This window comes from Cryptomeria japonica, chromosome 6, assembly GCF_030272615.1.
Source record: "Cryptomeria japonica chromosome 6, Sugi_1.0, whole genome shotgun sequence".
Lineage (NCBI taxonomy): Eukaryota > Viridiplantae > Streptophyta > Pinopsida > Cupressales > Cupressaceae > Cryptomeria > Cryptomeria japonica.
In genome coordinates this window covers 546,901,676-547,045,854 of record NC_081410.1, presented here as the reverse complement: position 1 = coordinate 547,045,854, position 144,179 = coordinate 546,901,676, and the positions used below count along the sequence as shown (strand labels likewise).

The following is a 144,179-nucleotide window of genomic DNA, read 5'->3' as shown; positions in this document are numbered from 1 at the left end:
CAGGCTAAGAACAGAGAGGCTATGTCCACATTCGTGCAATAGAGAAATTGTGCATTGATGTACTTGTCACCTACAACAATCTTGATGCGGGTGAGGAATTGGTGGTCCTCAAATAAGAAGATACCAGACAATCTGTCATCAGAGATGCGTTCCCAAAATGCCATCATTTGTTTTGAGGCTTGCAGAGAGAAGTTAGCCTCCATAACGCAAACTTTGTGGGAAAAGTACCATGTTTTCCAAGCTTCACTGAGACGTTATTGAAACCCACCCTACCCAAACGCCATCTTAATTACAAATACCCTCGTGGGATGTGTTAACAATTATAAATCAGCAAAGCATTTATGACACAAAAACAAATTTTCCACTCTGGCCTTGCCAAAGTAGATTAGTTCTAAAAGATCGAGCTTGAAAAAAACATCTCTTTGATGAAATTGGAAATTCAAAAAATGTGGGGGTGTTCAACCACACGTATTCCTTCCCATATTACATGTGTCAAGCTTCCAACATCCAGCTCTGCCACCTTAAACCATCAATACTTGTCTCAAGCCTTGAAACAACTCCCATCAATCTGAAATCCATCATCTCGTCATAAATGGAAATTTCACCTGCTTCTTGAAAAGGCATAATAATTTCTAACAACTCTTGTGCCATTCAACCTATCATGTTTACGTTGCAATTTGAGTATTTTCGCCTTTCAAGAAACTGTATGATTTTTCCATATTGTATTTAAATTGCTTTTTTAGTCTTGAAGATGATGTGTCAAACCCACCAACACCCAACAAGACAATTAATCATGCAAAATATATATGGATACAACACCAAGAAAGTGGATGATTGAAATTCACTTGGTTTGGCTCTATATATTTCACCAACGGGAGAATATAGCATAAACAACACAATGACATAAAGAACATACCAACAATACACAGTGTGTTTCTCACACATCTCACACAAAAAACATGATGTGTATCTCACTACAAGAATGCAAGAGTACACCCTGATATGCAATAATTTATGAAAGTAAGGTTGAAATGTATAGGCACATTATTACGACATACTAAAGAAAAAAAATTCACAGTTAATAAATTAAGGGAAATTGTGTGAATGCATTGTTTTGTACTGCATGAAGTGGGGGACAATCCTAATTAGCATCTTAAATAATTGAGAAGGAATCTACTGGATATTTTGTGAAAATAAAGGAATCACACAACTCATCCTTTATAGCCTAAACTCATTTAGCATGATGATTTGCATTGACTGCTTGACCTCCTAGGCAATGCATGATGTAAGGACTTGTGTTTGGACCTACATTTCACCTAGATATCATGACAGTTCATATTTGTTTATATCCCTCTATTTTCATTAATGTGGCATCCCAACCCTTTGTAGGAATGCAAGTGTACTAACATCTTTGTCATCGTTTTCATACTTACACTAAATCATTGTGGTTATAGTTGCAACAACCTAATGGAGACCTTTCTCCTTTTTTTGAAGATACCTTTTATTTTCACTACATTCCTTGTATGTATATTTTCATGTCTGTTATGCAACTTCCATGAACTATCTTTAGACTACAAAAGAAGGTTTACCCTTCATGAATAAGGTATTTTATTTTAGGAACATTGACAACTCAAAGGTTTTGCCATGATTGCCTCCACACTTTAAGAGTAATGTCAATATCATTGTTTAGAATAATTAAGGAGCCTCTATACGATTTGATAAATGTAAATAGGCAAGGTGTTGGGTTGTTTTGTTTCATGATATATTTGGAGACTTTAGATGTAAACAATTTTTAATATTAATAAAATGACCTGTTAACAACATACTTTGTCAAGTAGCTCACTATTATATCTTCTTATTAGTTATGGCCTTTGATTATACGTTGCAACTATGTCTTCGACCTCTTTATTTATTATCCTTTGTGTAAGGAATTTAAGTAGCGGAACAACTTCCTACACTAACCTTGAGAGGAGGGTAATGCAAAACTTTTACAGTTCGTTACAACTGTTACAGAAACTTAACAAAAATAGATATAATAACATGCATACCACAACACAACAACACAATGATTTGCATGGGGAAAACCCTTTTGGGAGAAAAACCCCACACTCCAAAAACAACTCAATATATTATTCAACAAGCAATAACAGATTGCAATATATTTGTAGAGCAATCTCTTCACAAGAGAACCACTAATCCAAGACTCACAAGTAACTCAATGGTCATAAGACTCTTGCACATAACCCCTATCTCACACACCTCATATATAGGAGATACAATACAAGAACTCTCAAATGTTATTACAAAACCACGGGCTAAAACCACACAATAAAGTAGAGCCGACCTTATCTCCATTCTAGATGCCCTATGACCTGTCAAAACACACATCACCACATGTTCCTCCCTTTTACAACTCATTTATGTGTCCGATGCAATTTTATATTTCCTATTACAGGAGTCCAAACATCCGAAGGCCATAACTTGTGAACTGAGTGTCTGATTGACAAACCATTTGATGTGCCGAAAAGATTGCAAAGTGCTTTATCACCTCGTAACCTACTACATGAGTCACTCCCACTTTTTAGGGTGTTTTGGAGGTTCCAAAGTCCTCAAAATTAAATTTAAACCTTTCATCACACCCTTTAAAAACAAAAACTTTAATATCTTCAAACCTAGCTATGATCTTGCGACAAAAATTTACCAGCATGCTTATCTAGCCAATCTGAATCTTTGGGGAGAATTTCACACCATTTCATGCTCAAACAAAAAAACTTACTATAAATGGTAACTTCATGTAAATGCAAGTTTGAGACACCATTTTCCCAACATTCTCCCACTTGTCGAACACCTTGCAAGAGCAAAGGGAGTATCAACACAATAAATTAATTGCTAGAGGCCATAAGGCCCATAGACTCCAAACACCATCTGAACTTATCTATTCTCACAACCTTAGTAAAAGAAATTGCAACATTCATCAAAGTCTCCACCTTAACTAGTTCCACCCTACCATCTTCAACCATATCTCTGACAAAATGTTACTAAACATCAATGTGTTTGGTCTGGGCATGAAATGTCGGGTTCTTATCTAGGCAAATCACATTCTGACTATCACAATAAACTTTCATTGTACCTTGTTTTATTCCAATATCTGAAAACAATCTCTTAAGCCAAATGGCTTCTTTACAAGCATGAGTAGCTACCATATACTTTGCTTCTATAGTGGACAAAGCAACCACAGACTGCTCTTACTCATCCAACTAACTGCACCACCAAATAAAGTAAACACATAAGCATTAGTGGCTCTTTTGTTGTTAATACCATATGCCCACTCTAAATCCACATAACCATGAATATCAAGGGAAATCACATCTCCAACCAAATTACCATGATAACACAATGAATACTATGAGGTACCCTTCAAATATCTGAAGACTCTTTTGGTTGCATCCCAATGAACTCTACTAGGATTAGAAATATATCTAGAAAGAACTCCCACTGCTTGGGCAATGTATGGTCTAGTACAGACCATAGCATACATCAAACTTCCAATTGCACTCTAGTAAGACACTCTTCTCGTGTCTTCCATCTCTGATGGAGATGTAGGACAATCTGAAACAAATAGTTTCGTTCCAACTGTAAAAGGAACACACAATGGTCTATAATCCTACATGTTGAACCTCCGTAAAATGGAATTCACATACTTACTTTGGCCTAACCATAGCTTTTTGTTTACTCTATCTCTTCTAATTTCCATCCCAAGAATGTGTTTCATTACACCAAGATCTTTCATTTCAAATTTAGTAGCAAGCTGAGACTTTAGTTCTAAAATCATACCTTTCCCTTTACCAATGAATAACATTTCATCAACATATAATGTAATGTACATGAAATGATCACCATCAAATTTATAATAAACACAGTGATATGATTTAGAACGCTCAAATCCTAAACTCAACACATATGTATCAAATTTCGGGTACCGCATCCTAGGACTCTATTTGAGGCCATACAAAGATTTCTTCAATTTATAGACCAAATTACTTTTACCTTTCACCACATAGTGCTCTGGCTATGTCATATAAATATCCTCCTCCAAATTACCATGAAGGAAAGCAGTTTTCACATCCATTTGCTCAATCTCTAAATCATAAACGACAACAATTAAAAACAAAAATCTAATGGATGTCACTTTTGCAACAAGAGAAAATATCTTACCATAATAAACACCCTCAACTTGAGAGTAGCCTTTTGGAACCAACCTTGTTTTATACTTCTCAATGCTTCCATCTGAACCAATCTTTTTCTTAAACACCCATTTACAACCAACATGCTTTCGTCCTTCGAGCAATGGTACAAGGTCTCATGTATCATTCTTTTTCAAAGTTGTTGTAGACACATAAATCTGTCCACTAAATTAAATAAATATTTAATATTTGTTTAATGCACTAATATTCTTCTATTAATTAAATTCACATTTAATTAATTCATTTTAATCCTATTCTTCTAATTTAATTAAATAAATTTCATAAATTTATTTAAATAAAAATTTCTAACTATAGTCTAGTTGTTAAATAAATCTATCAATTTATTTAATTCCCCCTTTCCTCTCATTTAAATAAATTAAACATTTATTTTAAAATCCCGAAAGCAAAATCCCTATTTAAATAAATCAAATATTTATTTAAATCCCCCATCCACCTGCATTCTCCTACAAATGCAAGTTGCACCACTATTTAAAATAAATAATTTTTTATTTATTTAAATCCTCTTTACCCTCACCCACTTGCATTCTCCTACAAAGTCATCTTTCTCACTAACCCTTCTTCTATATTCTTCTAATCCCTTACATTATTAGCCTAAACCCCTTTCTAAACACTTGCACAATCCTAACCCCGAATTAACCCTCAACCCATCATCTCACCTATTTAAGACTCTTACAAAATCACAAAGGCTTCCCTTCTTCAACATACTAACCCACATGGGTTTGGTCCCCTTTGGCCAAGGCCTAGCCATGGGCAAACCTTGCACAAGAGTTTACCCATTAGATAATAGCTTTACCATTGGGTAAAGTCTTTATCCAATAACACAACCACATGAGGTTACCCTCATGTCCTCTCAAACATTTAATGCTTCTTCCCTCTTCTCTCAAGACTTCTCATAATGTCACTTGTCACCATTGCATTGGTGGAAGTTGCAAACATGGATTGAGGATCAAGCCCTCCTAATGCAATCTTAGCCCTCCTAATGCAATCAGAGCCCTCCATAAGCCAAATCAATCTTGACCCTTCAATCAACCAGTTTGCCTATAAAAGGAACCCTCGTCCTCAAGTAAAGGAGGACGCATTTGAGCATTGTTACTATAATTGCATAAGCATTTTACTTGACTTTCTTATAGCATTTCTATTTGTGCATTTTCATAGCAATAGAACTACATTTTCAACCACATTCAATCCTTCATTTGGCATCCATGGCTACATGCTAAAAACTAAGGGTTGCACTCAATCAAGCTTTTAGATCTTGGAGAGAAGAAGAATAAGGGAGAGCTATCAAGAGCATAATGGGAGCATCTTAGGGAGTATTCTTACTCTTCTTTCACTTGTTTATGCTTCTCTTATTTTCTTTTCATCTCCTTTGATATGTATTTGAAGGTTTGTAGAGTTTGTTGTGCTTATTTAGTTTTTGGTTGAGACTAACATCACTAACTCTTTGGGCTCTTGTTTGCTTGTCCCCTTTCATGTGCATCAACTACCATTTCTTCTTCCATAGAAATCTTCTAGGATTCTACATCATTCATGCCTAATGCCTCTTCTATGGATCTACGCTCATCCATATTAGTATTCAAAGCAAAAATACAACTCCAATCATTAGATGAATACCTTTCAAGTGGTTGTCTATGTCTTGCAGACCTTTGAACAAGCTGAGTTGGAGATTCTTCCTCCTCTTATAAATATTCAAAACTAGATGAGCTCTCCTCAACTTCTTGCCTATCAAGTGGTATTGATTCAACTCTTTCAAGCGTAGAAGGGAATTGAATCACATCTTCATGTTTAGTCTATTATGGTTGTGTAACAAAAGGAGACTTAATTTCTCTAAAAATAACACTTCTACTATGAATTACTTTTTGTGCAACAGGGTCCAAATCTTGTATCCTTTCACACCATAACTATAACAAATGAAGATATATTTCACAGCCTTGTTCTCCAACTTTGTTTGCTTCTCCTTTGGTACATGTGCATATGCCTCGCAACCAAAAACTCTAAGATGTCTCAATGAAGGCTTGTGACTTGGCCATGCTTCCATAGGCATTTTATCAACAAGAGTTGATGTAGGAGACATGTTAATCAGATAGCAAGAAGTGGCAATAGCTTCAACCCAAAAAAAAATTTCTACACCAGCACCACTCAACTTACTCCTAGCCTTCTCCAGTAGTGTCATGTTCATTCTTTCTGCAACTCCATTCTACTATGGACAATACAGATTTATCTTCTGTCTATTAATGTCACAGTCTTTACAAAATCTATCAAAATCATTAGAGCAAAATTCACCGCCATTATTAATCCTCAAACATTTAATTCTCTTTTCTGTCTGCAATTCAACCATTATTTTAAATTCTTTAAAACAACTCAAAAACTTCATATTTACTCTTTAGAAAGTATACTCATGTCCTTCTACTAAAATAATCAATAAATGAAACATAATATTTGGATTTTTCAATGGAAGGAACATCTACATGACCAAACATCACAAGATTTATGAGAACATGAGTAAAACTGAACCCGGGTTTATTTTCCATAAATGCAATGCTTACAAAAATCAAAATAAAGATTACAATCATTCAAACCTTCAACAAGGTTTTTATTTTTCAAGGTCATTAGACCCTTTTCTCCAATTTGGCCAAGTCTCTGGTGTCATAACATAGTCTTCTTTGCAAGTAACTTTGCTTCAGAAGAAAGAGTGCCCTTAGTACCCAAAATCCATGTTCATCTGTTGAAGGTGAAACCCTCAAATCTTCTGACCAAGTATCCATAGATTTACTTTGTATAGAAGTGTTATTACGCTCAACAGTGTATGCCTCTACCATATACAAAGTGCTAAATCTGACACATCTAGCAATCACCGTAACACCCTTAATCATTTTACATCCTTCTTCAGAAAAGACTACCTGCACACCCACATCTATCAGTTTGCTCACAGATAATAAATTTTATTTTAATCCAGGTATATGCAACACACCGCCAATCTTTTTTATTCCACCATCAGTAAAATTGATCCTAACTTTACCACGACCAACAATATCTAAATGTGAATCATCACCCAAGTACACCTTACCTCCATTAAAATCCTCATATTTAAAAAACCATTTTTTTATTGAAAAGTTATATGAAAAGATGCACTTGAGTCAATCAACCATGCATCATTACCTACATTGGTAGCCAAAGATGCAACAAATGCATCACCATCTTTCTTCTCAAACTCAGAATTAGAATCGTACTTCTTCTTTTTCTTCTTTGAAATCCTTATGGATGTGTCTTGGTTTACCGCAATTCTAGCAAATGACTTTGGAATTTCCAGGAGATTTTGATCTCCTTCTAGAATTGGATTTATTACACTTCTCATTCTTCTTGCCTTTTTCCTTAGGTCTTCCATGGACAGTTAGGGATTCCTTTGAACTGATGGATACCTTCCTCCACATCTCTTCATCAAAAAGGACACCCACCACATTTTTAGACTTCAAAACAATAGAAGTATTACCTATAGCCATAACAAGAGAATCCCACGAATCAAGAAGAGAACTAAGTAAGATCTAGTGTTTCTCCTCCCATCCATATTAACACCAATAGATGTCAATTGATCCACCAACATATTAAATACTTCCAGGTTGTCTATAATTCATCCACCCTCTTCCTTTCTCAAGGAATACAATTTCTTCCTCAAAAAAATCTGATTCAATAAAGATTTTACTTGATACATTTCACCAAGCTTAGTCCATAGCTTATGTGGAGAGTTCTCTTCATGGCCATTGATCAGAATGGAGTCTGCCAAGAACAATCTAATTAGATGCTTAGCTCTTCTATTCATAACATCATATTGATCATTTGTAGTAGGATCTGCAGGTCTTGAGACATTCGCATCAATAGCATCCCATAGATCTCAATCTATTTGTATATATTCCATCTTTAGCTTCCACATCTCAAAATTACTTCCATTAAATTTCTCCACCTCTATTCTCCCCGATGAACTTGTAATCTGAAAATTCTTGCAACAAGATCAAAAAGTGTCTTCTACACAAGCTCTCACTCAAATCTAGATCAGTTCAAAAAACCCAACAACCCACAACTAAAACCAAAGGTAATTAGGCTCCGATATCACTTGTAAGGAAGTTAAGTAGTGAAACAACTTCCTAGACTAACCTTCAAAGGAGTGTAATGCAAAAATTTTACATATCATTACAACTATTACAGAAACTTAACAAAAATAGACATAATAACATGCATACCACAACACAACAACACAGTGATTTACATGGAGAAACCCCTTTCGGGAGAAAAAAACATACACTCCAAAAGCAACTCAATATATTATTCAGCAATCAATAACATATTACAATATAGTTGTAGAGAAAGATCTTCACAATAGTACCACTAATCAAAGACTCAAAGGTAACTCAATTACCATAAGACTCTTACAAACAACCTCTATCTCATGCACCTCATATATAAGAGATATGATACAAGAAACCGTCAAACGGTATTACAAAACCATGGGCTAAAACCACCCAATAAAGTATAGACGATGTTATCTCCATTCTAGAGGCCCTATGATGTGTCAAAACATACATCACCACGTGTTCATCCCCTTTATAGCACATTTATATGTTTGATGCAATTTTATATTTCTATTACAGGTGTCCAAAATTCCGAAGGCCATAACTTGTGAATCGGGTGTTCGATTGATGAATTGTTTGATGCTTTGGAAAGCTCGTGAGGTGCTTGATCACCTTGTAACCCGCTACACCAATCATCCCCACTTTTTAGGGCATTTCAAAGGGTCTAAAGTCCTCAAAATTAAATTTAAACCTTTCATCGCACCCTTCAAAAACAGAAACTTTAACATCTTCAATACTAGTAGTGATCTTGTGACAAAAAATTTACTGACATACTTATCTAGCTAATCCAAAGCTTTGGGGATAATTTTGCACCATTTCATGCTCAAACAAAAACTTACTATAAATAGTAACCTCATGTAAATGCGAGGTTGAGACACCATTTTCCCAACACTTTGCACAACATCTAGGATTCATTCTCTTGATCCTTAGACACCTAAACTCCTCACCAAGACCCTCTTTTATGGACAAAGGCACTAATTGAAAAACTATCATAATCGGTCCTTTTAGTACAAACATGCATAACTTTCAACAAAGATCTTATTAGGTTTCGGAACAACTTGTTAAATTGGTCTATAGGACCTTCTCACATCGTCTTCTATCACTAACTTGTGATGAGCAAAACCAACACTATACATTTTCACACTAATTTTTTTTGAGGTGTTAGATCACCTCTCCAAATATACTCATTTTTGTGGCTAAGACCAGCCCTATACTTCATTATTTCCCAAACCTTGATAAACTGGATGTTTCACCTCAATGGAATTCCTACTTTCGTTGTTAATGATTGTGATTCAATTTTAATTTGTCACTTACACAATTTTTTCTCTAGCACCATGGTACCCAACTTAAATGAGCTTTTCATATCATCCTAAAACTATGGACAAACAACTTGTTTACACTACTTAACTTTTGATCACCTTCAATATTGGACTAAATGGTAACTGTATACACCTAAAAATGGTCTGAAGATAATTAATTAAATAAGCAATTGTTTAATTAATCTCCCTCCCCAATTTAATTGAATTCATCAACAATTTGATTAAATCCCCCCCTTTCATCTACTTATTAATAAATCTAAGGATTTATTTAATGGGTTTATTTCAAGAATCCCCTTTGATTAATTAATTCTTCCCCATACAATTCATTTCTTCTAATCCTCTAATTAATTAAAAAAAATCAATTTATGAGTTGTTGAAATTAATTAGTCTTTTCCTATTATTTGAATTTCTAAATTCAAATTACCCACATGCTTCCTAACTTTTAACCACCTAACCCATTCCATCTAACCACATGTCCCCTTTCCTTGAACACTTTGCCCTCTGATAAGCAAATCTTTGTGACACTTGTCACTAAGTGTTCCCTTTCATCCAACCTCTTCTAGAAGCCTCTTGACACTTGTCACCATAGAGATGACAAATGTTCCCTTTCATCCAACATCTTCTAGAAGCCTCTTGACACTTGTCACCATAGAGATGACAAATGTTCCCTTTTATCCAACCTCTTCTAGAAGCCTCTTGACACTTGTCACCGTAGAGATGACATTGTTCCCTTTCATCCAACCCCTCACCTACCAACCTCCAATTGTTCCCTTTTATCCAACCTCTTTGCCAACCTCCTCCAATTTCACCATTGATATCTTCAGACTTAATCTTGACCGTTGATTCCTGCCACCTCACCCCTCACCTTGGAAAATCCTATAAATAGACCTCAATTTGGAGTTCAAAGGACCCTGAATCCATCTCATTCATCCCATCACATTTGCATTTCAGGCATTGTTACTATAGGCATATGCAAGTTTAGTTTATCATTTGAGCATTGTTATCATAACTTAATTGCATCATTTTAGCATATTTTCTAGCATAATCATGGAATCATGTAGCTTAATCATCATCATTTCTAGTTTAAATGCATCATCATTATCATCTTAAATCCTCCATCTAGGTGTAGTCAAGTCACTGGAATTGCTAACCAGATCTAAGAGAAAATTCATACTCACATTTATTAGGAGGCAATAGATCGCTTAGCTATGGTTTTATCTTTCTTTGCTTTAAATTCATTAACCATGATTATAATGATCTATTGAGTGTTTTGTGTTGCAGCTGCAGGTATACGCTTCACAGGCACAACAGTGACTACTGATAAAATGGTGGTATAATACCACTTATTGTATAACAACCATGATCCCACAATATAAATAAGTGCATGCTCAATCTTTAACATATATCCACATATATATACTTTGTAGTTCAAAGGTATAGACAATGGATTTCACCATTCACACTGGTGATGCCATTCTTTAGACACTCAAGGACAACAACACATAGAATATAACTGTATGAAATAATAGCTGGATTGACACTACTCAAATATTGCTCTATCGTTGAATATCACTATTTTGCAAGACCCTTTTCTTATCATATTAAGCGGTTTGCAATATAGCGACAAAGAGAATGAATTTTAAAAGGTGATCACTATATCACAAAAAGTGGCATGGTACTAAGAAAAGGATAGCGTGATATAGTGACAAAGGGTTAAAGAAATAATGTTATTCCAGTATCGCTAAATGGATTAATGTTAGAATCGTGAGACTATGATATAGCTATAAATTAGACTAAAGTTGTCACAAAAGTGCAGAAAGTAAACATTTAAGTTAAAGTGCTATTGTGATATAGCAATAGCGGTAAGATCACATGTCGCTATATCGCGAAAAGAAAGAGCATAACGAAAGTGAAGGTTGCGATAATGCAATAAGTGTTACCGCAATCCCATAGTGGTAGAACGAGATTGTTAAGGTCTATATGTGATATGGAAACAATGGTGAACTAAGCCAAAAAGGAGATGACGTCAATATGTCATAACTCTATTTATTGAAAAGGGCGGCAAAACTTTTACAATTCATGGGAGCTTCACTGGCTAGGCAATAGCATATCACGTGCATTCATATTGGGGGGTTTAATATACCAAAAATGAGGGTACAATATATTTCCCATCAATGAAAATAGGGGGGTTTTTAATTTGGACTATGAAAAAATGCAATATTTGTTGAAAATAGGGGGGCTTTTAATTCAGGCTATGTATTGGGAGGGGATGACAAAAAAGGAGTTTAGGACAATATTTATTGAAAAGAGGGGATTATTTAGTATGCCATGAACACGGGTGATATAATCAAGGTTCACTAAGTGAATCCCCCATGTTACAATGGCACGAATGAATTAAACAAGAAATGACCTTCACAAGCTGCCATTAAAGACCATTTCCTTGCTTGTGAAATTGACTCAAATTTTGAAGATTACATAATGTGAGCTATACAACGAAAGAGAAAGGGTTGAGATTACCTGCAAATTCACAAGTACTCCATTATCTCTGAGTCTTCGTGAATAGAGTATAATTCCAGCTAAATTTAAAGTAGAAGAGAAAAATGCCTAAGAAGGGTGAGGAATCTAAAATGGGAGAAAGTTCAAAAAAGGGGAAGGGTTTAGAGATCAAACATCTGACCCTATGGATAAAAAGATGCCTCTAGAAATATTTATTAGATGCTTTGCCTAGGTCAGAGGATACTAGAGCAAAAAATGTGTACAAGGATAGGATGGAGGGTTGTAGGGATTCTTTGATTCCCATGGCTGGTAGGGATTTATTTTGGTACTTCTATAAAAACCAAGATGAAAAAATCCCAGTGTCAAACCCATGGACCTTGGATATGGCTAAATTGATAGTGCCAAATGTTTTTATTGATGTTGAGCTAACTCAAGTGTTGGCTGATAATTATCACCCTGTAACTTGAATAATAAGAATGCCTAGTGGGAACCCATTGTTGGTGGTTACAAAATCTGCAATTGTTGATTGTTTTACGTTGAACAAACAAGCCTTGACTAGGATTGATCTAGCGCAATTTGAAAATAGATTACACAAGGTTGAGAAATACCTTTAGGAGAGATGAGCTCCCGTTCTATTGAAAGAGGGGCATAAATAATCAGCCTCTAGTGATTATGAGTAATGAACCTCTTCTTGTTGAGGAGTTTTTGGTTTATTTTCTAAGAACATACTTTGTTTTATGTCAAATATTGGGAGAGGATGCTAGGGCAAAAATGCCAATTTATTTTATGCATATGGCAATGAGGATTTAGTACTCTGAGCTGAATCTTGAATTTGACTTTTCCTTGGAATTGGAGAAGAAAATTCATACCCAACTTGTAACATGGAAGGAGAAGAAAGGATGTGATTTATGTCACTATTCTTTATTATGTTATTTGATCATGTACCAAAATAGACAAGCCTTTGGCCAACAATTGAAGTTGGGGATGGTGGAAAGAGATGGAAACAAATTATTCATGCAGTTGTGGTGTTATCTGTGGGATATAAGATGCAAAGATAACAACTATAAAAAATTTCATGATGCATTTGTTGTTGTGATTTTTTTGTTCCTTGAATCACCAAGTTGAAAGGTTGTCATTGAAAATGAGAAAGGTGGTAAGGCCGTTGGCCCTAGACCCTGAGAAAGGACACATATAACTTTGTTGACTAGTTTTATATGGGGGAATACACTCTTATCAGAGTATATGGGTGTCCTCAACCTACCCATCAACTACCTATGTTTGTGTCAGATAGAATTGCATTTTTAGAGTTTATGTGGCAAATATTGTGGCTAAAGAAGGAGGTTATTGAGAAAAGAAAGAAGGGGACATTTTTTCCCCATATAATCAAATGTGTTGAGTTCTTCATAGGATCAAACGTTTTGAAAAAGCTACAAGGGTACATAAAAATAAAATATTCTTTGAAATATGGTCAAGAGAGGATGTGTGACCCAGAAAGTCACATCAATAACATGTGTAGAACTTTAACACATGAAGTGTCAATAGATGAAGACTTGATAAAAAATTATGTCACATTTTATGAAATTTTTAAAAAAGAAATGGGATATATTGACTCGACTAGAGGAAGATAAGAAGAAGATAAATTCAAGTTTCGGTGGATGTTTTGAAGAAAAGATTGATGTCTTGAAGAAAATTTATTTGTATATAAACAATTTTGAAAAGTTGTATGGAAAATTGTTAGGTGGTGGATCTCCGCCAAAAAAGGTCAAATTGCCACTAAAGAAACCCCAAGGGGTTGTAATTCATGATGTACCAGATGATGAATCAGTGCAAGAATCCTCACCTATCCCGCCCCCATTGAAGAAACAAAGGAAGAATGACCCTGAGCCCTTAGTCCCATACGAGGATATAAAAGGAGGAGGTGACACTAATGAAGCCATTAGTGCACTGAAAGCTTTGAAGGATGATGAAGAGGTGGAGCAGACAAAAATGCCCCAGTTGAGTTATGAAGAGGAAGTACATGGCTATGAAGCTCAAATCAAAGAAGATGTAGAGTCGGTTAACCATGTAGATAAAAGGGTGGCAAATTCATTGAGATTTATAGAAGATGTTGAGTTCTTCACCACTCCTAAATTCAAGGATTTTTGGATGAAGATGAAGATGAAGGAATTTGAGGGGAGAAAACTGTGTGAGGGGAAAATGTGTGTGCTAAACTAAACAATTGAAATAATGAAGAAAACAACCAAACAAGCCATTAAACTCAACACTTCGAGATAAGAATGTTAAAATCAGAATGAAGAACACAAATGACAAGCAATGCCAACCAATATCCTCGCTTTGATTCAATTATTCCAGGATTTTATGTGTGCTCATGACATCAATGGATGTTTGATTATGCTCCATGGATGAAAATATGAGTTATTATGAAAGTGATGATGAGGATGAGTAGTGATTTCAGCAGAGTAATGATGCAAGTGAATGAAAATTGGATGCTTTGCATAGGCAATGGAGGGTTTATATAGAAGATGAGAGTTAGGAGAGGGGGTGTGAAGAGGAGACACTTGTCCTCAAAAGAGACAAGTGGCTCAACTAGAGGAAAAGGGGTAACATGTCTCCCTAAGGACACATGTCCATTTTGGGCAAAGCCACCCAAAATAGGATATTTTCCCCCAAATTAGGGAAGTTGATTAGGATGTGCATGTTGGTATTATGGTATGGTTTTGTCATTGATGTCAACACCCACTAAACCTTATCAACTCTAGAACTTTGGAGAATCAGCAACATTCACCGGCAAGCAAATGACTTATGCACAGTCACTGGTATCTGGTACACCAGCAGGATATAATGATCACCGACACTTGGAATGGCATGGAAAATACTTAGTTATGATGAAGACATCATTTGGACACCTTGTCTTGGAGATTTGATTATTGGTATATTCATACTTGCATATTTGTTGTTATCGGCAAATAGGTCCAGGTTATACACCGGCAGGATTATCTTTTCCAGATCAGCATGGCACGCTATGGAGATGACTTATTATTGTTGTAAATGCATTAAGCCAACATGTTGAATCGGTTATTGCATTAGGCATTAATTTATTTGTAAATTGATTTTATTGTAATATCTCTTAGAGCCGACCTACTAAAATTGGTCCTAGGTTATGATATAAATGTAAGATCTTATTTGTAAGATCAGTGTGGAATGCGAAGAAGAATTGTGTGAAGGTATATGCGAGATTAAGCAAAGCTATATACACAGACATCATTTGAAGGTGATGCAAGGTTTTTTGAAAGCATATCAGAACTACACCGGTACTGAATCCAGCATATGAAGATGCTATTTTGAGCAGTACATCCTTATAGGATTTAACCATCCAATTGTAGTCAGTGTGACTCCTATTTTGTGTTTGAGTAGTGAGCTCTAGGGGCTTAGCCTTTTTGCATGTGCAAACCCCATTTGTATACACTTACTATTTACAGTAGTATCATTTGATTGTGGGTAAGGTTTCCCACCGTGGTTTTTCCCCTTGCAGGGTTTCCACGTACAAATATTGGTGTTAAGTGTTGTGGATGAATTTATCTTTTTGTTTCATGCATTAATCTTTACCGGTTTTGCAATTATCTGACAAAACTATCCACCGGTATAAAAGACTGGTTCACCAGTATTAAGCAGTAGGTTGGTTAAGTTGTTTTTGTTTTAAATTTATTTGACAACTGATTCACCCCCCCCCCCCTCTCAGTTGTCTCCGGGACCTAACAATTGGTATCAGAGCCTAGTCCTCTTTTGCAGAAGTTTAACAGCTTGAGGAGATCCACTGTCTACTAACTATTTCAGGACGAACAGTCCTAAACTTGATGGAACCAACTATGGCATATGGAAGTTCAGAATGGATACACATTTAAATTGCATTGGAAAGGACATCTGGGATTACAAAGAATGGCTATATTGCTCCTACTCAAAGCCAGCCTAATCCACCTAACTTGACTAAAGATGAAGAAAATGATTGCAAAGCAAGAGAAGCACTTTTGAGCGCATTAACAAATCAGCAAATCATGGGATTATCAGATAGATCAACTACTAAAGCTATTTGGGATCATTTGGAAACACTGAATGAAGGATATTCCACAGTCAAAATTGCAAAACTTGAAAGCTTCTGGAGGTCTAGTGAAATTTGGAGATGATAAAGCTTGTCTGATCAAAGGTAAAGGTACAATATCTCTTGATTGTAAGCATAATACTGACAATGTTTACTATGTTGAAGGTTTAAAGAATAATATTTTGAGTGTTGGTCAATTAGCTAAGAAAGGATTTCAGTCACAATTCAAAAATGGAAAATGCAAAATCATGAATAGAACTGGTTTAGAAATTGCAAACGGTAATCAAACTAGAGGTAATATCTTTCATTTGAATAATAGTGAAAAGACATGCTTGATTGCACATATTGATGAAAGTTGGCTATGACATAAGAGACTCTGTCATGTAAACTTTGATTGCATGGTAAAAATCAGTACTACTAAGGCAGTTAGAGATTTACCTAAAATTGTCAAACCTCACAATACAGTATGTAAGGAATGTCAATTTGGAAAACAATTTAGAACTACCTTTAAAAGTATTCCAGAAAAACCCAATAATGCTCTTGAATTAATTCATACTGACTTATGTGGTCCAGCTAGGACCAAAAGCTTGCAAGGTGATAGATATTTCATGCTAATCATTGATGACTATTCTAGAATGTGTTGGGTTACTTTTCTAAGACAAAAATTAGAAGCACTTGGGAAGTTCAAACTGTTCAAAGCAATGGTAGAAAATGAAACCGGTAAGAAAATCAAATGTCTAAGATCAGATCAAGGAGGAGAATTTACATCTAAGAAATTTAAAGCATTATGTGAAGTGAATGGAATCAGAAGACAACTATCAGCACCTCGGACACCACAGCAAAATGGAGTTTTTGAAAGGAAAAATAGAACTATCTTGGATGCAACTAGAAGTATGTTATCAAAAGCAAATCTACCACATGTATATTGGAGAGAGGCAGTAAGTACAATGATCTATACATTCAACAAAGTTCACATCAAAGGTGAAACCGGTAAGACTCCTCATGAACTATGGTTTGGTATTACTCCTACTCTTAAATATTTCAGAATATTTGGAAGTAAATGCTATATTAGAAGAGATGAGTATATTGGCAAATTTGATCCTAGAAGTGATGAAGGAATATTTCTTGGTTATTCATCTAAAAGTAAAGCATATAGATGTTTTAACAAAAGACTACAAAAAATTATTGAGAGTACAAATGTGAAGATTAATGAATAATTCAGAGGAACTTCAAGGTATATAGATTCTGAACCAGCAACAAAAATTCTAAATGAACCTACACTAAACCCACCGGTACAGAATGAAGATCCAGTTACACCGGTATCATCTGAAAATTCCACTGTGACTGAGGAACAACTGCAAACAAAGACACCCCGGTATGTAAGACTGAATCATTCTGAAGATCACATAATTGGAAACAAGTATAAAGGAGTTATGACAAGAGGAAGATTGGAAAATGAAGAGGTATGTCTTATTCTCAAATTGAACCATCATCAGTTAACGAGGCATGTGAAGATAAACACTGGATTAAAGCTATGGAAGAAGAATTAGAACAAATTGAGAAGAATAACACTTGGACATTAGTTCCCTGGCCTAAAGATAAAAATGTGATTGGAACCAAATGGGTATTCAGAAACAAACTTAATGAAGATGGTAAGGTTATCAGAAATAAAGCAAGACTAGTGTGTAAGGGATATTCTCAGAAAGAAGGAATTGATTACAATGAGACCTTTGCAACGGTAGCCAGAATTGAGGCAGTCAAATTATTTTTGGCTTTTGCAGCACACAAGAACTACAAAGTATATCAAATGGATATTAAATGTGCATTTCTGAATGGAGATCTTGAAGAAGAAGTTTACATTAAACAACCTGATGGATTCTATTTGACAGATAACAAAGATATGGTTTGCAATTTAAGGAAAGCTTTGTATAGATTGAAACAATCTCCAAGAGCTTGGTATGCAAGATTGGATAAGTATCTTTTGAAGATTGGTTTTTCTAAAGGTAATGCTGACAACAACTTATATTATAAAGTGACTAATGATGACATCTTAGTTATAGAAGTTTTTGTTGATGATATAATCTTTGGAGGAGAAGATGGACTATGTAAAGAATTTTCTATTGAAATGCAATAAGAATTTGAAATGTCTATGATTGAAGAAATAAAATTCTTTTTAGGATTGCAGATTTCACAGACTGACAAAGATATATTCTTGAGTCAATCCAAGTACTTAAAGGAGTTACTAAAGAAATTTGGGATGGAGAACTCTAAACCGGTAAGCACACCTATGACTACAAATGACAAACTATCACTAAGGGATGAATCTACACTTGTTAATCCAACTACGTACAAATCTATGATAGGAGGTTTACTGTATTTGACACAGACCTAACTTGACATCATGAATGCAGTATGTATTGTTTCAAGATTTCAGAGTAATCCTAGAGAAAATCATGAATCAGCAGTAAAAAGGATTTTCTGGTACTTACAAGGCACTACAAATCTTGGATTACGGTATCCTAGAGATGAAAACTTTGAATTATGTGCATACACAGATGCTAATTGGACAGGAGATGTGGATGATAGAAAAAGCACCATCGAAGGAGCTTTTTTTCTTGGAAATGAACTAGTTTCTTGGTTGAGTAAGAAACAAAGTCGTACATCCTTATCAACAACAGAATCACAATATGTTGCAGCAACAACTAATTGCACACAGGTACTATGGCTTAAACAAATGTTGAAAGACATAAAGGTAAAATGCAAGGAACCTATTACTATCTATTGTGACAACACTGTAGCAATTGATATATCTAAGAATCCGGTACTACATTCTAAAACCAAACGTGTTTCTATCAAACTGAATTTTCTAAGGGAGAATGTTGAAGCAAAAGAAATTAAATTGGTTTATGTGAATACCAAAGAGCAGATTGCAGATATTTTCACTAAACCTCTGCCCAAGGAGACTTTTGAATATCTTAGAGATTAGCTTGGGTTCATTCTCCCACCGGTAGATACTTATAAAGTTGATGTTCGTCATCAACTGGCAGAATTAACAGAGAAATCTTTTTACTCTGGCTTTGATGAGGAAGCTACTTCTCAGGGGGAGTAGTTGGTATACTAAATTGGTTGGCATTTTGTATATGAACTTGGTTTTATAGTAACTTTGGCATTTGATGGCAAAGGGGGAGAGATTGGTATGGAAAAACACAAGGAAACACATGTCACTCTCAAGGGGAGAGAATGTTACTTAGAGAATGTTATATTTTGGTAATTATTGGTATTTTGGTATTTGGCATTTTTGTTTTGGCACTTTGATGGTTTTTCCGTCTTGTGTTGCCATCAATGCCAAAGGGGGAGATTGTTGGTATTTTTGTATGGTTTTGTCATTGATGTCAACACCCACTAAACCTTATCAACTCTGGCACTTTGGAGAATCAGCAACATTCACCGGCAAGCAAATGACTTATGCACAGTCACCGGTATCTCGTACACCGGTAGGATATAATGATCACCAACACTTGGAATGGCATGGAAAACACTTGGTTATGACAAAGACATCGTTTGGACACCTTGTCTTGGAGATTTGATTATTTGTATATTCATACTTGCATATTTGTTGTTACCGACAAATAGGTCCAAGTTATACACTGGCAAGATTATCTTTTCCAGATCAGCATGGCACGCTATGGAGATGACTTATTATTGTTGTAAATGCATTAAGCCAACATGTTGAATCAGTTATTGCATCAGGCATTAATTTATTTGTAAATTGATTTTATTGTAATATCTCTTAGAGCCGACCTACTAAAATTGGTCCTAGGTTATGATATAAATGTAAGATCTTATTTGTAAGATCGGTGTGGAATGTGAAGAAGAATTGTGTGAAGGTATATGCGAGATTAAGCAGAGCTATATATGCAGACATCATTTGAAGGTGAAGCAAGGTTTTTTGAAAGCATATTAGAACTACACCGGTACTGAATCTAGCATATGAAGATGCTATTTTGAGCAGTACATCCTTATTGGATTTAACCATCCAATTGTAGTCAGTGTGACTCCTATTTTGTGTTTGAGCAGTGAGCTCTAGGCGCTTGGCCTTTCTGCATGTGCAGACCCCATTTGTATACACTTACTATCTACAGTAGTATCATTTGATTGTGGGTAAGGTTTCCCACCATGGTTTTTCCCCTTACAGGGTTTCCACGTACAAATATTGGTTTTAAGTGTTGTGGATGACTTTATCTTTTTGTTTCATGCATTAATATTTACCAGTATTGTAATTATCTAACAAAATTGTCCACCGGTATAAAATACTGGTTCACCGATATTAAGCAGTAAGTTGGTTAAGTTGTTTTTGTCTTGAATTTATTTGACAACTGATTCCCCCCCTCACAGTTGTCTCTGGGACCTAATAGTGCACATATGGAGGTTGGAGGATGACTAGGGTTAGGACAAGGGTTAGGTTAGATGGGGGTTAAAAGTAGGATCCATGTGCTCAAATAGGATTTGAGTCTAATTAATTAATTGAATTACTTAATCCATGGGGGTTTTATAAGAGTTATGAATCCTTGCTAATTACTTTTAAAAATAATAAACTTGTATTAGATGCACTATTTAAAAGATGGCATCCAATCCATCACACTCTTATCACTTTGTGTAAAGTTATACATAGGGATCCAACTACCCCTCCTATTGTTAAAGGAACTGAAAAAGTGGTAAACATGATCATTGAAGAGCTAAAGTATATTTATGGTGAGGAACCTAAAGTAAAAGCCAAAATAGATTCGTTTCACACATTAAAGCATTGGGCCTACCCCAGATCATAGATAAAGATAAACATATTAGAGACTTCAGTGATTGGAGGAGTGACTTATGTCATATGGTACCTAAGATCACATTAGATATGAAGGAATACAGGGAAATCAATGTTCAAAGATTCAATATGTTTCTGGATAGAATTGTGACACTAGATGTTGGATACACTAGGTCTATTATAGAAGTGTGAGCCATGACAGACAAGAGGTGGAAAGATCACTTAACAAATGTGCATGTTGTTCATAATTACAAGTGGCCAAGTGATTATGATGTCTACCAGTGGGAAAGCACTTATTTGAAATCCTTAGAAGATGGATGTAGAAAAGGGTAACCAGTGGATATGAAGAGAGCCCTTATTTCAAGTAGAACCTTGCCATACCCAAGGGTCACAGGTTGCTACTCACAGTGTGATGATAAAGGGCTCACTTATATTCATCGACTATTCTTATTTTATGTTTTATTTTCAATACTTATTTCAAAAACTTTGTTCTAATCAACCAAACTTTAAATGTTTTAATTAAGCTTTGTTTAAGTTATGAAAGGTCATGTCCTTTGGTTGTGGACAATTATTTTGTAAATGGTCTGAAGGTTGTAGCTTCTCTTATTTTTATATAAGGGAGAAACCAAGACTGAGAAAAGGGATATAGATAGAATAGAAAAATAGTGGTGGCAGAAAAGAAAACTATGTGTCTTCCTTGTGGTGGCAACTATAATATAAAAATCTCAATTCCTGGTCTTAATTACTTGTTTGCTTGTGAATGATACATGTTATATGGTTGTCTCCAATTCAGTATTTTCCTATTTGTTTAATTAAGATTATCAAATATATTTATGATTTAGTGCACATTTATATAAGATATAAACTGAATTAAGTGCTAAGTAATTTGAATTCTGATAAAAAATTGGATGAATATAGAATCTATAATCTTGTAGGAAGGCACTGGTCTTAATTGTTTTCAGAATAATCTCCATTAAATATTCTTTTTTATTTATCAAACAAAAGAAGAAAACATATACATGAATACTCTTATAGATGAAGAATTAACTAAATGTGTACTTACAAAGTCAAGGCCAAATTTGGTTCTAACACTAATGGACAATATATAATGAATGGAAAAGCCTCAATTATACACTAATTCAACACCTTGAATTCCTCTATCTCTTGTTGACTCCATTGGAGATGCATTGCCAAACCTCTTGGAGCCATACAGTTTTTTGACTGGATTGTTGTTGATGAAAATTGCATTCGCCTTAGAGAATGTTCCCATGGTAAGAAAGTATTAAAAATATCATACGAGAAGGGAAAATATTAATGGTAGATATATCATACATCAATTTTGTCCATGAGCACACAAAGTTCAAGTTTATGCCTCATAGTTCGACTTTTCAATTGAAAGTGAACCAGGTATTTTATTTTGAAATGATCTATGTTAATATCATTCTATGTTTCAAGACTTGGGTTGATATTTTGGAACATTTGGGAAAAGTCATAAGTGTCCAAGCCATACAAGAGATTGCACCACAAGAAGTATTGAAGGGAATTATTACAATAATCATCTCATGTTATATACTTAACATTCCATATTTCTCATGTGCATTATCTTTAGAGTTTGGTGCTTCAAAAAAGGGAACAATTTGGAGTTCAATGCAAATGTGGAAACCCATAAAATAAGATTTCATCAACCCCCGAGTTTTGAAAGATGGATTCACAAGGTATGATGAGATATTTCCTATTCATTATGCTTTGAGAGAATTCATATTTCATTTGGTTCATTGAAGACTTGTGATGGAGATGGATCACTTTGAAAGGAGACTCTTTTTGGTTTGGTTCTATGGGAGTGATGAATCATAGAAATTGGCAATACAAAGGATGGTGGCAGACGATTATTTCAAAATGATTACATACTAGCATTTTCTTATTTTCCATAGAGGTGAAAGTGTTCTCATCATGTTAGAATATGTTTTTAATACTTTTAACACTAACTCTTTTTGTGGAATAAAGAAGGGTGTCAAGTGTATACCAAAGGATGATTCCACATAGCTCATCATCTTCATGCAAAATAAGTTGTTTTCCCTTATGGAGATCAATGTGCCATGGGGTGTATGTTGCTATGTATGATTATTTTGGATCCTATATACCAATCCATAAGGATGAAAATGACTGCTTGCAAGTTGAGGTGATGTATGGGTCTATTGTTATGCATTTCCTTGATATGCATCTCAACATTGAAGAGGTGAAAGAAATATAATTTTTCAAAAGATGTAAAAGTTGTAGTATTGATTGTAAAGATTGATATAATAGTCCTAATAATAGAAAGAATGAGATCAACAACATCAAAAAATGTTTCAAAAGTGTTAAATTCAAGTTGCCAAATAACGGTGCACTTCTAGCTAGAAATCCAAGGAACTATGTCTTGTAGTGGAAGATGTTTTCGAAGTGTCTCAAGGTGGAAGCTATCAAACACGTCAATAAGTTTCCTAACATGGAAGAACATGTCATAAAATTATTTTCTACTTTCGTGTTAAACTTTTTATGTGGAGATCAAATCGTTCTTGTGGAATAATTCAAAAAGTGCACAGTCTTCTGTAATAAAGGCCTTAGTGTTGCAAATCAATTTTTAGAGTTCGGTGTAGCATGAGATGATATTAGATGATATCATTAGATCTCTCTTATTTGTTCCATTACTATTCCAAATCTGCTCCTAATGATGCATCAAAGATCATTCAAAATATGGCCAAGTTCAAAGTTGTTTGTGTTTTTCCCTATAGGGAGAATCCCCCCCAACTCTAGTCAAAAGAGATTTGGAAAGAAGCTAAAAAGTGGGGGTTATTAATTGGAAAGTATGCAAGGTATGGAAAAAACCTACATGTAGTACATGGAGTAAGATGTTGCATATTGAATATCATCTTCACAATATTAGAGAGCACATGTATGCTTTTCAAGGAATTTCCAGGTTGTTTGGAAAGAACATGCAACATTACATAGATGCAAAGTCAAGGTTGGCTATGCAATTTGTCATTATAGATTATTTTGGCATTGAGATTTTGGAGTTACATGTTTGCAATTGCTTGAGGACAAGCAATTTTGGGAAGGGAGGATTTGTCATGTCCTTTTTTCTAAAAATAACACTAAGTTCCCATTGGCCAAACATAGTAAATAAACTATGATGGGATACATTTGGAAAGATTATTTACTTAATATTCATAATGTTCCCTTTCCAAAATCAGCACTTTCTATTTTTAGTGAGCTTGGCTTTCCAAAAATAGTAAATTGAGACTTTTGGATAAGACTAGAAAATAATATCTTTTTGGGTGATTTAATCAAATCAACAATAGTGGTTTATCATCAAAGATTTTTTTGGGTGATTTAATCAAATCAACAACAGTGGTTTATCATCAAAGATATTATTTTTAATTTTTTACTCAAATGACAGTGTGGGTTCTTGGAAATTCTTATTTTAGCAATATTTTGAATTCTATTGCCCATTTGACATTTGCTGGCAAAAAGCAAGTTTCCTTAGGAATTGTAGGAGCTTGGAGACACTTGGAAATATGAAAGTTTTGTTTCTTTGGGAGTTGGATTTTTGGCACTCATTTTGGTTGGAATTTGAATTTGAAAGTGATTTCATATATGCATGGAGTTTTCTCCATTTGGATTCATTCTATCTTGTCATTTTCAACAAGTAAACACTATTTTCCTTCAGAGGCTAGTAAACCAAAGAAGGTGAAATCTCCAAGGCCGATAGGGAGATAGAGGCTTGCAAGTAGTATGTTTACAAGTCTCTAGTGGCAATCACATTTAGGGGTTGCAGCTGTGCTTCAAAGAGTTTTTTATGTATGTTATTTTGGCAAGGGTTGTAATAGTTGATGTGTTGTAGTTTCTTAGTTCATTTTCAGATTTGTATTGTTGGTAATAACAACATATATTGTTGTTCTTGACTGGTGTTAGAAATTTATTTTATACATCTTGCTATTATGGGGAAGTGTGAGGACTTTGGAGAGTATTTTGGATTTTATAGTGGATTTGTGAAGTTTTAAGCTCCAATTTTTGGAGTCTATTTTGTAATTCTTCATGGCAGATTTGTAGACTATTATAAACATATTTTTTCATGTTGTTATAATGCCAATTTTTTTGCAAAATCTTCTTGTGTTTTTATGAGGATTTTAAGTGTTTATAAGCTCATTGGTGCAATTTTCGACATACCCAATTTCATTGTTTGGTTATAAATTGTAAATCTGAGTCAACTGGGTTATTGAAATTTTATAAATCTGATATAAAATTGCAGCAAGGGTTATTACAGGTTTGTAGTTGATATGTTTAGTAATTGTTGTTGGTTGACAGTCTGGTTCTCTGTCAGAAGTGGTCTAGGAATCGCTTCGCATTTCTCTGCATTGATGTTTTGGTATTGTAGTTTGGATGACATGTTTACAATGTATGTTTTATGTCTCAGTTCAATTATCAGATTTTTTTGTGCTCTACAAGTAATGATATCATGCGTTGTGTTTGATTGGCTCTTCAAATGAAGTGTTTAGTATTATTTATGTTGTGCCAGTATGATCTTGATATGAAGAAGCGAAACAAGGATTTGATGGTGTTGGATGTTCATGGAACATCTTGGTGTGCTCCACATATTGTTGGATGGTTTGTTTGATGATACATGGTGATTGGAATATGTGTTTCGGGGTAATTGTTATGGTTAGGTCAACCAATGTTGTTCCTTAGCATACCCAGTGAATCCTTGCATGTCTTCACTTGCTTAGAAGTTTGTGTTGCATTGGCATGTGAGGATCTGTGTGTTGAACACATGCTGGATGCTGAGTGGGGGGGGTTAAATCAACATAAACTAAAATTCATCCATCCATTAATACTTAAAACATTAAATTTAGATTTAAAGAAACAAAGAACATAAAAGAACATTCACCACACATGGACACCAATATTTTTACGTGGAAAAAGCAATGAGGGAAAAATGATAGTGAGGATTAACTCACAATATATAAAATGAGTGTGCTAAAAAAATTTTAAGCATATTTCCAAGTAATCTCACTACCACCTGGACTTGCAAACTGAAGCTCACTTCTCTAGGGCAAGATAAAAAATCACAACATTACAATGAACTAGATTAGCTATATTGAACACACCTTAGGACTAAGAGGGGCAGGGATGAATCAATTTGGACACTAAAAGATTCAACATTAAACTTTATATTTATCCTTATTTGTAGCAATGATAAATAAAACAATGAAACACAATGCACAAGAGAACACTAGATTTACATGGAAAACCCAAACAAGGAAAAACCACTGTGAGATTCAATTCACAATATATGAAATGATTACAATTATATTTTAGGTTCACCACCAAGGAAGCACACTTCCACCTAAGAGACTTGCAGACTGAGATGCACTATCCTAGGGCAAGATACATAAGGACTTGCAAACTAAAGCTCATTGCTCCAGGGAAAGATATAAAGACATGTAGAATCAATATCACCTATATGGGTAAGATACAATATCATGACATTCGAATCAGTAAGATAAAGTCTTCTCAAAACTTTTATCAAGTTTTAATCTAAAAATTGAAAGACTTGAAGGATGCAACAAATGAAACTAAAAAGAAGCTACAACAAGGGCAAGTACCAATTCAATTTTTTGTGGCATCAACCACACAATATAGTACATAAGATCTACTTCTGTATAGTTGTAGATAGAATATCTACTTCATTATAGTTTCCAATGATGATCTACTTCAGTTTAGATGTTATAGTGAAATAGTAAATTTCTAACTTGCAAGTTTCTATATTTTAGAAAGCATTCAATAGAAAATGACTCCATGTAGTCAACATTCCATGTATATATTTGTTTGGCATTGTTCCTAATCAAAACATAGCCTCTATGATTCTTCTCTCGGTGATTGAACTCGGAACAAAATTTAGACAAACTTCATTTCATATATGAACGAAAAATTTGTGATATGATTTCGGTATGATTCCAAGATATTATATTGGTATGATTTTACGGTTGATTTAATCTTGTTTCCAAATGCAACAATACTGAACAATGCCACATAACCATTGACATCAATGACACAAGTATTGACAGTGGAAAGCATGATGTATTAAAAATATTTATATCCATTGAAAGAGACATAAAAGAAGAAAGATAACGAAACATATAATGGATATACACATTTTGATCAGTATTAAAGCAATTTTTACATCACCTTCAACAAATGTATACATCATCAAACCAAACAACTTGCATGCAATTGAGTTGCAACTAACATTATTCCCAAGCTAGAGGCAAGATGTCTTTATTTATTCTCTAGTTACCCCAAATAAAGCATAGCAGTCCTCGTAATGTGATGAGTTATACATGAACTGAAATTGCATGTTCATACATCATAATGTGAAGAATAAACTCTATAGAGAAGCAAAAAACAACCTTAAGTTATACTTGTCATGTTAGCCATTGATGAGCATGATATGTGTTACCATAAACTTGAAAACAAGAAATCCCCATTAAAAGAATTGTACTAAACAATACTTGTATATTTTTTTTACAAGAGAGGCATTGAGCACCCTATAGGTACTGATGATATACTCATAAATTGATAAATATCAGTTGGACATTTCATCTTTACAATCTAGTGTATTGAAGATTTATATTTGGCAATGTTGGGAGTGATCCTATCTGCATTGTTTTTATTGCACCACACCCATTTGCAAATATGAGAGGCTCTTGTATCTTGTCATCATATTGAGAATAGAAGAAAAAACCCAACACCAACATCTCCTATACATCTCAAGTGGGATGTTGCAATGCAAGAAGATTTCAGTTCCTTGGAAAGGAATCACACATGGGATTTAGTTCCTCTTCCTAAGGGAAGGAAACTTGTTTGATGCAAGTGGATCTATCAAACCAAATTTGTAGCAGATGGGTAGGTTGGTAAGTATAAGGCTCGCTTGGTAGTAAAAGAACTTTCCCAAGTTCCAAGGATTGATTACTCTAAGGCATTTTTTTCCACTTGCTAAAATGAAATCCATTTGACTTGTCCTTGCTATAGCTACAACCCATCATTGGGAAGTTTATCAAATGGATGTCAGGATTGCATTTCTTTGAAAGGTGACCTTCAAGAGGAAATCTACATGGAGAAGCCACAAGAGTTTGTTCAGGAACCTTCACTTGTGTGTTGACTTCAAAAGTCTCTTTATAGCCTCAAACAGGCTCTTCGAGCTTGGTATGCCAAGATGGACTCGTTCCTTCTAACATTTGGTTTCACTCGATGCCATTTTGATACGAACATTTATATTATGTTGCAGGATGAAACTCTCACATTTCTAGTCCTATATGTTGATGAATTGTTGATCATAGGGAGTCACTCATCCACCATCAAGGCAGTGAAAACTGCTCTACATGATAGATTTCTGATGTCAGACTTGGTTCTTTTGCATTGCTTCTTGGGGATTGAGATCACTCAGTCTTCTTTAGGTATCTTCCTTGGACAACCCAAGTATGCACTTGATATGCTCTCCAGATCTCTCATGGTTGATTGTAAGCCTGTACCTACTCCATTTTTGTTAGGGGTCAAACTTGAGGCTAAGTGCTCCTCATCCTTGGTTAATGGCACTTTATATTGACATCTTGTTGGGAGCCTCATCTACTTGACTCATATGATACCCGACATTTCATATGTTATGGGCATGGTCTCTAGATTCATGCAGGAGCCGCATGAGTTGCATTGGAAAATAGCTAAGTAGATCCTCCACTATATTCAAGGTACTCATAATTATGGAATTCAATATGTACCAGGCATGGATATTGACTTGGTGGGATACACAGATTCAGATTGGGCAGGTGATTCTCAGGATCATAAGTCTACTTCGGGGTATTGCTTCTCACTTGGTTCTGGTCCAATTTGTTGGTCGAGCAAGAAGCGATCTGCAATTTCTCTTTCATCAACAGAGACTGAGTATCGAGGGGTAGTCAATGCCACCATTGAGACTATTTGGCTTCAGAATATTCTCATCGAATTTGGTATTCCAATCAAAAAGCCTACTATCATCTTTTGTGATAATCATAGTGCTATATAGATCTCAAGAAATCTAGTTCATCACCAAAGGACGAAACACATTGAGTTACATATGCACTACATTCGGAAGCTAATTCAAGAAGGCATCATTGATCTTAAGTGTTTTTCTACATCAAAGTAGACTGCAGACATATTCACCAAACCCTTCACTGAAAGCAAGTTCCTTCATTTGTAATCTTTGCTTGGGATGCGACAAGTGTCTACTTCAAGAGGGTCTTCTTAGTCCTTCATTCTTTCTCTCTCTATTTAAGGGGGGGAGGGCGGGCGGGGGGGGCTATTCCTCATATGGGGGGCTTCTTCTTTTGGGGGGGGGATATATATGTAAATGGGTACCTAACATGGCCTCATTTGTTGAAACCCATCTTTTCACCCACCTAAGCTATGCTTAAGGGGGGTGTTAGTGTAGGTTTTTTTAATTTTTTGCTTATGGTAAGTGGTATTTATTTTTTCTACACCTATTATTTAAGCTTGCCTAGGTTATTAAGAGTTGTTAATATGAGGATAGGTGGCAAAATACTTCAGCTACATGTGTAACTCTTCACCTCACATGGGTAGTTGAGTTATAAACCCTCATTTGGCTTGTTGTGTCATCTCTCATAACCACTATTTTGTCATTTCCTAAGTGGGTTATGGGGTAGTTGGGTTTCTTATCCTCATTTGGCCTTATGTGCCAACTTTCTCAACTTCTTTCTTGTCTTCACGTAAGGAGGTTATGCCACATGTTTTGGCATTTACCAAGAAGATAAAACCTCCCACTTTTTATGGATCCAAATAGGAGTTAATGCACCCCTTGGATCTATATGATATTATTTTTCTATATAATAAGCACTATACTCTCACCTTCACTAGTTTAGTGATATCTCGATGAGATTCTTTTTCAAATTCTCTCCTATCTCTATTTTTTTCTCTCATATCAGATTTATCTTCATTCAACTATTTTGATCTTTGATCATATGTTGTTTGGAGTTACATGTGATCTACGACTGACATCAGATCTTGGCTCGGTTCTCACGGAATCTAACAAAAAATAGCATGTTAATTATACTAAATAAGGTAACCACTATATCTTAAATCTAATAACGAAGTCTAATCATAATGCAATGAAGGAATACTAAAGGAAACCAACAAAATAAAACAATGATGAAACAAGCAAACTCAATGTTGATTCCCAAGAACTTAGCTCCCATTGTATTTGTTTTCCTCATGTTGGATGACGACTCTCAAAGTCATACTTATGGAAAACCTACAAAATAGATACACAAGAATATGAAGACAATGGTTGTTAAAAATACAGGATCGATGTAAAATTTATAGATTTTTTAAAATTTGATTTAACTGTTGAGATTGAATTGAGAACAAAGTTGATCAATGGTTGAGGTTTCATGAGATAAGGTAGTTGGAGATAATCACTCAATGTAACTCGATCTTATTGAGGAAATGGCTCATTTGACTGATTGGTTAAGAGATTTGGCTGAGATTGGAGTTGAATAGATTGACTAGTCAATAAAAGGTGATTTAGAAAACAAGGGAAGTAAATAACTAGTTAGAAAAAAGTGATTGTCGACTCGCTAGTTAGAACTGAGTGTCAGTGATGGTTAGGAATTTCCACGTGTTGATGGGCTTTCCAAAACATGGAATTGAATTTGGAATGAGAGTGAAATGAAGTTGATTTGAATTTGGAGGGAAATGAAATTAATTGAAAATGAAGGTTAAATGAGATTAAATAAATATAGTAAATTTATTTAATTAAGAGGACATTGTTAGCTAATTAAATAATTTAAAGAAATTATTTAATTATGAGAAGGTAGAAATGGAATTTAATTATATAATTTCAAGAAATTATTCAGCTGTGAGAAGGTAGAAAATGAATTTAATTAAATATTTTAAGGAAATTATTTAATTGTGAGAAGGTAGAAATTTAATTTAATTAAATAATAAAACTCATTTAATTAAAGTGGATAATCAAAATTAATTAAATGTTAGGATTGTTTGATTAATATTAGAAGGAAATGATTAATTGATTAAATGATTAAGATATTAGAGGGAAATTAGAATCATGGGTTATGAAGTTAAGGAATAATGTTAATGTCGAAGAAAAAAAACTAAAATAATTAAATTATTTAATTATCAAAGAGAATAATTAGTAAAATTGGCGTATGTGGTCATCGAACAATTTTAGGTGTCTACACCATTAATCCATCTCACTTGATGAGCTTAAAGGTTGTGATGGATCATAAGTAATTCCCAATTCAATTAGATATAATTATTTATGCTTTTGGGTTTCAATATAACCAAATAATTTCAATTTAAATGTATTACATAGTCTACTATGAGAATTTATTGAAACTTTGTTATGTGGGGTGTGACGGAAAGCTTTTATGGCAAGATGTCTTTGTTAGTTAGATGAGAGGGGGGGTGAATCAGATAACCTCAATAATCATTACTCTAATCAGATTCAACCTCGGTAGCATTTACTTGATATGCAACTTATGACTGTAAATCATTCAAACTCATAAACAGATAAACATGAAACATTAATCTCATTTGACACCAGATTTAATGTGGAAACCCTAATAGGGAAAAGCCATTGTGGGATTTCAGACCCACAAGAAAATATACTCTTCTAGAGTATGCTCAGTTAAAAGCAAATCCTGTTAAAGATTACATACACATTGCTAGATGTGACCCGGTTAAGGGATTTCCCTCAGATCTGTTAGAATCTTCACTTTGTTAGAAGTGACCTTGTCAAAGGATTTCAAACACTCATTCAGAATGTTACCTTCCAAGAGGATTTACAAATAAGACTATTAAGTCCACTCGGTTAAGAGATTTCCTGTCACTTACAAACATAAATAACAGTAATAAAATATATCTGCAACTTCACATCTAAAATGTTAAAGCATATTCTATGTGCTTAATATGCTCAAGATAATCTTGTCATAAGACTTATCTTTCTCGTTGTTGGGCTTCTCAATCAGTTCTTCAATCTCTTGTACTTGGTAATCACCTCTGTAGCATCACTGTACTTCAGTTTGCCCGCATTCTTGTTCTTCAACTACTCTTTATTTATAAGCAATTCCCAACCACTTAATCTCCTTAATCACATTTCCCATGATTAATCTTAGCCATCAGATCTTCAAACTTGACTAGGTTCATTGTATCCTTTGATCTGAAAAACATTTTATCTTGCCTTGAAACTTGTATCCTTCCTTAGTACTTGTGCTCAGTTAGGACCGTTCAATCTATGTTGTAGATCTTACTCTTGAATTTTAATTGTCGTTGATCTTTAACAAACTTCTTGCACGACATTCCTATCTTCAATAAACCTCCAGCTCATTGTCATCCTTCATTAAATAATGTATACACTTTATTTAATGCATTCTGTTACTCCTCAGTTGATACTCGGTTAACACTGAACTTTACTTGGTAGAAATTCTCTTCTCGGTGACTTTTTCATTCATTAACCGACATCGGTAACCTTGGAGTTTACCGATTAGCTCCTTGCTCGGTAAAATAGAATAGTATCAAACCTTTACTCATTTTATTTCATGAAATCTTTTCCCCTTCTAGTTCAGTCTTTGAATACATATATATAGGATATCAAAACAATCAAAACATCATAATCTCATCACTATCAAACTCGGTAATAGTTGCCCATTGAATAACTTATTGCTCCCCTTCATTTTCACATTCTTTTTGTATCACTTACTGACATCTTTATACTCATCAAAACATACTTTTTAAGATATGGCAACATCATACTGAATCAGAAAATCAATTGCTTGACATTGATGACAAAATAATAATATTAAGACAATAATCATCCTTTATCAATTATATCATTCATCTCCAACAACCTTCTCAATATCATCAACCATCAAACTTATTGTAATGCCAACAATCTCCCAATTTATTGTAATGCCAACAATCTCCCCCTTTGGCATTGATGGCAATACCAACTTGATTTATTCCAATTTCTTTAATCGTCTCCTGTTATCCTTGAGCTGTAAACAATTATCTCTTTGTTGTAACCTTTTCCAGTTTGATAATCTTCTCCCCCTTTGACAACAATGCCTAGAGGAAGACTGGTCCATAATTACTCCCCCTGTGAAGCAATTTCCTTGCAGTTCAAACATATACAAATGTATCTCAGTCAGAGCAACTTGTCTTCATTCACTATATCCTGCACAACTTTAGACATCCTTCTAAAGTGTGTAAATCAACATCAACTTACAAATAGTATTCTTTGGAGTCATATAATTGATGCTGTCAGTGAGTGCTAGATAGGGGTAGGACCCCTAACTTACTTATGAGATACTCAAAAGTGTCCCTTGGCAGTGGCTTTGTGAAGATGTCTGCGATTTGTTCCTTTGTGCTAACATATTCCAATGCAACATTCTTTTCTTGAACTTCTTCTCTATGATAATGATACTTTATAGAGATATGTTTTGTCTTAGAGTGCATTACCGGATTCTTTAAAATGTTAATAGCACTTGTATTATCACAAAATATAGTTACTGGCCCGGTAATTGTCTCATTCAATCCTTCCAATAGTTGTTTGATCCATGCTATATTGGTACAATTCAATGCTGCAGCAACATATTCAGCTTCAGTTGTTGACTGTGAAATGCATCCTTGTTTCTTGCTAAGCCAACTTACTAGTCTTTCTCCCAAAAAGAAAGTTCCACCGCTTGTGCTTTTCCTGTCATCAATATTTCCTGCCCAGTCAACATCAGTATAGACTTTTAAGTCAAAATCATTCCTCTTTTCATATAGTAGACCATAATCTTTAGTGCCTCTCAAATATCTGAAAATTATCTTGACTGCTGTCATATGAGTTTCTTTGGGATCTGCAGAAAATCTTGCAGCTATACCTACTACATGTGCTATATCAAGCCTGTTGTGAACTACATATTGCAACTTTCCAATCATAGATCGGTAAAGTGTCTCATCAACAGATGTAGATTCATCATTCTTTGATAGTTTACAATTAGTAGTCATAGGAGTACTTACAGGTTTAGAATCCTCCATTCCAAATTTCTTCAAGATTTCCTTTATATACTTGGATTGAGTAATAAAAATCCCATTTTTCATTTGCAGTATTTGTAAACCTATAAAATACTTTATCTCACCGATTAATGACATCTCAAATTATTTGCACATTTCATTTCCAAAGTTCTTACATAAAGAATCATTTCCACAAAAAATAATATCATCAACAAATATGGCTGACATCAATATTCCATTCTCATCATTATTCATATACATGTTGTTGTTCTCACTAGTCCTTATAAATCCAATCTTTAATAACTAAGAGTGCAACCTTTCATACCATGCTCTAGGTGCTTGCTTTAGACCATATAAAGCTTTGTTCAACTTACATATCTGATCTCTATTTTTCTCTTCAATAAATCCTTCAGGCTGTTCAATATAGACTTCTTCTAGTATGCCATTCAAAAATGCAGATTTAACATCCATTTGATATACCTTGAAATTTTTGTAAGCAACATATGCCAACAATGTTCTTACTCCTTCAAGTCTTGCTACAGGTGCAAACGTTTCTCCATAGTCTATTCCTTCTTCTTGAGCATAACCTTTGCAAACTAGCCTTGCTTTATTCCGAATGACCTCACCTTTTTCATTTAGCTTATTCCTAAAAAATCCACTTTGTACCGATTACATTTTTCTCTTCTGGTCTTGGAACCAGTGTCCATGTTTCATTTTTCTTGATTTGATCTATCTCTTCTGTCATAGCATTTACCCAATCTGCATTGCTTAATGCTTCTCTTACTATCCTTGGTTCAATTTCGGATATCAGACATGTGTTGTGTCTCAGTTTGTTCCTTGTCATTACTGGAGCATCCTTATCTCCTATAATCTGACTTGATGCATGATTTCTTCTGACATATTTTGCTAATATAGGCTCAGTAGGCTCTAGATGATCTTCTTCATCACTCGGTAACTAAGTGTTTTCTTCGTTGGCTTCCTTGGTAAAACTAGTCGGTTGTACATATACAAACTCTTCATAATCTTTTGGTTCTTTGGAGTTTCCTTCATTATTCATTTCTTCAAATTCATCAATTTTCACATTTGCACTTTCTACAATTTTTTTAGATGATTTGATCAGACATTTAAATGCTTTACTCCTAGAGGAATAACCAAGAAATGTTCCTTCCTCACTTTTCTTATCAAATTTTCCATTTCTATCATCATTGTGAACATGACATCTACTTCCAAATATTTTAAAATAACTTACATTTGGTTTCTTGTCATACCAGATTTCATAAGGTGTCTTCATAGTCCCTTTCTTCAGTTGTACTCGGTTCAAGGTGTAAACTGTAGTGCTTATTGCTTCTCTCCAAAATATTTGAGGTACACTCTTTTCAATCATCAAAGTTCTAGCACAATCTACAATTGATCTATTCCTTCTTTCAGCTATTCCATTTTGCTGTGGTGTCCTTGGTGTTGACACTTGTCTCTTTATACCATGATCATTGCAAAATAAGTTAAATTCATCAGAAATGAATTCTCCTCCTCTATCAGATCTAAGACATTTCAACTGTCTTCCTGTTTCTTTTTCAACTCTTGCCTTATACCATTTGAACATTTGAAAAGCTTTTGATTTATCTTTTAGAAACATAACTGACATCATCCTTGAGTAATCATCCAAAAATAATATGAAGTATTTATCACCATAGTAACTTTGAACTTTCGTAGGACCACAAAGATCAGTGTGTACAAGATCTAAAATTCCTTTAGAAGTGTAAGGCTTACTTGTAAAGCTTGATTTTGTCATCTTACCCATATGGCATCCTCGGCATATTGCATTCTCAGGTTTTTCCAAGATTGGTAGACCTCTTACACGATGCTTCTTACTTATTTTGATCAGATTATCAAAATTTACATGACAAAACCTTTTATGCCATAACTAGGTATCTTCTATTTTTGTATACAAACAATTGTTCCTAGTTGAGTCAAGGTGAAATGTATTACCTCTTGTTTGAGTCCCGATAGCAGCCAACTTTCCATGTTTGTCATGAACTTTGACAATTCCTTTCTGAAATTCTATTTGGTATCCTATATTATTTAGCTATGCTACACTCAACAAAATGTGTTTCAGACCTTCAACCCAATATACATCATCACATTTAGCATTGTTAAGAAGTGTAATAGAACCTTTACCTTTCATAGGACATGGTGCATCATTACCAAATCTTACATAACCTCCATCATAATCTTCTAATTTAACAAATTTGTGTTTATCACCTGTCATGTGATGTGAGCATCCACTATCTATGATCCAAGAATCATTTTTATTTGTGTGTGATATTGAGGCTTTTTCTTCATACCTTTCTTCTTTTGATCCATCTTTGATAGTCACATATACAACTTCCTCTGTCTCAATCTCATCAGATTTATCATCATTGGATTCCTCATCAGCTACTAGGCATGTATTTCTTTCTCTCCTTCTGAAGTCTCAGTGTCTTCTATATTGGTTGTCTTTATGTCTGTATATGGTGAAAATGGATAACAATAATAACAATATTGAAAGGCTAAATGAATTCAACCACAAAACCCTAGCCTAACAACAACAAAGATCCACCATAACATATGAAGATTACCTAAGACAATGCAAATCAAATGAAATCACAAAGATTATACCATCACATGTCCAATAGGGTTTGGATCTCCATTCTTCCTATCTCCATTGATCTTGCTTGATATATTTGCTCTCAGATTTTATGTGCACAAGAGCTCAACAAAGAACGGAATGTGGTTGCAAGTAGGATCGTAGTGTAGTCAAGTCATTAAGATCATTGATTAGGGTTTGATAATGAAGGAAGCATCTCCTTATATAGAAGACACTATATGAAATGGAGGGATAAGATTGAGAGGTGTAAAAGGAGGTCGGCTATGATTAGAGGGTAGGTAAAAGAAATAATAAAATAATGAAAGGGGTAGGTAGTGTAGGAATTAAGAGATGAATGACATGTGTCATGGGTAGAAAAGGCTAATGAATTAATTAAATAAATAAAGATTTATTTAATTAATAGAAGAAGTGGGATCAATTAAATAAATAAGATATTTATTTAATTTAGGAAAAGGATAATTTAAACAAATAAATGTATTTATTTAAATGAGAAATAAGGCTAGAAGAGGATAAATGAATTAATTAAATAAATAAAGATTTATTTAATTAATAGAAGAATTAAGCTTAGATAATTAAATAAATAAAGTATTTATTTAATTAGACATGACAATTTTAGGTGTCTACATTTTGCCCCTCTTTGAGACAATGCGGCTTGTCGCGTTGTTTCAAAGAAGATAAGATGAACTGATACAGAGTTGCCCCAAGATGAGAATGATATGCCCCCTCGAGAGATTGGATGAAAATGTCTGAAAAGATTGCAGACAATCTCTCGATAAGAAAGACGGGAGATAATGGACTAACCAGATAAAGTGACAAAGTCACGGGATAAAGAAGACTGACTCAGGAAACGAGGGCTAGGGCTAGGGTAGTCTATAAGATAGACCACGAGGGAAATACATCCTCATTGTCATCTACACCTCCAAGAGATTAGAGTGCAGAGAGAGAAAAGAGCAGCAGCAGTCAGCAGCGATGGCCTTTGCTCACAGATTTGATCGCGTTCGCCGATTCCAGAGGCCAGCAGAGGCAGGAGAGCCAGTAAGTACCACAAAACCTCCTCGTACTTTGTTGCATTTATTGTTGTCATTAATGCATGCTAGATAGTGTAATAAATGCGCTTAGAATAGGGTCCAAAAAAATGTCAAAAACTCCCAGGCGCATCTGCGTTGGTGCCAGGCGCGTCTGTGTTTGTGCCAGGCGCGCATGTGTCGGAAAACGCGTCTGTGTCGAATGCGGCCACGTCTGTGCTGTGTAGGCGCGTCTATGCCAAGAAGGCACGTTTGTGTCACCCAGGTGCGTCTGTGCAGAGCATAGGCACGTCTGTGTTCTTCAGGTGCGTCTGTGTAAAACAGGCGTGTTTATGCAGTCTTCAAGCGCGTTTATGTCAGGAAAACGCGTTTGTGTCAAAAAAAAGTGAATTTGTGTCTTCTAGGTCAAATCGGCAGTTCTGTGATGAACATACGTTGTCGATTGGATAAGCTGTTGAGAGGATACACTCAAGCAGGTCCTCTAGGGAAGACTAAGATAACAAATAGGGCTAGGATTGACAATTATGTGATAGAACATACGTTGCCAATTAGGAAACTACTCAAGAGGATTCACTCAAGCAGAGGCCCTAGAATAGGATAGATCAAGGCACTTTGTGATGAACAGTGAGTACCAAGATATAGTACTTTGTGATGAATAGGGAGTACTAAAATATGACTAGCACTTTGTGATGAACAGTGAGTCCGAATGTGAGCAGCACTTTGTGATGAACAGTGAGTGCAAATGTGAGCAGCACTTTGTGATGAACAGTGAGTGCCAAACACGTAGTACTTTGTGATGAACAGGGAGTACCACTAGGATAGAAGCAACACTTTGTGATGAACAGGGAGTGTCACTAGGATAGGTAGCAACACTTTGTGACGAACAGTGAGTGTCACTAGGATAGAATACCATATGCACTTAGATAAAAAGTAGCATTTTGTGATGAACAGTGAATGCCACTATGATTGACATGATTGATTTGCTTGATTGCAGGAGTATTTGCCTATGCTGGAGTCACGGGAGAGATTTCCATCGGCTCAAAGGTTGCGACCTAAGTTGATAGCCGAGGACCGAGCTGCGATTGAGGTTATGGGTCTGAGACATATTTTGTATGTGCCTGAGTTTCGGGCGAACATGGGATTGCTGACTGCACTAGCGGAGAGGTGGCACTCTAAGACTTGCACTTTTCATTTGTCGATGGGTGAGATGATAGTCACCCTGGAGGATGTATACAGGATCCTGAGGATACCGATCGATGGGGAGTTGATTCCCTATGATCGAGATGGAGACAGGGAGGCGTTGAGACGTGTGTTCCGGGACCCAAGACTGGAGATGAGGGCAGGACATGTGGCTTGGGACACCATGACTGCTACAGGATTAGCGCTGCCAGCAGTGATAGGAGGAGCGATCAGTGGGTTCTTGTGTCCTGATAGAGCGACACGAGGGTTGGTTGTGGGCTGGGGAGGTGCATTGGAGACACTGGTGACACAGCACACCAGATATGCCTAGGGACCGTGTGTGCTAGCACACCTGTATTACGAGTTGCATCAGTTTGTGTACCACGGGTCAGTGGGATTGGGTTGCGGGGTCACATTGTTACAAGTGTGGGCCTATGAGCATCTGCTAGTGACGAGACCGCTACACTTCAGGGGCAGAGGTCACAGACGCAGTTTCGTGCATTTGTACGACATGATCACTTCGCAGCCATAGATTGGTAGGTTAGAGCACTGGCGGCGGGTGATTGATGACATTGATACGGTTATATGGAGGTCATACCTGGGATGTGAGCAGTGGGAGGATGATGCGGTAGAGCTGCCCTACACCTTTCGGAGCAGGTATTTGATTGGGCGAACGCCCTATGTACTGGAGAGGCAGCTAGTGGACAGGATAGGCAGGCAGTTCAGCAGGATCCAGCGGATGCCATGAGGTTCAGGCATGTATGCACGGACTATCAGGGATCAGGCGCAGTTTGGGCCCTTATTATCATATGATCGGGCTATGACATAGCTAGTAGAGATGATGCCCCTACCCTAGGACATATGGCCAGAGATTGAGGATGCCGACATGGATGTCGAGTACACAGCATACTGGGCCGAGCATCCATTCCCACGCCTGACGGATCCAGGAGAACTACGAGATGGAGATGGTGGTGGGGATGGTGATGATGATGGAGATGATGGGGGTCGAGGCCGACAAAGGAGGAGGGGGGCAGTTGGAGAGAGGAGGGTGGCGCCGCGGAGGGAGGGTGGAGAGGACAGGCAGGCTTGAGTGGCGAGGGGTCGCGGTGGATTACCGCTACAGGTGCCAGCAGCACAGGGTCCCAGATAGGTGCAGGTACAGGGACAGGTACAGGGATAGATACAAGGACAGGCACCAGTATAGGCACCAGTACAGGCACAGGCACAGGGACAGGCACCACTACAGGGGGAGCCACAGGGGGCTGAGGCAGAGGAGGATGAGCTGACGGAGCTGAGGGAGATATGCCAGAGACAGGCAGATGAGATCTAGGACCTGGAGAGGGAGAGGGATAGGCTCACGAGGTGGCTTAGAGATATTGAGCGGGAGCGGGATCAGGCCATTCAACGCTACACAGAGGCTGAGACAACACTGAGGGCTGGGAGGCAGGCGGCAGAGGACACGGGGGTTGGATATGCCTATGTTTTGTGGGCAGGGGAGGAGATCGGTTACTAGCGGGATCTCTATTATGGTGCGGTGTCAGCGGATCAGTAGGCGAGGAGCTTCCATAGACCATCACGGACAACGACAGCTACGGGAGGGAGCCAGAGGAGACAAACGTCTAGTGGTGGGGTTATGGGTCCTCCACCACCACCAGATAGAGGAGACAGGAGGGATGATACTGGGGCGGGTCCTTCGGGGGCTTAGATTCCGTCGAGGCCAGGCGACTCCGAGGGAGGGAGTTTATCATAGCCACAAAGGGCTCCCTATGTATCAGTATTGTATCATTTTTGTATGATGATGTAGATATCTACGGGTGATTGTAGCCATATGATTTTGACATCATTGTATCATGACACTTTATATATATATATATATATATATGAGATGATTCATCTTTGCGGCAGCTATATGCATGTGTACCTATGTGATGTATGTTTCTTATGTGATGCTTATGATATGGATGCAAATGTGTACATGATGAAATGCAATATTTTTGTGTTCTTTTATGTTTTGTATGTGTATGCAAATGTAAATGTGAATGTATGTAATGCAAATGAATATGATAATGCAAATGATTATTTATATGATAAAAATGTAAGATTGCTAACATGTGTTCCGTGCAGGATGTGATGCAATTGTGATATCTATATGTATGAAATGCAGGTGCAACTACATGAAATGCAAATGTTTTTGGTGTGTCATTATACTCAGTCATGTGATAGCAGGCTACACGGACTTGAGAAGGATGATGGAAGTCAATCAAGAAAGGGGGATGAAAGATAGAAGATATGAAAGTGAAAGAGCTTCTTGTGCGTTATCATCATTGAGCTTTATTATGGCAAGTAGGTTATGACAATCGAGGCATATGTTCGACCCAGAAAGTCATTGTACCTGTTTGCATGGAGATAAGATAGTCAGGAACAAGGAATGCCCCAGTTCATACTAGACTCACAGTGTCCTCATATCCTTGGACAAGTCATAGCATTACTAAAAGACAATCCATAGACAACAAATACAAATAGGTGATGATACCCCATCCTCGCCTTTCTAGTCAAAGACATCCTGGAAATAGAATTTCTAGTCAAAGACATCCTGGAAAAGCTAAAAGACATGTCACCAAAAAGATAAAATCAAAAGAAAACCAAGACTCGACACCAACATCCATTGTAGTCCTCAAGTTTAGTGTCTCTTGTCACTTGTATAAGTCTTATTTGATTGTGGTCACAATGTTTACTTTCACAAAAAGGATAGATAGCACTGAACCATATGTTGTCTGAGTCTGTTGAAAGATTTGATTTGTTGAAGCCCATTGTTGGTGCTGTGTCTCATCTGAAACTGACTGAATCCATGCAACTGATACTTTATTGCGGAGAAGACAAAACTTTATTGCGGATCTGTGATGCAAATGTTTCTTTATTGCGAATTGTGCGCGGATAGACTGAAGGAAGCTGGAAGAAACTGTACTCCTCGAAACATGTGATGTTCTCAGTTCCACACCCATCACTAGACGTAGGATTTGCCTTAGCCACAGATAGGAGCTGATTTATTATGGATGGAAAGGGAGGTGAAAAGGGAGGTTTATTATGAATGGCTAACCAATCTTGGGTAGATCAATAACAAGTCATGATGGGAATGGGTAAGTTTATTATGAACGAATAGGTTGTGAGTGTGTGCAAAGTGAAAAGATGAAAGTGAATCCTGAAGGAGGGAGGAGCAATGTCTTTATGCATGGCGCTGGTGACCCAGTTTTCACCATCGTACTTGCCCAGGGCGCCACCGAAGTGGTTTTCACCATTGGACAAAATTATTTCTCTTTACTTTTTTCAATTTTTCAATGTTTTTTGTGTCACAAGGCGCCTGTTTGCCAGGTTTTCACCAAGTAATGATTTTTTTTGTTTTATAATTTTTTTTGTATTTTATAATTTTTTTGAATTTTTTTGTATTTTTTTAATTTTTTTTTAATTTTTTTGAATTTTTTTGTATTTTTAAATTAGGATATTCCAAAGAGCTATGTGTAGAACCTGCGAAGGTGCATGTTGTTGATAGGATCCTCCAAAGGTTCACCTTCTGTAGTTGAGAGCTGATATGGCCCAGATCCATATACTATTGTAATGATGTAAGGACCAAGCCAATTTGGTTCGAACTTGCCCTTCTTCTCTCTGTCTTGCTGATTTTTAGGATTTTCTCTGAGAACCAAGTCACCCACCTCAAGTGTGTGAGGCTTTACCTTGTGATTGTAGCTGCATTGTTCCTTGACTGAATGATATGTTGCTTGAGTAAATGTCTTCCTTGATAAAGGAATTGAGATAGAATTACTAGTGTGTGGACTACATAGGCCCGTATGCGTGTCACCTGCAGAAGTTTGGGCATCCCTAATAACAAAGTCCTTCAAGGAAGCTCCATTAAAGGTCCATGATGTATCGCCAGAAGGGAAAGGATGTGCGGAACAATTAGATGAGTGATGAAGGCTTATGATTGTGAAAAGAAGTGAAAGAAGGATAGCATGATGGAGACTTAGGATCAACAAGTATGCTTTTTGACTTGAAATTTTAGAACTTTTGCCCCCAGTTATTTTGATATTAGGGGAGATCAACTCTTGTTCTTTTTCTTTCATAGGATTTTTATCCCTGACTTTGATTTTTGCAGAGTCCAATAGCTTTTGATTTTGATTTGGACTAAAGCACTTTTCTTTATTTTTGACTTTTAGATTTTTCTTTTCAAATCTTGATTCTTGATCCCCAATGACTAAGGGCTTTTGTAATTCTTGTTGATCCAAGTCTGGAAGTGGAGTGGAAATGGAATGAGTGGATGATATGGTAAAGCTATGTGAGCTTTTAAGTGGGCTGGCAATACGCTCAATAGATTCTTCGTTGGAACCACTCTTAGGACTATTGATATCAAGAGATGCTTGCACCACTAGAGGTGATTTGCATTTAGACTTAGTAGCCACAACACTAGTTGGTTCATATCCAATTCCTTGGCATTGCAAATTGTTTGTAGTGTTCTTGTCGACTGAATGTCTTAAGAGATAGTGCGAGTTGATCAACATGAAAGATATACTCACCACATCCCAGATCTTTAGTCTTGAATTTTTCTTTGAGCTCTACTTGTTTTGATGTAGAAGCTTTCAAGGATTCTGGATCCAGATATGCTGAAGAAGGAATAGCTTGTCGATTGACTGGGATTGTTATTTCTAATCTAGGTCGTAGATTGTTGCAATATATGAATGGATTTGGGTCAGCTTTGATAGTCACTTCAACTCCATTGTGTGGAAACTTGATGCATCGATGATATGTAGATGGTACTGTGCTCATCTCATCAATCCAAGGACGTCCCAAAAGTATGTTGTATGTGAGATCTAAATCAAGGACTTGACAAACCACATCCTTTGTAACTGGCCCAACTTTGAGGGGCAAGGTGACTGTGCCTTTGGATGAACGTTCTTCATCATCATATGCTTTGATGGTAATTTTGTTTGTAGAATTCATAGCTTTATCAGAATATCCCAATTGTTTAATTGTGCTCAATGTACAAATGTTTAGACTAGCTCCTCCATCTATCAGGACTCGTTTTATTTGATGTTTGTGTATGAAGGCTTCAATGTGTAGTGGTGCATTATGTGGCTGACTTACGGAGGCATCATCGGCTTCTGTGAATGTAAGGGAATGTGGAATGGAAAGGTATCCCACCATGGCTTGAAAATGGTCCATGTTCAGATCAGTAGGAATGACGGTGTCTCTCAAGATTTTGTCAAGAATAGCTTTATGTGTGGGGGATATGCGTAAGAGCTCAAGGATGGAGATGAGCGCGGGTGTCTTCCCTAACTATTCTACAAGGTCATACTCAGGCTTGGTTGATGAAGAAGCAGTGTTTTTGGCTGGAGCACCTTGCAAAGTAAATTTACCTCGACGGGTTGTAACATGACATTCAGAGGTAGGTTCGGAAGAAGATCCAACACGTCGTAGGACAATCTTGGGTCTCTATGTAGAATTCTTAGGGTTTTTGTCCTTGATGATAATGGTAGAGACGTAATTGTCCATCGAGATGTGATTGATGGTTGAATCATAGTTATAGGTTGCTCTGGTATAGTTGGTTTGATCATCTGTGGCTTTAGCTTTTCCCTTGTCATGTTTTGGGAACGGTTCCTTAAACATTTCATGTTCTTGATTGGATGAGTGCCCTTCAATCTCAATGTCACCCCTATCAATGAGATCTTGTATGATGTTCTTTAGTTGATGGCAATTTCCTGTCTTATGACCCTTGCTCTTATGAAATTCACAATACTCATCATCGTTCCACCAATTTGGTTTAACCTTTGGTTCATATGGAGGAAAATCTGGAACTGTGATTACCTTGTTTGCCACTAGCTTCTTGAAGACTGACTCAAGTGGTTCTCCCAATGGGGTGTACTTCCTTCATGATCTGGAAGTTGTTTGAGTATTCACTTGATTGTTTGTAGAACTTGATCTCGAAAAGATGAATTTGGGTCGCACTGTGTTGGCGTCAACAACACCATCATTGACCGTGTTCTTGTTTTTATTCCAAAATCTTGGCTTGTCTTTTCCTTTAAAGTCATCTTTGTTTTCCTTGAATATCTTAATAACTCCTTGTTCAATTAGGACCTTCTTTGTTGCTAAGCCTTTTTCAATGACGTCCTTGAAGGTGGACAAACAAGCTTTCCTTAGATCATAGCCAATGTCTTTATTAACATTCTGGGTGAACATCTCTACCATTTGTTTTTGTGGAATTTCACAAGAGCACCTACTGGCTAGATTCCTCCATCTTTGTAAAAATGATGCAAAAGACTCTCCCTCTTTTTGCTTGGTGTTGCACAAAGTAGTGACTGATGTGTCTGTCTCTATGTTGTAGGAGAAATGTTGAATAAATGCCTCTGCTAGATCACCCCATGACTTAATACCAGGTGGGAGTTGGGAGAACCATTCCATAGCTTGATCACCTAGGCTTTGTGGGAATAATCTCATCAAATATGTCTCTTCTGCTGCTACCTCAATGCAAGCGGTGAAAAACTGTCTTATGTGTGCCTTATGATCCCCTTTTCCTCTATACTTATCAAACTTAGGCGTCACAAAGCATGTAGGAAATGGAGGCATTGGAATGCTTTTGTCAAATGGATAAGGACATATGTCTCTCATTGTGTATGTTGGCTTCGGTGTATTTATGTCCTCCATTTTCTTTTGTAAGTCCCTGATTTGTTGTTCCAAATTGCTCTTAGGTGGAGATCGACTTCTTGGACCATACCCCATGCTTGAGGCACCAATTGGAGGAGAAGCATGTTGCATATATGGATGATATTGATCATACACATGTTCATATGGAGGAGGTCTATAGTGATGCTGCATATATGGACCACTTGGTATAGATTCATGTTGAGGAACACAATATCTATTTTGTCCATGTATACCATACTCTATAGGCATGTCATGTTCTAATGTGTTGCCCCCAAATTTGACATGAGGTTTCCTTGTGTCCAAATTTTGAGCATGCCTTTGAATATCCAATTGCTTTGGTGGTTGATCCTTAGCGTTGATATGTGATTGAGCATATTTCTCTGCATAAGACTTCCATAATGGTCTGCGAAGGTGAGTATCATATGCTTGACCATGTGTGTATGGGACCTCTAGTTTTTGAAACAAAGATGATGGTGATTCAGGTACCATATGTGGTCCTCTATTGCCTCCACTATTAGGCCTTCTTTGATCCATGTTGGAGTGAGTTTGTTGCAAAGGCCGATTTTCCATTATTTGAGACATGTCAAAATCATGAGGTATCTTGGCTCCACTTTGTGCCATCATTTGTAAGAAGTATTGTCTATCCCTCCTCATTATTTCCTCAACCAATCGATTGAAATGGGGATTCATAATGGATTCTTCCACATCTGTCGAATGTACGGAAAAGTTGTCCATATGGTCATTATGTGTATCATTGTTGTTTGTAGTGTCCATGTTCTCAACATTTGGAATGTTTCTATAGGCATCCATGTCAGGTAATGTGTTATGATCAGTATTGAAAAAGACATCATTGTCATACTTATAGACACTCATGTTTGCAGACTCCTGAGCCTCTTTAGTTTCTCTCCTAGATTTTTGAAGACGGGTTTCAACCATGAACTAGGTATTGACCGAGATGTGTGAGACTAGATGAAAATGGAAAAAGTATGGAAGACCAAGAGTTGGATGGAATGTAAATGAATCTGAGGTGTACTTGCAATGTCCAAAGTGTAAGACCAAGTATGTATGTAGTAGAGTAGGTGTGACTTCCAAAGAGAGGATAGTTTCTCTTGATGAGGTAAGTTGACCTTGACTCTAAGTAAGACCAAATGAGACCCAAAGGTGATAGACCTTGATGAGGGACCACTTAGCAAAATGTTGTTGTATGTAGTGTATTGACAAAGTATGATGAGGACAAGCAAGTGACTTTTTGACTCAAGTTTAGACAAATGTGAATGAAATGTAAGGTGTAAAGCAATGATGGATTTTGTGAGACCCAAAGACGGGTTGAATGCTAAATGAAACCTGGAGAAATGACCTAGGAAGCTCAAGAATTCCGAAACTGACTGTGTTTGTTTGTTGGACTGTAAAAGTTTTTTTTTTTTTCAATTCTGATCACAGACGCGCCTGTATACTTCATAGACGCGATTTCCTGACGCAGACGTGGTTCTGTTTAACACAGATGCACTTCTGAGATTTTTGTAAAATGCACTGTTGATTCTAGAAACACAGACGCGTTTCTGCCCTTCACAGACGCGGTTATACAACATAGACGCTTATTATGTCAGATACAGACGCGTTTCTACAAAATTTGTGCAATTTTTTCCAATCTATGAAGTCATTTTGTTGTGACCAAATCTGACTGTTTGACTATTTTTCGTGACAAGAGGACACAGTGTTGATGAATACCCAATGTTTGTAAGTGTCTAGACTCCAAAATGACTCAAAAAAAAAGTGTGTTGTTTGATGTAAAAATGTTCTGCATACACTTGAAGACACAAAAGACACAATGTTTTGTTGTTTGGTCTTGAATGTTTGAATGTTTAAAATAAGTCAAGCACAATTCTTATGGCTGGCCAAGACAATAGTTATTGATCCCACATGGGGTTTTACCCCCGAGGCTACGCTATTCAGAGCGGATACTTAGATGCTTGACCTCACTGGCTCCACCCTCGGCACTCACTTCTTGGGTCAGCCAAGCATGAGTCCCCACAAAAACTCCCCGTGGCAAACTTTGTATCTCTACTAAGAACCGTATGTGTGTGGGCCGCTACCAGAGGTCCGACCTCCTGCGTCAACAACTAGAAGGATTTGGGCTTCTAAAACAAAAAGGTGCTAATAAGGGCATCCGCTCGCGTGGCCATACATGTGGCACTTTCAGCTCTGTAAATACAGAAGGCTCCTAGCCGGTAGGGGTTACACCCTACAACTGATCAAATAAATTTGATCAAACGGGTTTATGGGGAGACATAGTGTCGGTATGAACTAATCAGCACACGTTATTCATAGTTTTCACCATGAATACAGTTATTTATAGTGGTTTGGAAGAAGATGGCTTTTCTTTTGCTACCACTTGGGTCGTTCTCTTCTCACTAGTAGTCCTAATGACCACACGAGAAGACAGGCCCTCTAAAGATTAAACAAAAAGAGCCTATTGCTCAAGACACAAAAGACAATGATTCAATTTTAGTGCACCAATTGAAGTGTTTACTAGTCTATGAAAACAAGGCACACAATAAAAATCCAAAAACCCTTGCCAAGGACCTGCAACAAAGATTTATTAGTAGTTTGGATTGTTTGAAATGATCACCCCTTCCTGCAAGCACACAAGTTAGGTAAATTTTAAATCCAAAAGACTTTGTGAAAATAGGGGCCTTCAACCAAACGATTTTGCTTTCAAGACAAGCTGCACCAATTTCGTTAGCTAGATCTGAAGATGTTAGCTCAAAATAAATCAGATCTGAAACATTAAATGCAAGACCAAATGATGAAAAATGAAAACCTAAATTTTTTTTTTAAAAACCGATGCACACAAACGCGGTTTCCTTCGACACAGAAGCGACTTCGTGACGCAGACGCAGCTCTGTGAGACACAAACGCGGCTACAGAACCCAGACGTGACTTCTGGACATAGACGCATTTAAAAACACCACAGACGCGATTAAGGAACACAAACGCGGTTTCCGAAATCTGCAAAATAAAATATTGTCGATAACACAGACACGATTCTAGATGTCACAGACGAGCCAGAAAATCAAAAACGCGATCCGAAAATGCGCAGACGCGAAAATATCAAATGCTGTCGAAAATGCCAGATCTGCAACTTCAAAAACACAAAATCTGCAACAAGGATGTTAAATGCAAAAAGGGACAAGAGTCCCACCGGGCGTGCCAAAATGTATATGGTGAAAATGGATAACAATAATAACAATATTGAAAGGCTAAATGAATTCAACCACAAAACCCTAGCCTAACAACAACAAAGATCCACCATAACATATGAAGATTACCTAAGACAATGCAAATCAAATGAAATCACAAAGATTATACCATCACATGTCCAATAGGGTTTGGATCTCCATTCTTCCTATCTCCATTTATCTTGCTTGATATATTTGCTCTCAGATTTTATGTGCACAAGAGCTCAACAAAGAACGGAATGTGGTTGCAAGTAGGATCATAGTGTAGTCAAGTCATTAAGATCATTGATTAGGGTTTGATAATGAATGAAGCATCTCCTTATATAGAAGACACTATGAAATGGAGGGATAAGATTGAGAGGTGTAAAAGGAGGTCAGCTATGATTAGAAGGTAGGTAAAAGAAATAATAAAATAATGAAAGGGGTAGGCAGTGTAGGAATTAAGAGATGAATGACATGTGTCATGGGTAGAAAAGGCTAATGAATTAATTAAATAAATAAAGATTTATTTAATTAATAGAAGAAGTGGGATCAATTAAATAAATAAGATATTTATTTAATTTAGGAAAAGGATAATTTAAATAAATAAATGTATTTATTTAAATGAGAAATAAGGCTAGAAGAGGATAAATGAATTAATTAAATAAATAAAGATTTATTTAATTAATAGAAGAATTAAGCTTAGATAATTAAATAAATAAAGTATTTATTTAATTAGACATGACAATTTTAGGTGTCTACAATGTCTATCATCTCGGTAATCTTTCTTTTCATCATCTTTGTCAGGACAGTTAGAAGCCATATGTCCAATTTTATCACAATTAAAACATTTTAAAGGTAACTTCCCTTTATACTTACCTTTGCCTCTCGGTAACCTTCAGGCCAATAATGCTTCAAACTCTTTTTGCTTTCTGATTTCCTCATATAGTTTGTGTACTTCTTCCATGTTTTTGTGAAATCTCTCACTTGATCCACTGTGATTTCCTTCAGCATACTTAGACATTCTATCATTGTAATCTTCAGATTCACTAAGATGAAAAGAATTGAATGCAGATTCAACTTTGTTTACCGAAGACCCACTGTTATCAAAATTACTTAACTCAAAAGCATGTAGCTTACCGATAGTAGCATCCAAGGAGACTAGCATGTTTGGTACAGACCTCAATTCATTTATTGCAGAGACTCTAATGGCATAAGTAGGTAGAAGTGTTCTCATCAACTTACTTGTTACATCCTTTTCTTCAATAGTTCCTCCTGCTCCTTTGATTTGATTGACAATTTCCTTTAACCTTGTATTGTATTAGATTATGTTCTCACCTTCATTCATTCTCATGGATTCAAGTTGTCCTCTTAGACTGTCTGCTTTTTCTCTTTGAACATGTTCATCTCCACTATAAATAGATGTGAGCTTATTCCACATTGCTTTGACATCATTACAACCTTCTAGATCATTAAACTCTGAGTCGGTCAAAGCTGATGTTATTTCTATCATTGCTTGAATGTGTTCTTGCATTGCCTTTATTTCTTCCATTGTCATAGGGTAGGTGCTAGGTGCACTGTAATCATTCTCCAGATAATATATTGCATATTCTCCAATTCCTGATAAGTGCAACTTCATCCTTTTCTGCCATGTGGTGAAACTTGACTTGTTCATCTTTGGTGCATCCCTTTTATACATCTTCAGATCTTGCCTCAAGTACCTTTAAACTTTTTCTTCCAGAGTCCAAGCTCTAATACCAATTGTTAGTTAGATGAGAGGGGGGGTGAATCAGATAACCTCAATAATCATTACTCTAATCAGATTCAACCTCGGTAGCATTTACTTGATATGCAACTTATGATTGTAAATCATTCAAACTCATAAATAGATAAACATGAAACATTAATCACATTTGACACCAAATTTAACGTGGAAACCCTATTAGGGAAAAACCGTTGTGGGATTTCAGACCCACAAGAAAATATACTCTTCTAGAGTATGCTCGGTTAAAAGCAAATCCAATTAAAGATTACATACACATTGCTAGATGTGATCCGGTTAAGGGATTTCCCTCAGATCTGTTAGAATCTTCACTTTGTTAGAAGTGACCTTGTTAAAGGATTTCAAACACTCATTCAAAATGTTACCTTCCAAGAGGATTTACAAATAAGACTGTTAAGTCCACTCGGTTAAGAGATTTCCTGTCACTTACAAACATAAATAACAGTAATAAAATATATTTGCAACTTCACATCTAAAATGTTAAAGCAGATTCTATGTGCTCAATATGCTCAAGATAATCTTGTCATAAGACTTATCTTTCTCCTTGCTAGTCTTCTCAATCTATTCTTCAATCAGATCTTCAATCTTCTATACTCGGTAATCACCTCTGTAGCATCACTGTGCTTCAGTTTACCCGCATTCTTGTTCTTTAACTACTCTTTATTTATAAGCAATTCCCAACCGCTTAATCTCCTTAATCACATTTCCCATGATTAATCTTAGCCATCAGATCTTCAAACTTGACTAGGTTCATTGTATCCTTCGATCTGAAAAACGTTTTATCTTGCCTTGAAACTTGTATCCTTCCTTGGTACTTGTGCTCGGTTAGGACCGTTCAATCTATGCTATAGATCTTACTCTTGAATTTTAATTGACGTTGATCCTTAACAAACTTCTTGCATGACATTCTTGTCTTCAATAAACCTCCAGCGCATTGGCATCCTTCATTAAATAATGTATACACTTTATTTAATGCATTCTGTTACTGCTCGGTTGATACTCGGTTAACACTGAACTTTACTCAGTAGACATTCTCTTCTCGATGACTTTTTCATTTATTAACTGACATCGGTAACCTTGGAGTTTACTGACTAGCTCCTTGCTCGGTAAAATAGAATAGTATCAAACCTTTATTTATTCTATTTCATGAATTTTTTTCCCCTTCTAGTTCAATCTTTGAATACACATATATAGGATATCAAAACAATCAAAACATCATAATCTCATCACTGTCAAACTCGGTAATAGTTGCCCATTGAATAACTTATCGCTCCCCTTCATTTTCACATTCTTTCTGTATCACTTACTGACATCTTTATACTCATCAAAACATACTTTTTAAGATATGGCAACATCATACTGAATCAGAAAATCAATTGCTTGACATCAATGACAAAATAATAATATTAAGATAGTAATCATCCTTTATCAATTATATCATTCATCTCCAACAACCTTCTCAATATCATCAACCATCAAACTTATTGTAATGCCAACAATCTCCCAATTTATTGTAATGCCAACAGTCTTAATGAAAAGTTTGATTTGAAAGATCTAATAACCAAGCAGAATCAGTTTTGACCTTGGAGAGAAATCAAGTAAATTTGGATATAATCCTTTGATTAAAGGCTTCATTAAGCCATAGTGTGTTGACCGCCAAGGATAAAATTAGTACTAATAATTTGATGCATGAATGAAAAGATACCACAACAATCGACTATAGGAGCTTGTATCAACATAAGCTCATAAGTCATTTTAGTATCCATTGAACTTTAATTCCAAGGCACATTTAATTGCACAATTTTAATTACTTATTAAATACATATGTAAATAATTTATGGAAGTGTATACATGTACATACATGTATATATATATGTATTCTTCATTTCATATACTTACACATATGTAGATTATACGTAATTGTGTGTTTACTTATACATATCTCAATCAACTAATTAAAACAATGAATATAACAATAATAATGTTAATAATAATATTAATACTATTGACAAATGATTACACCACTATAAATAGTGGATTAAGAGGATACATTAATGACACAAGTAGATCTAACCATAGCATAGGTCTAGGTTTGATGACCAAGGTGAGCATAGACCAACTATCATGTACCTAATGGTACACAAGGGTTCCTACCAAAGTTTTGACCAAGGAGAACTTTTACTCTACACAAGTGTATGTGAAGACTCGAATGACAACCTTGCCTATTCTCACATTTGCAACCCTCTCTCCAATGATGCTCTACTTCTCCTCCTAGAGGATGGTGATGTGTCTTGCATCCAACTTGGATTCACAATTGTAGTTAGATCATACATTTAACCATCTCCAATGTAATAAATGTTGTGTGTGTGAAGTAGGATACCTGCAGTTGCAACAAAAACACTCAATAGATCATTAGAAGCATGGTTAGAAAATTGAAATCAAACGAAAGATAAACCATGACAAAGAGACCTATCACCTCCTAAGAGACGCGAGTATGAATTTTCTCTTAGAGCTAGATGAGCAATCCCAGTGACTTGTCTACACCTAAATGGAGGATTTAAAAAGATGATATGCAAGCTAGATTGATCCAAGAAGCTAATTAAGCTAATGAGATGCATGATTAAGCTAGATGAGAGATTGATTATGCTAGAATATGATCAAATTAAGTTATATCTAAGATGCAAAACATGATAACAATGACAAACTAAAATGATAGAAATGATGTGCCTATAATAACAATGCTCTAAAATGATATGAGATAGATGTGCCTATAATAACAATGCATAAGATGAAAATGAGATGGGATCCTTTGTGCTCCAAAATGGGGGATATTTATAGGATTTCCAAGGCCAGGGGTGAGGTGGAAGGAATCAACAGTCAAGATTGAGTCTGAAGATATCAAGGGTCAAATTGGAGGAGGTCGGAGAAGAGGTTGGTGGGAGGGACACTTGTCATCTCTGTGGTGACAAGTGTCGAGGAGACTTGCTCATAAGAGGGCAAGTGTCCAAGGGAGGAGACATGTGGCCTAAGTGCCACGTGTCTCAAGGGGATAATATCCACCTCATAGGAGGTTAGGATAAGGAGGTTAGGATGTGCAAGATAGGATAGGCTTATTTAAACCCAAGGTAAGGTGGAATGGGTTAGATTAGGGGATGGTTAGGCTAGGTGGTTAGAAGTTAGGAGGCATGTGGGTAATTTGAAAAAAAATTCAAATAATAGGAAAAGGCTAATTAACTTTCAACAACTCATAAATTGATTTGTTTTAATTAATTATGGGATTAGAAGAAATGAATTAAATGGGGGGAGGATTAATTGATTCATATTAATTAATCAAAGGGGACTATTGAAATGAACCTATTAAATAAATCCTTAGATTTATTAATAAGCAGGTGAATGGGGGAATTTAATCAAATTGCTAATGAATTCAATTAAATTGGGAAGAGGGATTAATTAAATAATTTCTTATTGAATTAATCATCTTCGGACCATTTTTTGGTGTATACAATAAACATCGAAACTTTAATCACATTCGTTGTTCATAAGAAACATTATTTCCATGTAAAATTAATTAAAACAACTATATGATTTAATTCCACATCTAATAACATATTCACCACAAATTACTAAACAAGTATTAAAACATTATCAGTATCATAAGGAAGGGTGTCACATCACCCACCTAAGATACACTCGAGGGGGGTTTTAGTGCAAGTTTTTTATTTTTCTTATGTTAGAGTTATTTATTTTTTCCTACACAAATTATTTAGGATTCCTTAGTTTTATTAGATGTAGTTGATACGAGGACACATGGTGAAATACATAAGATACATGTGTCACTATCTCCCACACATGGGTAGTTGAGTTGCACACCATCTTTTGACTTGTTGTTCCACCTCTCATTACCACTATTTTGGCTTTATGTAAGTAGGTTATGGGGTAATTGGGTTACACACCCTCTTTTGAATTTTTGTGCGACCTTTCATAATCTCATTTTTGTCCTTATCTAAGGAGATTATGCCACATGTTTTGGCATTTACCAAGTAGTGAAAACCTTCCACCTTTTATGGGCAGTAGGATTTAATACACCTCTTCAATGTATATGCGTTTTTTTTTTTTTATGTATAGAAGACTATCCACTCACCTTCACTAGTTTTATGACTTGTTTGATGAGAGTGGAGAGAGTATTCTTAAATTCTCTTACATTCTCTCTTTTTTTTTCTCTTTTAAGATTCTATCTCCATTTTTTATATTTTTATCTTTGATCATTTTTCGATTGGAGTGGCATGCGATTTATGACTGATATTAGATTCTAGTTTGGTTCTTTCTTCTTGAAAAATCTAATAGTTTTATGTACGAGACATATGCACATTGATGCGAGTGTAGAGAAGATGAACCAATGTGTAGTTAATCACCTTCATTTTTTATTTAGTCTATATGTGGAAGCTTGTGGAATGGTCCAGTTATGTTTCCAACATAATATGAAGAGTTTACCAAGAAGTGTCGATAAATCTTGAGTCATGGTTAGATACGATATATGTTGAAAGCAAAGGTGGTGTCAAAGGTGGTTAAAGAAGATGCATGCAATGTCTGGTATGGCGATAGTCTTCTTATAGACAACCGTGATGGTCATTTTAGAGACCACAACAACCATGAAAAACATAAATCTGTTATTACAATTTATGGTTGCTACGATACTAAGAAAATCCACATCGATTAACTCCCAAGGGCATTATGGTACCACCAAAGGAATGTAAATCCCCAAAGTCTTGTTTATAGGCTTCACAATGAAATAATGTATGCAATAATTGATGTGTATTTTAATGTTAGTGTGAATTTGAGGCTAGTAGAATTTTCGTTGAAGCATGACAAGTATTTAGGTAATGCCAAAGTGAACTATCTTTTTTGGATAGTTTGATTCTCAAATAACACATTTTCAAGGCATTCCAAAGGGAATGCAAAGATGTTTGAACTTGTAAAGAATCTTGTCGGACAAGTAGAAATTTTTAATGAGCATTCCTTTCATGAGAATGTTGAAAATATTTATTTGTTGAGTATAATAATGTTAATTTAGTAAAGGTGTGCCCACAGAATTCTAGCATAGTTGTGAGGTCATGGATTGATGGTCACTTAAGAAAGTCTAGAAGCCTTTGTCACACCCTTCTTATGCTTGATTAATAGATGGAATTGTTGTAGGTATTCATCCACTTCATACATTACACATTTTTCATCTTTATTTGTGTATACAATATAATTAGGGTAGTTAATCATCACAATGAATAATGATCTTTTTATTGAAAATGTGGTGGCATCATTGCTTGTCGGTTTGTACAATGGTATAGATCTCCTTATCATAAGTGGATTAGTATTGCATAATATTATTGGATACCTTTAAATGATAATAAATTGGATTTTCATGCTAAAGCATCAATAAATCAAGTGAATTATCAAATACATTGATTTGAGTCTTCAAAGAGTGTGTGATGTTTGGCAAGGCCAACACTAGCATGGAGAAAAGGTGTATCTTGACAACATCAAATGAATTATGTTGTGTAGGAGTATGTTGGAACATTATCTTAAAGCATCATAATCTATTCAATGGGCCAAGTAACATGTGAGATCCCAACAACAAGCATTAAATAGAAGTTGGAAAGTCCAAGAAAGTCGTTCAGTTCTTATGAGATTGCACATATTGCCTTGGTATTCTCTACATAAACATGGATGCTAGATTGGTTGATGATGTAACCAATTCATCGTGTAATTACTCACTAAAGAACTCCCAAGGGAGCAAACCAAAGGAACATGAAATATTTTTTTAAACTATTCCAAATGACAATGACAACATCACACCAAAGACACAACATGACATAACACACAGATAAAATGAGGAAATAATCAAACTCCAATCCATATCAACAAGCTAACTAACTCAATCCAAACCTCTTACGATGGAATAAAATCTCACTAGCACAAACTATCAACATATGACACCTTGTCGCAACTCACCTATGCACAAATGGAAGAATTAAACCATGAAACACCTACCAAGAAAGGTGAAGACTCAACAAACCTCAAACAAGGTCCATAGAGAGTTTCAATACTCACAATACCCCTCAAGAAGATACAAGACTCAACTCAACAAACTAGGCCATCTCCCAGGCCCTAGGTGCAACAAATTCACCTTTGACAACTGCCACCATACAAAATGACATTATTGACACAACTCAAACTCACTCAAGACACCTAAAAGGTTCCCTAGATGTTCCAATGCGGAACATGCATCTTCGTTGTGGTAAAATTGCCCTTTTAGGCCCCCAAAACTATGTTAGACTCAAGAAAAATACTATGGTGCTCACAATGGACTTGGGTACCAAAACAAGGCATAGGCATGCTAGGAGGAAACTAGCATGGTAAACCATAGTCCTTTAGATGTGTTGTATTGCACTAAGTATGCTAGTTTCCAAATTGGATGGTAGTGTCCCTAGCGATCCAGTGCCATGTTGTTGTCCTTTGTTCTGTGCTAGTCTTCTGGCTAGTGAGAAAATAAAGAATAGGTTAAGGTCTCATAGATGCATTGAGGTATACAAAACATCTTGATAAATATTGAGGAACACAAAAATCACAAGAAGGAATAGGGGACATAGTAGAAAAACTACTCCCATGGACACTTGGCACCATCGACACACACAAGGAGAGGATGGGGAGGGAGACAAACATTGAGTGACAACACCCTAAACTAAACACACACAAGAACCAAGAGATATGACATAAGGACACTCTTACAAAACTACATGAGATGCTTCTATGGTGTACCAAATGGCTTGAATTGACTCAAAATCACTTAAATCTTCATGAGACTACTCAACAACAATGTGAGTGGACTACAACACCCTCCAAGACGACACAAGAAACTATTGAGTTCATTTTATGCCCAAATGAAAAGATTCCTACATTCATTTTAACCATTGTGCAATATACAACTCAATTAAAGTCTACGTGTACTTCATTCTTGACACCAACACCAAGACATGCAAACTATACTAACAATTCTCATTTATCATTTGATTATAATCCCTTCATAATGAGGGTCCAATATACATATTAAATCATTACATTGAATAGGACTCAAGTCCTTGAATTATACATATTCAAGTATTGAAATGAAGGAGAGTATGAAGAATAATGAAGAAGAGAGAGCTTGATTCTGACTTTGATGCTGAAGCCTTCGGTCCCCAACGATAGTTACCACGCCACCCAACTATGTGTAACCCATAGGTCCACCCCTCCATGCTATGGAGATGATAACATAACCTAAACATAATAGACAAAGAATATACTTGGGGAGAAAGGTTTACACACATGCCAAACACATAGCATATATATCATACAATAATGTGGAGTAAACACCAAGAGGAAAGGAACAATATATTTTGGGTGCTACTCAAACTACTGTTGGACATTGTTGCTCCTAGGATATGTTGTTGTCATTGATGTCAACATATTATTGCTCTGGTTATTATAGATTGGTTTACTGGGATTATGGTTTGGTGTATGGAGTATTTATAGTATCACTATATTCTTCTGTATTGGTTTTAGTGATTCAGGAAGCTTAATTGATCATAGCATATGATCCGGTTTTGCAGTTTTTTTTATCAATGCTTTGCAGAGTTCAGTATTTCCTCTGATATATTTTGATGTGATCAGATCTTGAGCTACATATTTGGGAGATTGTTTGGGATGGTCTTGTGTATCTTATTTCAGATGGTTTGAGATTTGGTGGTATGCAAGTTATCTTTTTGCCATGACAATTGTTGTTGTTTGAGTGTTCTTAAAGTTCAGATGTTGATCGATGAAGATTTGATAAGTGGTGTTGTAGCTGTTGTTGATGATTCTAACATTCTTGCTGGTGTTTCCTAATCACGCCCTATTTCTTTTGGTGATCTGCATTGATCATCATGTGATTTTTTGGTAATCTAGTGATGTTCTTCATTTTATGCAGTTTTTTCTGGTGGTGTAGCGTGTTGCGGTTGACCTTGGTGTGATTTTCAGTGGTGTTGCATGTTTGGAGATTTGATTTAGGTCCATGTTATGTCATGTATATCATTATATTGGTCCAATGGTCGATCTTTGTATCGTGTGATGTAATTTTGTAATTGCCAGTTGAGGGTTTAGCTGACCTTGTTATCAAGGTTGATGAATTGTATAAATAGGTGATGTTGTCATGTAATTTAGGTATCGAGGTTGTATCTGCATTATCAGAGAGTGGTGTATGTGTGAACAAGTGATTCATCCTTTGATATTGTGTGTTGCAAAGCAGACAATTGGGCTTAACCGGAATTGTCATCAGGCATGTGCGGATGCTATTATTGCAGTTCATTCCTTCCGGATTGTAGTCCGAATCATTTTGTAAGTCAGTGATAAATCCCTGAGGATTGTAGCCTTTCAGGTCATTATATTTTGAGCAGTGAGCTCTAGGCAATGTGCCTGGATGCATGTGCATTCCCCATTGTAATATTTTTCACATACTACTGCACAGTATTATCTTATTGTGGGTAGGTTCCCACTGTGGTTTTTCCCTTAATCGGGTTTTCCATGTCAAAATCTTGGTGAAGTGTGTTGTGCTTTCAATTTGCTTATCTATGTTATTGATGCAGTTTATCCGATCTGTATTTGTGATTAAGTTTGTAGATCCGGTGAAAATTGATTCACACCCCCACCCTCTCTTAGTTTTCCTTCTTCATTGTTGCCTAACAACTACATATGGGGATAGATATTAGGGAACATTGAAGGGGAGTCTCATCACATATCAAGAATGACTCATGAGGATTGAGTGATCCTCTCATGGAGATGAGGAGACTCACTCATACTAGATCAACGTCCTATGAATGGTCACAACTTCCCATCTCATCTCATGCCCATATAAGCACTTGAGGAAAGAGGTGAAACATCCTTCATTAATAGTCAATTCATTTCTCGTGTTTTACCTCATTTCCACCTGTTTTCATATACCATTCGCATTAGCTACGCCCTAGGCTCATGGTTCTTTACACAAACACAAAATTTTGACCTTAAAATTTCAAGTCAAACATAAAGAAAAACTCCTATTTTATCACTACTATTCACAACATAGTTCCAATTTATCGATGCACAATATTGACATGAAACAAATCCAAATTGAATCCAATTTAAACTTTCATATATTAAAACCATGATTCCACATAATCACATAACATAAAATATCTAAAAATTCACTTTTAAAACATCTTTCAAATTTTCCCAAAAATTAGTAAATAATGCTTTCCACCATGAAAATACCTTTGAGAACACTAAATTTTCAAAATCCAAATCTCAAAATTCGAAAGATGCCCTTTTGGTTCCTATATACACGACACTAGGTTTTCACAATCAATTCACATTTTACCCGTTCAATTGAAAAGTTGACATGGTAACATTTTTATATGCATGGCATATGAAATTTCTCAGATCAAAATATTCAATCAATTAAATGCAATACTTTGAGTGGGACGAATGAATCTAATGCCAATCTAATTCATTCAAATGTCAAAAAGAGAAACAAAGAAATAGTGAAGTTCCTACCTCTCATATGCACCATATTGAGAATGAGAATATCTTGAAAAACTCACAATCAATATTCAAATCCACATAGTAGCAAGGATTTGTTCACATTCCTAATCCAATGCCTCAATATCGACAAAAATCCTTTAGCTATTTCTATCCCAAATCGCCATTTCAAAATTCAAGTATAGGAGGGTTTTCTCCTCTCCTAATTTTCCCCAAAAAAGCTCTTTTTTAATATTTATAAAACACAGTAGACATTTTGCCTTTTGGATAAAATAAATAAATATAAATACATACCATTTTTAATTTCCCAAATATCAATTTAGCCCCTGTAAAGCGGAAAATCGCGATCGAACCCTAGTTGTTCTCCCCTCCTCCAACTCCGAGGAGAGAGAAGGGAGGTTCGCTAGGATTCGATGGTTTTCACTTAGGGGAGAGACTTTACATTCAAAAGAGGGGTTGAAACCCACAAGATCCAATCCCACGCAATGCAAGATTGGATGTTAAATGTGTTTCAAGGGTTAAGACAGCAAGGCTACCCTCTTTCGTAAAGAATGTTGATAGGAGAATTAAGCTAAGCATGCATAGAAAGTGATAAAGATTCGCTTATAAACTGAGATAGGAATACAGTATGAAGCTGCGGACCTGGAATTAGCAATAAAATGTCGATACGGTGCTGTCCTGCAAATTTGAGCAAAAGTTGTCGGGACGATGGCGCCCGGCGCCACTGTCCTCCGAAAAATCCGTGAAACGAAGGGGGATCTGTTCGTCTCTGCACAAGGATTCCAGATCTTCAATTTCAGCAGCGTACCTGCAACCTACACATAGAAAAGCGAAGACGATTGGGGGGTTAGGGATTAGGGGTTTGCCTTTAGGTCAAACCCCAGTTTTGGAATTAACCAAGAAATGAGCAAGTGCTGTAAATGTAAATGTATGTAAAACAAGTACTAATACCTTGTTCTAAGGATGTTTGTATCCTTATGTGCGAAGGTTTAGATGTTGTATGTTGTATGTTGTATGTTGTAGCATGTAGTATGTGATCTCCTTTTCAATGGTTGAATCCTTGTCTTGAATGCAACACTTAGCCTTGAATGGAGACTTGAAATGATCAATTGCTTGAAAGAATGCTTGAATGCTTGAATGCTTGAGTATAGTTTCCACGCTTTTTCCCTCATATCGAATGAAAGAGGAAAATGTAGTTTATATACTTGTCATTTAGGGTTGATAGACTGATTTTCCCGACCTTAGGCCGACCAGGAAAGTTAATTTTCAATTTGCAAACAAAAAGACCCGAGACCCCTTAGGAGACCGGGCCCAAAATAGGACCCAGGGACCAGGGCGCTGGGCGCTCTGGTCCCACCTCCCGGGACAGCAGGGTGCAAGGAGGTTCAGGCCAGGGTGCTTGAAAAATGCAATTTTCAGTGTCGTGAGCAAGTATCAGGGTCTCCATTCAGGTTGCGTGTTGCGTCGCCATCGTGAAGACCGAAATGCAGTCGAAATTGCAAGTGTCGCAATTTTAGGACGCTATAGCCCCCAATTATGCAATGCATTTAACAATGAATATAAATATGTCATGTGGTGTTGTAAATTGTAACCTCTTATTATCATCAATCATAATATAAATTCCATATCTAATTCATTAGGGCCCTATTATATCATTTCCCTATAAATTAGAGCCTTTTTTGTGAAGTCATTGGCAACTATTGCCAGTGATCGACACTTTTTGGCTAAATTTTTGGGAGAGTAACGCACATGTGGAAGAAGCAATAGGATAGGAGAAGTTACAACTTTAAAGTTACTGATAAGAGATAAGGATTGCGAAAGACTTGAAGAAAAAATTGTAACACTAAGAAAGGATCTGGAGAAAGTAAACAATCAACTAAAATTGAAGTTTGGAAAATGCATTGAGATCTTAGATAAGATTATAAGTAGCAAAAGATCATCACAATATCAAAATCAGTATTGGATTCAATGAGATACAAAATAGTAAGGTTCAACAAAGTAGTTCATAAAATTACCCAGCTAAGAATCTTGAAGAGAATGACTCTAGAAGCTCAATATCTAAACAAACTCAAACAACCAAAGATGACAAGAAGGAAGATGATGGTTTCACTCAAGTACATAGACAAAAAGGAGATTCAAAAAGCAGTTTTCAAGAAGACGAGCATATGATTCTAGGTTCAATTATGTTTTTTTTTTTGTTAATATTTTGATTGCAATCAATTTAGTCACGAGGAAATGAATTGTAGAAGGGTTCCTGCAAGAAGGAATACTTGTGTTAGCAAAAATATTTTTGCACCTTTATTTGATTTTAACATTCTTTATCACAAGTGCAACAATTTTGGGCATTTTATAAGAATTGTAAGAGTAATTTTGTGACTCCTCCTATCATGGATATAAAAGAAAATAACTCAACAAATTAGAAGAGATAAACAAAGGAAGTTTGGAAAAGGAAGTCAGAAGGACAAAGATCAAAAAGATCTATGGTTGCCCAAACTACACTTCATGCTCATAATGAGAAAAATCTATGGATCATTAATAGCAGATGTTCACATCACATGATTGGAGATGAAAGCAAATTCATGAACTTCAAAAATCTTGATGGAGGGGTTACGAAACTTGATAACAACTCAGTTGCAAAAAATATTAGTAACGGTACTTTGAGTCTAGATGGTGAAAAAACCAAAACCTATGATGTCTTATATGTAGAAGGATGGAAAAATATTTTAAGTGTGGTCCAGTCATGTGATAAAAGTTACTATATTTATTTCAATGCAAATGGATGCAAGATTAAGAAAACTAGCATTGGTGAATTGATTATAGAGGAAGCATGACAAACAATGATGTGTATCATCTTAGTGAAGTCAATGGACAAAACTATTTTTCCATACGAAGAGAAGAGAGTTGGATCTGCCACAAAAGGTTGGGACATATCAATTTTGATTATCTTGTGAGGATTAGTTCAAATGGTGTAGTAAGAGACTTGCTTAAGATCAAGAAGTCTCCATCTACTACCTGGAAACAATGTCTTGAAGGAAAGTAGTCAAAGACTAGATTTCCAATTAAGGATTTTCCACTACAAAATTATTAGATTTGATTCATACATATTTGTGCAAATCAATGAGAACAAAGAGTCTACAAGGTGCCATGTGTTTTATGATTCTCGTTGATGATTATTCTAGAATGACATGTATTACTTTTTTAAAAGAAAAAATTAGAATCTTTTGAAAAATTTAAAGCATTTAAAGAAATGGTAGAGAATGAAATATGAAGAAAAATCAAATGTTTAAGATCATATGGAAGCAAAGAATTTACCTTTGACAAATATAAAGAAGTTTATGAGAAGCATGGAATATAGATATAATACCCTACTCCAATGACTCCTCAACAAAATAGAATAGTACAAAGAAAATGAATAGGTACTTTGCTTTATTGTCAAAAATTGAACCAAGTACTTTTGTAGAAGCTAGCAAAGAGAAGGGATGGTTAGAGATGATGGATGAAGAACTAAATCAAATTGAGAAAAATGAAACTTGGGAACTTGGGAACTTGTTCCAAGACCCAAGGGCAAAAATGTCATAGGTGTGCTAAATGGGTTTTTAGAAACAAATTGAATGAAGATGGAAAAATCATCCATAATAAGGCTAGACTTGTATGCAAAGGATATGCTTAAGGAGAAGGAGTTGATTTTAAGGAGACAATTTCTTTAGTAGCTAGATTGGAAGCAATCAAAATGTTTCTTGCATATCAACATTCAATAATTTAAAGGTATATTAGATGGATGTCAAATCAACATTTCTAAATGGAGAGTTAGAGGAAGAAGTATACATTGAGAAACCAAAAGTTTTTCAACTTTCAAATCTCTTAGTGGGAACATACCATAATTTATTATATTTACTCTTTAAATTTATCATTTGTTGTTACAAGATATATTGACCTTCAATTTTTTTATTAATAACATGAGAAATTTTAGAAGAAAATCTAGATGCTTGAATTTCTAAAGGTGGGGGTAACAATGAGGAAGTTGTAGAGAGAGGGCAAGGAATTGCAGGATTCAGATGCAAAGGAAGGGGATGGAGTATGTAGTGAAGAATGTGTAGTGTCACAAAATTGCGACCCTAGCAATTTTAACCACATTTGAGGTCCTCACCTTGTCGACGACACTCTCCTTTCTGACCAAGACCCCTATCTGCACTTTACTGTTGGGTTCTTCCTTCCTCAAGACTTGTTCCTGCCTCCAGACCTTGTCTGGGCCCCAAAATAGGGCAGGACAGGGGCGTGGCGCCCCTGTCCCCACCTCTTAGGGTGACCCTAAGATGGGTCTGCCCGGTCCCCTATGCACAATATGACTTCAAGTTTTGCAATCCTTCTTTGTTGGCCTTCGGTGCTCGAAAATTAATCCTTGAGGCATGTATAAAAGGAGATTCAATTCCCTCATTTGAAGAAAAAGGAGGAGGATAGGGGATAATATACAAGAATTCAAGTAAAAGGTCATCATTATCAAGTATTCAAGTCTTCTTCGTTCATCCATTGGAGCAATACTACATCATTCATTTGCAAGTATGTGTGTGTGTTAGGGTTTTGTCATGTTACATGTCATTTCATGCAACACTTGTGATTACACTCAAGAAGCAAAACAATCATCATCGACAAATTGCAGAACTACAAGGTATACAATTCCATTATTTACATTTCAGCATTTGCAATTATTTTCTTTCAAGGTTGATTCCTCAACCGGGGTTTGGCTGAGGCAAACCCCTATCCACAACCCTTCTTCCCCTTTTTTTTTTGTGTAGGTTGCAGGTGCACACCTGGAATTGCAGGTTTGGGCTTCATTTGCAGAGGCGAAAGGACCCTTTTCGTTTCATGGATTTTATGGAGGACCATGTATACTTTTGCCATGGTCCCGACGACTTTTCTCAAAATTTGCAAGGCATATTATTATCAATCTAATTAGCTCAGATCTGAAGTTACAACGCGATCCCGAACTGGTATCTCCTCATTTCACTCATTTTCTCTCTTTGTTCCACATAGTGAACAAGTCACTTTTCTTATTTACAAAAGAGGGAAAAACACACTTCAACCCTTGCAATCCACATGGAATTCACATCCTTGCCTCCCTTGGATTTGGATCTAGTGGATTCAAGCCCCTCTTTTGAATGTAAAGTTTCTCCCAAGTGAAAATCATCCTAGTGACTTCCTTTCTCTCTCCTAGGTGGGGAGCCACTAGGGTTCAATTTTTCACTTTACAGAAGGGAAAAAGAATTCAACTCTCTCAATCAACCTGATTGAGGAGGTGGAGATAGACAAAGAACTTATGAGGAATCGGGCCATTATCTGTAGGTTTGTCGATAAAAGGAGAACCAGGGTCAAAATTAGGCGGTGTATGGAAGGAATATGGAAATGTGATTTTATCGTTCAATTTCTTCCAAAGAATTATTTTACAATTGTTTTCACCCTGGAGGAGGATAGGAATAAAGTATTACAGGGAGGAATTTGGATGTTTGAATGCTTGGATAAAATAGGCTGATCTCTTGGTACTTTGTTGGAATTTGACAAAGAAATTTCAGACAGAGATCTGTATGTTTTTGCAAGAATGAGGATTGTTGTGATTAGGAGAGTGCCAAGGGTGATTAAGTTGTGTCAACAGGAGTCCATGGATGCAAGAAATAGAAGTTGAGGAAAACAATATGTTTTGCCTCAAATGCAAAAGTAGAGATCATCGTGAATTAGAATGCAAAACAAGGGTACAAAACAACATGCAGTGGACCCCGAAAAGGAATGGACCAAAGGGAAGAGGCGAGTCCCCAATGGCGGTTAATTCGGTTACGATGGAGAGAGACAAAGAGGGAGGTGTCCCTAGGTCGGTCAAAGAAGCTTTCCTGAATAAGGAATCTATGGGAGTTGGACAATCCAATCCATTCCCAGTCCTGAGAATCCTGAGAAGAAAACTGAGGATGCAAAATCGATGTAAGTGGCTTCTATCAAAGAGGGGATTCTAAAAACAAGTGACTTGAGAAGGATGGGCACAAATGGAAATTTAAGAGCGTTAGGTTCAAAGGGGGACTGGTTCTCAGAAGAGGATGACAGGGGAGAGAATGTACTGGACATTATCGACAAAAGATGTTTGAGTCAATTGACAGCTTATCATATTGGCATTTCAAAAAAGAGGAGAGGTGGGGAGACCAATAAACAAAAGAGGGAGGATGAAGCTTTGAAGAAAGGTCTATTAAGCATTTCGGATTTCCTTAAATTATCCAAGGGAGTCAATAAATCCCTTGGACGAAAATGAGAATCCTCTCATGGAATGTCGGGGGTCTATTGGCCCCTGACAAACAGAGACTGGTTAAACGTTGTTTGCTAAAGGAGAGTCTAGAAATTATTCTTATTCAAGAAACTAAGTTTACCACGTTTGCGGTGTGAAATTTTTTAAGTATTGTAGAGTTCGGGAAGGGGATTTTCAAGATGCGTGTGGCAAATCAGGGGGCATGGGGATCGTGTGGAACCCCAAGTACATGAAATTATCTATTAAAGAGAAAATCCAATACTGGATTATGGGGGAAGGTCATCATTTGAATTCCAACAAATCATTTGTTTTGATCAATGTGTATGGCCCATCCAAGCCAAAGGAGAAAGTCGAAGTATGGAATACCATACTCGGGGTGATGAATAGGGAGAAGCCCAAGGAGATGATTGTGGGAGGGGATTTCAATGCGATCCTCAACCACAAGGAGAAAGCTGGAGGCTTGGTGAGGAATAGTAAAGCAATGCTCGACTTTGGGGAATTTGTTCTTAATTCTCTGCTTTGCGATATTGAGCCAAATAATGGTCGCTTCACGTGGACCAATAAGAGGGAAGGGTCCTCCAAGATTTTGGAAATGCTCGATCGCTTTCTAGTTTCCAAAGAATGGGTGGGAAGTGATTTGTCGATTTCCTCGTCGATATTGCCTTACTTAGCCTCAGACCATTTTCCCAGACTATGGAAGATCAAGCTTCCGAACCGCAATATGAAGGGCTATTTCAAATTTCAATCTATGTGGTGGCGGGATAGTTCATTGGTGGATAACTTGGAGAAATGGTGGAAAGATAGTGACCAATTTAAAGGAACGATTAGCTTTTGGTTCTCTTGCAGATTGAACTTCATTAAGAACAAATTGAAGGAGTGGAACGTTTCACAATTTAAGAATATCTTCGTAGAGAAGGTTCAGATTGAGGAGGAGCTAGAAAGGCTCAACGAGAGAGTTATAGTATTTAGAATGGGAGACTCATAATTCAATGAGGAAAAATCTCTCAGAGTAGAATCAACGAAAGTACTTGCTAGGGAGGAAGCGCATTGGAAGGACAAAGATAGAGAAATATGACTCGAGGAGGGGGACTCTAACATGAGTTTTTTCCACGCTTCGGTGAAGGCCAGAAGAATCTAAATAGGAACGACATGATAAAAAATGCCAGAGGAGAGTGGTGCTCAGATTAGGAGGAGATTGGAGCAGACGCGATGAGGACATTCTAATCTATTCTATGTAGTGAGGAGCAGGGAGATCTAGAATGTATCAATGTTGTGCTGGTCGAGATCCCCAAACTTGTTACAAACAGGGATGACGTCTTGCTTGGTGACAAATTCACTAGGGAAGAGATCAAAGAGGTGGTGTTTAAACTGCATCCAAAAAAGGCGCCTGGCCCAGATGGGTTCCCAGCCAACTTCTTCCAACGCTGTCAGGCGTTTATGGGAGAAGACATCTACAAACTTATGGAAGATATTAGGGTGCACAAAAAGTTTGTCAGGAATATGAATAATACTGTGATAGTATTGATCCCTAAAAATATCAAATGCATATGACGGATTTCAGATCGATCTCCTTGTGCAATACCATTTTCAAAATATTTTCTAAAGCATTGGCATATCGCCTCAAAACCATTCTTCCTTCCATTGTGGCAGATGAACAAAATGGATTCACACCTGATAGAGACATCACAGACAATATTATTCTTGCTTCGAAGGTTTGCCAATCTGCTAAAAGCAGCAAGTCTCAAGGTATGTCGATTAAGTTAGATGTAAGTAAGGCGTATGATAGGGTGTCTTGGGATTTTTTGTGTAAAGTTCTAGATAAGTTTGTCTTTTTAAAAGATTGGGTTAAAACAATACAAGCTTGTATCTCTAAGTCTAGATTCTCAATTATGGTTAATGGTTCGCTATTTGGATTTTTTGAATCAAATAATGGTCTCCACCAGGGAGACCCCCTTTCTATTTGTGCTCATGACAATAGCACTAAGTTGGTTGATTAAAGTGCGGAGAAGTAACAGATTATGGAAAGGCATAGTTGATCATGAAGAAATGGAAGCTATCGCCCATTCCCAATTTGTCAACGACACAATGCTCTTCGGGGAAGCATCAAATAGGGAGGCTGAGGTGATCAGGAATACTTTGGATACTTATTCAAAAGCATCTAGCCAAGTTGTGAATCAAGACAAGTCTGAGATCTTTTTCTTTAACATCAATAAGAGAGTCGAAAATAAAATTGCATCAATACCGGGCTTCAAAGTGGGGTCATTGTTGATCAAATACCTGGGAGTTCCTTTTATCAATGGTGGTTGTAGGAACAAACATTGGGAAGAACTAGTGGAAAAATGTATTTTAAAAGCAGGTAGCTAGAAGTATAAATGGTTGTCGCAGGCTGGTCGCATTGTTATGTTGAAAGTTGTGCTATCGGCTCTCTCTATCTACGTGATGTCATGCTTCAAAATCAACAAGGAGTCGATATCTAGGATTAAAAGAGTATTTAAGAAATTCTTGTGGTCTGGCTCCAGTGAAGCTAAGAAGATTCCTTTGGTCAAATGGGAGACTGTTTTTTTGGATAAATCAAAGGGAGGTGTAGGGATCAGAAACTTGTCTCTTCAGAACAAGGTTTTAGGGGCAAAGCTTACATGGAGAATGTTCAAGAACCCATAGCGGATGTGGTGCGAGGTGATGAGATTCAAGTATTTGGATTTGGACGACCCAATGCGGATTCTCACAATGGCCAACTCCCAAGGGGGATCCCCAATTTGGAAATTCCTGTGGGAAAGCAGGGGGATCATCATGGATCATCTTTCATGGAGCATAGGGAATGGGAGGAAGGTAACATTTTGGAAGGATTCCCGGAGCAGAGGTATAGCACTGGAGGATATCATGGAAGATAAAGACGTCATTTCGGACCTCGAGGATAGACTAGGTGAATCAATGATTGATTACTTTCAAGCTGATTCTCAGATTGGTAGCGTTGTCGAATGGACAATCAAGGATGAGGGTCTGATCAACAACAACGATAAGGAGAAAATCATGGCAGAGCTCTGGAGTAGGAAGGTTGTGATGGGAGAGCAAGATGATGCTATTATATGTCGTGCGACCGCTTTAGGGGAGTATAGCGTAAAATTAGGATATGAGGTGATGAAGAGGAGATCGAGGGCAAGATGGTTTGTCGGGTTGTGCTGGAATAGCAGAGTTGCTCCAAGGGCGGGAGCATTCCTCTGGGTCATGCTCCACAACAACATTTTGACAAGGGAGAGACTTAAAAAAAATGGAATTGCATGGCTGAGTATATGCCCATTATGCGTTAATGCAGAGGAGGACACTAACCATCTTTTGTTTGAGTGTAATTTGACTACCTAATGCTGGGACTGGTTTTTATCATTGGTAGGGTGGCAAACTGTAAAACAACAACAAATGCTCAAAAATTTGAGTGGGCAGCTGAATATGGGGAAACATTCACTATGGGGTGATACCTGGATCGTTGGTCCGTCTATGATAGTGTGGAAGATTTGGAAGGAAAGAAACTCTTGGGTATTTAGGGAGCATGCTCAATCTATCACAAATGTGATAGTAGATATCAAGAGGAGCATATATGTGAAGTTGTGGTGGCGGGGGTCCGTAATAAAAAAAGTCAAATTTATTTCCAAATGAGATGAGCACATTAAAAAATTATGGGAATATCTTCGTATTCTAGCAGGCCTTACGTTATGGAAAGGACTAAAGCGAAAGGAGGTGAAATGGAAGAAGTCGCGAGCAGGATGGGTGAAGATTAATTTTGATGGAGCGACCCAAGGAAATTCGGGGGAGTCGAGGTATGGGAGTATTATAAGAGAAAAAAATGGGAGATGCTTGTGGGCAACATATGGATTTTTGGGGATCTCTTCTAATAACAATGCCAAGATGGAAGATTTGTTAAGGGGTATCTAGCTTTGCCTATCCAAAGGATGTATGAGGGTGGAGATATAAGGGGATTCAATGGTTTGTATTAATCCAATTAGCAAAGATCAAGTCAGTGGTTGGAAGATGAAGAAATGGGCTCGCAATATTAGAATCTGGCTTGACAAATTGTCAGATTATAGCTTATCCCACATTTATCGAGAAGGAAGTAAGGTGGATGATCTATTGGTAAATAGAGGAGTGGATAGTCATATCGTAGAGGTCACAATTGGTAGTGAAAGTATGTGGACATAATTGAACCAAATTGTGGAGGAGGAAAGTATCGAAGGTACGTCACCCCTAAGGTAGGGGGTAGGGTAAACTTGCCAACCTCCATATATATTCTCCATAGGATTTTTTCAGGCTAGATAGAGATTGCATGGCATGAGGTAGGAAGTGCCGACAACAAACACTCATTTTTTCTGGGGAAGAATATTACATGAGCTTCTTTATTTTACGATATGCCTTGGGAGATGGTTCGAGGGATGGTCAATAAAGAGAGAAGTGATTTGTCATTTTCGCTTGTGCGAGGTAGGAAGTGGAAATGACATTTGAGGCTTTTGGGTGCAGATGTGAGGAGGAAACAAGGGAAGCCCGATGTAGGCGACTTTTTATGATCGGTGAAGAGCAATCTTTGAGGGCGATGAGTATGATTCTGGATTCATGTTTGGGGGGAGGGCACTGCCACAATGGGAGAATCTTCAGTGTATTCTTCCACGCAATCGTGCAAACCATTGAGTTGACAGACATCAGATACCAGGTGGGAAATGAGATTGTGGTCGAAGCATTCTTGCCCAAAGTGGCAAACCATTTTGAGATAAGCATGGGGTATTTGGACATGCCCTTGTCTCTGTTCATTGGGAAATCTATTGTAGAGGAGGAGGAGATGGGAGGGAAAGAAGAAGGGGAGGGAGATCATAATTGCAGAGAGGAGTTGATTCCGACCTTAGTTATATGGAGGATCTTCTAGAGATGTATCTTTCGGCATGAATTCAACGATCTCTACAAGGCAATTTTCTCACCTAGAACTTCGTACTCATCTAACCAAGCAAGGAAGCTTCTTCAACTCGGTAAAGGGATAGCCTACTTTTGTAGGAATCTGGTATGAAGAGGTTATGGTTGGTGTACAAAGAAGGGATGGGGTAGTAAGATCTCTCAATTTTTGCATCAACTGTGTATGGGTTTGTATAGATGAGCGGTCTAGTAAGGTTATCTTAGGTTGGTCGTTATCTTTGTTTGGTCAAAATCTGTCAAAGGGAGCAATTGGGTAGGAGTGGTAGAAAATTTCTAAGATTTAGACAGAACTTTCCATGTAATATCTTTTTGCTTCAAAGTAATATAGGGCGCTATCCCCATAAAGATATCACTTACCTAAAAAAAAAATAACACGAGAAATTTTAGCCTGCCTTGAACTAAGTGAGGTCACACATATTTTTTGTTTTGAAATATATTAACCCTCAATTTTTTTTTATCAATAACACCAAAATTTTTAGCTTAGCCCAAGCCAAACGAGGCCGCAAATATGGCATCTCATCCATAAATGAAAACTGTATTAACATAAATAGTCTAAATCCACGAGCACAATAGACCAACACAAAACCCACAAGCATAGTAACCTAATAGGGGCATAAAAGTGCACTGGCCTAGTAAGAGTTTGTAGCATGAATAGATGGGCATGAACACCAACAACTTCAACATGAAGGCTGAAGCCTATAAGCGCATTGGATTAGTGAGAACACAATCTCCATGATCACAATGACCTAACAAATGTTTGAACCTTGGTGGCTACAACAACAATACCATGATTTAACCATCATGCTATTCCATACATGATAATTTCAGAGGTAAACTATCTCTCAATTATTGACGTGGTAGAGGGTAACTTATGGGGTTCAAACTTGGGTTTATTGCTCTACATGTAGAAAGCCTAACCTTCACGCCATAGGGTCTCCCCTTGAAGTTTTGAGGTAAATCATCTCTCAATTTTTGACATAGTAGAGGGCAACCCTACAAGGTTCAAACCAAGGTTGATGACTCTTTAGGTGGAAAGCCCCACCTTCACACCATAGGGTCTCTCTTGAAATTGGGGTGAACTACATCTTAATTTTTTATGCAATAGAGGGAAACCCCACAAGGTTTGAACCTGAGTTAATGGCTCTATAGGCAGAAAGCTCCACCTTCACATTAGATGGCCTCCCCTTTAATTTTGGACTAAACTATCTCTCAACTATTAACATTATAGAGGGCAACCTCATGAGGCTCAAACTTGGGTTGATGACTCTATATGCAAAAAGACCCACCTTCATGCCACAAGCCCCACCCTTATATTAACCCTCAAATTATTAGCATTAAATTAGTCTATATTAATTAGGTTATATGTATCCATAATATTCAACTAGCTTAAACTACACTTAAGAAAAAAATATTTTTGTTTAATATTTTTAATTTATTTACCTTAAATTATTGGCAAAAAGATTTTATTATCCTTTCAAATTAAAAGAGAGTTATTTATTTATTATTTTGAAATTTAATTATTTTTAAATCTGACATTAAATAAATTCTCAAATATTAAAAAATAGAACAATACAACATTGAAAATTTTAATTTTTTTTTTAAAATAGTATAAATGAAACGTTATTAAAAACATTAAAAATAGGTTATACTAAAAGGATGAAGGCTTTCCTAAATATTTTAATTGAGAACTTTTTAATAAATATTTCACAATAAGACATATTTATAGCAATGAATAGACCTGAAATTTTAAGCCTATTTTTTAGAAAATTGTTAATCTCGTCTTTTTTTACAACAACTATTAATAAAAATGTAATTGAATTATTTTTTTAACAACATTTAATCTTAAAAATTGTAAATACATGACCTATGATTAAAAATTTCTAGAAGGAATGTTTAACACCAACTAAAAAACATTGACTTAAAAAATAAAGACTCATATTTTCAAAAAGAAAATTTTAATTTATATGTTAACCCATTTTCTCATCTCACAAAACCTCATAAATCATAAAACCTCATCTTTAGTTCTCCTAAAAATTCTTTAATAAACAATATTAAATAACCTTAATTAACAATTGAAATTGTTGAATAACAATCCTCCATTGGTCACAATAAAAGTAAATTCAAACCACGTTACATTCTCAAGCAATACCCAACCTGCTACGAAATATTTTTTAAATAAAAAAATAATAATTCCTAACTTTAACCTTATTGGTGTTGTCTTTTATGACTTGCCAACCTGTCTTTAGAAAGTTCTAAACCTTTTAGCAAGCTATTACCTAGTTGTATCAATGCAACGCCAACCTTTTCTTCTTTGTCCTCTTTTATATGAGAGACTAAGTCATAAGCATTTTTGTCCTTTTTTAAAAAAACCAAAGATTAACTAATGGGTACTATTTTAGCAAGCCTTTAATATGAAATAATTACAAATTTTAAGGCAATTAATGGTTGGTTTTTCAATTTTGATTAATATAGAAAATATGTTATTATTTTATTGTTGAAATTGGTGAGGTTATAATTCAAAGGTTTTATATCTAATTTTGAAAAAAATGATTGATAAAAAAATGAATAAAAGTATAATAAAGAGAAATTTATCATGGTCTTTAAAAAAGATTAAATATAAGTTAATGTTAATAATAAAGGAGATTTATTTAAATAGTTGATATGTTATAGTTAATGAAAAAATAATTTAAATTATTGATATATTGTTAGAAAGGTCATGGTTAAGTTGTTGAAGTTTGGGATGTAATTATTAAAATTTTGTAATTTTATTAATTTTTATTTTAAATTTAGAAAATCATTTGGTTAGAGATCTCATTTTTTAGGGAAGGGTCTCATAGGAACTTAAGCTTCTATTTTTAAGGGATGGGAGGTTCCATGAAGATTTTTTTTTTCATTAGGATTATTTGGAATCTTTTGCTAAAAAACAAGAGCTCTGAATTTTTAGGCTTTCATAATTAAGTGGGTGAAAATAGGGGCTAGAAATTGCCTCACCCTTAGAAACATTTGTCAATCATATGCTTATTTGATTTCCCACTAAAACCAAATAAATCGGACCAAAAACATTTAGAAAGAAACTAGAATTTATTTTCTTATTTTTATCTTTTTAAAAAAAAATTTGAAATATTTTTTAGGGAGTCCCACCATGATACCCAACCTTAGAGTTTCAAGATATCACTCAACTAACACTATAAGAAATGAGATTACTAAACCAAATGATTTTTTGAATATAATATAAAAATTAATAAAATTACAAATCTTTATTTAAAGACATTCCAAATTCCAACAATTTATTAAAATAAAACTAAATGTACATTCAATCTTTAAAATTTGTAATTTTGCTTTGGTGAATATAAAAAAAATGTTATGTAAGGTGTATGAAGAATACCCCACACCAAATGAACAGGTGGAGGGGTTGTAAGGAGACTAGGTTAACCAGGGTTAAAATAAAGGTAAACTAGCCACACATGTGGTTATATATCTTCGCTATATTGGACTGTCTGCCTTATTCTTCGAGGCCTACGCGCAATCTTGTGAAGTCTTTTCAGTAACAGGGCCTCTGATTTCTGGAAACCTCATCAGGTGTGTACTCACCTTCCAGCTTCTGGTGTTTTAATTTGTTCAAGTTCAATGCTTTTTTATACGAATGATACGTTTATACAGTCTTCGGATTTGAGCTATGGAATACTAACTCTTTAATTTGTTTTGAGATTCTGCCGATACCTGGTGAATATCTATGGCCTGTTCGTGGTTTATTGTGTGGATCCATTGGTTTTTGAGGGACATGATGGGGTTTAAACCATGATTCGGCACTGGATCTATCCTTTTTTGCGGTCTGTTTTTCTTCGATCGATACATTTCCGATACCCAATTCGAAAGGGATTCGACCCATGTGGTTCCTTTCTCTTGAAATTCATCTTGATTTATGACTGTTCCAGGGTTTGAATAGGTATTTACACCTAGTCTGTGCTTTTATGGCACATTGCTTCTATGGTCGCCTCCACATTGTGGGCACTCAAATCAACTGACATTTGGCTCCGGGGTTTTATGTCGTTCGAGTCAATATTTTGGGGTCTGAACAATGGTTTGGCCCCAGATCTCCTTGTTTATCAAACATTGTCCTCCGATCGACACATTTTGGGGATCTAAATTGAATGCTTTTCAACTCATGTGATTTAGTTGTCTGAAATTTGCATTTTTCTGATGAGCACTTTAGGATTTGAGCAATTGATTACCGTCAGATCTCTTCTCTTCTATCTACACGATTTGGACACTGGACATCCGAATTAAATAGGATTCAGCCCGTGTGTGCAATTTTTTTTTGAAATTTTTTGTTTTGGGCGGATCTAAATCTCACATATTTTGATAAATCTCTTTTGAAGTATCAAGGTTGAGTGGGTAATACTGTCAGATCTGTTGGAGACCTAACGTGTAGTGGGTTTTTTTGTTGTTTTCAGCTGGGCAGGATGGGTCTTACATTTACGAAGCTTTTTCAACGGTTATTTGCCAAGAAGGAGATGCGCATTCTGATGGTTGGTCTTGATGCCGCTGGTAAGACCACCATATTGTACAAGTTGAAACTCGGTGAAATTGTCACTACCATTCCTACTATCGGTAAGTATCATTGTTATGTGTGATCCCTCATGTTCAAATTTATTTGACAAGGGCTACTCGGTTGTTTTTGGTGAATTAAAATAGTTTTAAGCCCTCCAGATCTGTATTTGGAGAGACATTAAAGCACACTGTTTTGTAACGTCTCTGATTATCTAAACTCATCTAAAATTAAGTAGTAGTGCTAGGCTCTACAGCAACAATTTGAACACTCGATCCATTGTCTGCTAGTTATGATACAACTCATCTATGATAAAATATTTTCAAAAAATTTTGTGGGGTAGGCTCATTCAAATCTACTCTGCATGTTATCGCATAGCCGGCTGGGGTAAATAACGATTTCCGTGTTTATTGTGTGCACTATGAACAGGTTTCAACGTTGAGACTGTGGAGTACAAGAATATTAGCTTCACAGTGTGGGATGTTGGGGGCCAAGACAAGGTAATCTTGCTTTGAGCTCAACTTACTGATGAATGCTAGAATTGGATTATAATCTATTTGAAGCAGCATCACGATTGCATTTTTGGTTAGGAGCCGAGGAAGAAGAATATTTGTTTTCTAGGCATAAATCTGTGAATATGGTTTATTTCTGTATTTAATTTTGCAAGGGTAGAATTTGAGTAAAATGATGTTATTCTCAAATCATTGTGCGTTAAATCCAAGGATGTCTAAAATGATGAAATTTATATCTTGGACTTATTTCAAATAATGCAACACTCCTTTTATGCCTGTTGTTATAATGCACATGCCTGAAATGAATAAATTTATATATTGGACATTTTCTCAGTAACATCCTCTCTGTTGTGTGCCCACGAATTTCATGTGACTAAACTACTTACATTGTGCCACAGATCCGTCCACTATGGAGACACTACTTCCAGAATACTCAGGGTCTTATTTTCGTGGTTGATAGTAATGACAGAGACCGTGTTGTTGAAGCCAGAGATGAACTGCACAGGATGCTGAATGAGGTGATCTTTTTAAATTTTATATGGTAGTAATTACAGAATGAAATGTGTTCATTTTATTGTTGACTTGTACGGGAATAGACACTGAATTTTATGCCCTAGTTGACTCAGCAAATTTAAATGTGTTTTTGATAGAATGCAGTCAAATTTTGGGAGAAATTTTAGAGGACTAGTTTTTGTAATTTTGTTTATTCACTTTATACTGATGTTGGGACCCATATTTGCTTAAAAAATATAGAAAATGTTAGTTATCCACATAATTGAGAGGCGACCCTTATATGAGCATGTTGTAATGAGTGCTCACTCTCATACGGTTTTGTTTATTGATTAAAAAGAATTATATTGGTAAGTCCAAATTGTATACTCCCAAGTAGAAGATAAGAGCCATCCTACCTTCCTACCCATAAAGTATTTCAAGCATCGAAATATTGCGTAGAATGAAATCCCGTGTTTTTGTTTAAGTGTTTTATGTTTGACACTGACAATTGTTAGTTGCAGTATACTTCTCTCGATTACGTACTTAGTTTTTAGGGACTAGATGATGTTAGATTTGTTTTTACTAAATTTGATGAGATGCTGCTTCAGTCTTAGGTAGTTACTTCAACTTGTGTCTACTATGCATCATTTCAGGCCTTTGACAGAGAAGCTTCTTCAGAATGATTACGAGGCACTACAACCATCCGTATTAAAGTTGGGCTCATCTCAATTGAAGTTTTTGAGAATATACTTTTAGGTGTCATTTTCCTTGTACCTATTGTTCACTATCCCAAACCTTTTACAGCCAAGACTCTAGAGAGTTTTTGTTTAAAATTTTTATATTGTTCTATTCCTCTCCATATCAGTTGCATTTTTGAAAGCATGCATTGTTGTTTCCGTGTCTGGTCCAATGGATGTTTTGTGCTTTGTGGCAATATTTGTTAAACATTGTAGAACTACTATGTATCACACTTGGGATGTAGTTTACCATCTGTAGAAAGTAATTTTCCTTACCTCTCAAGTTAAATTAAGGATGAGGCTTTAAAGGAGAAGCTTCTGTCTGGTAAATTCAAATTATTTGAAGTGATTTCCATTTCAGTCAGTTGTTTCAAAATCTGTAATTAGACAGGAGATGCTAGTGTGCTGCAACTAAATACCAGGAAAATTCATAGCTAAAATTTCCTTTGATATTTTAGATGATGATCAGTTTCAGTTTGAAATTCACAGATTGACAAATTGATGGGAGGCAGTAAAATAAATGTTAGCGTTAGCATTTATGTGTTGATGAAATCGGTGTTATAGGTTTTTAAAAATATGCTTCATTCCTGTTTTGCACATTTGACTGCAGAAATAATGTTCCTTTGATTCCATTCCTTTCGAGTCAGAGTCACCTGGTGATCAGAGTAGGAAAGTCCATTAGCAATTTTCTTGAAATTTGAAATGTGAAAATCAGTAAAGGGATGATTATGTGTAGTAATTTTTTTTAAATAATTAATAAACAAAATCAGAGCAGCAAAAAAGACAACTTATATGTGAGAACTTAAACTAATACTCATGAGAATGCACGTATGATGATTACCATCAACCGTATGTTAATCTTAAACTAGAACACAATTTTGATATTGAATTTAAGTCTCAAACCTTTGAAAACATTTTGATTCAACAATATATATAATTTTGCTATTGGTGCAGCACTGTAAGTAACAAGAAGTTTTCTGACTTGTAGGATGAGTTGCGAGATGCTGTTCTTCTAGTTTTTGCAAACAAACAGGATCTTCCCAATGCAATGAATGCGGCAGAGATAACTGACAAGCTTGGTCTGCATTCCTTGCGTCAGCGCCATTGGTAAGCATTTGATATGACTTGTATTTACCATCTGTACTGGGATGTTTGTACAACAGTCATTGTTTTTGTTTTTACTTAGATGATACATGATTTTTTATTCAATTTGTAAGCATTTGATATGACTTGCATTTGCCATCTGTACTGGGATATTTGTACAACAGTCATTGTTTTTGTTTTTACTTAGATGATACATGATTTTTTATTCAATTTGGGATGGATGCTTCTTTTCTCGTCTCCTTGTGCGGTAGGATATTGCTGACTCTAAATCTTTATAATGTTAGGTTATGATAGGATGATGTAAGTTCAAGATGGAAATGATTTATTTAACACCCATGCTTAAGCTTTTGGCTGGCCTTTGCTTCTCTTGCCAATCCATTTTGGCTGTAGGACTGTTGCCTCGTGTCTTGTTGAAGTGTTTCATGGCATAGTCAGTGTGATTCAAGGACAAGTTCATATGATGTTTGGTTTTGTAATTGTCTTATCAGGTACATTCAGAGCACTTGCGCTACTTCTGGTGAAGGCCTGTATGAAGGCTTGGATTGGCTGTCCAACAACATTGCAAATAAGGCAAGTAGGACATAATGTTGTAAACTTCATTAAATGTTTAATGTTGGCATGTTTTGTAACCTATATTTGATTTGCATTTTTTTATGCAGGCTTGATTTGGTACAATTTTATGAAGGCCATATGCATTTCAGAATGTGTTGAAGGCTTTTAGAGATGTAACAGATATTTTTAACAAGCTCTCCTAGTGAAGTAGATATTAGCTTGGACGAGGCGGATCAATTTCTTTGTGAACTGATCCTTCGTTTACTTTATTGTTTTGTTTGAAATTTTGCACTATTATGATTGTTTTGTAATCAAGTACTATGATTTTTTTAACAGCCTCTGTTGATTAAAGTCCACATTTCCTTTGTTCAGTGCTGACCTTATTACCCTTGTTTGTCATGATGCAATTTTTTTTCAAAGTTTCCCATATTATCTGCACTGTTGTGTAGTAGCTGCATCTACATTTTCAAAAAAATGGAGCATGTATTTCCAAAATTTGAGAAATCTGTGTATGCATCCGGCTTGTTTTATTGCTTACACTGTTAATTCCTTTATCATGTTCATATCATATTTGCGTTACTTAGGAATATGATTATCATTAAATACCAAAAATGCTAATTAAATAATTAAATCTAGGTGTATAAATAAGATTCAATGGAGGACCTTGGCTTGGTCTAATGGTGCAGATTTATATTAAGAAATAATATTATAGTTAAATTTCTGAATACCTCAGTGGAGATGGCTGAGTCTTTTTGTCGCTCCATCCACATTTTGTTTCGAGTGTACATACTGCAGCATTGTAATACTAAAATGGAACAGTGGAGATGGCTGAGTCTTTTTGTCGCTCCATCCGCATTTTGTTTCGAGTGTACATACTGCAAGCCATTGTAATTACTAAAATGGAACACAATCTGTCCACAATTTAAAACGCATTTTATATCAACTCTGCAATGTAACGTTATGTCTTTTTGATATGCATTTAGAAAGCTTCCAACCGATTAGACATGTATACGTACATTTAACCTTGAAAACATTTATACATGTATTATACATAAGCGAATGGATTCTTGAACACTGGTGAACCGTAAAACATGTGCATGGATTCATGAACGCTTGTGCGTGGATTCGTGAACACTTCAACAGTGTTGATGAAGAGGAACGTTTCCTTTCAAACATTTGAGATAAGATTGGTAGAAAACAATTGACACTTGGATTCCGAGTGTTGAGATCTAATAATTAGGACTTTAAAATATATATGCTGAATATTTACAGAATTTGTTATGTTTGATATTTGGGTTTGATTTGGTCTTGCTTTATCTTGTGATGGTTTTATTGCGAAGATGAGAATAATTAGTAATCTACGAATTTGTAGCTGAAGTGTATTGCTTTGTTATTTATTTGTTGGGATTTTATGTTATTTGGCACTCAGATGTCTGAGAGATGCCATAGATTATAATTTGAACGAGGAGGTTTTACATTACATCTCTAGCTCATTTCATCCTTCTGTAGTTGCATTATCAATAATGGAAATCCAACACAAATCTGTACTGAAAAAGCATGGAAGGGTCTCAATTAATTTTTATGTGCTTTTGAATTTTGTATGCGCGTTGAATCATAAGGGGTCCTTAACATAGATTGATGTCTCATTTTGCAAAATTATAAAATTATTATTGTATAAGTACAAAAAAAAAAAAATTCTTTATATTTCATTCTGGTGTTTTTTGATTCGATTGTTTGTTTTTTCACCAACATTTTGGATCACACTCCTTTATCCAACATGAATAGAAACTGCGAACTATTATTTTTGATTCTCTACATTCTTGTAACTCCATTACCATTCATAAATTCACTAATCAATGTTATTGTTAATATTTCATATAACTCCAATGTTTTTTTTGGATACATGATATAAGGTTTTTGTATTATGATATTAATTGTAATTTTGTAAACAATTCCTTTCAAATACTTACCAAATTTGTTGGTCCATATGCTCATCAAATGATATGGAATTTGTTAAAAAGCTCAATTTTTTATACATAAAATAAATTCACCAAATAATTTAATCCTTCATCTATCATCAAAATATATATTTTTGAATTTCTTTATCTTTTTGGTTTCCATCAATGATTTACCATTTTATTTTATTTTTCTCAATATGCCTATAATTCATCAACAAAAACATTGTTAGCAAATATGAATAATTTATATGTATTTAAATATAACCACTCTATTGACAATTCTCATTTTGTTTGAGTTCTCTTACTTTAAATCATATGATGAGTAGATTGATATGTCTATTTATTAGTCTCTCATCAAAGTAAACTCTTAGTACATCCCCAAATTATCAATCAATCAACCCTTGGTGCAACTCCAAATTATCAATTTTGATAGATTGGTTTCAAGCCCAAATGGAAAGTGTTTGATGCTCCCAAAGTCCATCCCCTTATTGCTAAACCTTTGTCAAAGGATCCTCGTGGCCATGAATGATAGCTAGCTATTGGATCTTTAGGCATTAAGGGCAAGAAAGTGATTGTTGTTGCCCTCCCTAAAAAACTAGTCAAATGAGAATTTTTTTGGAGAGTTGTAATGCCTACATATTTGTAGCCCTTCAAAGGTGTTAATGTTTTTAGCTTCAGTTGAATGATCGTTTAGAATACATATAATATATGTTGATTAATAATAATATATTATTATGTTATATTATTATATTATTATTAATCATATAAAATTTAATATTCAATATTAATCTATTATATTATTCTAAATTAATAATTGATTGATGAAACATTATAATATTGATTAAATTATTATAATTAAAGGAGAGACATGTCCGTTCAAGGACATGCCTCTCCAAAGGAATATATATAGTATAATGTTATTCAATTTGAGAACACATAGAATTCCAAGAATGCAAGTATCAGATTGTATAAATACATCCAATAAAACTTGGGAAAATCAACATGGTATCAAAACTCAGGCCTGTGAAGTTTAATTTGGAGGTTGGAGAGGGTTAGAGAATTCAGTTTTTTTTAGAATTTTCAGTTTGAAATATGCCATTGTACGGCCCTTGGTTGGCCTCAAAATGAGGACTATAATATATTGATGGAAAGATTTGTGTTTCTAGTTTTCAAATATGTTTATCTCATCAAATTTGATTCAGTTTTGTGCAAGATATGATGACTTTGGTGCAGGTCACTTGAAACCCTACCTAGGGTTAGCAGTTTTGGGAAAAATGTCATAACTTTTTTTTAAACCGTTGGATCTAGCTATAACTTGGAGGAAATGTTTGTAATTAGATTTTATAACATCTCATCGAAGAGATTGGATAAATTTGGTAAATTGCAAAAGTTATTAACGACTGTGTGTGGTAGATCATAATGAAAGTGTTGATCAAAATTGTGAAAATGTTCTACATCATTCAAAGGGAATTATGATGAGAGATGATTCATGTATGATATTTCTTATATGGGCTCACCTTATGAAAGGAAATGTTTTAAACTTAAGATAAGTATTCCATGTTTTATTAAGGCACATAAATTATTGAGTTTGTAATTTATGCTATAATATTGGCTAGTAAAATCGTGTATGCTTCTATCATTGATATTTCTGTTCGAGATAATTTAGTTTATGAACTATTTGTAATCTCTCTCTGACATACCTTCAGGACGAAAGCACAATAAAATTGAATTAAAGGGAGAAATAAATTGATGCTTATAAACGAATTGATGATTGAGACCAGATGCAGAGGGAGTCTGACATTTTAAAAGAGGACAAGAGGTTGATACAAGAACTTGAGCTTCAGAGGGAGCAGATGGTTCAATCAACTTGTGACAATTTCGATCGTCGTGATTGAGAGGGATTTTCACTATTGAAGGTGAAAAACTTATGAGGTAAAACTTGATTCAATTAATTATTATACTAATGAAATCATTTAATGCCTTATGGGCCTTGTGTAAATCATAAGGAAGTGACGACTTCCAAATGATTTACACTTGTATTTTTGACGTTATTGGAAGGTGACGATCTTACAATAACTTGAGCTTGTGGATAAAATCGCCGATAGAGGCAATCCACATGAGAGCTCGTGGATAGAATCGCCGAATGAGGCAATCCACGTAAGAGCTTGTGGATAGAATCGCTGACTGAGGCAATCCACGTGAGAGCTCATGGATAGAACCGCCGACTGAGGCAATCCACCTAAGAGCTTGTGGATAAAATCGCCGACTGAGGCAATCCACGTGAGAGCTCATGGATAGAATCGCCAACTGAGGCAATCCACGTAAGAGCTTGTGGATAGAATCACCGACTAAGGCAATCCATGTGAGAGCTCATGGATAAAATCGCCGACTGAGGCAATCCACACAAGAGCTTATGGATAGAATCGCCGACAGAGGTAATCCACGCAAGAGCTTGTAAATAGAATCACCGACGAAGGCAAATTCACACCTTGAGACTATGGTCCCCTGTGATGAGCATCATATGGTTGATGCAAATACTCCCAAAATCATGAGATGATATTTTTGAGTTATGGTGAATATCACGTGCCTTGATATTCTTGTTTATACCATACTTCCTGATATCATAGTGAGATAATATTTTCTCTATTCCATAATTAATCTAGACTTAATGCATTTGCATTGATTTTATCTTCCCTAGCTAAGAGGGAGTGTTAATTATGTTTTGTGTAGCTATGGTGAGGGCCATAAGTGTTGACATGGGAGATCACTACACATTCTGTCTGATCATCCTCCCTAGCTAAGAGGGAGTGTTAATGTTTGTAGCTTCAGTCGAATGATCATTTAGAATACATATAATATATGTTGATTAATAATAATATATTATTATTAATCATATAAAATTTAATACTCAATATTAATCTATTATATTATTCTAAATTAATAATTGATTGATGAAACATTATAATATTGATTAAATTATTACAATTAAAGGAGAGACATGTCCGTTCAAGGACATGCCTCTCCAAAGGAATATATATAGTATAATGTTATTCAATTTGAGAACACATAGAATTCCAAGAATGCAAGTATCAGATTGTATAAATACATCCAATAAAACCTGGGAAAATCAACAAGAGGTTTGGATCTTGGTATCTTTCGTTGACCATGTATCGTGGGATGCATAGGTCGTGCTTTTGTCTATTGTTTTGAGTGTGTACCGATGCTTAATTCTACGTTTTCATTGTTGCCATTGTTTGTGTCTTTTGTTCTTTTTGTGATCAGTTTGTTTGGACCACCAACATGTTTTGAGATGTGATTTTTGTGCCCAACTTGCATTGGGATGCATGGGTGGCAATGTGCCAAGTTCATTCTAAGGACTTGATGTATTTTGTTGCTATGGTTTTTATTGAGATTAATATGTGATGCATATGTGCTTAACAAATCATGTTATTGCCCTTGGAAAAGTAGATGACTATTCTTGTTGTGGATAATGTTCATGTTTAGTTGCCCTATGAATGTATTGATTTATGCTTATTATGTTGTACTTTGTTGGGTGTGTAGTGTTTCCATGTTTACATTTGGATAGACATGGTTGGGCTATGTCTTTTCTACTCTATTAATTAAATTATATATATGTATGTATGAATGATTATGATTTATGACGTTGTACTTCGTTTTGATAGATATAGTGTGCTTAAGCTATCATATGCATGTTGTAAGTACGCTTGATGTGGGTATTGAGTGTGCAAATACAAGGAGTTTCTCCTTGTAGGTTTGAGTTACTCTCGATGGTGGTTATATTGGAGATGCCACAATAGGTCGTCCTCTCTTGCTATACCTAGTTGTACTCAACCTGACTACGATTTATATCATACTTGACTCGTGTTGACTTGGGTGAGGCCATGAGATCATGTGTTGAGATGGTGACTCTTTGATGAGGATTTCAATAGAAAGATCAAGGAACCTACACTTGGTTAGGATGTGAATCCATTATGGACTTGAAGAGAAGATTGTCATTTATTATAAGATTTATTGCTTGATGTTGTGAGCACATGACAATCTTGTTTCCCACTCTTGGTCTACTCAATGATCTACTCAATAGGTGAATGATTTGAGCAGTATTGCCCGCTTGGTTATTAGATGCATTCTCTATTTTGTATCTTGTTATCTCATGTGAATAAGCATTGTAAAAAGAAGTTTTGAGGACTTGTTGATAAGAAGATGCATGGTTTTATGGATTTTTGTTATTCTCCATATTATTCGTCTTAAGCCATGGCTATAGTTTTGAGGACTTATTGGAACAGGTATAGGAAATAGTTTGTGGCTTTGGGCATATTTTCTTTGTTGTGAGAATGGATGGTTTGTTTGATTTATCTTTGGTATGAGAGGTTTACATCTATTGATGCCATTTTTCATTTGATTGAATTCTAGATGTTGATATCCTTTCCATATGGGAATGGTGAGGAGATCTTAGTTTGCACAACTTGGTATATATTGGTATGGGACAAGGATATGGTTTGATTTGCAGGGTCTTCCTTTGGTCTTGTTTTTCTTCCTGGATGTTTGAATACACATGGTTGAGTGTGAAGAACTTGGAAGAGCTATGAGACTAATGGTGAGAGAAGTATTGCACCCTTTTTGGTTGCGGGATTTGTAGATCATGTATGTTTTTTAGCATTATGTGATAGAGGAGTTAGCCACATCTTCTATGTGAAGTACTATATATAAACTACATATGTTTTGATCTTTTTCAGATTTGACATTACTCGCGCAATAGAAGTTTCTAGATATATGTCTATTTTTCCTTTGTGATTTATTAGTTTGTTTATTACTGATGTGATAATGAGTTTGCACCTTTCATTGGATTTGGATCTACGAGTTATACAATTTGTAGGTGTGCACAACCTATTATTGTAGTAGGATGACTTGAATGTGGACTATCTATATCCACAAGATTGTTTCAGTGGTGATTGATGATGCAGACTTTGTTATTTGGCCTTGTCTATGGTCATTTGTGCATTGGTATGCATCTTTGAGATAGGAGGTTGGATATACAAAGACTTGATTGTAGGTTTTAGTTTGTGGCTTTGGGCATATTTTCTTTGTTGTGGGAATGGATGGTTTGTTTGATTTATCTTTGGTATGAGAGGTTTACATCTATTGATGTCATGTTTCATTTGATTGAATGCTAGATGTTGATATCCTTTCCATATGGGAATGGTGAGGAGATCTTATTTTGCACAACTTGGTATATATTGGTATGGGACAAGGATATGGTTTGATTTGCAGGTTCTTCCTTTGGTCTTGTTTTTTTTTCCTGGATGTTTGAATACACATGGTTGAGTGTGAAGAACTTGGAAGAGCTATGAGACTAATGGTGAGAGAAGTATTGCACCCTTTTTGGTTGCGAGATTTGTAGATCATGTATGTTTTTTAGCATTATCTGATAGAGGAGTTAGCCACGTCTTCTATGTGAAGTACTATATATAAACTACATATGTTTTGATCTTTTTCAAATTTGACATTACTCGCGCAGTGGAAGTTTCTAGATATATGTCTATTTTTCCTTTGTGATATATTAGTTTTTTTATTACTGATGTGATAATGAGTTTGCATCTTTCATTGGATTTGGATCTACGAGTTATACAATTTGTAGGTGTGCACAACCTATTATTGTAGTGGGATGACTTGAATGTGGACTGTCTATATCCACAAGATTGTTTCAGTGGTGATGCAAACTTTGTTAGTTAGCCTTGTCTATGGTCATTTGTGCATTGGTATGTATCTTTGAGATAAGAGGTTGGATATACAAAGACTTGATTGTAGGTTTAGAGTTGATATGTTGACATCATGAAGTTTTATCTATGTTGGTTTACCTTGGTTTAAGGTATGATTAGCTTGGATGAATTGCAATTTGTTGTGGTTGCTATTCTAGGCGGTATGACTAAGGCAATTACTTAGAGACTTTGTTATCATTTGAATTTGATGCTTATGTTCATGTAGAGATCGGTGCAGGTTGCAATGATAGTTGACATGGTTCACCTTGGCATGTTCTTTTTTTCTTTCATATGTGACATGTTGGAGGATGTGATGAGTTTTTTTCTTGATGGTAGTTGTCATGGTTGCTTTTACAAGTGTCTTGTTCGGGCATGAGAGCATGGTGAAGATTCAAATGGTACATGGATGGCTAAGGGATGGTTTTCCCTTATCTGTGATGCCTATGGATGCATTTACAATGTATGATGTCAAGTGGGAGAATATTAGGATTGAGGTGTCATCTACCTTGTAAATCCTATGACATGGTTCCAACATCCTTGGAAAGTTTCCTAAGGCACTTAAGATGTATTGGGAAAGAAAATTGTAATATTTAATTCTCACCATTGTTAGTAATACATTCATAAGGGGTGATGTATTACACTAGCAACAGTAAAAGTGGGTTGTGAATACAAATATTTAATATTATTTTTCCTACTTATGGATGTAGAGAATAAGATATCTAATGACTTGAGAAAATGGAAAAGAGTGACTTATGGGCTTCTCCAAGTGGGAGTGTGGAATAGGGAATAGGTGTCCATGTTGGAGGGAAGGTACTAGAAGCCAAACTGATATCTTTTCCAGGTCCATGGAGGCATTCCAAGGGTTGTGGTTTTGAGTAATGAAGAGTTTTCTTTGGTAACCTTCATTCGTGATTTTGAAGCTCTTGCCATTCTATAAATTCAACGTTTAGATGTTGATTTGATGTGTAACAAAATAGTTGAGAACAATCGAATGTAGTTTTCTCTACGAGAATGAAGGATATATGGGAAGCATAAGGAGGTTGTTCACATGTAAATATGTGTTGCTATGGTGGAGACAAAGAGGAGAATGGAAGTGATTGTATTATAAGCACTTTTATTATTGTTAATACAAGCTCATCCTCCAAGGGTTTCTCCAGAAAGAGGAGAATGGAAGTGATTGTATTATAAGCACTTTTGTTATTTCCTGCAAGGGTTTCTCCAAGTAAATCTTGTGTTTTGTGTGGATGTTATGTTCTTGATTTATGCCTTAAATTGTTGTTATCTTATGTTGGTGTTAATAATTATATATTGTTGTTATAAGTTCATATAAGATATGTTTATTAAGCATGGTTAATAGGCTGGTTTTTGGCATCATAAAGAAGAAGGATCTAATCATGGCTTTTCCACAATTAAGGAAACTTAATTTTCAAAATTTCATAGGAGTTTCAAATTTCCATGTTGTTTCTATCTAAGCCTTGAATCGCATCCTTTGATTAGTTTATTGGATAGAGATTCATCTTCAAAATCTTTGGTATTGAACTTGTTTATCATTGAACATGAAAAAGGATCTACAAAATGAAAAAGGATAACAAAACAAAGCCCCATGTTTGTGAGGAAATCCAAACATTGGATAAGGATAACCAAACAAATCTCTCTGTTTGTGAGGAAATCCTACAAAATGCAAATGCAAAATATGCAACAAGGAGGCTGCATATATGCCCCCTTAAGATGTCAACATATCGCTATGTTGATGTCTTAAGGTAGAAAGAAGGTACAAGGATAAAGAATTTCATCGCCAAGGAGATATCCTTTAAGCAATAATGTGCATACACTTCAAGCTAAAGAGGTCATAGCTCTTTGAAGTGAGGAAGAGATAGTTGTAAAAGAGATATATTGCAACAAGTGAAAAGGGATCCTTTTGAGGGATGCATGATGAAAGGAGGACGATATATTTTCTCAAAGACACTTTCAAGCAAGGAAGGGGTATCAAGGATGCACTTTCAACACCAAGGGGAGGTCATTTACAAAAACACTTTCAAGCAAGGAAGGGGTCCTAAGCCAATGATACACACCTCCAAGCAAGGGTAAAATCCATCTAAAGGACAAAAAATTCAATGAAAGAAAGGAAATCCATATAAAAGATGTTACTCATCAAAGGAAAAGTGAAACCCTAGAAAGAGATAAATTGAAACACTATCCTTGCCCCCAAAACGTGGAGACACGAATAAAAAGGCTATTATGCTACTAGCCAAGTATGATTTCATGTAAAATTGTACCACCATGAATGACAAAGAGCCCCCAAAAGGTAAGCTACCAATGTCACATAGTGAGGAGCAACATAATAGGGCCAAATAAATGCTAAGGCACTACTATTTGAATGGTACCATTATCAATAAATCATTGAATTTCACATTCAAAATCAAGACATTCATTGGTAAAATGGCCATGGATTTTATGATATGTGCAAAAGGGAGTATTATCTTGATTTGGTTTATGATTCTTTCTTTGTTTTCCTAAAGAAAGGGAGATTAATTGTGCTCTAAGAAGGTTATAATGAATATCTTCTTGTTTTGATGAGGGAGGTATCTTATGCCTTCTCTAGTGCATTCTAAAGGAGGTTCTATAAGGACTTTAATCCCTTGTTCTAACTTTCTAATACCTTGTCCACTATAGCCTTGGTTAGAAATCATGTCATAGCCAACCTCATAATGTGTTTTCAATTGTGAAGGAGGACTTCCATTATAGACCTCATTGAAATTTGTTGTGTAAGCACACTTTGAAGGTTCACCTTGATGAATGTATGAAGGGGGATGGATATTTGTATGGAGATTCTTATTTTCATCATCATTATTCATGTACACTTTGTTAGGTTGGGAAGAAGTATTCTCATCATCTAAAGTTTCATCTTTACTTAATGTTGTTTTAGGAGACATATCATGAATAAAATGCATAACATCACCCTGGCTCAAAATATGTTGATGATTAAGATAAGCTCTTGGAGGATAAGGAAGATCTAGAATGATAAATGTACTAAGATTAACATGCTTACCTTGTCCCTCTAGCACCAAATTATCTTTGTGAGAAGAGGATTCATCATTACCCTTCAATGTTGCATCTCCATTGGTGAGGTCATTGATAGTCCAGTATTAATTCTTTACTTATAAATAAAAGACACTCTAGGAGAGGCACAAGTATGATTCATTTCAATATCATCTCTAGGATTAGGAAGGGTATCATTTGAAACATCTAGCAAAGCTTTTATGAAATCCAAATATTCCATTAACTTCTTTAGAAATGTCATCAAATAACAACATGAAATATGAATGAAATCTTTGAGAAATGAATTGAATGTAGGAAAAATCTTTGAAACCCTCATAATGCAATACATTAAAGTGGTATTAATGAATGCAATCAACATGAAGTGAAAGAAGCTATTATCCAACACATGATTTTGGTACATATAGCTAATAAACAATGTAATCACATATGAAATAACAAACCAATTCGATTTTGAAAATCTCATAATGAAAAATCATATTTGAAAATGTCGTGCGTGTGAAGAAGGGTATCTGCAGCTGCAGCTGCAACACTAACACTCAATAGATCATTACAAGCATGGTTAGCAAATTAAAAGCAAATGAAAGATAAACCATGACAAAGCGACCTATTGCCTCCAAAGAGATGCGAGTATGGATTTGCTCTCAGATCTGGATAAGCAATCCCAGTGACTTGACTACACCTAGACATAGGATTTGAAATGATATGATATGCAAGCTAGATGAGATTGATTATGCTAGATTGATCCAAGAGTCTAATTAAGCTAATGATATGCATGATTAAGCTATGGTGATGATGCAATTAAGCTAGAAAAGAGATTGATTAAGCTACATGATTCAATAATTATGCTAGAAAACAATCAAATTAAACTAGATCTAGGATGCAATTGCCTATAATAACAATGCTCAAATGATATGCTAGAATGGATATGCCTATAGCAACAATGCCTAAATGGATATGAGATGGGATCCTTTGTGCTCCAAAATGGGGGATATTTATAAGACTTCCAAGGCCAAGGGTGAGGTGGCAAGAATCAACAGTCAAGATTTAGTCTGAAGATATCGAGGGTGAAATTGGAGGAGGTTGGAGAAGAGGTTGGAGGGAGGGACACTTGTCATCTCTGTGGTGACAAGTGTCCAGGAGCCTTGCTCATAAGAGGGCAAGTGTCCAAGGGAGGAGACATGTGGTCTAAGTGCCATGTGTCTTAAGTGGAGAATATCCACACCATATGAGGTTAGGATAAGGAGGTTAGGATGTGCAAGATAGGATAGGGTTAGTTAAACCCAGGGTTAGGTGAAATGGGTTAGGTTAGGGGATGGTTAGGTTAGGTGGTTAGAAGTTAGGAGGCATGCGGGTAATTTGAATTTAAAAATTCAAATTATAGGAAAAGGCTAATTAACTTTCAACAACTCATAAATTGATTTGTTTTAATTAATTAGGGGATTAGAAGAAATGAATTAAATGGGGGAAGAATTAATTAATTCAGATTAATTAATCAAAGGGGACTATTGAAATGAACCTATTAAATAAATCCTTACATTTATTAATAAGGATTTATTTAATAGGTAGATGAAAGGGATTTAATCAAATTGCTAATGAATTCAATTAAATTAGGAAGGGGGATTAATTAAATAAGTAATTATTTAATTAATTATCTTCAGACCATTTTTAGGTGTATGCAGAAAATACCTAATCAAAATATATGCAAAATATTAGAAGCGCTGAGTTCACCAAAATGTAAGGTGGTGGAAATAAGAGTGTTCACAAGTTCACTTGTATAAATAAGGAATAATACTTATTTCCAACCAAGATACTTCAAAAGGTGAAAAATAGGATTCAATAGGTTCAACCTCAAATCTATGAATGAAAGTGCTAAACTCAAATTGGATTTCACTCTCTCATTTTGTTTGAGTTGAAAATGAGAAATTGAATATGAGTACTAAGGTTAATGATGTGAAATTGACAATAATCAACATTAACAGACAATTTCAAAACTGGTAGTTTTTTGGTTCTTCAAAATTAGCTCATGTGCGCCTTTGTCTGCTCTTCTCAGATCTATATATGTTGTTTCTAGATCCTATCACAGGGAAGAAAAATTGTGTCGTGTTGATAAGGTTTGCCTAGGTCAAACCCCGAGTTGGAATTAACCCTTGAATGAAATGAAAACATCTGAAGTAAAATATTGAATGTTATATCTCAAGCTTGTTGTAGTTGATAATGACAATGATGTAATACTCTTTGAATGTAATCACAAGTGTTGATACAATAACATGACATGACAAAACCAAAAGAATCCATAATGAAAAAATTCTTGCATGAAGATTGTTGTAGTTTGCTGCTCCATGATGCTCATATCTAAATAATGCTCGAAGGATATGGTGGGATGAAATGCTGCGAAATGGATGCTTATGATGCTTGTGGATGGATTGTGAATATTTATTGAAAGGATGCTCTTATATAGGGTTTTCAAGGTATTTCATAAATTAGGACGACCTCCAACTGTCATATTAAAGTATTGGGATCGGGGATCAACTAGCGAGAACTAGGCATCGACATATTTAAAAATGGGCTCTTTTTGGAGGAACAAGGGCACCTAGCACCCTTGTCCACCCAAAAAGGGGCGAATCAAGGATGTCTCTGGTGCATTCAACTCAAGATAGAGACCCAAATTACCATGTGATTATTTGACAACAATTTTATAGTATAAAGGCCTCAAATATGCTTGGATAAGAGCTAGGAGAAGACACACTAAGGCAAGGGCACACAACGAGTGTAAAATAGTCAAGGGTTACAATTTGCGACACTACGTATTGGAATATCACTTTTTGTGCATGTAAAATTCCTAACCCTTGTCTCTTTTTACTCTCTCATTTTTCAAAGATGGTTAAAACAAACTTGTTATTTGTACCCATTTTACTTGTGTAACAAAATCTACTCACTACATATCTTTTCTCTTTTTTGCATGTCATATGGAGCACTCATGCCTAAGAAAGGAACACATAAAGAGTTTAAGATTGATACATTACTTTACAAGGATTCAATATCTTCTTGTGCATTTGCTTTTCATGTCAATTGAGAACACTCATATACTTTAAAATGCATGTTTTTATTAGATTCAAATGCATGGTATCTATAGACACCTAAAATTGTCCTAGCTTGATTAAATAAATATTTTATCCTAAGCCTTCTATTTATTAAATAGTTCTTTATTTGTTTAATTAATTCACTAAGCCTTTTCTAGCCTTTTCTTATTTAAATAAATATTTTTATTTATTTGAATTATCCTTTCCCTAAATTAAATAAATATTTTATTTATTTAATTGGTCCCATTTTCTCTATTGATTAAATGATTTTTTGTTTATTTAATTAACTCATTAGCTTTTTCCCTCCTTGACACTTGTCATTTATCTCTTAATTTTCTCCTAACTACCCCTTTATATTTTATTATTTCTTCTACCTTAATCCTAGCCGACCATTTGTCCTTTCACCTCTTAATCCTATCCCTTCATTTTCTAAGGTGTCTTCTATATAAGATAATACTCTCATCCTTATCAACCCTAATCAGCTGTCTAATGACATATGCGATCAATCAAACAACTTCGTGCAACCACAATTCATTCTTTGTTGAGCTCTTGTGCACAATACAAAATCTGAGAGCAACCATATAAAGAAATATCAATGGAGGTAGGAAACAATGGAGATCAAACCCTACCAAGCATGTGAATGGCATAATCTTTCTATCTTGTTGTGATTTGCATGTTTTAGGTTCTTCAATGGTGTATAGTGGATTCTTGATTGTAGAACTAGGGTTTATGTGGTTGGATCTTTGTGGTTTTACAATAGCTTTATCATTCCATTTTCACCGTATACTGTATCAAATTACCAGGTAACACGTAATGGTAAAATTTACGTATCCACGTCTATTCCCATTTAGTTTGCACCCATTTTGATAAAAAGATTCAATTCAATTGCATATCAACAAGTGACACACTCTCATGATTAGTTTGACAAATTTTCCCACTCATTGTTTCCATTTGTTTCCACTTACACATATTTCCATATATGTAGTCCTATCATAACCTACTTTATATTTACTCTATTATCAACCAAAACTTCTGTGCACTCATTCTTGATTTAAATATTTGTATTTTCCTATCTTGGGTGAATCTTGTAGCTCTCAAGTTCGATCTTAAAGTAGTTCCAAAATCCAGATCCTCAAATTCAAATTCCTAAGTTCTCATTGTTTACTACTAGCAATTAAGAGTATATGTTTGCATAACTTATTATCATATCTTAATATTCAAAGGCATTTATTTTGTGAAATTAAAAAGATTTAGAAATACAACAAGCAACATCTTGAAAATTGAGATAATTATAAGGAGCAATTGTTCTAGAAAAAAAAAAGGATTTTGGACATAAAAGAAATGCACGATGTCTTTGAATATTCACCCAAACCCATCAACTTAATTCATCAAGGGGGCTTACTTAAGAAAATTTAACTCTAGAGAGTTGAGCCAATTCAAATTTTAAGAAAACAAACACATTGAAGATATCACTTTCCAAACATTTATGATTGATTTTGCACATCTCCAATTTTCATATTCCACCATAAAATTAAAAACTAATTAAAACCATCCACCTTTTTAATTTCGAAATATTCATTAATAATACCAAATTCCCAACTAACTATTTAAAATCTAAATCAATTTATACTTTAATCTAAATTTATCCAAAAGGGATTTTATTCCTTATTCCTTAAACACTGACTTTTTACACATTTACAAAGCTGATTTTGTATGAAGCCTAAAATCATTATAAAGTTCATGTTGAGTGGCTGCCAAGCGAAAGCACATGCCTATCTTAATGATGTTATTGAACTACTTTCCATCTTTAAACACAAGCTTTACCTTTTCAAAACAAAAGAAAATAAAAATTTAATTATGATTACAAGTTTGGAACAATTCAATACTACCTTCCCTACTAAATTACAACAGTCTTTAAAAAAAAAAATATGCGTAAAAAGTCATCTCCTTTTAATTGCCGGTAAAAACAAACATTATGTTGGCTCAGTTTAGGGAGAACCTCTAGAGAGGGGAAATCTCAGCAGTACGGACACGTGTCAGTCGAACTTACCTTAACTTCCTGTTCCGACAGACTTGCCGGACTATTTAAGCGACGGTGCTCGTCGTGTATTTTACATTCTCAACTAATCTGCGTTTTGTATATTATGAGAACCGAGGAAAAAGTCGGGTGTGAAAAGGATTATCATAGAAAAATGCTAAGAGTTAGAACTGTTCGATCTGCCAGGGCGATATAAATCCAGCCAATCGGTGTATCTGCAAGTCTTCTGAGTTTTGAAACGGTCAAATTGGTTAAGACTAGGGTAATTGCCTTTTCGTAAGAGTTTAAAAGCAGGGTTTGTTGGAACTGTTCAGCTTTGACTTGTTTTGAGGATGTCACGGTAAGTGTTGTTGAATTCCTCGCTATGGCGATTTCTAGACGGTGTTTAGCTGTGTTGTTTTTGGAATTTGATGATTTTTTTGAGCTTAAGAGAAATTAGGAAACTGGATTATTGGATGAGTGGTTTTGAAGGGTTTGCGGCATTTATGGACTAAGTTCGGCTGGAATTGTAACGAGATTGTTCTGGAACGTCTTGGTAGCAAGTCAGTCGTAAAGGATGTCATGAAGTTTCAAAAGTTAAGTCTGAAATTGAAAGCTTTGATTTATAATTTTTTCGAAATTCTGTAAAATAGTTGTTTTAAATGATCCGTGGTGCTTTAGAGGTGTGATTATTGGTCTCCGATGAGTATTTGCTTGGAAACGGTTTTTTGGTTTGACGGCCAGACATTGAATGGGAGTTTTAAGAGATTCGCCTGAACAATTCAGACGATCGTATTAAAACAATTAGTTTTCCAGGGTTTCATCTGCAAGGGTTGTTAAAACTTAAGACTTGCACTTGCGTTCTTCCATAACCCATAAATAGTCTACACACTTTAGTCTAGGATTTGTACGGCATTTTGAATGAATGCTATTCTCTAAATCGCTGTAGATTTTTCATCTTGTGGGATACTGATCTGTGAAGGAAACTGCAGTGTACGGTGTACATGAGCATTAGACCTAGGTGAAAAAAATTCTCTGTTTTTTTACTTTAACTTAGAAATCAGTGTAGATAACAGGCTTTTATAGTTTCCCTTTAGGGCATTGAGGAAATTCCATGGCTGCTGGTTGTGCTGTATTGGAATGTGAAAGCCAAACTGATTGCGATCGACATCCTTTGCTGATGGAACATCCACTGAGCTCACCGGATGCAGATCATGTTGTTGTGAATGTACCGAGTTCGTCAAGTCCTTTAGTAGTTCAAACAGACGGAGGAGGAAATTATCAAAGTCTTGTCACAGACAGTCCTCAATTGTCTGCATCATCTGAGTGTGATGTTGCAATTCCTGTGAATTCACTTGAGAGGACAATAACAACGGCAGAAGTGCATCCTCGGCTGCCACCTTCATCGTCATCATTGAGAAGCAGTTCTTTTGGCCGAAACGCTTCTTTTGGCAGGACTGATGATTTTAACAGCTATGGGGCAGGAAGACAAAGAACAAGTCCGTTGAACTCAGGTTTCTGGATATCAATGGAACTTACCATTACGGTTAGCCAGATAGTAGCTTCAATTATTGTGTTGTCATTTTCAAGGCATGAAAATCCACAAGCTCCTTTGCATGTTTGGGTTCTGGGCTATGCAATAGGTTGTTTTGCCACTCTTCCTCTTCTATATTGGCGTTATGCACACCGTTACACCCACATGGCAGAGCAAGATCCTCTTTCTTCAGGTACATCTCATTCTAGTGGCCCTACTCGGGCTTCGTCTTACATAGTAACCTCAGCACCCCAGTTTCCTCAAGAAGAAGAAGTCAGTGATACATTTCAGTCTGCAAGGAGCACTCGAGATGCATCTATGTCTGATGCAAGGTATTTAATGAACTTTTATTTCAATGTATTCTAAGTCTTATATATGCGCTACTTATTTTAATAGCATTTTTACTTATTTAATTCTCGTACATGACTAACAAGAGATTCACTTTCGTGCTTTCAATATTTTGATTATGCTCCTCTTTGCTATGTCATATTTTACTGCATTTTTAAAACTTTAGATGCTCACAAGAGATTCACTTTCGTGCTTTCAATATTTTGATTATGCTCCTGTTTGCTATATCATATTTTACTGCATTTTTAAAACTTTAGATGGTCACAATAGGGGTCCCTTTTGGCAATCCTTATAAAGTTTCAAAATACTACAAGCATGGTGGAATGAATGTATTCTATGGGTTTCAAGACTCTGAAATATATGTTGCATGCTCATATTCAAGGTTGAATTAAAATTGTCATTGCCATCTGTCACCTGAAGAGTTATGGAAGGCATGCATCGAAGATGTGTTCCAACATGTGTTTAAAACTAATGATTTATTTGGAAGCGTGGTTAAATGGTTTCCCTCTTTTTCATGATCTTTTACAGATATTCTGTTCCATACTCTGAATGTTGTTGTTACTGATTTTCTCTTCCTCAAGCTGAATTTTGTGGTAACAATCCAGAGATTGGGAATGGCCAATCACCTTTTCTGCAGTTTGTTGATGCTTGCATGTCAATTGTGTAATAGGAGTAGAAAATTTGATTTCATATTGTATAAATATTTGTATATGTTATAACCAGCCCCCCCTTTTGTTTATTAGGTGTTAAAATTGTTTATTATTAAAAAAAAATCATTGCTTGACTTTTGTTTGACAGCTTTCCAATGGAATTTAATTGTATCATTGAATATGTGTTGTCTTTTGAATGTTTGGTGTTTTAGCACTTGTAAAGCTTTAAAGGTTTGGCTAGATGCTGACAAAATTGATAAAGATCTGAGGGCTGTTCAATTTGAGATTTGTTCTGCATCCAGAAAATAAAAAGTATTTTAGTTTGTCACCAGCTTTACCCTGAAGGGTATAGGTGATTTTTACGCATAGAATTTGTTAGCATGGTAATTTATGCATTTTAGATCTGTGTTAATACTTGAAAGTTGAATTGCTCCTTTGAAACATATTTTTTCCATTTTGCATTTCTTGCACAATTGTAATGTGAAGTATCGGGTAGATGATGAATTTTATGTAATTGAGCTTGAATGTAAAATATTCTCCTTAAATTACCTCTCTATCAACAGATGCAATATAGGTTTTATCATTCTTATTGGGATTTAAGACATTGGTCATAAATGCTGTAGAAGCTGATGACAACCACCTCATCTCCAGGACTTAGCAAACTGGATATATTTGATTTGTGAAGGTAAGACTCCATTTGTGTCTACCAAGTATTCTGTAGTCTGCTTGTTGTGAGTGGTCCTCATCTTGATCTCAAGTAGTATGTCTGTAAGGGGAGGTGGTTTGGAGTTGGTGATGGTATGACAAGGATGGACTGCATGCACTTCCTTTTTTGAATGCAATTGCTTATATACTTTGAGTTTGCTAATGCTAAAGAATAATTTTAATTCTAGTTGAGCAGGAAGCTGTAGGTGGAAAGCATTTGCATCATTGGCTGGTAGGATTGTCTATAAGTTTCATCTAAATGGATTCAATGTGTGGTAGTTTGATTCTTGAATCATAGTTGGTCTAATAAGTGTAGTGGGACTTTAGTCTCCTGTGCTACAGTGAAGGCTAGATTCATTTTGTGTCCTATTCTATTATTCATTTTCCTTGAGTTTCAAGTAGAATTGCCTCAACCACGTTATGTACTTGTGTCAATTGCTTTAGCAAAGAGTAGCCATGTCTTGCTCCTTTGACATTTTCAGTATGTAAGTAGAGAGGGCGATGAGGACTCTGTATGTTGTAAGGGGCATAAACTTGGAATACACATCAAAAGGTTAACGGTTCTCCATGGTTTATCTTTTTGATGAAAAATAGATTATACATGCATGGGGGTTTCATTGTAGGGGACAAGGATAGCCATTACAGAATGGCAAATATACAATCATTGCAACAGTAGGTTGACTGCCATAGGTGGACAGCTTTATGAAATCCTTGGAAACTGGTTTCTATGGATTGATGGAAGGCATGGACTAAGGATTAACATTTTTGTGTATTTTAGAGGTTACCAATAGGTGCTGATATGGGCAAAGCTTCTGGTTGGAAGGTTGGAAACGATTAGACAAAGAAAATGTAATGAGATAATAATTAAATTATTTAAATTCTTGTGCATTTTCAAGAAACAAAGGGGATCCTAGAGTGTCCAACTTAGTAGGGTGAATGTGCCTTTTTGAGCAAAGATTTTGTGGCAGATTTGACCATATGCTTTTATTAACTAAATGAGCTTATAACAACCCATCCCAAAGTTTATAGGCCAAGAATGTTATATTTGGTTAATACTTTGGCTGCTAGGAATTTGTAAGAATGGAGGTGTATTTGGTAAAAAAATTGGCTACTTGAAAATTGCAAGAACAGGCCTACAATGTGGATCTAATGGATAGATTTTGTAACTTTTTCGTTGCTGCGGATATGCTAGAATGACATGTGTAGGGAGTTACCTTAGAATTATAATATGATTTCTACCTTGATTGTTGCTCTCTTCTTGTACTTAGATGAGGTGAATTTGTGGTAAAAAAGAAGCATAGTTTAGGTTAAAAATTAGGGAATTGTATTAGTTGAAGGAAGTTCTCACTTTGGAAATTGAGTCAGATGCATTCTCTATCTTCTTATTCAACAACCACAAGCACCATGAGAGGGAGATTCTACATAGCTTGAGCTTCAAGGAAGCATGCTTTTTGATAACTTTCCTTTGGATAATAGGCTTTTGGATCTCTCTCTTGAGTGAGCTTATTACTAGAGTTAGGCAAAAAAATCCAACATTGGACACAGGTTGTTAACTCTAATTGGGTGAATACAATTAATGTGAGTCTATCTATAAGCAATGCTAATTTACATATTGAAATTTTATTGGTTACCCAAGAAAGCTAGAAAGCTCACCAATATTTAAAATTTTTCTTATGGTGTGGTATGCACAAATTTTAATTTCTCTAGTTTCATGGGCTAAAAATAACAAAGATTTGAAAAGGTTTTAGATCTTGAATTATGCTTGCACAAGCACTGGCTATGAATGTGGCCTAGAAGCTATATCAAGATAGTTCCTTCCTTTGGAGCAAATTATTTGAGCAAATGACACAGGAGGAATTAATCTAAATAACCCTTATCTTATTTGGTTACTGACAGAAGCTTGATGTTATGGAGGCATCTTGGGAATGTCATATATCTATTACACCCTTCATTATTAGAAAATCAATAATGGGTCCCAAAAAGGCTTTGGAAAGACAAGAAGAATGGCTTTTCCAAAAATTTGTTCATTTCTTAAATTTGAGGCCATTTTGGAGGAAGATATGCCTCAACAATCATTAAGGTGGGTGATAATCTAAAAACTTGTTTGAGAAGTTTGGATTTTATTGGTTTCCTAGTCAAGTACTATTCTAGTAGGATACAAACACATTGGTGGCAAGGGGTAGGTCACTTATATCAATTTTATATGTGGTTGCAAAGCTGCTGTAGGAGTCCACTTAGCTGTTGTAGGTATGGTATAGCCTGTTGCAAGTGTCAATAGGTTGCTATAGATGTTTGGTTGGTTGTTGTAGGTGTTCATATGACTTCCACTTAGCATGAGATCGTTAAGGAGAGAATTGGGAGCATTGTCTTCGCTAGAATTGTTAATGCAAGTGATTCATATTGCTTTGAGCAATGTTATAGGTATTGGAATGATAGGACAATGAGAGTAGTTTAATGTTGGTTGTGTGCACGTGTCGTCTCAACCTTGCTCTTGATGCTTAGAGTGCAAAAATTGCAATTTTTAGACTAGAGAACAAAAACCTCAATTTTTGGGTTACAGATGTTGTTTTCAGCAAAAATAAATATTTTAGTTTGTTAAGAATTGATTCTTGGATGCCAAACACATTTTTTTGGGCTCAACAATTTAAAAAAAGGGCTAAAATAACACATTGGATCAAAAGTTATAGCCTATAGAAGTTAGGTCTTTGACATTGGAAATGTGAAAACATCCATGACACATAATAGACTTGTACGAGGGCATTACACTTGTTGACCAACTTATGACGTGTTTTGACATGTCAAAAGGCATCTTTGAATGGAGATAATGGAGCCAAAAGGAGCGCCCAAGTTGGTGAATGGATTATGAAAAGCTTTTGATAGGTGGGAAGAATATGCTATTTTTAGCTCGCGAACTAATCTTGGGAGTTGGGTGCCCTCATTTGGGTAGTTTCATTTCATGGTTTTGTGTATTGCATGTCCTATTTATTGGGTGCTTGGAATGGAGGTTTTGATAGTGAGTTTTGGAGGTATTGTTATGTTGCCAAAATTACTCTAGATCTCTAGTTGGTAATATTTTTGTGAAGGCTTAGACTTTGTAAGTGTATTGTAACCTTTGATTATTGAGTAGTACAAATAATTGCTTTTGAATGTGGGTTTTTTTTTCATCTCGAAAGTATTTTTCTCATGGAAGTCACTTTGTCATTGAGTTCTCTTGTGTTTATTTCTTTGTAACTGCGTGATTAGTTCTATTTTTGTACATGTCTTCTCATAGATTAGTGTAGGAAGCATGCTTATTTCTTGTGTAGGAAGCATGCTTATTTCTTGTGTAGGAAGCATATTTTGCACCTCTAATTTTCATTTAGTATCAAAGTTTGATCACCTTAGATTCTAGGTGTTAGGGGCAAGAGTTTTTTGTTCTTATCTTGGATTGAATGGGAGCTTATGCCAAAGGAGATCTTGTTTTAAGAAAAATGGCAAGTGCATTAATGATAGAAATGAAGTTCTCAACTTCAAGCATAACCTTCGAGCTTTGGAAGTTCAAAATGGAGGATATGCTTGTTGATATGTATCTATGGGTTGTACTATCTAGATCCAAACCTACCGCTATGAAAGAAGAAGATTGAGATATTGGATTGAAAAATAAAGGGTCCCATCTGGTTGGCTGATCAAATATTGTTGAATGTGCATGAAGGGACTATTGTAGCAAACCTTTAAAAGAAGTTGGCTGAGATTTATTAGGCTAAATCCTTGGTAAATAACCTTTTCCTAATAAAGAAGTTGTATGCCCTTATAATGGAGGATGTGGTTTTGTGGTTGAACATCTAAATGTTTTTAATGTGATTGTGACTTAGTCTTCATTCCATTGGAAAGATAATGGTGGAGGATTGATGTATGACTTTGCTACGTTCTTTGCCAAATTCATGGGACCACCTTGTTATGGCTATTTGGGAGCAATGCTGCCAAGTTGAAAATGGATGAAGTGTGGTGGCATTGTTACTATTTCAAGAGATGTGAAGAAAGAATTCTGACTCTACTAAGGATACTCTATTTATTTGTGGAAAACAAAAAGAGAAAGGCAAGAAGAAGGATAAGAAGCAAGACAAGTCTAGATCTAAATTTTGTGGAAAATCCAAATCTCTTGGTAAGACCAAGGCGAAATGTTGGAACTGTGGCAACCTTAACCAATTTAAAAGATATTATAAAGAGAAAAAGAAGAGTGGTTCTGATGATGATTTTGAAACTCCCTCCCAAGATGATGGTGATGCCAGCCTTGGCTATACATGCATTAGATGGTGTGTGGTTGATAGATTTTGGTGCCTTTTTCTACACGAATCTTCAAAATATGGAAATTTGACGTTGGGAAGGTGCCTCTATTAGCTTTAGGCTTGAGGTCATTGACTGTTTGTGCGTCTGCCTCTTCATGCTCTCCCCTTTTCCCTTTGCATATTTTCCTTTTCTCATCCTTTGTGCATTTCTTTAGGCTCTATCTTTGTTTGCTTTCCTTTGCGCAATCCTTTTCTTTTCCATGGACACATTGAAATGCTCTGTTTGAAGGATCAAGGCATAACTTGATGAAACAATTTTTTTTTTGAAACAACAACAAAGAAGATATGACAACAAGTCGCACTTGCACTACAAAGAGCATACAAGTGTCATATGGAACATTATGACACAAAGGAAATGACAACTGGAATAACTTCACCACTGAGTATGCAAAGTGGTATTAGTGGAAGATTGAACAGTCACGTGACAAAACCTCCATGATGAACCTACAAGAGAGAAATAACACCATCTAAAAGATGAACAAATACCAACTCACAATCACTTTCTCTCATGACACCCCACAATGATAGGATGAGGAAATCATCAACCTCCAATCCATACCAAGGCACACATAAAATATGCTAATGACATGCTTAGAACCAACACCAATGATGGTTGTCTAGGAACCAACATGACTCAACTAGATGAAGACACTGCCAATTTTGAGACAAGGAGTAGGATAAGGACATTGGCACTTCTAATCCACTCAACAAGACCAAGACGATCTTCAACAAAAAGGCCAATCTACACACGAGGTTGCTTAATTGGGAGGTCTTACTCCTCAACCCCTATTGGGCTTCGAAGGTTAGGGATTTGGTGATCACCTTATCTCATGCATTAAATGGGCAAATCAATAAAAGGAGGAGGTCTAAGGCTTGAGGACTGATCCTCTAGAATGCCACAAGAAGACTCCAAGGTCAGTGGTTGTACTTATCACTTACCCCCTACTCATGACTATGTAGGTAGAAGGACAAAATTCCAAAGTTTGAAGACCGAAATTCCAAAGTTTGAAGATTGACAAACTAGATCAGAGTTTGGGGTTTCAGTTTACCTATTATAAAAAACAAAAGAATTTTGAAGAGAGGAAGCTTGAAGTTTGAATTCAATTAATTGGGAACTTTGAAGTTCAAGGTCCGACGAATTTGGGAATTTTGAAGCTTGAGGAAGGAATGATTGGGAATCGAGTGTTAGGGTTTCAACTTACGTCATTCACAAATTTGACAAAGTTTGTAAGGTGAAAGCTTGATGCTTGAAGCTCGATAAACCCAATTGAAAAAAGGCTTTTGAGGCACACTTCAGGGATTAGGGATCGAGGTTACGACTTACTTATTTCACTAGTTTGATCGAAGTTGAAGGGGTGTAAGCTCGATGTTTGATGCTCCACAACCTTAGAGAATTTTGGCAAGGAGGGGCTATCGGTGATAATGTTTCGAGGTTAAGCCTTTCCTTTTTCAAATACTTAATAAAGACCAAAAGGTGAAAACCCAATCAATGAAACTTGAAACACTTAGATTTTCTACGACTTTACACTTTGAATTTTCTATGACTTTGACTATGGTTATAGGGCTGAAGTAAGATTTATTGGTGCAACAAAGAGGTTCATTTAAACTCAAAATACAACTTCCTCTATTCATTTTATACCCAAATTGAAAACTACCTACGTTCATTTTACCAATTTTACCATAAAGAATAAAGGCAACTTGATCAAAGCATTATACAATCATGCTTAGTTCCAACATATGGTCACATAATCCAATTCATTCACTAGCATAGTCCATCCAAATACGTACCATCTTGATAAAGAAGTCCAATGGATGACTATTACAAATTGCAATACTTAATGTCCCTCTAGTATACAATTTACATTAAATAAGGGAATGAAGCATAAACACATTATTACCTCTGGTAGTAACATCTTTAGTCTTCATCCATGATCCTCCATCCCCAACGATGGTTTCCAGGCCACCCAACCTCGTGTAATCAAAAGATCCACTCCCTTCGTGCTAGGAGGTGGTCACATTAGCCACAAGCACACTCACACCAAACACACAAGAAGAGGGCCTACACACATGACATACACAAGTATATACACTCATACATATCATGCAAAGAAGTTATCAATAACATCAAGGGGTAAGTACAATTCCTCATTGGACATGAACATAGTTGCCCAAAACAAAACACTCACATTGGGCACACTCACCAATGGACAAAAGCAATACATTATCATTAGGCAAGATCACCAATGGCACAAAACCAAACACACACACACAAGACACATGGGGAGAAGACATAAGCACATCCAAGCATGAAGAATACACGGCATTCAGGAATGCAAGAATGGAGTCAACACCATTAAGAAAGGAACAATATATCTTTCAGGTGCTACTCAAACTACACTAGGACTAGATGCTAGAGATCTAGTTAGGGAGTGTCATTGTGGAGCACAAGGAATAGCTATCATGTGGAATTGAGTACCCTCTCACATGGACAAAGGATGTTCAATCGTTCAAGTACCATGCTCCTAGAGTGGGCTTGTTTTCCCATGTCATCCTTAGCTTTTACAAGCACTCAAGACATGTAAGGGGCAGCCATTATCTTGGTTAATTTACCCATGTATCATTAGTTTTCACTTGATTAATTGACTCTCACACGTGATTATTGCACATGACCACTTTGGGTCAGGGTCATTTTGGGAGCCACTTCCATAACCCTCTCTAATACCTACATCTTAGGCCTATCACATTCACCAAAAAAATGTGACATAAAAACCAAATAATGCATTATTTTTCCATTTTCACAATTATTTCACATCATACCTTTTTTTTTTACAAAATTGCTCACGTGATCCATATGGATGTCTTTTAAAAAACTACAAAATATACCTTTGTTTCCATATAATAATCTATATCATAATTTATCACAAATTCTCATTTTTCCAATTTTCACAATTTTCACAATTTAACCAAAAACCAGAAAATTCCATGAAACTCCATTAAAATAACTTCAAATTTCACCACAATATAAATTTTCAAAATTAAAAAAATCTAAAGATACCCTTTGGTTCTAAAAGTGCCCAACACCCCGCTTTTAACATAAAATTCATGTTTTGATCACTCATTTTTCCAATTTTCACAATTTAACCAAATACCAGAAAATTCCATGAAACTCCATTTAAATAACTTTAAATTTCACCACATTTAAATTTTCAAAGTTAAAAAATCTAAAGATACCCTTTGGTTCTAAAAGTGCCCAACACCCCTCTTCTCCTCTATTAATATAAAATTCATGTTTTGATCATTCTATAAAAAATTGGGCATGGTAACCCCATTTTTTGGAGAATCACAAAATTTTCATAAATATATTTTACGGTAGCAAATTGAATGAAACAAAGGACAAGAATGAATGTAACATCTTCCCAATGCGAACTTTTAAAACAAATAAAATGAAGTATTTAACAAAATACCTCTTTGCAACTCACAAAATTCAAATGGAAAGAACTTTGAGCACACACAAATGGAGCAGCCAATTCCCTTCTCGATTCCTGACCAAATGTAGCTGATCCCATCCAATTCGGTGTAGAATTGCTCCCATAGTGAACAAATCAATTTCCTATCAAAGAGGGTTTTTCTCTCCTATTTTTTCTCCATCATGATTCAAGATAGACTAAGTGTAAAAATGAACTCTCATTTGCTTTTAACCCCCAAAACACTTTTTCATGATTTTGAATTAAAAATAAATAAGTGAATTGAATTCCTTTTCAATTTCTAACTCATTCATTTGCCCTAATTTCCTAAACACATAATAAACATGCAATTATACTTCACATTTCAATTTTTAGCATTAAATGATGATTATAAATTATATAGCATTTTCAACTTAAAGCTACAAAAATATGAAGTTGCATAAAATAATTACACTCATATACTAGGCATCCATTAGGGGTTAGAGTTTTCTACGTTAAACACAATAATTGGGGAATTGTATTTGAACTGAGTAGGATGGGTTAGGGATAAACATTTATGGCCAATGTGACATCTCCCATATAGCCACCATTGGGGTATAACTTAGACATGTGGAGCTAGGTGGAGAAATACTTTATAGATAATCACTCCACAAACGTGAAGTGTACTTGTCCATGTTCATAATAGCGAAAGCATAGCAAATTCACCCAATGGGGTCAAATATCACATATATAACTTTATTGCATTTAACTAATCTAAATCATGTTGTCATTTAATTTCAACATCAATATTAATATCTCAAACATCTTAAGTTCATAATCACATTAAATCCACATTTAACAATATGTCTCACATCATTAAATTAAGCATAATAAATATCAGGCATAATACCATCTCACATACATCACATGAAATATCATCACAAAAGAATACATCAAATTATCACATCTCCCATATAGCCACCATTGGGGTATAACTTAAACATGTGGAGCCAGGTGGATAAATACCTTATACTTGTAATCACTTCACAAACATGAAGTGTACTCGCCCATGTTCATAATAGCCGAAGCATAGCAAATTCACTTAATGGGGTCAAATATCACATATATTACTTTATTGTATTTAACTGATCTAAATCATGTTGTTATTTAATTTCAACATCAATATTAATATCTCAAACATCATAAGTTCATAATCACATTAAATCCACATTTAACAATATGTCTCACATCGTTAAATTAAGCTTAATAAAATCCAAGCATAATACCATCTCACATACATCACATGAAATATCATCATGAAAGAATACATCAACTCCTCACAAGGAACTTGGCACAATATTGTGCACACATTTCAATGCAAATGACACCAAAGGCTGACATGTTGACGAACACCCTCTTGAACATGCGGGTCCATTCACACCATAAGTCACAAAGGCACCATAAACACATTGAAACAGAACATAGAATAATCGCTTTGCAGCCAAACACAACCATAACCTATGCATTCCTAGATACATGGTTGGACCATGCTGAGATCAACTCATTTCCAAGCTACAAATGGGAAGGGCATTACACACATTGTCTTTTATATGCAAGGCTTGCACATTTGTGTGCTTTCTTGCATGCATTTCGTTCCTTGGCTCCTTTGGCCTCTTTGTGCAACTTTGCTTGACTTTGTGCCATCTTGCTTGATGGCTTTGATGTTACTCCAAACACCATGAGAACCATTGCTTCCCACCTTCCTTGAGTTGAGTGATCTATTTTGACAATGGCATGTTCGATGCTTCTTGTAGTATGCTTCTTTTAGTTTGTCTTAAGTTTGCACTCTACTTCCTTGGGTTCGAAAATCTACTTGATTGGCCTTGTTTGGTGCATTTGTTAGACTATCTTAGATTTGGTGTTTTGTTTTGTTGCACTCAACTTCCTTGTGTTTAACGATCTACTCGATTGCCTCTTGTTGGAGGCCTTTGTTAGATTGTTTCATGTTTGACACTTCTATTGTGCTTGAATTTGTTGGGTTTGGCAATTTTCTTGAATGCCTCAAATTTGGCTTCCTTGTGTTGCATTTGACTTAGTTGGTTTCGATGATCTTCTTGATTGCTTCAAGTTTGACACCTTTGCCAGACTACCTCATGTTCAATGCCTTCTAAGTTTGCTCTTCGATTCAACTTTGTGCACAATTGCACAATAGGAATTGTGCTTCCTTTAATCTCACAAACTTTCTCCTTTTGGGTACTTACTTTAACTTGCACGCTCTTCCTTGTTGCCTTGGCCCTAAACCCATGTGGAAGTCATAGCTTCAGTTTTGGTTGTGGTAAGTTTTGTCTTGTCTTCGACCACCCTTGAATTAATTTCTTAGTTGTTAGAGCATTTGGTCAATGTTTTGGGTTTGCTTGATGCTCTTCTAGACAATATATTGCATAGGGTACAGGGTACTACTTAAACCTTATATTTTTCTTCTCACATTCCTTCAAGGGTAATGAAGATATGATGGTTGGGTGACACTTGTTGAAGGCCTTAGAGATATAATTTTAGATGAGTAAAAGGTCTACAAGGTTGTAGAGGGAAGGCTCTTTACTTGACCTTTATGTATTCAAAGGATTACAACAATTGGGTATAATAAATTTCTTAAAGTTTGCACACTTTGCTAATTGCAACTATAATTTTAATACCACAAAGCTTTACTTAATACTTCAAAGCATTACTTATAATATTTTAAACCTTTTATTTGTAGACTTGTGGGGGGGAATTATAAATGCTTGTTCTCCAAATCTTCAAAGGCTAGCATTTTGTGTTTGAATTAGCCCTAGAGTGCTTTTGGGTGTGAGCATGATTGGAACCTTGGTTGAGAGTACTCAGACCAAAAAGAGAATTAGGTTGATCTAGGAGTATCTCAATGAGCTTGTCTTTGTCCAATACAATCTTCTCATTCAAGTTAAAATGGTGGAGGGAAAGGAATCTTATGTATTAAAGTAATATTGTAATATTTAGCTTATAAAGGTCATTTAAGTCGTTTAGTTAGTTTTTAGCAACTTCTATTCTGTCAGTCAGTTAGTTAGTATTTAGAATCTTTCTATTCTATGTAATTCCTTATATAAGGAGTATTCCTCTCCTTTGTTAATACAACAATCAATTATCATTCCATCATGATGCCATCTTTTTGGATGACATTGATTCATATCCAGATTGGATTGTTGAAGCTGTGGATGTTAATGGCATTGATGGAGATCTTGTTGAATTAGAGACAAAAGTAGTAGTAGCAGAAGCATTGGGGAATATGACATGTGAGGGAATCATTTACTCCGTAGGATGATTAATATTTAACTTATAGTTCAAGTCTAGATGATGGGGAACAAGAAGTAGATTGTCAATTATACAATATTGGAAATTTTGAATTTTGAGCGTTTGCGGGTCAAAGATCTCATATGATCTTTTTGAATTTTGAGCGTTTGCGGGTCAAAGATCTCATATGATCTTTTTGAATCATGACAAATTATTAATCAAAATAGATGTATGTCTTCTCTAAATTCCTTCTTTATGTGTCTCTTGCATTAATTTAAGTTTATCTTGTGTATATATACTTTTTGAAAAAAATATTGTGGAGCCTGAGTTTGAGTCATAATTTTGGGGTGCCAAGTATTTGTGAGTCCAAGTTTTTGAACCATGGGGCATGTTGGTTGTGCCCCAAAATGCAACTCAGTGGCCTTCTTGTTTCCCTTTGGGCTTTGTTTAGTTCTTTGTCAATATAGTGGGATCCACTGTGATTGACTCTCTAATTCTCCAAGTTGCCCCCATTTGTGCTTCATAGTTCACGTTCCATGGTGGCCTATTTACAATCTCCATGCTCATGTGCCTGTGTTTTGTTTGCTATGCGTTTCCCAGCTTGGTTGAACTTTTAGTCTTATTTTTCTCTGACTCGAGAGTACCTTATGACGTGTTTTTGCCACAACCATGTCTAGGTTTCAAGCTTGTTTACGTGTGGAAGGAGTGGCAGACTTGTTTCTTTATGTTTTCCAACTAAGTGGATGTTTCAAATTCAGAGACATATCTTGAAGTTTCAGTATCACACTTTCATTATTAGTGGGGCCCACATAGGGTGGACTTGAGTTCTTTGTGAAATGGAGTTGACCAATGCTACGAGGTTCAAAATCATGTTCAAAGGCCCTCTGGACCTAAAATCTTTCATGAGTCAGAATTTAGTTGGAAGCTTGCATCTGGGCTATAATCTGTTTTACTTGTGGTGAACTCGAGTTGCACTTTTTATCATGGCTCACCCTTAGTTTGAAGTCTAGGGTATTGTCTTGATGTTTAGAGAATCAAGTTGAAGATTGGTGGGGCTTGCCAAGGGTAGGCCCGAGATGTTTATTTGTTGGATAGTGCTGGGGCTTTAGTGTCTAGGATTTGGTTATCATGAGTTGTCTTCTACAGACCAGTGTGCTAGTAATCTAGTGCCATTGTAAAATTTTAGGCCCCGAATAAAGTTACCCCCAATTAATCCATTGTGATCGAGTAGCAGTCTAAAATTTGAAATTAATTTGAAGTTCAGAGTTCTTTATTATTTGTGGACTTGTGCCCATTATCAAGATATATGGGAGCTTTTTGTCCGTGTTTCCAAGTGGCATGTTTCTCTTGTTCCCTCAGATTTGTGTCCTGTTATGTATTTGATTTGATCAATAGTTTGGAGTTGGGGATGTTGAGTTATAAATTTGTGGCAGACATGAGGTCTTTATAGGATTGGATGAGGGGGCCTTGTGTCTAAAATGCTGGTGGTATTATGCCTGAGAGAAAATGTGAACCTGGTTTTCCAAATGAATTGTAGTTAAGTGGTGGCTTGGAGTCCATTATCATAATTTGAAATTTGGTATGCCTGAGTTTGGTGAATCCGAAGTGTTATATGTTTGAATTATGGGATGTTTTCACCTTTGCACACTGAGTGTATTGTGCTTGAGAGGCCTGACCGACCTGGACTCATGTCATGCATTCCAGCTAAGTGAGGAATCTTGGGTTTGGCTTGTTTATTGTTTGCAGTCATTGTGTAAGCAGTGGAGCATGTGGAGTGCACACACATGGCAGGTTTGGGTGATTTCATTGATCCTTTGGACCAATCAGACAATTAGATATATTAGAATGCCATTTGCATGTACATGGAAGGTGTCGGGTGGCTACAATGCAGTGGGCCTGTGGGTACTTTTTGTGGAGACAGGCAGTAGTCATATCTTTGGTGCCATATTGCATAATATGAAGTTGGAGTGACTATGTCTTGTGATTGCCGACAAATTTTTGAAATGACAGACACCATGAACAGTGAATGCTAATTATGTAGAGCAAGTGCCCTCAAGTAGTTATACAATTCAATGCTCATGTGGTCAATACAAATTTTGAGGGCGATCATGAGTGTGCAGCAGTGAGCATGGATATTTAGATTGAAAATTTGACATGGTGAAACTTGATTTGTTGATTCAGGACAGTTGTTGAGTGGTGAATGAAGCATCACATCTTTTGGAACGTTGTGCATGTGTACAAGGGATGTTGTTGAAATTAATGAGAACTTGATGAAAAGCTAGTTGTTTGCATGAATGGGAGAAATGAGATTTTGAGCCAGGGGTGGCATCTCAAAATTAAATACAAGGGTGATCCTGATGCAATTTAACTGATTGCATATGTCTTTGTATTGAGTGTCATGATATTATTTTTGTTTCTGTCAGAGATCTGTAATCCAATCAAGATCTCACCTACTTGTGCATAAAAATCAAGTCCAATTGCCTGCTGCATGACTGAGGGAATGAATGCCTGCTAATCTAATCTGTACCTTGCAGTGTTGGATTCATGGCAGGTGTCACCATGTGAACATATCTGGGGGCGATGATATAAATGTCTATGGGTCTGAATGGGTTGATCGTTTGAACCATTTCTTGTACATTAGCAGCCCGAGTATGATCTAAGGATTTAAATATTGTATGTTTTAACTTTGTAAGGGCAAGGATGTCTGGTGTGAGTTGCTGGAATGTATAGGCTTATCCATAACAAGATGTCTCCATGGCTGAGGGGATTTTCTTAGGAGATATGGTGCTGCAAAGTTTCTTTGACCACATTAGGTAGTTTGAATGCCTCAGGGTTTACCTAGCAGTGTAGTGTTGCAAAGGTTTTTGTAAGTCTTTTCTTTAGTGCAAATGAAATTTTTCTGTTTGGACATGTAGTTCTAAGAATGGCTACTATTTGATGTCTCTTTCATCTGTGATTTTTTGTTATGTACATCTCTAGTTCTTTTGTTAGTTCATGCAAGTATTCCCATTTCTCACATGTTTTGACTCTGTTTCCCCTTTGGATGGGCCCCGATTTTGATGGTGAGGATTAAACAAATAATAATTTTAATAACATCTTTTTGCCCTCTGTAATGTAGGAGTAGACTAGGTCTTGCCTGCTTTCATGATTCATTTATATCACTTATGTCAAATCTTTTGCGAGTTTAAGCTGATTGGTATTCAGAGAATCATGTTAGTGTGGTCTGCACATTGGACATGTGCATGCAAAGCATAAGGGGATTCATGTAAAGGGGTATAAATCTGTCTTCATCATTTGTTGCATGTGCAAGCTTGTTCTCATCTGCTTAATTGAGTTCTTGTAGGTCTAGATGCAGCAGCAAGTATGCTATGAATTTAGTAACAAATATCAAGAGTCCATTATGCATTGGGTATGATTGCTGATGCAATTTTTAATTGATTTTAAATGTCTGTGTCTTGAGCGTCATGATATTATTTTTGTTTCTGTCAGATCTGTAATCCAATCAAGATTTCCTCTACTTGTGCGTAAAAATTAAGTCCAATTGCCTTCTGCATGACTGAGGGAATGAATGCCTGGTAATCTAATCTGTATTTTGCAGTGTTGAGTTCATGGCAGGTGTCACCATTTGAACATATCTGGGCAATGATATAAATGTCTATGGGTCTGAATGGGTTGAATTTTTGAACCGTTTCTTGCACATTAGAAGCCTGAGTATGATCTAAGGATTTAAGTATTGTATGTTTTAACTGTTGAGAAAGTATGCCTCAAACTTGCTGGTTGGAACCTCTTATAAAGAACTAGTCTCTTCAGGGATTTTGGTGTGACTCTGTTTGGTGTCTAGGCAAACTCCAGCATGAGCAGTGATTTCGGTATGACTTCGGAGTTCGGCAGGACTTTTCAAGCAGATCGTAGAAATCATACCTCTTACCGATATCGGTGAGACATTTGATGGGCCTTGGCGACGTCGGGGAGTTCGGTGTAACATGTGATGTCGCTAAGACGTTTCAAGCCTGTAGCCGCAGTCACCCATTTTGCCGACAAACTATGATATCGATAAGACAGTTAGTGTGCTACGACGAACAGCTGGATTTTGGTGTAACATCAGGTTTCGGTGAGACAGATCGAGTGGTTAATAGAAGTCTTAACTCTTGCCGATAAAGACCATATCGATGAGACTTTGCTGAAGTCTTGGCGACAAGAAAGAATATCAGGGATCGGAGATCAGGTGGAACAAAGCTTGATGACAATGAGAACTAGTGAGTTACATTTCCATCGGATGCTGATATGCCGATAAGCTTTGAGATGGTCTTGGTGGGGACCACGGCTGACTCATGCTGTCAATGTCGGGCAAAAGTGTTATCGGTAGAACTTGAATTTTTTGGAAAAGTCATTTTAATGCCGATGTTTGATTCTATGCTGAAAAGCCAATATCGATAGGACATTGCTGAGTCGTGGCGACAAAGAGATTTTCAATATGACATTACTTTTCGATAATAGAGTTCTAAGTCATTGCCGAAGGTGAGCCTCTTGCCGATAACCCGTGAGACGAAGGTGGGGACCACGATGGACTCATGCTGACCTGTTGAGTTGGATGTGGACAATTGGTCCAAGCTGGAGTTAAGGAATTCAATGAGTTCACAGAGACAGTTGAATGGAGCCATGGAAACTGAAACGAACTGTTATTCGTGAAAGAGATATAAACATCTGAAAAACGGTTGCGATAATGATGGTCGATTTGTGGTTTTGTTGGATGCTGAATGTGATCAGTTGCAGAGCAATTTGAGACTGCTTTGTGTAGATTGGATTCAATCTGATGTTTGTAATGCTGCCTAAACAGAGACTAGAACAGAGCAGTTAAGTCTGTATCTTTGTATGTAATCAATTTATTGTAATACAAGTGACTTGCTTTGGTGTGTGGGTTTCCGTAAGGGTTTTCCCACTTGAATTTTGGTGTCAATTCTGTGATTGTGATTCTTGTTGTTTACTCTGTTATTTCATTGTTGTGCATCTTCATGACTGTAATTGGAATTGAAATACATCCCTGCTTCTCTCCTCTAAGAAATTGACATTTTGGAAGGCATTTCTGCACTTTGCTTTCCTTACATTAACCTTGTAAGGGCAAGGATGTCTGGCTTATCCATAACAAGATGTTTCCATGGCTGAGAGGATTTTCTTTGGAGATTTGGTGCTGCAAAGTTTCTTTGACCACATTAGGTAGTAGGTAGTTTGAATGCCTCAGGATTTATCTAGCATTCTAGTGTTGTAAAGGATTTTCTAAGTCTTTTCTTTAGTGCATATGAAATTTTTCTGATTGGACGTGTAGTTCTAAGAATGGCTACTATTTGATGTCTCTTTCATCTGTGATTTTTGGTTATGTACATCTAAAGTTCTTTTGTTAGTTCAGGCAAGCATTCCCATATCTCACATTTTTTGACTCTGTTTCCCCTTTGGATAGGCCCCAATTTTGATGGTGAGGATCAACCAAATAATAATTTAATAACTTCTTTTTGCCCTCTGTAATGTAGTATTAGACTAGGTCTTCCCTGCTTTCATGATTCATTTATATCACTTATGCCAAATCTTTTGTGAGTTTAAGCTGATTAATATTCAGAGAATCATGCTAGTGTGGTCTGCAGTGTGCACATTGCACGTGTATGCAAATCAAAGGGGATTCATGTAAAGGGGTATAAATCTGCCTTCATCATTTATTGCATGTGCAAGCTTGTTCTCATCTGCTTAATTGAGGTCTTGTAGATCTAGATGCAGCAGCAAGTATGCTATGAATTTAGTAACAAATATTAGGAGTTCATTATGCATTGGGTATGATTGCTGATGTCTTAACTGTTATTTGGTATTTCATTTTAATTGTCCCATCCAGTGACCTCTAGGAACACCTTCCGAGGTTTAGTAGAGACAAAATTTAAGGGGAGTTACGTACTCTTATCAATTGTTCCTTATTGCCACTGCTTAATGATGAGTATCAACTCCATGATCAGGTTGACGAGTGGCCCCAGTCATGAGTCTACCCGCTAGAATTAGTGGAATATAATTAGATGGTACCATTGTCAAGGATGCTACTGTTGTGTTTGGTTCTTGAGTTCCATTAGTCATGTTCTGCTTGGTGGTGTTTTCAAAATCATTGTATCTGTTGGCAGACTGTCAACTTGCACCAATGCTGGTTCTGTTGCTAGTGATTGAAAACTTTGTTTCTGATATCTCAATTGCTTGTTAATTTATTTTGCAACTGTCCTTTTTTGATGGATTTGTTGTCTGTCAACTAATGGTGCCATTTCTGGGGAATGTTTCAAGGGCTCTTGAATCATTTCTATGTTTCATGTGATTATTGAGGATTTGGATGGTGGTGAAGAGAATGTAGATCATTTCATGCCCTTGAAGATCAATCGTACTTCAAGGTTTTCCTCATGTGTTGATGTAGCGACTCTGCTGTCCTGATCTTGATTTTGTGCTGTTGTTTAGTGCTGATCATAAGTTTTGATTCTGTGTATTTCTGTGAGCAGCAAATACTAAAGGTGAAACTATTCATCTATTTCTCCTTCAAAATATCTCTGTATTGCTGTTCTGTTGCATGATGCATGGGTTTATGTTTTAAGCAATTAAATTAAAATTTTTTCTTGGCATGAGGACTACTTTGGCCATGCTCCTTATTATATTTCATCCAATGCTCTTTATCTGTGTTCCTATGAAGAATATAATCAAGAATGCTGTAGTGAGGCTTTGTCATATGATACCAACAGTTATGAGGTTTCTTCACACCGTTGTCAAGATCCAGCTAGATCAACAAAAGACCTTGCTAATCTTATGCACTGTATTAAGATGCTTGAGCATGATGTTTTGCAGTCCAGTGTTCCTCTTGCTGCTCCATATGCCAAAAAATTTAGATGTTCTAGAGCACCCCTCGTTACTAAATTAGTATAAGCAAATCGATCCATCTTGGATATCTAGTTGTCTCGATCCCATGCCAAAAGATGTTTATGATCAATTGACCGAGTTTGATGCCTATGGTCCTTCACAAGGTGATTTAAACGTGTAGGGATTTGCTGATTTGATGAATGTTTTTTAAGATTGAAATTGAGGATGTGTGGTTAAGAATAGTTGTTAAATCTTTTAAGTGGTTACACAATGGATTGGTTGAATGGGTACCCGAGCCATTCCTTTCTGTCTTGGGATGACCTTGTATTAGCTTTTAATGAGCTGTTTACAAATGAGGTAGAATCTAGTTTGCTAATCCAAGAACTTGTCAATATCCAAAGATAGGGGGAAATTATCTCTATTTTTAATAAGAGATTTGCTGCTGTCATATTAGACATTCTTGAGAAAATGAGACACTTGATTTATCAGTGTGTGAACTTGTATTGGGAGGCATTTGTCTCCAAATTGAATATCCTAACTGAAACTTGTAAGTTTCCACGAAGTTTACCATTGGGCTTGCCTTATTGAGCAACTTGGGGGATGCGACAAAGATCTTAGATTTGATGACTTCAAGCGAGTCTATTGGTAAGCCAGTCAATTTAGATGTTCAATTTGAAAGATGGGCTGTTGAAATCAGTGATGCTGAAGACCAAGCAACTGCAAATGACAATTTACTCTTTGGGTGTCAAGGATGCCACCTCCCCCATGTAAAGTTAGCTATAATAGAGATTCAAGTAGATGAAGAAAAGGAAGAGGTCGCTAATGGGCCTGATTACCGAAAAAATATCTATCCAGTAGGTTGCAACGAATGTTGTACAAGAGAGAGGCATTATGAAGAACTAGGTTCTTCACATTAGATGCTACAGCTGTTTGCATTTGATACTGATGCTTTTAGCTAGGGTTCAAGCCACTCTAATGATTAAAATGATAGAACATCAGTCTTCGTAAGCGTTCTGAAGTCAAGTTTTGAGTCCTTTAGAAAACAATGTAAACACTATTGAATATGAGGCTTTTCTCTCTGGTGAACAGTATTTGTATGCGTTCTGAAGTCAAGTTTTGAGTCCTTTAGAAAACAATGTAAACACTATTGAATATGAGGCTTTTCTCTGTGATGAATGTGAATTTTGCATTGTTGAATAGGATGGTGTTGCATCAGAGTCTTTTGTTTGGGACCTAAATGCTGTGTGGAGAGGAAAGAATACCATCTGTGTAGTGTTGACAAATAGTTTGATGATTGATGTGGCCTATCTTGAGAGCATGACTAAACTTGAAAATTTTTAGTTTGACATTTATGGAACTTTGTGTGCAGAACAAGTGTGCTATCAAGTGCATTTCTTTGGTCCTAGTGTATTTGAGGCTTTGAAATTTGACTTTGATTCACTTGCAGGGGCAAATCACCAAATTTATATTGCAAGCTTAGATTGTAATGGTTTTATCTTTTTTGTGTGCTTGGTTGAGCTAGCCAATCTAGATATTCTCGAGTCATATTCTCTTTCCTTGAATATTGAAAATGATTATGGCAATGCGAAGAGACATGCTTCATGTTCACTATGCTTTGGGTTGTGTGGTTGCTATGGGTTGTGTGGTTGCTATGTGTTGATGTGTGTTTTATGCACATGCAAGCATCAAAATAAAATACCGAAGTACTATACCCTCCCTTGAACAAAATCACCTTAGATGCCTAAGGGTAAGATCAACTAAAATGATTCCAAGGTTTCTACAGTCAGGTCTTGACGAGTGTGTAACTCAATGGTTGATGTGAATTGCTGTTTTCACTTGGGGACTTACACAATTGTTCGATTCAACTTCACTTATCATGAATGTGGAATGGGTGTGCTGATAACTTAGGATTTGGAAATGTAGTTTTGGACTTAATTCTAACAAAACTTTTTAAAAAAGGGGAAAAGGAATAGGGTTCATGGAATCTATTCTAAAACCTAGAATGCAAAAAGTGATGAACAAATTCAGTAGAATCAAACTAGGCAAGGTCTCACCATCAAATCGAACAGATTTTGACACAAGCTTAGTGCAATCATCTAAGGTATATTTCATAGATTTTCAAATTACTACCATCAAGCATTGATAATTTGATACCACCCAAGTTGATGCATAACAATGGACGTATAATAATCGAAGTTAAGTTTGCATAAATTTCCAGTTGACCACGCAAGGCACACTTACAATCAGCAAGAAGCTAGTGGTATGGATTAATGGATTCCACACAAATACATTCAACAAATTTTCTCATTCAATCTAACAAACATGAAAGCAAATTCTAATCTAAAATTTTAATCTAACTTGGAGGAATTGAGAACCTTGAATGCAAAACAACACTTAAACAAAAATCACCATAAAGTTGAACAATGATTTATATTCAAATCTGCACCAACAATTTTAAAAAATCTCTCTTACAAATGAGAGGCAATGAGGTATATATAGAGTCTCATACAAAATGGATGGCCAATATTAAATCAAAATCAATGGCCAAGATCATGCCAACAAAACTCTAGAGTTGCCTTAATTAGGGTTTACATAAAAAATGGAGCCACCAACATATGGCCCAATAGAAAGACACCTAGTCATCAAATAGGGAATCTTCTAGAAGATTCCATCTTGCATCTCTCTCTCTCTCTCTCTCTCTCTCTCTCTCTCTCTCTCGTAGCATAATCCAAGAATCTAGCCAATACAAAATCTAACTCCTCGGAAATGCTGGGTAAGGTATCCTGCTGTAAATCAATCACGTCCAACGCATCCGAGCAAGCATCCAAGGTGTTCTCCCAATTTGGCATGAGCTTTTGCGAATTGTGAACATGAATCAACAAAGAGACCAAGTCATCTATCTGACCCTTCTTCAAAGAGTCCAACTGATTGAAGTACATGAACTTCATTTTGTCTCTCAATTCTGCTAAGTGGAAACCATTGGCTTGACTGACATCAACTCCCAATAATTCCAAAATTGAGGCAAGGATCTTCGATTGAATATCATGAATTGATCCTTACATCTCTGCACAATTCTTTTGTGCGCTCTCATAAGTTGATTTCTTCATGGCTAGTGAACAATACCAGCCATGGAAATCGTATCTATCTCTATTATGCACAATATTTTTTTTGATCAATGTGGACATAGGAATTCTCTTCAAAGCTCTGAGGCGTGAAATAGTCTTTTCTTGAATAGGGCAGAATTCTTCCCAAACTCCCTCCTAATACTGTATCCTGAATATGAGCCTTGTCCTGTCAAAAGCCTGGACAAAATGAGTATAAGGAAATCATCCGCTTGTCTATTTGTATTTTCAATCCATTTCTCCATCTTCGAGAGTATCTCTTGCTGCCTCATAATGTGAATGTAGTCCACGATCAATTGCAATAGGGGAAATAAGGGTGGGATTCTCACGCCTTACTCCTGCAATATACTCTCTGAGTCTAATATTCGCTTCTTTGTACTTCTCTCTTTTCTATCTCTCGGTCCAATCTTGCACTGATTGCTTTGAGGGTATCACCAACCTCCTGAAATTCCTGCTCTTTTGTAGTACGACCAAGGGCAACTGAAGTAATCTGGAAATCCATGGGAGTAGCAATGTCCGTCGTCACATCTCCAATAGGAACAACCACTTGCGCAATCCGCATTCCTGTCTCATCTCTAGCTATGTGTGACAAAATCTCAACTTTCTTAGGTTCTTTCTCTTTGTTACTCCTAGCTAAGTAGTCATCAATGTCGTCAATCAGCTGTGCCTCTACTATTTTCTTACTTTTCTCCATACTCTTCATTAGCCAATCAAGAATAGCGGTCATCTCCATACCATCATCGAGACATTTCTCGATCAATCTCTCTCAACGCCATAACATCATCATCATCATCATCATCATCATCATCATCATCGGGGTTATCCTTGGTCAAATCATATACATTCTTCCCCAAACTAACCTCCAAAAGGATTGTAGGAGATCTCGGCTGATCATCATCCTCACTAGGTGGCGCAGATGTAGCTGTGGCATGTAAATCCTGAACATTCTCTAGTAATATCACTGTATTGGAACATTGCTCAAACTCCTTGTTCTGTTCTGGCACTTCAACTTCCTTGATTGATGAGATGCTGAGGGGAGGTGAATGAATGATAGGTGAAGGAATGATAGTCTTTTGTTTCTTCTTCTTTACCTCCTCAATCTTCTTCCCTCTAGCCTTGACTTCTCTTGGTGTGTTTTTCTTTTGCTTGGGAGCTTGACTCTTCTCATGTGCATGAATCCTGATATCATTGATAGTCCTTTGATCATCCTCAGAAGTGGATTCCTCTAGTTTCATCCTTTCATAAGTGAAGGTAACACCCATGTCAACTAACCTTTTTATCTGATGGTCTACCCATCCTTGGGAGAAACTCAAGACCTCTCTCATCAATACATTCAAATCTATCACTGCTTGTTTTGACCAATTAGGCAATAAAATAGCCGCCTTCATTTCATTCTCATATTGTGGATGCGTATATTCATTGTCATCTTATATCTGATTAGGAACGAAGAAAAGTTGACACTTAATCATGAAATCCACTGACATTCTAGACCATGTTCTTCTTTTCACTGCTTGCTCGTCCATCAGGTTGGCCCAATAATCTTCCATGTCTACCTTGTGGATGAACTTATCTCCCCCGATCCTTCCAACTTTCTTATCCGGATCAAACCTTTCTCTTTTCTTATATGTTGTAAATGGATAGAATGCACGTTCTTCAACTGTTGTGCTAGCTGCTGCAGCACATTGGCAAACCTCCAATGTCTTCCCTATAGAAACATGAAATGACATGCTCGTTCTATGTTTATCCTTTTGGATATAATCAAACTACAAAAGTTGTCTCACCACCTCCAGTAATATCATTCTGTCTGTAGGATACCTAGGAAGCCTGTAAGGTTCGGATTGAAATCCATGAATCCTTAGGTATGTGAAAGTGGGAAACTGTATGTACCATGATCCATATTTTTCTATTAGCTCTGTTGCTTCCTTGGACAACCTCTTGTGGATCCCGCCTTGCAACATTCGTGTTATGTACATTATGAGTGCATCATTCACTCTCTTATAATCTTCAATTTGATACATGTTCAGCTATGGATAGCACTCATAACTCCTGAATTGTCCTTGTCCATTCTTGACTTCATCTCTGCATATCAATCCTTTGTAGGTAACAAATCGTGCAAGCAGGTACACCAAATGGGAAGTCATGGCGAATGACTTAGACCTCTCCACATTCCTCAGCTGAAAATCCAGATTGTCGCTTATGATTTTCGACCAATTAATCAGTGTTCCTTTCAGACAATCCTGGATGAAATAGAACATCCATCCATCATATATTGCACCCTGCGGCATCCCCATCACTCAGTTAAGTAGGAATATTAAATCACTATATTCATCTTTGAAATCTGTGCACATGAGTGTCTTGGGAGCCTCGGAATGATGGGAGCTAGGTTCGATCATCCATTCCTTGTTCACTACGGTATTGCACGCATCCATCTTCTTCTTATATCTGTCTTCATATTCATCCTTGGTTTTATCTTTCATGTCTGCTCCAAATGGAATTCCAAACACCTTAGCAATCGCATCCTCAGCAAGGTAGGCAATGATGGCACCCTTAGGAGTTTTGATCATTTGGGAGTGAGGATCATAACATTGTGCACACTCTAGGATTAGCTTGCTACATTGTATGGATTGCGGAAATCCAACGGCCTGATAAATGCCACTCTTCATAATGTTCACATAAGTTGGGGAAGGAATCTGGCTTCCAATTTTGAACATTCGCTGTTGCATCTGGCCCATGTTCAGGAAATGCATGTTCGTGTTTGTAATCTCCTTCCATCGGGATGACATCTGGGATTTTGGATAAAATTCCGTCTCAACTATCTCTCGTTGTTCCCCCCGCATGCTAATTCCCGACTTCGACATTGCACTTGTATGAAGCTAGAAGTTAGACACTTTGGAAAATATATCCTGATAACAAGTTTTGATTTCCTAATGATTTAGACAAATTTAGGGATGGAAATCAGGAACTTTATCCACATTCTCAATGAAATGACAAGATCAGGGTATGAAACCCTTATGGAGTTCATTAAGATCATCAATTTTCAGACTTAGCAAAGTCTGAAGACACCTCCTTATACTTAGAAATTTTATCCAAATTAGAGTGCAAAGGAGTATACCGGATCGAGAAATGAACTAGGAAAGGTGTGAAAAGTAGTGTTATCATACAAAAGTTGTCTGAGGACACCTTTCCAAAGTCCAACAATGGCTGCCAGCAAGCCTGAAGACAACTTGCAACTCTATAAATCAGTCCTTAAAATCATGTTGCAATCACGTGTTATGCAAAATTATAATGAAAAACAACTTTCCCATGGTGAAAACAGTCAATTCTGGGCATACATGTGTGTCTGGTAAAATAAAAATTTCTGAGTACAAGTCTGAAAATGGTGGTTTCAGACTTACCAGCACCTTGCAAAGTGACAAAAAACCCTGAAAATGATCACGAAAAGTCAAAGGAATGAGCTCCAAGCAAAATTGCCAAGGTAGGTAAGTGGCTGGAAATGGTGAATTTCTGAGGACAGCCTGCAATAATGGCTTCTCAGACCTGCAACAACACTTAGAAGCTCTGAAAATTGACTGAGAACGCCTCCAATCAGCCCTTAGACAAAATCGCCTTAGGTGGAATTTAGCTGGAAATAAAAATATGTCTGAAAATTGATGTTCCAGCCAGCAATGGAGGTAAATATCAGGTCTGAAAATGTCTATCAGCAATCTCCTGACTAAGGCATCACAAATGATGAATAAAATTTACCCCAAAATGGAGGGAAATGACCCCGAAACAAAAATCGCCTTTCTCCAAAAATGGCGCCACCTCTAGCAAAATCGCCAAAGTCTGAAAATGAAGCTTCAACACCCTCCAATGGCAACCAAGGAAAATCGCCTAAGGCTGGGAATGAATAAAAATGCACAATGAGAACAGTCTTCAGCCCAATGGTGTCAACTTGATACTTGAACAAATTCGTCATCTAGAGGAAAAAATCGCCTAAGTAAGCACACACTTGGCAAATATAATAATATTATAATGCTGGCCACCTTTCTTGAAACTTGTTTTCACCTTGAGCTCTGACCACACAAGCAATGTGGAATATAACATTTGTACTTATACTTGCCAGGGAAAATCGATTTGCTTCTAGAAGGTGAAATTCATTAAATGCTCATTGCAAATCATTTATTAATTGTGTTTTTTAATTTTTAAATAATTGTTGACGTTCGTAAAAAACAATTAAATGTGGGGTCAATTCATTAAAAGATTTTAAAATTAAGATAATAAATGACCACTAAGGGGAAAATCGATTTTAATTGGGATAAAATACCAATAAAAATCATTAAAAAGTTATTAAATATGCCAATTAGGGGAAGTTCGATCCCTATTAGGATAAAAATCCTAACAAAATTTCATCAAACTTTGCAAAAAATGCCTCCAGGGGAAAATCGATCCAAGTCTGGAGTCAAAATCTAGACTAAATTACGTCACTTAGCTCAAAAGTTCATCTTGGGGGAAAATCGACCCCAGTCTGGATAGTTATCCGGACCCAAAATCATTAAAATCATCACTTGTGGAAATTTGCCTAAGGTCTGGAATCACTATCCGCATTAAAATCCATGAAATCTTGTCGTAAAAGTCCTGTTGGAAAATCGATAGGCATCAAGAATCATCATTTTAGTCCTCATTAAAGTCATCCGCAGTCCTGGTGGAAAATCGTGGGTTGTCAGGAAAAATTCCCACACAGTAGTCAAATTTTGAGCATCTTGGTAGATAATCGCCCCATGTTTGGATAATGAGTGGGGGAAAGATTAGGTGCATCTGGAATCTAGTGGAAATACACCAGCAGTCAGGATTTTGAGTGGGGGAAAATCATGCGTCATCAAGAATGTGGGGGGAAAAGCACCTCCAATTTGGAATTTTGACATTTTGACCCTTAGAACGTGGATTTTCATCCGGAATTTAACAGTTTAACCACTCAAAATTGTTGAAATCCGATAGCTAGAATGGGATTATAAGTGCAAATCAAATAAACATATATATATGAGCAAATAACCTCCAATGGGTTGGGCCCAAAATTGTATTTAATGCAACTTGTAAAAGCATCTAAATCCGGCCTCGTTAAGCGCTAAAGGCTAAATATAACGCGTTTGTAATCTGGACCCAAAGTGGGCGCTAAAGTGAAATATGAATGTAATTTAAAATAGAGTCTTAGCCGACTTGGAGAAAAATGTAAAGATGAATCTTGCATATAACAAGGTTCATCTTAGTTTCAAATCGTTCAATCACAAGCAAAAATCCATTCTCAAGCAAATTCTTCTTCAAGCATTTCAGCGACTTCCTACAACAAATTTGTCATTTGGTCTTCTAGCTGAGCGAAGTGGTCTTCTAGCACAACGAAAGCTTGGAGAACTTATAACCATTGTGCTGAGCAATTTCCAGTCATTTGAGACAGCGATCTCTTCCTTGCAAGACTGAAACTTGGATAACACAATCATCAAATTTGGACCTGTACTACAATAATTTGTCTGGGATGAATCTTGCTCTAGTTGGATGCTTGTAATTTGCTCATGAATAGAAAGGTTGATCCGGATCTTTGATGCTAGGTTTTTCCTCCAAGAGGGAGGTTTTCCCAGGGTATCTTTGGTGTTCTTTGTGTTATGTGTGTGTTCATTTCATTTACTTTCTGTTAATTAATTAAATTTGATCACTAAATTAACATGGTATTAGAGCTTGGTTCGTAAATAGTTTTGTACAGATTTGTCAATCTTTTATTGTCTTTCAGTCTAACCAACTATTCAAAGCTTAGACTACATGGCTTCTTCTCTTAGGGCTGAAGACAGGTTGGAAGGTTCTGCGAATCACACCTCTTGGAAGGTTCGTATGATGATGGCCTTGAATGATCTTGCTGAATACATTAGCAAGGATGCTGAATAACCTACTGATGAAAAATAAAAGGAAGAATGGAAGGAGGACTTTCAAGCTCGAAGGTTGATCATTGACTCTATCAAAGACCATATTGTGTCATCTATCTCCAAGATGAAGTCCGCTAGAGAGATGTTCAGTATATTGGAGAAGATGTATGAAGTCAACAACACTAGCTGCATTCTTGCCTTGAGGAATCAACTCTCCCACATCCGATTGGAGAAAGAGGAATCTATCACTTCCTACTTCATGAGAATGATTGATTTAAAGGATCAACTTTCAGCAGTAGGGAAGGAAGTTGAAGACAACGATCTTACCTTGACTACCCTCAATGGTCTTCCTCCAACTTGGGAACCATTCATTCAAGGAATCAGTGCAAGGATTGAGCTTCCCAAGTTTGAACGATTGAGGCGAGATTGCATCCAAGAAGAATCCCGACTGATTGCTAAGGGGGCAATTAGGAACTCTCATGGAGGAGATCATCACATGCTTGCAGCCCAATCAGTCAAAAAGAAAGGTGGAAATTGGAAGAAGGGCAACTTCAAGAGGAATAGAGATTTTAGACCTTTAAATTCGCTGCTTCAGATGTGACAAGTTTGGTCACTATGCGAAGGAATGTCAAAGTCAGCTTAAGCAAGGAGAAGCGAATCTCAATGAGGTTGCAAAACAGAAGAACAATGAAGACTTCCTCTTCATCTCTGCCTTGTCAAGCAATGTACCGACTGATTGCAACACATGGCCGATCGACAGCAGCGCATCTAGACACATCAGAGACTACCGAGAGCATCTTTCAGACTTGATAGAGAAAGAATCCAATCTTCATGTGGTATCTGGTGATGATGCTCGATATTCGGTAATAGGTTTCGGTACTACTTCATTAAATTTAGATTCTAGTATCTCTCTACATCTCAGTGATATTTTATTTGTGCCTGGAATTAAAATAAATCTTATCTCCATTTCTGCACTAGAAGATAAGGGTTATCAATTAGCTTTTTTTTGAGGGTAGATTATTTGCGTGGCCTAAGAAATCTAGTTTTTAATCTGCTCGTGTCATTGGTAATAGATATGATAGCTTATACAAGCTTTCAACCAAACCTGTTCAAGCTCTCATTCATGAGGCTCCTGAGATCAGCGAACTATGGCACATGAGGCTTGGTCATTTACACTCCCAAGCACTTCCCTCACTTGAGAAGATGGTCAAAGGTATGCCTAAACTTAGTCAATTTCATGATGATACTTGCAAAGGATGTGCCTTAGGTAAGAACACTAAAAGTCCATTTTATAAAAAGTGAAAGTAGAGCTAAAGAAAAATTAGCACTTGTTCATTTTGATTTATGTGGACCTATGTCTGTTGCTTCACCTAATGGATTCCTATATTATGTTATATTCATAGATGGTTTCTCTAGAAAGACTTAGATTTACTTTCCGAAAACTATAGAATCTGATGAAGTATTAAGTAGGTTCAAAGAATTTAAGGCTTTAGTTGAAAATCTATTTGGAAAAAGAATTAAAGTGTTAAGATTTGATAAAGGAGGTGAATACACCTCAAGTAGCTTTCATGACTTTTGTGTAGAGACAAGAATTAAGAGGGAGTTCTAGGTTCCCTACAATCCTCCGCAAAATTGGGTGGTTGAAAGGAAGAATAGATCCATTGTTGAAGCAGCTAAAGCTATGATTCATGATCAGGATCTACAAATCTTCTTGTGGGCTGAGGGATCTAAGACTGCAGTATATATTCAGAATAGATGCCCTCATTGAGTGTTGAAGAACTTGACTCCTGAAGAAGCCTGCACCGGAGTCAAACCTGATATCAACCACCTAAGGATCTTCAGAAGCCCTGTCTATGTTCATGTACCAAAGGAAAAAAGAACTAAGCTAGAGCCATCCAAAAAAAAGGGCATCCTTGTTGGATACAATGAATCTTCCAAAGCATTCCGAGTCTACATCCTAGGACAAAGGTATAATGAGGTAAGTAGAGATGTAACTTTTGAAGAAAATATTGCTCTTAAGATATCTAAAGGTTCCTTGGTTGATGATGATAAAGAACTTACTGGAAATCAAGATATGGATGTTGATACTAACCCTGAGATTCAAAGGGAGTCTATTGAGCCTTCTGAATATATTGAGCCTTGTGATCCTTTTGAGCCTTTGGATCCAACTGATGGACCCAAAGACATTGCAGTTAGTAAAAAGAGATCACTTTGGGTTAGGAACACCATCCAAGAAGTCGAAAGTTTGCAGCTCTCCAAGGAACATTTAGAGAAAGCAAGAGACCTTAGAAGCTCTCCAACTATGTTGAAATGATGTGCAACATTATTGAGACCGAACCATCGAATGTAGAAGAAGCCATGAACCAGCAATCGTGGAAGTTAGCCATGGACGAAGAATATCAATCCATCATCAAGAATGATGTCTGGGAATTTGTGTGCAGACCTAAAGGTAAGTCTGTTGTATCCTCTAAATGGTTGTTTGAAATTAAACATACTGCTGATGGAAGTATTGAGAAATATAAAGCTAGATTTGTAGCTCGTGGTTTTTCTCAAAAGGAAGACATAGATTATGAGGAAACATTTGTTGCAGCTGAGGGCTGGAAGTTACATCAGATGGATGTAAAGATTGCTTTCCTTAATGGTGTCATTGAAGAAGAAGTCTATATTGAGCAACCAAAAGGATATGAGATTCATAATAGAGAATCTCATGTGTGCAGATTGAAGAAAGCTCTTTATGGCCTCAAGCAGGCTCTTCGAACTTGGTATGAAAGAATTGATAAGTATTTGGTTAGTTTAGGATTTTGTAAGCATGATGCTGATTCTAACCTTTACTTTAAAGTATTTGATAGTAAAATGCTAATTGTGTTTTGTATGTGGATGATTTATTTCTAACCGGTGAAGATAGTCTTATCATTAGATGTAAGAAAGAATTAACTAAAGAATTTGAAATGAAGGATCTAGGCCTAATGCAGTGCTTTCTAGGTTTAGAAGTATGACAAAGATCTAATGAAATCATCCTTAGTTAAGGAAAATATACTATTGATATATTGAAAAGGTTTGGAATGATGGATTGCAAACCTATGTCTACTCCTACGGAAACTAACTTGAAGAAATTGAGTTTATCTACAACTAACTTTGATTTTGCAGATCCATCGGAGTACAGACAGTTGATTGGATTTTTGATGTATCTAGTTAACACTAGACCAGATATTTGTTATGTAGTGAGTGCCCTCAACCAGTTCATGAACAAACCGAAGCATGTTCACCTTGTTGCAGCCAAGCATATGGCTACGGGTTGAAGTATCCAATCAACACTGTCATCACCTTGGAAGGCTATTCTGATTTTGATTGGGCAGGGAGTGTAACCGATAGGAAGAGCACTTTAGGAATTTGTTTCAGTTTGGGTTCATGAACAAACCGAAGCATGTTCATCTTGTTGCAGCCAAGCATATTCTGAGATATTTGCGAGACACAATTGGCTACTGGTTGAAGTATCCAATCAACACTGTCATCACCTTGGAAGGCTACTCTGATTCTGATTGGGCAAGAAGTGTAACCGATAGGAAGATCACTTCAGGAATTTGTTTCAGTTTGGGTTTTGCTGTTATCTCCTGGGCCAGCAGGAAACAGTCCTCAGTTGCATTAAGTATTGCAGAAGCTGAGTACATTGTGTCAAGTGTGGCGTTAAGAGAAGCAGTATGGCTTCGCAAGCTTCTTGCTGGGTTGTTCAGACAACCTTGGGAACCTGCTGTCATTCATTGTGACAATTAGAGTTGTATTAAGATGTCTGCTAATCCCATGTTTCATGACAGGTCAACATGTGGAAACTCATTATCGCTATATTGGTGATATGGTACAGAGAGATGCCATTCAGCTGAAATATGTCAGCACTGATGAGCAGATTGCAGATGTTCTCACCAAGCCTCTATCTCGTGTGAAGTTTGAATACTTCAGAGAGAGACTTGGAGTTGTTGAGAACACAACTTTGGTTGAGAGGGAGTCTCAGTCCCAGTGATGCACTAAGTTGCATCTTCCACCCTCTGCGGGCAATGCAAGGTGGAGTCACCCTCTGCGGGCAATGCAAGGTGACATTGGATCCTTCTCAGGGAGAAGGTTGAGGTGAAAGACCTCCTCCACCATTTGCGGGCAATGCAAGGTGGATCCATCCTCTGCGGACAATGCGAGATGGATGTAATACAAAGATCCGTGACTTGCTATAGTCCTCCCTAGCTAAGAGGGAGTGTTGAAATTTGATAGCTAGAATTGGATTATAAGTGCAAATTAAATAAACATATATATGAACAAATTACCTCCATTGGGCTGTGCCCAAAATTGTATTAGTGTAACTTGTAAAAGCATCTAAATCGGGCCTCATTAAGCGCTAAAGGCTTAAATATAACGTGTTTGTAATCTGGACCCAAATTGGGCGCTAAAGTGAAATATGAATGTAATTTAAAATAGTCTTAGCCGACTTGGAGAAAAATGTAAAGATGAATCTTGTATATAACAAGATTCATCTTAGTTTCAAATCATTCAATCACAAGCAAAAATCCATTCTCAAGTGAATTCTTCTTCAAGCATTTCAGCGACTTCCTACAACGAATTTGTCATTTGGTCTTCTAGTTGAGCGAAGTGGTCCTCTAGCACAGCGAAAGCTTGGAGAACTTATAACCATTGTGCTGAGCGACTTCTAGTCATCTGAGACAACGATCTCTATTCCTTGCAAGATTGAAACTCAGATAACACAATCATCGAATTTGGACCCGTACTACAACAATTTGTCTTGGATGAATCTTGCCCTAGTTGGATGACTAAATCAATAAGTAATCTGATCTAAATGATGCTTGTAATTTGCTCATGAATAGAAAGGTTGATCTGGATCTTTGATGTTGGGTTTTTCCCTCAAGAGGGAGGTTTTTCCAGGGTATCTTTGGTGTTCTTTGTGTTGTGTATGTTCATTTCATTTACTTTCTGTTAATTAATTAAATCTGATCACTAAATTAACAAAAATCATCTGGACACTTGAAATTTTCAATAAAACGCATCGGGACTTAGGCAAATTTACCCAAATTTGAGTGAAACAAAAGGAAACCTATTGGGGTAAAGTGCAAAATCAATTTGAATAATTTTCTAGGAGCGAGAAAACAACTCCAAAAGGCCTTAAAATACCTGAGCACTTAAAAATCACCAACAAGGACATTCAAAGCACGTTAACGCTCAAAAGGTCTACACTTAGACAAAATTAGGATCATTTAAAATCTCAATTTTACGCACTTGATCCTATAACTTCAAAAACCCTAAACGACAATAGGCATAATTGAAGATCTGAGACTCAGGCACGGGAACTCAAAATTGCCCACTATGCTGCCAAAACCCTAAACTAACCAACACAGAAAGCAGGAAAGAGGGGGTCCCCGTTTGCAATGGGGTGATATGTGAAATGGTCACAACACTATGGAGGCTCTCCAGGGTAGTTTTGTGCTTGCCTCTTCAACAATGCCATGTTATGTGAGTGTGAGTTGTCTCATGTTGCTGCTAAGTAATGAACGCATCACCATGTCAAGAAGAGGCAACTCATTTGAGAATATAGTCTTTGATTGGGGAAAACATGAATTTTACTTTTTCCCGTGGCCTTGGGTTATAAGTTTCCTAGTAGGGTTTGACCTACACTAATTTTCCTGACAAGTAGGTGAAGCTACTTATGAAGTGGGCTTTTCCCTACTTGTCCATGCATGCATGGCTGCAAACAATGTTTAATTCCCTATGTATTCTTGTTTCTGCATTTTTGTTTATGTTTATGTTGTTCTTGTCTTGTTTTCCCTTATATATATATGTTTATTTGTTGTCCTTGTGTCTTGTCATGTTCCCTATGGCTTGGTCATGCGCTTCTTGGAGAGGTCTATCTAATTTTTCTTGTGCTTGTAAGAGGCGCACATCCCAACCAAAGTCAATGTGTTTCTTTGTTATTTATTTGCATGAAGTAGAATCAAGAACCACTTGTGCTTAATTCTCCATGTTGCCCTAATTCAAGCGTCATATTTTTTTTTTTTGTGGTGGCCTATTTACTATCTCCATGCTTATGTGTTTGTGTTTTCATTATAAGAGTTGATGGACCCAAGCTCGTAGAATCACTTGCAAAACCAAAGATTATCTTTCCACGAGAGGCAAGAAGATGAATTGCTTGATAATGGATGCAAAATGATATTATGATCAAGGATACAAAAAGAACACGAGGGACCTTACTTATATAGATAAGGTGAGATGATAGGAGGACATTGGATTATGATAACTATATTAATTATATGACATGAGACACAAAGCAAATAAACCTAAGATGTCCTAAGTAAAACTTAAATGAACTAGTTTGAATAAGATCTAAATGGTGAACCAATTAGTTAAAGGAAATTAGTGTGAATAGGACCTAGATGGTGATCCAATTAGTTAAATCACCTCATTCACAACAACATCCCCTTTAAGTGCAGCTTAGGGAGGAAAAGATATGCAATGATGGATTGGTTTCGGCTACAAGGCCATTTTAGGTACCCATGTACAAATGATCTCTCATAAACGAAGTAAATGACAAAAACCTGTAGGAGAAAACCATTCTCCAAAAGAGAATGCATAAAGAAGTGATGGAAGGACTCAATATGCAACACAAATATACAACCAATAATCCTCCCATAGAAGAGAGTGTGAGACAATAGATCCCCTTGCACAAAGAAGTAGCTCTTGTGCCAATGGTGAATGCTCAAAGATAGAGACAAAATCATGTCTACAAACAAAGTTGCTCCCATAGGAAGAAACAGATCAAATGGTGTATGTATAAGAAACTCCAACTTAAAGAGGAGAGATGAGAGAAGTCTCAAGATCGGTACCTCTAAAAATTGCCCAAATGTCCCCATGTCGGAATCAAGTGATGTCAGTCCAAAATCTTGTGAATACCTGATCGAGAACAAGTTCCAAAGACAAAGATGGTGTGATAATAGTTGTGCCAAAATTTTCATTAATGAGTAGATGAATGTTCTCAAATGAATCCTCCAAATTGGAAATGTGACTCCACAAATAGGGATGAAATGGTTGATAGATAGGAATCCTAAGTAGCATGTATTTGGAAGATGATGAATGTCCTTCACTAAATCCATAGGGGCCATGGATGTAGCATTACCAGTTTCATCAGGAGAAATAGAAGATGGATCTTGATAGGAGGATCAAAATAAGCCTTTGTACCATCGGATAATGGAAGACTTCCAATGTATACAAGATCTTCTAAAGTATTGCCATTAAAGGGGTATATTATCTGCATCATCTAAGGGAATGAGACGATTTGTAGTAGGATCATTTGAGTAAGGAGAGATATGAGGGTCTCCAAACATCTCCCAAATTTTAGTCCAAAGTGTATGGGGCAACGAATGTTTGAAACATCACATATAGTGTCATGATTAACACAAAAACAAATTAATCCTACAACATGATCAATATTATTACTCCATGCTGATTTTCTTCTAGGTGTCTTTGGTTCAGGATGAGTCTATAAAGATAAGGCAAAAGGTCAAGCCACCAAAGATGTGTTCGGATGTTTGTCAAAACTTGTATTTATTTTACTCCAGGATTACCACGAAAGGATGAACAAAAAAGTCCATGATACCTCAAATGACAAATAATCTCAATACATATCAATCAGATGAAATGAAGTCATTTCATTGAAACAAAACTTTTCTAGGTGTCAACATGTCCTAGTAATCAACTAGAGTGCAAATAGCTTCCAAATTAAATAAAAGATATTTAGTGCAGATATTGGAAAGTGTATGGATGGTCATGTATAGGGAACACGAACATTCCAATATCTACTCATTTTCCAAAAGTAGGGATTCTAGGCAAAAGTTACGAGTTTAGAAGTAAAGAAGTCAATTTAGACTTCATAGACACCTACAACAAAATATGGCAAAATAATTTACACCACTGCAAAGTACTTAGAAGTTAGAAGTAGTTTTCCAATGGCTATAAGAAGCTGAAAATCTGATACATGGTGAAAAGTGATGGCTCCTAAAAACAAATAGCTTGGTTAGGCATAAAAGAGGGGCCTTGGCTTGGGTGTCGTTGCCCTGCTGGTGCCAGATTGCCCTTTTCCTTGCATGAAAATCAAAATTGATTGCCTGCTACATGACTGAGGGAATGAATCCCTGGTGATTTTATTTGTATCTGTGTAGGATTCATGATAGGTGTCACCATCTGCACAAATTTGAGAAGTGATATTTGATAACACGTGTTCCTCTCAGTTTTTATGGCTGTCCTTTGAGCTGTTTGAGTATTATAAGGGATAAAATTATTGTATGCCATAATCTTGTAAGACTAGATGTCTCGTTGGCTGAGAGAAATTTCTTACGGGATTTGTACTATAAAGTTTTGTTGACCACATTTTCTGGTTTGAATGCTTTATGGATTAGTTGGCATCACACTGATCACAGCGTTGCAAAATGTTGCAAAGAATTTATGTCAGTCTTTTCTTTAATACAAATGGGATTTTCCTGATTGGAGATTGATTTCTAGGAAATCCTACTATGTGGTGTCTAGTGTCTGTGGTTTGTGTTTATGTGCATCTCTAGTTCAATTGCTGGTTCATGCAGGTTTTCCCTTCACATGTTTTGACTTTGCTTCTCCATTGAATAGGCACTAGTCTTGATGGTGAAGGATCAAACAAACAATAATTTTAATTACATCTTTCTGTCCCTTAATAGTGTAGGTAGTAGATTAGGTTTTGCCTACTTTCATGATTCATTTATAGAACCAATGTTGAATCTTTTGTGAGCTTAAGCTGACTGATATTTAGAGAATATATAGTGTGGTGTACAATTGCATGTGTATGTAAAGCATAAGGAGATTCATGGTTTTCATCATTTCTTGCATGTGTAAGCTTACTTTTAAAAACATCAAACTTCATAAAACATAGGGAGAGCAGACGCAAACACCAATTTTCTCGTGGAAAACCCTTTTGGGTAAAAAACCACAGCACACAGCTTTTATTAACAAATGGGCCCCGACCCAAACTACAAAAGTGAGCACCAACTCTCGTTGAAGCACCGACTTCAATCTGCTTAAGCACCTACTCCTGTCCTTTTTATACTCGGAAATTGCTGAAGCTTTAAAAAATCCTCATTATTTTCACCACTTCACACGATGTATGTATACCAAGTTTCAAAAAGAATCATTACTCCTTTATGAAACACAACTCATAACCGAACGTCATATCCGATTCAGATTCACGACGTCATATCCGATTCAGATTCACAACGTATACATGGATTCAAGCCGTAGAAAAGATGTACCATCAGTATCTGTATTCCAGCATAAAAAAGGAATCCCAAAAATATGTTTCCACTCGCCTCTGTAGATATGTATATTGATGTCTCAAACTGCCTAGGAGTTTGCACCCGAAACCAAATATTATTGGCTCTTTAATTCCCATGACTTCAAACTGAAGGTTCACACCCAGATTTAGCCTAACGCCCAGGTTGATAATGCATAAGCGGCAGATTCACAACTTTTGGTGTCACGAACTGAGAAGAGTGAGTGTCACCAACTAAATTCTAATATGAGAGCATGACATAGCAAAATGCCACATTGGGTGGCCACGGTTTCTACCGGAAGATTCACACCTGGCGAGGGAAGTATTTACATGCCACTTAGCAGTCTAGTACCCATGCTTCAGGTAGAATGATTGCTCTTGTCATATCAATTCCTCCAAGAAAGCTCTAGTGGAAGCAGAGACAGGAAATACCAAGCATCAAGACCATAGCATCTGCTAGACACCAAACAATATACCCATCAATCTCCTCTGAATTTTCCTGTAACATAATGCCATGAATAATATCAAGCTCACAATATCTCAAGAAACCACCCCTTCCAGAGAGACGTTATTGCCTAGGAAGTGGCACCAAGAGAGTCACGGTATTTTACTTAGCCAGAAATCACTCCTATCACCAGCACCCCTGATATGAAATGGAGGTTGTGCTCATTACAATTCCTACGGTAATACCATCTAACATTTTTCAAAACGGAGAAGCTATACACAGAAATCTTTGACCAAGTCATCAACTAAAAAACTTTACACACAAAAAAAAGCCCAGCTGAATCATTAACACCTACTCCTTTTTCATAAATATATATTTTTTATTTCATGGTTTATTGATGCGTTTTCATTCATTCATGATTCCTTACGCTATTTTAAATTCATGGTTCAATGATGTGTTTCTATTCATGATTGATTCCTTCCGTTATTTGTTGTGGTTCATTCATTGCCATTTCTATCTATTGCATACACCAACTCGTGTTAAACCTTGACCAATCTCCATTAAATGATATTTCAAAATTCATTTAAAAGTCCAACGGATGATGTGTCAGTCGAAGAAGACAAGCTGGTAGGTGAAGTGGACAAGCAGGCAGCTTAAGGTGACACCCAAGAAGCTCAACCACACAGCCAGGCAGCTCAACCAAGTTAGCAAGCAGCTCAAGCAAGTAGACAAGAACCTCAAGCACTCAACCAGGTAGCTCAATTGAACAATTGATGAAAATCTAATGAATAATCAGCAACTTGACAAGCACTCATACAACCTTGATCATCAGCATTTGACATCAATGACAAAATATCCAACACTCCTAACCAAAGCTATGATATACAAACTTGGATCTACCTTACTAGATTTCACAACCAGAAGAGGCCACATATCTAGATTTAATTTTTTTCGTCTGAACAATATGAAATAGTGAAAAATAGCCCATCCTATTTGGTCAAAGATTACCCGACAAACTCTAATGAGCAGGAATAATGCTGTTCCAAATGCTTTAAATAAAATTGATTCATGCCTTATGCACATTGTTTAAAGACTTTGAACTAGCATTATCTCCTTAAAATGGGCCCGTCTCTTTGCATAAAATGCTTGATTTTTTATTTTTGGAGCAGCACATATTTATGGCCTTTTTGCTTGCTGTTCTTGTTTATGAAGAATTGTATCAATATTAAAGATGGGGGTTATTTGACTATATCTTGATTTGTTCTTGTGCTGTACAGAATTCACATATTTGTTGAAAGGTTCAAGATGGCTTTAGACTGCTTCTTTGCCATTTGGTTTGTTGTTGGCAATGTTTGGATATTTGGGGGGCATTCATCTTCAAGTGAGGCTCCAAATTTGTACAGGTTTGGACATAGCCTTGTTAGTCTGACATCTTCTATTATATCTGTTTATTTTAGCTTATTAAGTATTTGTTTCACATCTGAATGCATATTTGTACTGTCTTGTCATAATAAATACTCAAAAATGTTGCTAAAAGCTTCATCCGAAATGTTGGTTCCTTATCGCAGGTTATGTATTGTATTCCTTACATTCAGCTGTATAGCTTATGCTATGCCTTTCATTTTATGTGCAACAATATGCTGTTGCCTTCCCTGCATCATATCTCTTCTTGGATTTCGAGAGGACCAGACCCACACAAAAGGTGCTTCATCAGAAATCATTAATTCCCTGCCAACGTACAAGTTTAAAGGAAAAGTTGGAAGTGAAAAAACTGTCGCTAAAGATGATAGTGAATCTGACTCAGAGAGTTCATGTATGGGTGGCATTGTAGCAGCTGGTACAGAAAACGAAAGAACTGTTTCAGCAGAAGATGCGGTTTGTGTTATTCTTACCTCTAAAAAGATTCTCTTAGTGGGGCTCTATTAGCAATGTAATGTTGTGTGCGGCTGCTAATTTCTAGTTTCTTTCTTAAAAACAGATTTGTTGCATTTGCCTTGGAAAATACAAGGACGGTGCAGAGCTGAGGGAGCTTCCATGCTTACACCATTTTCATGTAGATTGTGTTGATAAATGGCTAAAAATCAATGCAACTTGTCCTCTCTGCAAGCATGAAATCAGTGATTCAAGCGAAACAGCACCTGAATCTGCTGGTGAAATGGAACAGCAGAGGGATAGAGGTTCACAAAATGAAGTATTAACCTGAAACTATCCACTTTTGAGTGTGTGAGACCATAGATAAATGGAAGCTGTCACATACATGGACTCTGTGCATTAACATTTTAAAATATAAAAGATCTCAGAAAAATTGGGCAAGCTATTATGTTTGTTAGAAAAGGCACTGTCAAAAGATAGGAAGCAAAGCTGCTACACACGTAAAGAAGTATGGTTGCCATTCAAAGTATTATAAATCTCTCAATATGAAGGCTTGCAAGTTAAAGCTGTGCATATGATTTATCATCCAACTTAACGTACTTGACATGGCGGAGAGATGCAACTGCATTCCCACGAGTTTCCTAACAATGCAACATACTTTGGCCATGGCTGGTAAGATTGGTTACAGAGTATGGGAGTGCTCTGTTAGAACAGTCTTGAGGTTTTATATCTAATAAATGAATGGTTGCTTTACGCTTGCTGCTGTGTACCAATTGAATAAATGCAGTTTGATTTCCTTTGAAAATGACAGTGCCACTAAACATGTAAATCCCACTAGAACCTTTTTCTATTGTTGCTGTAGCTTGCTTGATAGGTAAGTAAAATTACTCATTCTTTAAGCTGTTCTAAAGATTATCTTTCATGACATGTACGAAGCAATACTTTCTTGGCAAATACCGAATGTATTCCAATCACTATTGTATAAAATCACTTCGAGAATATTAAATGCAAAATTTTAATTTATTTTCTAACAATAAGTCATACCTGCAAAATTGTGGCCGTCCAAGAAGCCAATGATGCGCAACTAATCAACTTAATTTTTTGGGCTCATTTTCTCACCACGGTGTTAACTATTCTAGATAATTTCAATTATGAAACCTTTCCACCGTTATGCATTTTTGTGTGTAAGAGACCAAGGCTTTAACAGAAACAATTCTTATTATACGATATTATTTGAATATAGACATGAAGTGATAAGACTTATTTTCAACTATTAAATGAATTGTCAAATAATTTAGTTATGGTGATTTCCGATGACATTTTTGTTGTTAAAATGTGGGTAGTGGAATTTCTTGGTAGGCAAAAGGATTGTTCACAATTATTCGATATAAGTTATATTTTTGATAGAATGTTTATTCTTGTTCGTAATAATGGAAAATTATTTGACAAACAAATCAGGAAGAATGTGATGGCTTATCAGGTTCAAATCCTTTTGCTAAGCCAACTCTGTGTAGTCAATTTGGATAATTATTCTTCAGTTATAATGTTAAGCTTTTGGTATTTATATAGCCATTTTGTTTTTGATCGATGTATAATTTATATATATTGTATTTATCATTATAATGGTTTTAGTAAATATGGCAGCTTTACAGAGTGCAACCATATGGGTATCTTTTGAAGGTCTTCATTTACAAAATTTAGTAAATTTTATAAATATTTCTTTTATCAAATAAATGTTTTTAACAAGAAAAATATTTACTAGCCAACCATGTAGTGAGACGATTTGATGTAATTTGAGACATTCTTAAATCCCGTGTTTTTTTTTATAATGTTATTCTGAATTTTGGCCTCCAAAATGGTATATTTACATAATCACCTCTAGTTGAATATCTTGGTGAAAAGAGAAAATCATCTAAGGCTGGACAAGATAACTGTGGTTTTATTTAATTATCTCCTACATTAAATTCCTCTTTTAAAAAGCTCACAACCATTGCCACCTAAGGAAAATACCCCATTCCTCTTTTAAAAAGCTCACAACCATTGACCTATAATGAAATTCGCTCTTGACCCTTTGGAAGGACAAGCCCTATAATGAAATTTGCTCTAGACCCTCTGGAAGGGCCAGGAGTGAAATTTGACAAAGTTGCTCAATTTACCTTACATAGACTTCATTTTCCACCTTACCTTACTAGCATCAAATCATTCGCCTTCAAAAATGCATAAGAATAGGTTTCTCTCAAGGGCCTAGGCAAAACATTAGACCACCTAGGAATTTCGCTCTGGACCCTCTGGAAGGGTCAGGAGCGAAATTGGCATTTTTGGACAAATTTTTCACATTTTGTGACTACAACTCACTCAAATGCATGCCTAAGGATGCTTCTAAGTTCAATCCACCTCAATCAACACTAGGCTTGATACAAAATTGGGAGCAAAGGAGGTTTCAAGAAAATTCGCTTTGGACCCTTTGGAAGGGTCAAGAGCTTAAGTGAAATTCGCTCTGGACCCTTTGGAAGGGTCAGGAGCAAAATTTGTGATTTAGTCTCAATTCAATCATTTCCTTTTCTCCAAATCACTTCTCAAGACAATTATACACCAACCCTCTCTCAACCACGCCATAGGAACAAAGATCTTGGTCTTCAAACAAGGAGTAAATAGAGGTTTAGGAAATTTCGCTCTGGATCCTTTGGAAGGGTCAGGAGCAAAAATCTTCCTTAGGCTCAATTCACACTTGTTTTCTTTCAAAACACCCTAAACTTGACTTATCAAACCTCCTCTTATCATGATCAAGTCAATTCACCATCTATTTAGCTTAAAACAAGGTCCTTTGGGTGCATTAGGCGAAATAGAGAATCCTTCTAGAAATTTCGCTTTGGACCCTCTGGAAGGGCCAGGAGCGAAATTGGCATTTGTAGGCTCAATTCACATTCAACTTGCCTTGGACTTGTGTTTTCCATCCTTTCCTTATCATACTCAAGCCAACTTGCTCTCAAAGTGATGTCCACTCAATGCTTTTGGTGAGGAACTAAGTCTTTCCAAGGATTTCGCTCTGGACCCTTTGGAAGGGTCAAGAGCGAAATTTGGTTAAATAGGGCTTAGGAATTGATAAATTTTCCTCTTAGCTTGCTTGTTTAGATTCAAACCATCTTGGGAAAAGACCTTAAGGGCAATTTTCTTTAAAATTGGGAGGAAAATACATGTTTTTGAGAAATTCGCTCTGGACCCTCTGGAAGGGTCAGGAGCGAATTTGTTCCTCTAGGCCCAATTCTTCCTTCTTTTCACTCATCTTGCTTTAGACTTGTACATTTGAATTATTTTCTTTCCAAGCATGACCCCCATTCATTGTTTCTAGTGAGGAATTACGTCCTTTGGAGAATTTCGCTCTGGACCCTTTGGAAGGGACAGGAGCAAAATTTGCACTCTTGATCAACTTCCTAACTCTTTCAAGGTCCAAGGGAATCCTTCTAGGTCCCAAATAACTTTAAGTCATTAATATTTCCTTAATCACACCATAGGAACAAAGAGTTCAACCCAAATAAGAAGCAAATACGTGTTTTAAGAAAATTCACTCTTGTCCCTTTGGAAGGGTCAGGTGCGAATTTGGTGTTTTTTCCCAAATTATCCATTTCTTCATGTTCCAAGTGTATTAATCTTCTTCAAAGACGCCATGAGAGAAAGGTTTGTGATGCAAATTAGGACCAGGAAGGGAGATATAAGGAAATTCGCTCTGGACCCTTTGGAAGGGTCAAGAGTGAATTTGAGGAATTAGTCTTAGATATCATCCAAACACTCAAACTTCACCCTCAATCACATTGTTCTCACCTTAGGACATGCTAACAGATCACCTCAAGGAAGTGCCTAGTCAAAATGTTGAATCAAAAGTGCATCTTAACAATTTCACTTAGGTACCTTTGGAAGGACAGGACCTAAAGAGGAATTTCGCTCTGGACCCTTTGGAAGGGTCATGAGCAAAAAATTTCTTTTTGGCTCAAATTCCTCCTAGAACTTCATCTCACTTGGTTGCAACTCACTCACAGGGCCTTAGCATTCTTACTCAAACCATGGGAAGAAGGTTCATGATCCAAACTGGGGAGCAAGAGAGGATTCTAAGGAAATTCGCTCCTGTCCCTTTGGAAGGGTTAGGAGTGAATTTGGCATTTGTGCTCAAATTCTTCACCACTTCTCCCATTTGCTAGCTAAAACATGATGTTTATACTTCTTCAAAGGCATGGATAAGTTAATTTTTCCTCAATCAAAACATTGGAGTAAGATTTTTGATCAAAGTCAAGAGATCTAAGGAAATTCGCTCATGTCCATTTGGAAGGGTCATGACCGAATTCGGCAATAATGCTCAAATTCATGACCTTTTCTCCAAATTACCAGGTCTAAGTTTTTTCAAAGGCATCTAAAAATTGAATTCAAGCTAATTTCCTCCCAATCCACGCCTTAAAGTGAAGGTTTTTATTTAGAATAGGAGTCGAAAGGGAGCTAAGGAAGATTTTGCTCCTGTCCCTTTGGAAGGGTCAAGAGCGAAATTTGCATTTGTGCTCAAATTCTTCATTCAACTCTCAAGTCTCAAGTCTAGGCTTGGTCGTTAGGCATTTTCTAAGGATAAATAGGTCAGTTTCACATCAATCAATGCCTAGAAGTAAAAGAACTTCATCATTAATTGGACCAATCTCAAACCCTCAAAGGGAAGAATCCTTGAGAACACATACTCACAGATCTCCATTCACTTCCTTAACTCAATGACATAGGTCTCAAAAGGCAAGACTCCTAGCATGACACAAAGACTTCCTTAAACTCAATCAAGACTCGACCCAAAACCCAGGCCTAACCAAGGGGAGGCTTTCAAAGAGACCCTGACCTGGACCACTTACTGAACCACTTGAATTCAAGCAGGCCATCCTATCCTAATGATCTCTCTGGCAACTCTCTAATGCAAAGATTAATAGCCAAGAACCTAAAAGACTAAGCTAGGAAAACTAACCCTAGAAAGCAAAAACCAGGGGTCCCCATTTGCAATGGGGAGATGTGTGAATACGTCACAACAAGATCCTGACCAAAAAAATATAATAGGAAGCTACAAAATTGTAATTCAGGAAATAAGCTTATATTTAGAAATGTGATATAGAGAGGAACTCGTGTCTAAAATTTGGGCCTGAAAGTGTCAGTTACTTTGGATAGGTGCCACTATTTAGGGGTGTTTTCATAAGCTCAGATGTGCAACATTTGATTGTCCTCTTGAAATTTCAATAGAAAAGTGTCACACAACTCCAACTTTTGAACTATGACCAATGTTTTTGTCTGTTGAAATTGTGTATCTTTGTTTACACTTTCTAGATCTATAACTCTTTGTCACTAGATCTGTCACCTACACAAAAAAGAGAGGAAAAATAGGGGTTTGCCTAAGTCAAACCCCAGGTATGTGTTAATTTCCACTACAACAATGATGATTAAGAAAAGATAGCCTACCCTTGTAGGGCATAGGCTAAATTTGAAGTAAAATATTGAATTGACAAGATTATACCTCAAACTCGATAATGATGGTGATGCAGTGCTCTTTGGATAGAACCCTCAAGTGTTGATGCAATAACATGACATGACAAGACAATATTAATCATGAAATCACACTTGCATGTAGATTGTTGTAGCCTACTGCTCCATACTGCACATATATGAAGAAATTCGCTCATAGGTCTTGCTAATGCTCAAAGTTGTAGAATACTAGGACGAAAATGAATTAGGAGAGATGCTCTTATATAGGGTTCCCAAGGTATTTCACAAATTAGATTGACTTCCAACGATCATTTTTAAATATCAAGATCAAATAACAACGGGCGAGAATCGATACACCAACATGTTTAAATTTGGGTGTATTTTCGGGGGACACCTAGAAAGGGGTGGAACAATATAAGTGTGGAGTGCACAGATCTAGGACACAAGATCTGATCACGAAATAAACACATGACAATAATTTGGTAGTAACAAGGCCACAAATAGGCTTAGAATGAGCTATGAGAGGGCACACCAAAGCAAGGGCCCAAAAAGGATTGTGAAATTATAAGGTGTTACAATTTATGACACTATATATGAATGTACACTCATACTCACAATAGAGAGAGAGAGAGAGAGAGAGAGAGAGAGAGAGAGAGAGAGAGAGAGAGAGAGAGAGAGAGAGCTTAGGACCATAACTCATACAATCACATCCAAGGAAGGACACAAAGAACACAATACAAAGCAAATAAATAAAACAAAAGGGCAAAAGGGCAAAAAGGAAAACACAATGATGCACAAAAGGGATAAGCACTAAAATTTTTTCTCCAAGTCAACTAGTTGAAGAGACCTCGATAACCAGAATATCTCAACCACTAATATCATTCACAATAAGCGGTCCTATAGAAAGAGAAAGAGCATGCACCAATTGATAAGACAAGAAGCCATGATCCAACAACTAGCAAGGTGTGTTATGCTATGGGTCCATGGGAAACCCAAATTCAATTGGCTAACAAGGTGTGTTATGTTGGGTGATTCATGTTAAAGGCATGGATTCTACTGGCTAACACGCTGTGTTGTTCTAGGTGATCCATGAAAATTAAGGAAACAAATAGATTCCATTAGACAACAAAGTGCATTATATTGTGCTATCTGTGTTAAAGTAAGGAGAGTCAAACAGGTCTAGCAAGGTGCATTTTCTAGTTGACTCACACGAAAGAAGATTACAAAGAAAAATCTCTATTTGCTAGATAATTTGAAAATTTCGCTACGAAATGGGTTTTGCAATGTGTACTAAACATAAAGATTACAAAAAAAACCTTTGCTTGTAGAGTAATCTAAAACCATGACTACAAAATGGGTCCTATAGTGTGTACCAAACATCCGACTACAAAATGGGTGCTATAGTGACACCAAGCACAGACAACAAGGAGGC

General features: G+C 36.2%; 2 protein-coding genes across 3 annotated transcripts; both read left to right on the top strand.

Moving 5' to 3' along the window:
* The first annotated feature begins 74,984 nt into the window (after positions 1–74,984).
* Positions 74,985–79,879, top strand: LOC131073026 (ADP-ribosylation factor 2). 2 transcript variants are annotated; one of them, XM_058009368.2, is made up of 7 exons: positions 74,985–75,141; positions 76,017–76,173; positions 76,541–76,611; positions 77,022–77,141; positions 78,841–78,959; positions 79,445–79,526; positions 79,616–79,879. In XM_058009368.2, exons 2-7 carry the CDS (start codon positions 76,026–76,028, stop codon positions 79,619–79,621), a joined length of 546 nt encoding a protein of 181 aa, XP_057865351.1. In that variant the 5' UTR covers positions 74,985–75,141; positions 76,017–76,025; the 3' UTR covers positions 79,622–79,879. The 2 variants fall into 2 exon arrangements, with proteins under 2 accessions (XP_057865351.1, XP_057865352.1); XM_058009369.2 differs by lacking the exon at positions 74,985–75,141 and adding an exon at positions 75,211–75,285.
* A 15,619-nt stretch (positions 79,880–95,498) lies between these two features.
* LOC131073025 (E3 ubiquitin-protein ligase At1g63170) lies at positions 95,499–138,178 on the top strand. Its single transcript, XM_058009367.2, has 4 exons — positions 95,499–97,266; positions 136,657–136,782; positions 136,948–137,254; positions 137,358–138,178. The coding sequence occupies exons 1-4, from the start codon at positions 96,515–96,517 to the stop codon at positions 137,580–137,582; spliced, it is 1,410 nt and encodes a 469-aa protein (XP_057865350.2). The 5' UTR covers positions 95,499–96,514; the 3' UTR covers positions 137,583–138,178.
* Positions 138,179–144,179: the final 6,001 nt, after the last annotated feature.

Excerpts from the sequence above, each read along its gene's own strand:
- LOC131073025 (XM_058009367.2), top strand. The coding sequence starts at position 96,515 with ATGGCTGCTGGTTGTGCTGTATTGGAATGTGAAAGCCAAACTGATTGC. Across the intron at positions 136,783-136,947 it reads GAGGCTCCAAATTTGTACAG|GTTATGTATTGTATTCCTTA; the intron begins GTTTGGACATAG and ends TCCTTATCGCAG. Across the intron at positions 137,255-137,357 it reads CTGTTTCAGCAGAAGATGCG|ATTTGTTGCATTTGCCTTGG; the intron begins GTTTGTGTTATT and ends TCTTAAAAACAG.
- LOC131073026 (XM_058009368.2), top strand. The coding sequence starts at position 76,026 with ATGGGTCTTACATTTACGAAGCTTTTTCAACGGTTATTTGCCAAGAAG. Across the intron at positions 77,142-78,840 it reads TGCACAGGATGCTGAATGAG|GATGAGTTGCGAGATGCTGT; the intron begins GTGATCTTTTTA and ends TCTGACTTGTAG. Across the intron at positions 78,960-79,444 it reads TCCTTGCGTCAGCGCCATTG|GTACATTCAGAGCACTTGCG; the intron begins GTAAGCATTTGA and ends TTGTCTTATCAG.